Source organism: Atractosteus spatula, chromosome 2 (genome assembly GCF_055471065.1).
Source record: "Atractosteus spatula isolate fAtrSpa1 chromosome 2, fAtrSpa1.hap1, whole genome shotgun sequence".
In the NCBI taxonomy this organism is placed as follows: domain Eukaryota; kingdom Metazoa; phylum Chordata; class Actinopteri; order Semionotiformes; family Lepisosteidae; genus Atractosteus; species Atractosteus spatula.
The window spans coordinates 41,635,243-41,779,421 of NC_142707.1; the positions used below are offsets into that span (position 1 = coordinate 41,635,243).

At 35.9% G+C, this 144,179-nt stretch overlaps 2 protein-coding genes across 2 annotated transcripts; one reads left to right on the top strand and one right to left on the bottom strand.

Moving 5' to 3' along the window:
- Nucleotides 1–2,528: 2,528 nt before the first annotated feature.
- On the top strand, nt 2,529–50,209 carry opn5 (opsin 5). The gene is made up of 7 exons (XM_088908823.1): nt 2,529–2,562; nt 6,979–7,128; nt 28,490–28,609; nt 46,232–46,402; nt 47,437–47,771; nt 48,800–49,044; nt 50,146–50,209. Exons 1-7 carry the CDS (start codon nt 2,529–2,531, stop codon nt 50,207–50,209), a joined length of 1,119 nt encoding a protein of 372 aa, XP_088764949.1.
- A 12,696-nt stretch (nt 50,210–62,905) lies between these two features.
- On the bottom strand, nt 62,906–107,827 carry ptchd4 (patched domain containing 4). Its single transcript, XM_088940736.1, has 3 exons — nt 107,228–107,827; nt 104,527–105,007; nt 62,906–66,999 (listed from the first exon to the last, which is right to left on the bottom strand). The coding sequence occupies exons 1-3, from the start codon at nt 107,825–107,827 to the stop codon at nt 65,366–65,368; spliced, it is 2,715 nt and encodes a 904-aa protein (XP_088796862.1). The 3' UTR covers nt 62,906–65,365.
- Nucleotides 107,828–144,179: the final 36,352 nt, after the last annotated feature.

Consider the following 144,179-nt stretch of genomic DNA (forward strand, 5'->3'; position numbering starts at 1 on the left):
CAACAGCATTGAGGAAAAAAGATTGATTTTTCAGAATCTTGCCTCCATACAACACTTTTGATAACAACCATTTCCAGCTCTGCAGTTTGCCCTTCACCTTATGCGTTACACCAGGGATGCCCATTACGTCGATCGTGATCGATTGGTCGATCACAAAACAGCTCTTGGTCGAACGCGTCACAATCTTAAAATATACATGGTCATTTTAATTTAAGTGTAAGGAAAATTCAAGTGGGCTGACACTGGCTTTATACTGATTCCCCCCCTTTTCTGTCTGAAACAAGCTAAATAAATCTGATTGACACTATACACAATGAACTTAATTTAGAGCTGTAAGTTAAAGACAAGAATGTGATCAATATGATCAGCACTGTTTAAACTTTCAAACGAAAATTAGAATTGCTGGCTTCAAAGCTACAACGTCATGACCTAATAAACTTTCCAAACACAGTATTTGAGCTGGAAAAACGGAAAAGAAACTGCATAGTTTGACACTACGTGCTACGTAGTGCAAATTCAACATGTCTTGAACTTCGACAAATGCTTCCAAGATTTTGCAGTACTTGAGCTGATTGCGACTTTCATGTGTTTTCCATTTGGAGCAGAAACAGATGCTGATGCACTCGCTGCCGAAATCGCCTCATTGTTTCACCTTGATTCATCAGCGCTCGAGGATGAAATTTTATCACTCCAATCAGACATTCAAATGAAGGCAAGCGCTGCTGTTGGGCAATTTTGGAACTAACTTCCCTGGGAAAAGTATCCAAACATGCAAAAATGCACAGCTTACTTAACAGCATTTTTTGGATTGACTTACTTATGCAAATCAGCATTTTCCTACATGAAGGTCATTAAAACCAAATACCGGTCAACTCTGTCTGATGACCACCTGGAAACTTGCCTAAGGCTTGCTACCATTGGCTACTTTCCTGATTATGCTAAACTGGCTGACCCCACACAGTGCAAATCATCAGAATAAGTTAGGGACCCCCATCTATTTATCAGCAAGTGCCACAATGAATTATTAAAATTTTGCCTCATATAGACCTGGATGGGAGACCTCCTGGGAAAAACTAAGGTTGCTGCTGGAAGAGGTGTTAGTGGGGCCAGCAGGGGGCGCTCACCCTGTGGTCCAGGTGGGTCCTAATGCCCCAGTATAGTGACGGGGACACTATAATGTAAATAAGCGCCGTCCTTCGGATGAGATGTAAAACCGAGGTCCTGACTCTCTGTGGTCATTAAAAATCCCAGGGTGTTTCTCGAAAAGAGTAGGGGTGTAACCCTGGCGCCTGGCCAAATTTCCCATGCCTCCTAATAATCCCCCTCTATGAATTGGCTACATTACTTTGTTTCCCCCCCACTCCAACGGCAGGCGGAGCGACGCGCCGGTTGGAGTATTTCTCGGTCGCAGTTAATGGCAACGTCAGCTCAAAGATTTGGTTCAAACCACCAAATGGAGACTGGTGTGCCGACAAGCGGACCCTGCTGATGCAGGATTAACGCTAGGAAAGAGAGAGATAGACTATAATTATTATAGCACAAAAATAATACATTCAGTAACTACATATACTTGCTTATAGGAATTTATAACCTAACTATTTGTAATGTTATATATTGGAATATTTCAGGGCCGTGGCAAAGCATTATCATTTGAATGAAAAAAATTACCGATCAGTAGATCTTGTTGACTTGCCAAATACAAAAGTAGATCTTAAGCTATAAAAGTGAGGGCACCCCTGACTTACACCCTCCTAGTTCTCTATTGCCACATCATCTGCTCCTAGGAACACTCATAAATGACAAATCCCTCTACTCCATTGAAGTCCCCCCTGTAAATCTGGAGGTCTAGTCCCCTCCCAATCCCTAGCAGAAAGGCAGTACCCCAGTTCACTTTAGCAGGGGACACCCTCTCAAAGACTTCCTGTCTGTGATTTAAGACTGCAGTGTCCTGGCTATTGCAGACAAACAAGGCTACGTCATCTGTATAAGCCACCACTTTAACTGATTGAGAAGAAACATTGGGCATCATAATTATTCCAAAAAGGGTTCAATGGAGAGGCCGTACAACATTCCAGAAACAGAGGACCCTTGTCGGATACCCCTCTGGATGGAAACGGGAGAGCTTAACACACCACTGATTTTAAGTACACTGAGCACATCACTGTAGAGCAACTGAATTTTTCCCACAAAACGGGCCAAACCCAAAAGCCCCAAAATCATTAAATAGATAGGTATGATCGACTCAGTCAAAAGCCTTCTCTTGATCAAAGGAAATAAAACCTGCTTTGTATCTAAAAATCTTAAAAGCAGTAATAAGATGTATGAGAAAAACAGTAGAAAAAATAGATAACTGCGGTATACAGTAGGGCTAATTGGAATGAACAATAGTCAGTTAGCCAAAACCTTGGACAAGATCTTATAATCCGAACAAGGAATACTTACTAGTTCTTAAAATTGCTCAAGTCTCCTATTTTGGCAACAGGGCAAGCACTGTGCAGTGGCAGCTGAGAGGCAGTTCATTATTCTGGATGCAGTTCTACACAGATAAGGAAAATAACGGAGGTAAATATGCTACAATATCATGAATAGTAATATGTGTATTCATACAATGGGTAAGAAAGTGTTGCTTCTTAATTAAATAAAATTCAGGATACAAAAAGACTTGCAGATCAGAACCCTTATGCAACCTGAAGAGTTAGTGTCATTTTAATGGGATTATTTTCTAGTGGTTTCTATTTTTATGTTTCGCTCCAAAGGGTTCAGTGTTCAACTGTGTCGCTGTGGCCTATTGGTGCTCTTATAAGTCAGGTATTCAGGTTCAGCCTATAAAAATGGCCCATTTTACATCAGCCCCAATTGTTAATAAAGTTATTTTTTTCTGAAGTACAGGTTGTCAGCCAGCTGTTCAGAGAGGGAAAACCCACATGTGTTATCAAGATATAGAGTAATATAGTTCATCTTTAATGATGTAACATAGACAAACATTAGTGTGATTAGTTACAATGAGAGTCTAAACTTTTTTGCATGACAGTTCATATGTAGTTACTTGACCTCTGTGTCAAAAACTCTGGTACCTGCAAATTATTCTACAGAAACTGTCGGTGACAGTTTTCACATATAACTGAAATCTCCAAACACAGGCACTTTACTAACAGGCAAACTGAGAGGCTCTACCATGTTCGAAGTCAAGGGACTGGTGTGAGGGAGCTCTAGTATTTTCTCTCCTAGAGCTCCTTTTTACTGAAATGCAACAGTTGTCCAGCTTGGATTTGGAGGCTGCAAATGTTTGCCTCTTTGTGAGTGCTGAAGGGCAAGGATGAGAGTGTGAATTGGGACCTATACAGACCAAATTGCATGAGAAGACATATATGTTCCTCCAGTTCATATACTTTTCCCACCAACTCTGAGCGAACTAAGTAAAGATGCAGTCATCCAGAATAGGCAAGGTATCAGTAGGACACTGCGGTGTCACAGACTCAAGCACGGCATCACTTTTTAATTTTTTTCAAATAATCTGATGTACTTTGTAGTGCTAGGTGAATCCTTGAAATACTGAAGCTGTGTGTGGTTGTCAGACAAATCAGTACAGTATTAAATGTTTATTAACACATTAGTGCTTTCGTGCACCGATCATACTGTATACATACCGTATTAGTGAAAATGTAAATACAATGAGTACAATAATGAGAATTGGTGTTTTTTTATTACAAACTGTGTATAAATAGTAAGTGGAAAACAGAATTTAATTTTAGATTTTGATTATTAGAAATATGCATATATAGATAATTATGTAAAAAATAGGCCAGATTAAATTAAGTTTTGAGTAGTGGTTTGAATAAATTTGTTGGTTACATACTGTAAGTTGTATTGTAGCTGAATCTATTCTGCAGTATATGAAGGGTTTACTTTAATCGAAGGAAGGTTGAATCTTATAATCAGACTATGCATAATAACCTATTTTGAGTTAGTGGTATTCTGTTTTATATGGTCATATGCAGGTATTTTAATAAATAACTATTGAAGAGTAATCCTCGCAGTATGAACTCATGTACACAGCAGTTACACCACATTGTAGCCTATGCATAATTGTGCATAAACAAAAAGCTAAGGTTACTAAAATTGCAATTGGGTAATAGATATGATTAAAATAACATTTGTGAAAAAAACTTCACAAATAACATTTTTTTAAACATGTTAAACATGATGTTTTTTTAAACATCAGTGGTTTGAATAAAACAAACCATAAGCAGCATCAATAAAAAAATGTCCAACATAAATGTTAAACATTTATGGACTTACTTTCCAAAATGCCTCCCCCTCCCCCGTGTTGTAAGAGTATTAGGAAGAATATGTTAATTATTGCACATTTGTAAGGTCAGCTCTTCGTCCCAGATCTTGCACATTGCTGTGATGAGTTCTAACTTTGTGGTCGGTTTTGCTGTCTTTCAAATGTAGTCTTTAGGCTAGTGCCAAACCATCTCTAATGGATTTAAAGCAAATTCTGCTAGCTTTTTCACCCGGTTTATCCGTTGCTGTATGTTTTGGAGTACTGTCTACAGTGACTATATCCATAGTGCTCTCTGATGCTACTGTTTTTAAGTAAACAGTACTGAAATTAATAAAAATAGGCAAGTTAAAGAAAATAATAAAGTCTGTTTAGTTATTAATCCAGAATGGCCAAGCGCAAACTTTCCCAGTTCTGTAAAGGTTCTGTGAGCTGCAGAGATTCTCTTTATGCAGCAGAAACCCTACTTTCACCACAATGCTACAATAATTATGACAAAATGTTTTTTTTTATTTATAATATGCTGTTTTCTGTTGTATTACTTAGAAATATTCATTTAGTGTTTTTTTTATTCATTTTGCTTTATTTTGGAAACACTTTTGGTTTGTTTGGGTTCACAGCTTTTGCAAGCAATTGTTACATCAGTAAGTTTAATTATTTGTTGTTTATATATAATGTTTAAGTGTTATGTATACTATTTATTTGCAGTGTAATGGAAAATTAAACTTCAGATCAAATAAATCCATCCCTTAACAGCGCTTGTAGTTTTTAATGTAGCTCATGGCACTGAACAAGTTAGAAACTACTTTTTCCAGTGACCCACAAATTCAGTCATCCAATTATTGTGACACGTTGGCTGTTCAGTAGCAGAATTCTCACCTACCATGCATGAGGCCCAGGTTCGTATCCTGGCCAATGCACAAGCTGCACTTTCTCTAAGAAATTGGCACTTGGGGATAATAAAGACTTTCTCTAATAATAAATAAATATAAAAATAATATGTGTACTTTATTGATATTTTTCTTAAATGTAAATATCACTGTATATTAAATTAATATTAATAATAAATGTAGTAATGACTATGTTAAAAAAAATTGAATCACTATTTGAGTCAAAATTTTTAAGTGGTTTGAATATTGGGATACAATTTACCAGAATTTCATTTAATTTAACACAATATCAGATTTATAGCCATTTGTTATAGATAAAATAAACAGAGGTTTAAAAGCATATTTATGTTGTTAAAGCAATATAGAAAGATATGGATCTTTCTTGTATTTGCCCTTTGCATTAATACAATAATAGATAATCTTAATTTGGAGATATCCACATTCAAAATGGAAGTAAAATGGGTTTTCAAATATTTTGGACTAAGGCAGTTTATATTATAGCAAATGTGATCAGTTCTAAATAAGCAAAGTTGGTCTTCCACCTCCAAACACTATTATCAAAATGTACTTCAGGAATAATAAAGCTTCCACAATCTTGCAGATAGTTACATTTACTATATGACAGCCTATTATCAATTCTGCTTTGCACTTGGTAAATCTAGGCTACCTAAACGTGCCCCTTAATTGTCCTCAGTTCGAAAACTTTTAGACTGCCACATATTTTGCACTATACATATTCCATGATTGCTAATACGATTCATTACCATAAGAGAGAGATTTTTTTCAAGTAGTATTGGTCATATATATGTACTGAAGAGCATTTGATTTTTTACAATACCACATTTATATATTTTTAGGATCATATACCTTTCTGATCCATATAAGGTTTCCAGAATCCTCTAAAATTCCATTATTAGTAGTTCAATTGTCATTTTAAATCCAAATATTGTAACATAATTGAGATATTTGTGAGGAATTGAATAAGGGAGGTTATAATTATGAATAATAAAAACAAGTTCATGCATACATTTCATGATGTGATATTACACACATACACAATCCTTTAATGACAGACCATAAACTAGTGTACTACATCTAAACACATTGCCAATAACAAAACATCATTATGGAAAAATCATCTACATGACTGTTTTGTCAATGCCTGTTACACTACTTCAGAAACACCAGGTTGCAGTAGACAGACAATGACTTTGCTTGAAGGCCAAGTATAGTCAGTCCTCCGCTGTTTACATTTGTTATCATCATGGAATAGCAGAACTATGTAATTTATTGTACAAGGAAAGGAATACAGAATTTATTCAAATCTGGTGAGCAATTTACACATGTTCTTTAAAATAGAATATTCACAAAACTTTCATTGCTAAAGAGTCTCAAAAGTCAGGATCCCAAAATGTACTGGGACATACACAGAAAGAAAATCTTTCTTGTTTAACTTGTTTCACCTACACCTAAAACAAAGGGTAGCAAGTTATGGTGAAAAATATCCAAAGCACCCCTCCTTCTGTATTATTACTGTATTATGGCAACATCATCTTTCTGTGCAAATATTCTGAATAACTAATGTACTTGTGAGGGCTCTTAATGTTTAGTTCAAGTAGGTAGCGTCAGCATGCGTAGGCTGCAAAGAAACAAGTAAAGGTTTATTCCATGCTGAAAAGAGAAGAAAAGAAACACAACATTTCAGCTGTGAAGCGTTCTTTGGGTGTCAAGTTCTTCTGAAAGTTAAAAACTAAAATCTCTTTTCTGGGATGTGAATATAATTTCTGTTTTTTTCCCCTATAGGCAGTGGTTTAAACATAAGCATGGCACAGACGGACAATGGAACATCACATAATGGTTATGTTCCTCATTATCTTCTAAGTGGTGATCCTTTTGCCTCAAAACTATCAAAGGAAGCAGATTTTGTAGCTGCATTCTACATCTGCATTGTAGGTAAGAGGCTGTTTAAAACATGGCAAACACATACTAATGTCGATGTATGTTTCAGAAATGTTGCTGTGTCGAACATGTTTGTAGTTTCTGAATTATAGCATTCAGAGACACGATTTCACATGTGTTTGTGAACACAGAGAGGACAAAACTAAATATAATAAATGTACTAAATATAATATTAAATACAGATCCAGTGCGGAGTATGCTGCATCAAAACGCGGTGGACGTGGACGTCATACCGCATTATACCGCATCATACCGCATGCAAATTGAAATATGATAATAGTATACAGAAGCACCTTGTAAAACTGGCAGGTGGAGCTAATAAAGCTTAATGTCTCATGTACAGCGTTTGCCAGAAAACATCCGGTTTTGAATCCCAGTCACTGCTGAGGAACAATTTTTACAATTTTTACAATTAAGAATTTAAGTTGTATACTCTTTAGATTTTTAATAATTTTAAACTGTGTATTACAGCATGTTAATCATTAAACATTTAAAGTCAGTATATTTTATAAAAGCAAGACTGCTCTGCTGGACAAAAGTACACAACCTTCCACCTTTATCATAAATATCTTAATTATGCATAAATATTTTATGCATCAAAGTCTTTAACTTGGTAACTTAAATGGGTTCTGGTTTTAATGTGCTTGTTCTAACATTATTAAGCTTATATTCTGTACTTCATGAAAAGTTATAATGTTTTATCCTTTTCTAAGAATACGCAGTAAGAACACCACTTGCCGTTATTGTAAAAAGATAAATGTTGTGGTGATTTAACATCACTTGATAGTTATATTAATATGGAATTGTGTAACTAAGCAGCTAAAGTATCACAAGTGGACGTTTTGAAAACATTTTGACATTCGTTTCTTTTTTTTAAAAAAACTTCTATTGTAATGGCAATGAGCACTGTAATGTAGCGAGCTGAACCCAGGTGGTTCAAAGCCCGATCAGAGCCGAATGCATAAAAATAGTCCTGTATTATAGCTTATTGTGAACATGTTGGGTCTCTTTCAGGTTTACACCAGAATTGAGAAAATCTATATTTTGTCTTAATCCAAATGTTAGCAGCCAGTAATCAGCCACCAATATAACCTGGAATTTGGAAAAAAATACCTGCACCATATAGTACACCGCCTAGGATTGAACCAGGTCTGTCTGCATCATTCAACAGGGAACCAGCTGGCTGAGCTAAAGGAGACCACAGCCCAAGTGCCTGATTTGCTCTGGGAGGTTGTGTCTGGCAAAATTGGTTCTGGGATGTGTGTTTTGTGTGATTGTTTTGTGTTTAAGCATTTCTTAATGTAAATCTTTGAGTTAAACAAGGGAGGGAGAAATGCTTAATTTTTTTACAATTGCAGTAATCAGAGAACAGCCTATCAACACAATGGACAAACTATTTTTTTTATTTTTAAAAATTAAATAAAAAATAAGATACAATGACATGTTCCTGCCTAACTCAAACATTGCGTGACTTTAAAAGCTGTAAAAAATGGTTTAGATAGTTAACACTTTTTAATTAAACATTTAAAATACTTGAATTTCATAATAGTTGTACTGATTTAATACCTCTTGATAGTAATATTAATATGGAGTCATGTAACTAAGCAGCTAAAATATCACAAAGGGACAATTTGGAAACATTTGATGTTCGTTTTTAAAAATATATATATTATTGTCCTTATAGTAGGCAACGGAATGTCATGTGGTGCGCTGCACCCAGGCGGTTCAAACCCTGATCAGAGAATTACTGTTTCTTACATAACCAAATATATAAAAATAGTCAACTATTATAGCTTGTTGTTGGCTCTGGTGTGAATTTGTGTATCTGGATAAATTAAGTGATGGTATTGTAATTAAGGATTTCTTCGCAAAATTCTTTACGTTTAACAAAGGAGAGAAGAGTTATTTTTACAATTGGCACTTTGAGATTCTGTCTGATTTAATTCCCCTCATTTAGCTGAAACGGATAAATAAATCATGCAATAGTTATATGTATTGGAAGGCACTCTGTTTTATTAACACACTACTCAAACCTGTGTTGTACAGTGATATAGACATGGGCAATGTCATCCCCATTAAACAATGTGCTTATTGTGCAAATCCTGCTAAACTAGAAATTAGACACAAGAAGAGAATTATTGGACAATGTTTTGTGGCTCTGGTGGAATTTCTCTGTAAACTGAAGAGTTATAGAGGAGACATGTTGTGTATTGCCTCTTTTTACACTTGTAAGAACATTCCAATGTTAATGCGACACAAAAGATAATAACCTTTTAAATCTGAAGCAGTGGCTTGCAATGGCTGGATAGTTAACACTTCAAAATTGCTTTATCAGTCTGTCCGTGGGGGGAAGGGGGGAGCTCTCCTTGACTGCTGACACTCCTATATACGCTTAAGTGAAAAATTAATAAAAACGCCAATGTAAACGTCATATTTACAATTTGTTTAAATTAAAAATGTAAACATCTCTAAAGCTTTCTCAGTCAAGAACAAGAATTCACATAGGGAGCCGTGTAAGCATGTGTAGGCAGCAAAAGATCAGCTAAAGAGGGAAGAAAACGCTTTTCAGGTGTGAACAAGAGAGCACCAATTCAATTGCAGCCTAAACCTTTCTCCACACACCCTGCCCCCGCTGCGATTGGAATATACACAAACACAGCACTAAAACCTTTATAGTAGATGATCAGGTGTTTCGCAGACGTAGGGATAGTACGCAATTCTGGCATTATGAACTCACACCTGGGATTCGATTAATTCAAAATAAGTTTTTTTTAAATTGCAAGATGGTATTTTTTTTTTTAGTTTTAAAACTACAGTATGGAAAAATGAGTGTTTAGAAAAAACAGGACATTTGATTGCTGGCTGCCTTATGTTAAACAGCAACAATGACAACAGTGCATGCTACTGAAAATGAATTCCCATCCCCCAGAACTGTCTATTCTACATAACATTACACATCGGGGTGTTGACAGTCCTAGCCTTTGTGAGAACTACGGAGCTGTGTTACATAAAGTAGCTGCAATGGAATATACTAGTAGGTAAAAGTTAATTCCAAGCTGGAAAGAAAAGACGCAATGTGTCTCCTCTATGAATCTTCAGTTTACAGACCGTCCAAGGTCATTTATTATGAATAATATCTTCAAAATGTCGCATTAAAATTATTTTTTTCATAAGTGTAAATCCACCTATTTTCTAACCGCTTTATCCAGGACAGGTAACAGTTTCACCCCTCTCCCTTCCCTCTGCCTGTCTGACTTGTTCCCATTTTTAACCATTCTGTGTCCGAATTGCAGCGGGTGAGAGAGAGTAGAGAGAGACAGAAAAAAGTCAACCCTGGTTCAGAAGGCTTCAACTGATGCATAAAAAATATAGCATAATGCCTTCTCGCATTGTGAAGTCATTTGCACCTGGGATCCACTTTATTCAAACTAAGGTTTCTAAAAATGCTACCGGGTACTACATGTTGTTTAAATAGAAGCTGTGAAATTTTTCACAAATTGCAATCTTTAAACCTGTAGGTTACAGGCTCTATGCCATTTGTCTCATAAAAAGGTATTTTAATAAGTGTAGCTTATGAAAACTTATGAAAACTTAAGAAAAAAATGACTCTGAAAGAGATACAAGAAGCTTGAAATTATTATTATTAAATTAATACTGTTAATAATGACCAGACACATTACTATAGTTTCAGTGGTATTTTTAATACCGCTTTGTTATTCTCGATTCTAATTATAATATACAGATGCAGCCATTTAAAGTTCGCGGTACATACCTGTACTGCACACAGCTACGCACAAGCCACCGTGCTGTACCACGGTACGTGATTGGCTAGCCAAAATGACCAACAGGGGCACTCATGGTGCATTGGTCGGTAGTGAAAAGATTTGATCATTTAATCTCTTTACTGTGCACATTTTAATCCGCTTAGTATTGAATATTTATATGGAATTTTACAACTAAAGGGAAATTTTAGTAGCTGAGTATAAAAACAATAGGAACATAACACATCTGAAGGTCATAAACGATATTAATTTAGGAACATAAACATATTATGTAAACTGTATATTGCCGGTATTGGTAGTTTAAAGAAAAAATACTCACCAGTATTCCATCTCTCCCTAAACATTTAAAGCATCAAAGTCTTATATGTGGTTATTTCAGAAATGTTTTTACGTGCTCCTTCTGACCATATTACTGTATGTTTACTGTATGAATTTCCTTCATCTAAACTGTGACTAGGCTGAAGTCATGCTTATCAGCACCCCCATCAACTTTGTAACGCCAATGCAGTAACCCTATCTGTGGATGATACTGTACTTAAGCTTCAGTCAAAATCTTTGAAGGTGATATTTGATTCAGAGCTGATTTTGATACAGTGTTAGATGGATTGGCACCTCAGTACCTGTCTGATTATCATTATTATCATCATCAAGAAAGATATAGTCTCTAAAGGTTTTCTATTTTTCTAGTGTATTAAATCACATAACAGAAGAAATTCAGTAAAAGCATGTTTCATTAAGGTTAGAGAACTATCTGAGGATTGCTTGAAAATGTCTTTGACTTCAGAACTTTGGGGATCACTATAAAAGAAGCCACAAAACACTGAATCTACTGTCTAATAATAAATACTACCCGCTGTAGTGTCCATTATTAAGATATTTAAGGCTGTTTATATAGTGGGATCAATGCTACACTTGGAGATTTCCAACAAAAAATGGACTCATCAGGATACAAAGCATTGAAAATTACTATTCAGTGTTGCCTGCATTAATTTTATGTACCTCTGTCTGTCTTACAATATCCATTGATAAAGCACCAAAAGAGGCTTGATTTTGACAAAACAGAGTTGCCAAAACTCTAATCCATACCAGAGTAGAAATGACAAAATACTAACTACAGGACTATGAATACATGTGACCATTGTGTTTTCTGTAATTTAAATACTATTATACATAAATACAAATTATGACTCTGCTTTGTGCAAATCTATTAAGATTACAGCATAACATTTTTAGAATTCTTAAGCAAAACATGTCCAATCTTTCTGTTATATTTATTTATTTACCTGCCGTCGGAGTGGGGGGGGGGGAGGATAACAAAGTAATGTAGCCAATTCATAGAGGGGGATTATTAGGAGGCATGGGAAATTTGGCCAGGATGCCGGGGTTACACCCCTACTCTTTTCGAGAAACAACCCGGGATTTTTAATGACCATAGAGAGTCAGGACCTCGGTTTTACATCTCATCCGAAAGACGACGCTTGTTTACAGTATAGTGTCCCCGTCACTATACTGGGGAATTAGGACCCACATGGACTGCAGGGTGAGCGCCCCCTGCTGGCCTCACTAACACCTCTTCCAGCAGCAACCTTAGTTTTTCCCGGGAGGTCCCCCATCCAGGTACTGACCAGGCTCATACCTGCATAGCTTCAGTGGGTTGCCAACTGTAAGTTGCAGGGTGACATGGCTGACAGCCTTAAGGCAAAAAACATCAGTGTTCTTTATTCACAGAGCAGGGATACACTCCAAAACACAACACCCACAACAGAATGAAAGTGTAGCTAAATCACAGCTGAATAGCTAAGCTGCTTACTGACTTCAAAACATAGTCTCTCTCTGAGAATTTTCTGAAAAACTCTTTTTAAAAATAATCTCACTCCCAAAAGCCAGTCTTTTTTAAAACTATTAAAAAAAACTATCTTTGTGTCCCTGGATTTGTTGACTGCTTCCCTCTACTCCCTTCTTACTTGTATGTAACCTGTTGGGAGGTTATGTGTACTGTAATATATACTATATATCCATGCCAGTTCATAAACACCAAATGAGTAAGCTAGCACTCAGATGTCATCTAATAATCAAATGCATCCAATCAGCAATAAGAGAGATTCCCACTGCCACCTTTATATGATTTATTCTATTATACCTTCTATTTTTTTCTGCAACACTCCTATGAGGTTTGTTTTTAACTAAAGTGTAATGTAGATTACTATTTTTGTTATTTTGATACAATGTTAAACATTTAAACTGATTAAATTACCCACCTGAACTAATTTGTACCTTTACCTGAGTAAAGGGATTTATTAGGATACCATAAGAACTGCTATTAGTTTATCTTTTGTTATAATGCAGTGTATCTTTTTAAGAGATATTATGTGATCTCTGGAAATTATTACATTTGTTCTATGGCACAATGAAGTCAAAGTTAATTTTAAAGGAACAAATAATAGGTTTATTCCATGCTGAAAGAAAGAAGAAAGAAAACACAACGTTTCAGCCGGGGAGCCTTCTTCAGGTGTGTGTAAAGTTAATTTTAACACGGTAGCTAGTATTGAAATAGAACAGGTTTCCACTTGAACAAAGATGTCAGGTGACATTTCACAAACCAGGAAGTAGAGGTTTCCAGAATTCTGAATGTGTCTAGTAGATTTCACTATAGTGTTTGTCACCAGAGGACCTAGAAACCAAGTGAGCAAGCAACCAAATTACTATACCAACAGATGGGCCCATGTAGTGGGAGTTTAAAAAAAAAATTGAACATTTGAATACAGAATAAGAGAATTTTTGCTTGAGAGTATTGTTGGTTATTTTGATGATGGTAACCAGTTTAGCTACTTGACTTTATAGAGAAGGGACTGTTATTGAAAAAGTGTAGTTAGAGCTCAAAAAAGAGCTGGGTTTTGTTTAGTTTTCCTCACTAAACAATTGTGAGGAAAAATAAATTAGCACTATTTTTTATTTTAAGACTGTTTTTGTATATCTGTATTACCAAGACCCACCTTTTTTAAGATACCTGCTACAGCTACCTGCATCCTGGAGTATCACACTATACATACAGTACTATTTCAAACATTAGTTCATTAGCAGTTACTTTTGCTGTAAAATAAATATATTTTTGGAGAGAGTTGCTTAATTTAGGGGTGAAAAACAGTTTGTAGAACATATCAGCATAACTGCATAAACAAATTTAAAAAGTCAACAAATCAAGAAAGTTTCCTTGCAGTCTGTGGAGATTATTGATTAAATTTTGTTCTTTATTTAATGAGTAACAAAATATTTTAAATAGTGGTATATACATCAGTGGTCTTAAAACAGCATGGTCAAAACAACATGGGAACTGTAATGTTCTACCAATAAAAAAACTGTTCCATCCATTCTCTAATCAGTTTATCCAATACATGATGAATTTGGGGTTGTCACAGCCTATCCCAGTAAACAGAGGGCACAAGGCAGGGTATACCCTGGACAGGATACCCTTGGCAGTCAATTGCAGGGTACACGACAGACACAAACACTCTCATACTCACACCAGAAGCCAATTTTCCCAGAAGTCGTTAACCTATTAGTATGCCTGGACCGTGAAGAGAAATTCCATATACTGTATACAGTATATATATATTTGATCAATTCAGATGCAATTGAAAAAAATCAGTAACAGGCAAAAAATTAATTTAAAACCTCATACATTATTGCATATATTCAGTATTTTGTATTGCTTACAATTTTGTTTATTGAAAGGAGTTCTCCTTAATATACACTTACACAAAATAAATTCTAAAATTGTAAAGACGTGATTTCTAGCAAAACTGGTGTCTTATAACCCAATTAATTTTAAATGTTTCTATTTAAAAGTGTACATTTGAAATTAAATAGAAACATAATAATAATAATAATAATAATAAAAATCTTTATTTTATATAGCGCTTTAAAAGGTGGCTTCTCAAAACGCTTTACAGGATGACAACAACAATAAATAAGAACAATACACAAGATAAAATACAATTACAATATAAAGAGGAGACCGTGGATGGTGGTACTAAGAAAAGCAGAAGGGTGAAGAATGAAACCAGTTAAGTAAAGGCTTTTCTGAAGAAGAGGGTTTTGAGCCTGGATTTGAAGGAGTTTAGAGAAGGTGACTCTGATATCCTTGGGGAGAGAGTTCCAGAGTGTGGGGGCATAATAGGAGAAGGCCCTGTCACCCATACAATGTAGACGGGCTTGGGGGACAGTAAGGAGAGCAGAATTAGAAGTGCGAAGGTTGCGAGGTGGGGAGTAGGGCGATAATGGTTCAGACAGGTACTAAGGTGCCAAGCCATGCAGAGCCTTATAGGTGAGCATGAGGATTTTAAAGTCTACACGGAATTTGACCGGAAGCCAGTGCAAGGACTCCAGGATAGGAGTAATGTGAACACTTGCACTAGACCTGGTCAGGATTTTGGCTGCTGAATTTTGGACATACTGCAGTTTGTTCAGAGTAGATTTAGATACCCCAGCGAGTAGAGCATTACAGTAGTCAATTCAAGAGAACACAAATGTGTTGATCAGCTTTTCAGCCACAGTTAGTGATAGCATAGGGCGTAGTCTAGCGATATTTCTGAGGTGAAAAAAAAAATGTTTTGACAGTATGCTGCACATGTGAGTCAAATGTTAAGCCAGAATCGAATATAACCCCAGGGTTTTTCAATTTTGATTGAAGCTCAAGTACGGAACCATCTACAGGTAGGGTTACAGGACTGGCTTTACGAAGTTGATAGGGGTGCCAATAAGCATGACTTCAGTCTTGTCGCAGTTAAGATGAAGGAAGTTTTGAGTCATCCAAATTTGTATGTCAGAGATGCAATTAGATAGAATAGAGACAGCCAAATCAGTGTCAAGTTTGGTATGGATGTATATTTGAGTATCGTCAGCGTAAAAATGAAAGCTGAGGCCATGTGATCTTAAAAGCTGACCAAGTGGACACATGTAAATGCTGAAGAGCAAGGGGCCAAGTATTGAGCCCTGAGGAACACCAGACTTAACAAGACCAATTTCAGACTTGTACTCATTGAGAGAGACAAAGTGACAGCGATCAGTGAAGTAAGATCTGAACCATTTGAGAGCAGTGTCAGAAACTCCAAACACAGTCTCAAGATGAGAAAGTAAGATGTTATGGTCAACAGTGTCAAAAGCAGCACTGAGATCAAGAAGAATGAGTATAGAGAGAGAACCAGAAACAGAAGCTATTAGAAGATTGTTAGTGACTTTGACCAGGGCAGTTTCTGTGCTGTGAAGCTGATGGAAGCCAGATTGGAGGGGTTCGAAAACGTTGTTTGTCATGAGGTGGTTATGTAACTGAAGTGTGACAGCACATTCTAGAATTTTAGCAAGAAAGGGTAAGTTTGAGCAAAAATTGTTAAAAATGTTAGGACTTTTTGGCACAGGGGAAATGGCAGCAGTTTTGAGGACCGTTGGTACAATGCCAGTGCTCATGGATTCATGTATAATATTGAGGACAATGGGACAGAGAAAAGAGATACAGGACTGAAATAAGGTGGTGGGAATGGGATCTAAAATAGATGTGGTGGGTTTCATGTGTGTAACTTGTTTATTGAGGAATGCTGAGTCAAGAAGAGAGAAGCTGGAGAGAAGGGAACCAGAGAAGTTGGATGAGGAGGGAGGAGGTATGGAAATGATATGCGTAGTGGAGAGAATGTGATGCCGGATGTTGTCAATCTTAGAACTAATGAAATCTAAGAATGTGTTGCAAAGTTGTGATGAGGCAGGTTATGTGGTGTGGCAGTTTGGCTTGAGCAGTCTGTTGATGGTGGAGAAAAGATGTCTGGGGTTGTTTTGGTGATTTTCAATGATGTGAGAGAAGTAGGTGGATCTAGCAGACTCTATAGTAACCTTATATTCAGATAAGTAATCTCTCCAAGCCTGATAATGTACATTTAGGCCAGAAAGACGCCACCTACGCTCAAGTTTGCGAGAGGCTGCCTTCATGGATCGCAGATGGTCATTGTACCAGGGGGCAGGGTGAGAGAAGGAGATGGTTCGAGTTTTTAAAGGAGCAAAGGTGTCGAGGGTAGATAAAAGAGCACAGTCAAGTAACTGTATTTTGTCCTCTAGAGGGTCAGAGGAAGAGAAACAAGATAAGGAGGACAGAACAGAATTTGCAAACCTTGGACATAAAGCATTTTACTTACAAAATAAGTTCACATTATGTATTTGATCAAATATAAATATAGATGGTGGACACTGATGTTTTTTGTAAAATATGTTTTTCACTGCTGCTGAAAAAATTCTAATTTCAAAGAGTGCAAAAGTCCACAATTTGTATGCCTTTGTAATGCTCATCATATGATAAACTCTGAATGAAAGAGATCATTCATGGTTTTTTTTTCAGAAGCAAATGAACTGCTTTGTTTATGAATCAGGAAATTCAGCTGACATAATCAGGCACAATACCAGAAATTGTCTCTTGCAAACTTTTAGCAAAGGACAAGCGTAAGAGCTAGAGCATATGCACATTGTGTGAGTAATTCGCATGGATGGACGTGCACTTTTGCTGATTATTTTATGTTGATATGCCTTACAAATTAATTTTATATTTTGACATTTGGTCACATTTGATAAATGAAGAATAATACTGTTAAGATTTAATTTTGTAATTATTTTTGGAAGTTTTAGTTTATGTAAAATATAAGTGGTGTTTCTTGTGCATTTGTCTATTAATATTCCAGGCAAAGTAATAACAAAGCATTTTAACATTTGAACATTGATGTAAACTTGCACTATTTCCTTTAGTTTTTTGCTGAATTATTTGTTAGAACCTTGCCTGCCCAGGTAATACAAAAAAGCAATTTTCTCAAAACAATAAATCTGAAAGATTTAAAATAACAATTGCATCAGTGAAAAAACAAATGATACTGTTCAAAATTTACAACACTGTATTTGAAGTAAGAGGATTTCAGACACCCTCTCTTTTCTAGATTCAGTGTTCACGTTAAGATTTTAACCGGCCAGTTATTACCTATGGATCTATACATAATATGGCATAATATGAGTGGCGTTATTACATTATATTGCTGACCAGTAACATTATAAAAAACAATACACTTGCACATTGTGTTGAGACAGTTCTTAAAATTCAGTGAGGAAGCCATTGTAGACTTTGATATATATATAGACTGAATATAGTTCCAACCTCTATAGACAGCTTTTCTGCCAGAAAGGAATGGAATTGTATCATCATACAAAAAAAATCCACATTCTTTTTCAGAGAAATCACCTGCCATGATTTCTTCTTTGTTTGATAAAACAAAATTCAAACAATACGTTGAATATTTTCCATCTCCCTTAGCAACATGTTTTACATTAGCTGTCTTTACCTCAACCTTAGAGGTACCTTTTTATTATAAGTGTATTTATAGTAATTCTTTTAACAGTAACGTTCTTGAAAGTATAATTAGTAGCCACTGTAGGCTCTGAGTTTTTATTCAACATTTAACAATTTCTTTAAATCTACCACATAAAATATGTGTAAAACTTTAAACATCTTGAAACTTGTATGGGTTGATACCTGTTTGAGCTATAGAGTACCTTATATGTTTTATATTATTATTTAAAGTAACTTAAATTAAATGGAGGAATGAAGTTTATCTATTATACATACTGTACAGATTCAGCCATTCAGAATGCGTGAAGGATACTGCAGTAGTTTGTGGTTGAGCAGCTGTGCGTCCCGTGTGGAGCTTTTGTGCTGTTACCGGAAAACACCTGGTTTTGAATCCCGGTATATGCTGAGGGACAGTCTTTTCTAATTATAGAATTTAAGCTGTACACTGTTTAGACTTTTATTAATTTTAAACTGTTATTATGCTGTAGCGTGTGAATGTAATGTGCCTTTTTCAGCTTTACATTCACATAGAGAAAATCCAAAGGTAAATTTTGGTAGCAGAAAACAAAAACAGTACTGTAATGTTATACTGTACATACAGTAATCTAATGTACGCAAAGTAGATGGTTGTGATAGCTAAATATGAAAACGTACCTAACAGTATTCTACCCTTTTCATAAATATTTTATGCATCAAAGTCTTTAGCTTGGTAACTTACAGTGGGTTTGGTTACAGTTTCAACGTGCTTGTTCTAATATTATAAAATTTATATACTTATACTGTACTTCATAAAAAGTTATAAAGTTTTATCCTTTTCTAAGAATACGTAGTAAGAACACCACTTGCTGTAATTGTAAAAAATTTTGTATTTTTTAATACCACTTGATAGTTATATAAATATGGAATCGTGTAACTAAGCAGCTAAAATATCACATGGGGACATTTCAGAAACATTTTGACATCAGTTTCTTTTAAAAAAAAATGTTATTGTCCTTGTAGTGGTAATAGACAAAGCACTGTAATGTAGCGCGCTGCACCCAATGGTTCAAAGCGCGATCAGAGCATTAATAATTACTTACACTTATATAGTGCTTTTCTGGACACTCCACTCAAAGCGCTTTACAGGTAATGGGGACTCCCCTCCACCACCACCAATGTGCAGCATCCACCTGGATGATGTGACAGCAGCCATAGTGTGCCAGAACGCTCACCACACATCAGCTATCAGTGGGGATGAGAGCAGAGTAATGAAGGCAATTCATAGATGGGGATTATTAGGAGGCCATGTAATAGGAATAAAATAGGAAATTTGGCCAGGACGCTGGGGTTACACCCCTACTCTTTTTGAGAAACGCCCTGGGATTTTTAATGACCACAGAGAGTCAGGACCTCTGTTTTATGTCTCATCCGAAGGAGGCGCCTGTTTACAGTATAGCAGTGGTTCTCAAACTTTTTGGACCAAGTACCACCCCTGATCCAACCAAAGCATCCAAGTACCACCTACAAGTCATCATCTCATAGGAACCCCAGAAATTCTCAATGCCCAACATGAGCGCGCGTGCACACACACTCACACATACATATAATAAATATTATTATAATAACAAACTTTATTTGATATAGTGCCTTTAAAGGTGGCTTCTCAAAGTGTTTTACAGAAAAAAAACAGTAACAACAACTAATAAAAATGCACCATTTCAGTGAGAGGGGTGAGACTGTTTAGTCGAGCAAAGCAGATGTGAATTACTTTTTCGAGCCTTGATACAATTCACAACAGAGTCTAACATTTTAAATCGTCAGGCATTTTCTTGACGGCAAAGGTCTCGCGGATGTTGCAATGCATCCATTCATTTCTGGTGCAACCTCTCTAATTCGTGCAACTACACCGTTATGTCGGCTTGTCATCACTCTAGCACCGTCTGTACAAACTCCAACACATTTTATCCAGTCGATGCCATTCTCTTCGATAAATTCATCCAGAAGCTGAAATATGTGCTCTCCTGTAGTTCCTGTGGGTAGCGGCTTACAGAACAGAAAGTCCTCATGGGACGTACCCTCAAACCCGTATCTAATGTAAACGAGCAAATTGGCCAAATCGACTACAGACTCATCTAATTGCAGTGAAAAACATCTGCTCATCTTAACGCGCTCTATCAGCATACTTTTGATATCATCCTTCATTTCAATAATTCTATGAATGACTGTGTCTTTCGGGGGGGCAGCAGGTCGAGCTGTTTAGCAGCTTTTTCTCCACACATTATACGTGTCAGCTCTTTTGCCAACGGTAAACAAAGTTCTTCACAAATAGTGTGGGGCTTACCTGCTTTAGCAATCCGCAAGCTTGCATTTTTCCGCGTTTCCGTTTTTATTTCCGTATTTATTTAAAGTTTTAATTTCATGCGCATGGGAGCGAAACACAGAGATGCTAGGTGTATTTTTCTCAAATTAACTTAGAACTGTTCTTAAATATTTTTCTGTTATCTATCACGCTTTCCTGTGCTCACAAGCTTACCAGCGTTCGTAGCACGTATTTCTATGCATTCCTGTGTTTACAACGTTGGCATTGTTCCAAAATCACGCACATTCTCCTTCCTCCCTATTTGCTGGAGATACAGTAGCTTTTTTAAATACAATTGGTCACTTGCGTCCGTAGCACACATTCCTATAGAGTGGTATAGAATTACAGAGTATCTCTTGTGTTCACTGAAGTATTAGCGCGCACTGTATCGTAGTACGTAGGCTGCGTATTCGACACGTATTAAAATACAAAATATGAAAACCCATCCCAATTTTTCAGCGCACACGACACAGTTCCAGGGTCATTTGGCGTACCACCTAGCGGCACTCCGCGTACCACTCCCGGTACGCGTACCACAGTTTGAGAACCACTGCAGTATAGTGTCCCTGCTGGCCCCTGCTGGCCCCACTAACACCTCTTTCACCAGCAACCTTAGTTTTTCCCAGGAGGTCTCTCATCCAGGTACTGACCAGGTTCACACCTGCTTGGCTTCAGTGAGTTGCCAGTTGTGAGTTGCAGAGTGATATGGCTGCTGGCCATATCAACTTTCAGTTTGTTTCTTATATAGTAAATACATAAAAATAGACCACTATTATAGCTTGCTGTTGGTTCTGGTGTGAATTTGTGTATCTGGATAAATTAAGTGATGGTTTTGTGATTAAGGATTTCTTTGTGGAATTCTTTCAGTTAAACAAAGGAGAGAAAATTGGTTATTTTTACAATCGCCAGTAAGCAGCTTATCCATATGTTGAAACCGTACCATAACAGTGAAGACAGACGGGTTACACCTTCAATTGAGCCAGTCACTCTCTCTGTTGTTTACTAATGTACACTGTCCAGATGCCAATGTTCTTGTTATGTGAACAAGAATACGCTCTTGCTTATTAAACTCCGAGATTCTGACAGATTTGGCTCTATTTTGCCATAATTTAGCTGAAACAGAAAAAGAAATCATGCAGTTTTATTAACAGACACTCCGACTCAAACCTGTGTCGTACAGTGATATAGACGTGGGTAATGTCATCCCCATTTAACAATGTGCTTGCTGCACAAATCCTGCTAAACTAGAAGCATTGCAGAAGGTGATAAACTGTACATTATTTACTGGGGCGCAGTTGAGTTCAAAGAAGGAAGTTCGTGAAGCCCCCCTGTTTATTAGTACCAAACATTGATGAGAGGTCTTGGTTCTGTACAGATTACAGAAAGGTGAATGCTTAAACTACACCAGACATTGTATGCACTGTTTAACCATAGTCAAGGACCGATGCCCTGTTCCCTTTTGTAACAGGGTTATTCCCTGGAAATTAGACACAAGAAGAGTATTATTAGACAATGTTGTGTGGCTCTGGCAGAATTTCTCTGTAAACTGAAGTTATAGACGAGACAAGTTGTGTATCGCCTCTATTACACTTGTAAGAACATACCAATGTTAATGCGATACGGAATATATTATTAATAACCTTTTAAATCTGAAACTGTTAACTCTACTTCACACCTGCATGTCAAGATCACGGTTTCGAAAAAAACAAATCAAACCTGATGAGAACGTTATGATTGTTACGCAAGGAAGTGAAACGTGACAATTACCATCAGGAGAAAAACAAAGTTTATTTTTTATTTGTGGCTGCTACAGTCGCACCCTTTGCAATCACTGGATATTTAACACTTCCCTATTGCTTTATCAGTCTATCCGTGGGGGGGCTCTGACACTCCTCCATACGCTTAAGTAAAAAATTAATAAAAACCTCATATTTACAACTGCTTTAAAGTTCTCTAAAGCCTTCTCAGTCAAGAACTAGAATTCACGTAGGGAGCTGTGTCAGCATGGGTAGGCTGCAAAAGATCAGTTAAAGAGGGAAGAAAACGCTTTCAGAGAAAACAAGGTTTCAGGTGTGAAGAATACAGAGCCCCAATTCAGTTGCAGCCTAAACCTTTCCCCACACATCCTGCCCCCGCTGTGATTGGAATATACACAAACAAATCACTGAAAACTTTACAGTATGTGATCAGGTTTATGAACTCAGTTTATTCACTCACTTTATTCAAAATAAGGTTTTTGAAAATTGAACCAGGTAGTAGATCTTGTTTATATAAAAATTATATCACTGGGCACAGTGATGGAGACCAAAATAAATGACACAAGCACTACCAGCTTTTTTCCCTTCCCTCTGGTGCGAGATGATAATGCGCTGGCTGGCACGAAAACATTCCCTCTCATTTTTAATCATTCCGTTTCCGAATCAAAGCAGGTGAGAGAGAGTAGGAAGAGACAGAAAAAATTGTATCCTGTCTTAATTTCAAATTATATTTTACCTTCAGTTTTTTACTTTATAAGTTTGTATTTTACTTATTTTCTGATATTCATAATTTATTCTGATAAATGTTTTTACAAGATGTGGAATAAATGCAACAGATTATTACATTGAGAATTTTAATATTATTGATTACTAATAGCTTATGCTAACACCTGACTTTCTTTTTTAGATGTAAATATAAAAATTGAACTAAGTGTGACATTCAGAAAAAACAATCGATAATAGTCTGTGGTATTTGTATAGATGAAACTTTTCTAAATGAAAAAAAAATAGAAGCTGTAAAACGGTTTGTGGGCGGTGCACTATTTTGTCAGCAACCTGCTGATCTGCTTAACACCTGTATAAAACGTGATTTTATTTCTGTACAGAATGCGTTGTTGTGTTACAAAATTAAAGTGTTTAAAATGTTTAATTATAAAGTAAAAAACTCTAAAGACTCTAAGCTGAGCGCGCAGAAGAAAATCACCCATTCTTCATGCATAAAAAGTGTTTTTAACTATCTAAACCTATCTATTTAAAGTCAGGCAATGTCTAATTTAGGCAAGCACACGTAATTGTTTCTTATTTTCTTTAAAATTGAAAGAATCAGTTGCCCATCGTGCCTTACAATATTATGTTATATGTTTGTTTTAGAGAAACTTCTGAATGTTTCAACTGATGCATAAAAATGTAGCCTAATGCCTTCTCGCGTTATGAGCTCGCTTACACATGGGACCCGCTTTATTCAAATTAGGGTTTCTAAAAATGCAATCAGGTACTCGATATTGTTTAAATAAAAGCTGTGAGCATTTTCAATAATTGCAATCTTTAAAATGCCTGTGGTTTGAAGGCTTTGTGCCACAACAGAATTCACAGATGCCAATGCCACATACAGTTCTCCCAGATATCCAACTTTTGCCCATCAGTCAAGAGAAGGATGAGAGATTGTTTGTGCAGTGCATCGGCACAGATGGTAAAAGCCAGAGCCGAACGTTACACTGCCGTTCTGTTTTGTAATTTTGTGATTTTTGAAATTTACTGGGGATGGACCACATCTGGCTAGAGGCAAAAGGGCCTTGCCTTGCAGTCTCCGGGAAAACATAGGCATGGTGAATCAGAGATTCTCAAAACTTACTTTGTATGATTGGAAACGAATACGTGATCGGATAAACGAAATGCTTTGAAGAAAGAGATGCTCTTTTCCTCTTGTTTAACAGTCTGCACAGCAACAAAACAATCAGATTAAATGAGATAGTATGACGTTATTTTTTGTCAATGAAAATATTTAGTCTTTCCATGTTGATTTAAGTCCCCTTCTTTCAGTTGGATTGCATGATTAGCATGAAACATCTTGGGGTTATTGTTATGATTTCTCTGTTATCGAATCCCTCAACTTTTTCACTTGTGATTATTTTGGAAAAATTTTGACATATTCCTTTTAACTACATTGCTGTTGATACTGTTGCAATTGACAATGAAATGCTCAGTTTGTAATGCAGGACGCTCTGAATGAGTTAAACTTTGATGCAGGACAAATTAATATATTTCCCACAAGCTATACTGTATTGGCTTTAAAACTATACACCATCGTGCTGTATGAATGTGGCATGTCTTTGTTCAAGTTTTAAAAGCATGGAGAAACGAGTGTTAAGAAAAAACAGGAAATTTGATTGCTGGTTGCCTAATGCTAAAGAGCATCAATGCTAACAGAGCATGCTGCTGAAAATTCATTCCCATCCATCAGGCAGAACTGTCTATTCTACATAACAAATACAACGGGGTGTAACACTCCTTGCCTAATAGGTGAAAGTTAATTCCAAGCTGAAAGGAAAAAACTCAACATGCCTCCTCTATAAATCTTCAACTTACAGATTGTCCTAGGTCATTTACAGTATTATTAATAATATCTTCCGTATCGCATTAATAATTGGAACGTTTTTACAAGTATAAATCCACATATTTTCTAACCGCTTTATCCAGGACAGGTAACAGTTTCACCTATACTATTTGGTAACATTTTTTATAATTTTGACAGACTTCAGAATGTTTCGACTGATGCTTAAAAATGTAACATAATGAGTACTGTGGTAAAAGAGCTATTGAGCACAGAACATCTTTCTGTCTGTGAAAAGATATCTGTAGTTTATTCTTATCTGTGTGAAAACAGGAAAATAAAGAGGGAGTTTCAGAAATTAAACAGAGGTCTGGAACACCCTATCTCAAAAAATAGATGTTTAATAAATTGTAAGTTGTGAAAACAGTGACAAATCACCCCGAACAAAATTCAATTTTAAAATACAAGCCATTTGAAATTATTAGTGTTATTAATACATCACTTAACTTCAAATATATTGTGAAATTAAAAAATACCAAAAAATTCAATATAGCGTCCGTAATATTTACTATTTTAGTTTTTCAAAGAAATGTTTATATGTTAAGGGAAAACTCCAAACATGCCAAAGCCATTACACCAACGTGCCGCTTAACAACTTAAGCTACAGCTGAAAAGGGCAGGCAAAATATTTTCAAGTAATCACGAGTGAATGAGTCGGGTTGATGCAGATGTTTACAAAGAAAGTGGACTACAGTAATACTTTGAGCTATATGGACATAAATAAATCCTTAAATAGTTATTAATTTCTTTAGATATGTGATTCCATATTATATATTCCCTATCAATCAAATTCTAAAACAAATGCTTTTTTTTACTGCTATAATGAGAGCGGGTATTCATAGAAAAGGTTAAAACATTATAACTTTTTATAAATTATATAAACTTAATATAGTCAGAATGAGCATGTAAAAACTTTTCCAAAATAACCACAGTAAGTAACTGAATGAAAGACTTTGATGCTTAAAATGTTTATGAAGAAAGTGGAATACTGTTGTGTATTTTTTATTTAATCTACCACTTCCAGCCATATACAGTTTGATAATATATTTATATCCCTAAATTAATATAGTTTATAATTTTCAGGGACGTTATGCTCCTCTTCTTTTTATGCCCAGCTACCAAAATTTCCCTTTAGTTTTAAAATTCCATATTAATATTTAATATTAAGCGGACTTAAACATGCACAGTAAAGAGATTAAATAAAGCAATCGTTTCACTAACAACCAATGCACCACAAGTGCCACCTTTCGGTCATTTTGGCCAACCAATCACATACTGCGGTATTCCGCGCTATTCTGCAGATAATTTTATGCAGTATGGGGTTTTACCACGTATTTTGAATGGCTGCATCTGTATATAATGTCTTAATCCTTTTCTTGGTCTTTCATTTTTGAAAAATAATTCTACAGTATTGATTAACACAATAAAGAAACACCAACAAAAATAAAAAAAATAATAATTGGTGGATAAAAATAATTAAATGACTCCACTAAATGACACTCTTTTTTATGGAAGAGTGTAAAGACAATGTTTATTTGTGTATCATTTTCCCAGCAAACAGAGAAGCTGTTATGTTAAAAATTACGCAGACATTAGACTTACCAAAATATGTAAAGACTCATTTAATTTAACACATTTTTGATGTATCTTCTCATGACTACCTCAAAGTAAGCTATATTTAATATGTAACAATTAAATGTTGCTAATACATGGATAATGTTAAAGAACGTTGAATTTCTCATTGAGTTTTATCTAGAAAATCAGTATTGCATTGATAATAATATTTCAATTTAAAAGCATATCTGTTCTTTCTAGAATACTGAAAATTGATAAAGTGACATTTTTAATACTGCTATGTACTGTACACAGTAAACAGTCCAGAAAAAAATCCTAGCATATTTATATTGTTACAAATGGGACATACAAAAATGAAGAAAAAAATTATTGAGCGAATTAATAAAGGAGTAAAATAAATAATAATGACCCCCAACTTGTATAGATTTCTGCCATGCAAATAACCGAGCAGTTGGTATGATTAGTGAGCACAGGATTTCTTTGTCATCTGGCACAGTTTTGATTAAAAGATTAATAATTCAGGCACACTTGGTTAAACATATGTTGATTAACAATGACAATACACACACTAAATTATACACAACACACAAGTAACCTTTATACAAATTTACAATAAGGCATCCTAGAGGCCTAACATGCTAACCAACCAGAAAATCCCAGACTGTTACCAAGTATTCAACTGTTAAATAATGCCTACAGAGGCTAAAAGAAGAGATAAGATACCTTCTCAACTATGTATAATAGACCATGCGTTTAAATATCTGTCTCTATAAACCTAGATGCTACCAAATGAATGAGAACCTATCTCCCTATTCTAAAATGCTCCCACAAACCAGAAGACGGATTTTTCACTCAGGAAATTAGTTACCTAAAAACTACAGAATAGCCAGCTTTCTTAACAAAGTTCAGATACTTACCTTTAGTCTGGTCAAACATGTAAGAAGGTCATTAGTGTTGATCTTCCTGCCCTCTCCTCCATCTATCATAGAGGTATTTTGCGAAAAGCAAAATCCATCTGTGACGATCCTTCACTCCCCTTGTTGAATAATTTCCAGTTACTCCCATCAGAACACAGGTTCCCAACTCCAAATATGAATGAGATTTAAGTTCTCACTCATATCTGTAGCCATATCGTTACTTACTTGATTTATATGTATATTGTTGTTCCTGTCTGAGTTTTTTTTTTCTTCTGTCCATCTGTACATCAACACTGCTGCTGTAAAACAACTTGTTCCCCTCACCCCATGGAGATAATAAAGACTCTTTCTCTCTCTTGGCTTCCTGGGTGATCTCTAACAAGGAACTCTTACCTTGGATCTTTCTTTTGTGGTCTTATCTGCCCCTGTCCTTCATCTTCTTATGTGGTGTCTTCCTGAATTGTTGATTGACACATTATCATTTACCTAGTGCTTAATTAAGTAAACCAAAGTAAACTTTACGATTGCTTTGATCATTTATCATTCATCTGGGCCCCCTACATCTCAGCAAATATTCCCTTTGCCTCGAAGCTGAAAATGTTTACACTGCCAGGTGTTACACTCTTTATCTAGATTCCTAGAGACACTTCCTAGTCACCTATGGCCTAACTATATGGAATCATGTAACTATCATGTTTTTAAAGGTGAATCATTATGTTTTTGCAAAGGATTTGGCAAAAGGAAAAGGACCACTGGTGTTCATCAAGAAAGTGCATAAATAAAGCATTTGTAACTAATTTAATAAAAATTTTGTTTAGTGTTTTTTTAATGCTCATGAATTATAGATTTTGTATGTTGCCTGCTGCTTTAAATGATAATGTGACAATAACATATATTAATCATTTAATTCTTAACATACATTTTTTAAATCTGTTGTTGGAGTGGAAGTATTGTTAAATCCAACTTTTCAAACCACAACTTTTTTTCCCATTATATTTTTTAGGGATTATGTCAACCATAGGAAATGGCTATGTCATTTTCATGACTTTCAAACGGAAGACCAAGTTAAGACCTCCTGAACTGATGACAGTGAATTTAGCAATCTTTGATTTTGGAATTTCAGGTAACTATGTTCTTATTTGTGGATCTGAAAGAAAACTGTAAACGATCTTTGTTTTTCACACATGATTTAAAATGAACAATGAAGCAGAAATAACTAAACATCTTTTTGGAGATTAGAACACCAAAATACCCTAATAGCCCTGCACTACAATAGCAGTTTCAGGCATCATTTGGAAGCTCTATAGTATTTTCTGTTTAGAATAACCAGGTATTTAAAACAATTACTTTTCAACCTGTCCTTCCTTTTTACTCCTTTATTTCACTGGAAAATCTATACTAACTGTAAAAAAGAATAAACATTACGCAAATTCCAGTAGTCTAAAGGGTAATGCTAGTGTACAGCCCAGTGGAGGTAAAAGTTTAAGTAAAAAAAATGGGAAATGTAAAGAACAAAAATTATGTTGTAAATATTTGTGAGCAAGACCGACACTGTTTTGTCATGAAAAAAATGCCATGCCTTTCAGCTTTTCTAGAAAACTAGAATTAGAAGGGAATTTAAATAAGCCTTGTGTAGCAGATAGTTTAATTTTGCTATGGAATACAAAGCAGACAACATTTGCAATCATTGAATTAAAAGCTATTCTTTTCTTTAAAGTTCTTCCTCAGGACTATATCAGGAGTAACAATGACTTAATTGATTTTGTTAAAAAAACAGAAATGCAGAAAGCATTACAATAAGATCTTGATAGGATTTTTGTTTTGTTGTTTGTTGAGAGTAAACTCCAGAGCAGCAGAATTGAGAAAAAAATATTATATTCAGTATTGACATAATATTAGTGTACAGATGCAGCCATTCAAAATGGGTGGGGTATTTCGCAGTATACCCCGGTGGGCGTGTCGCATCAAAACGCAGTATCACGCAGTATCACGCGGTGTATCGCGTCATTTGATGTCATACCAGAAAGTATCCGGAATCACCTTGTAAAACCACCAGGAGGAGCCAATAAAACTTAACCTCTCATGTACAGCATTTGAGCTTTTAAATTTAAACTGTGTATTACAGCATGTTAATCATCAGTCATTAAAAAGTTGGTATATTTTATGAAAGCAAGATTGCTCAGTTGGGCAAAAGTACACAACCTACCTTTATCATAAATATTTTAATTATGCAGAAATATTTTATGCATCAAAGCCTTTACCGAAGATATTACTCATATTATTAATAATGAATGACCTTGGACAAGCTGTAAACTCAAAGTATTACGCTGGTCTACATTATTTGTAACCGTCATTTTAAATGAAAAGACTTTATTTTTTCATCGACAAAAAGTAACAACACAGCATTTCGTTGATCTAACTAACAAGGACGGGACATTAGCTAGCCAATATGATAAAGGAATAAATTACTTTTTTTGTTTATTTCTTTAGCACATTTATTTGAACATTTCCATCGATTGTACAAGCACTGAAAAACTGTCCAATCCCTAGTTCGTCGGGCATTTTCTTTTAGTATAACAGACATAAAAACTCCCTTGCTTTTAACAGAGCATTTCAAAATTTCTAACAACGAAAATTATTTAAACAACGACACTTATCATTCAACCAGAGCTCAAAATATCACAAGGATCCTCAAGAGCACAACAAAGACTGTTTTAAAAGATACTTGTACCAGATACATGAGAATCCAAACTTTTTTATCTACGTCTTTACAATTTATCACACAGTAACAAGTCAAATTTCAGGGGCGTCCGTATACCAGAGATTATGGTACCGCTTCAGAAGGGTGTCAGCCAGTCAGATTCCAGGACCGGAATTATCTGTTTTATAATCGAGAATATGTAAGCACGTATCTAAATAAATTCATCATGATATTAATGTAAGGATCTAAATTTCTAAATCTATGTATCTATATAGCTGGTCGTATTACTGTATTTCACTTTCTTTGTAAACACGTTTTTTTAACACCCGAATCGCAGGTGGATTCTGTTTTTTGGTCTGTTATGGTCTGTAGCTCAAATCCTGCTTAACTAAAAATTAGACGCGAAAAGAGTATTATTGGACAATGTTGTGAGGCTCTGGCGGAATTTCTCTGTAAACTGAAGAGTTATAGAGGAGACAGGTTGTGTATCGCTTCTTTTGACACTTGTAAAAAAAAACATTCCAATGTTAATGCGACACGGAAGATAATGTGGTGTATTGGTCGTTAGTGAAAAGATTTAATCATTTAATCTCTTTACTGTGCACATTTTAATCTGCTTAGTATTGAATATTTATATGGAATTTTACCACTAAAGGGAAATTTTAGTAGCTAAACATAAAACGCAGAGGAGCATAACGAAGGTCATAAAGGTCATAAACGATATTAATTTAGGAACATAAACATATTATGTAAACTGTATGTTGCTGTTATTGGTATTTTAAAGAAAAAATACACACCGATACTCAATTTCTCCTAAAGTATATTGAAATTTTTTATATTTCAAAATAACACGTTCGTACTGTATGTCTCTCTCTCTGCGGGAGTAGTTTTTAATTCAGTTTGAATTATAACTGTACGCACTGTCTTCGTATTTGGCCAGGGCTTTAAAGAGAGGGCGCGCCAAAAATTTTCGGTGCCATCGTCTGCGCTTTAAAGGTACCCCTGTCGCGGAAGAATTTGACCTCGGAACGTTCACCCAGCGTAATTATTGTTTCATTGCACTTTGACAAATTGTCAGAATATCCCCACCTCCAAACAAGAACAAAATTGCAATGATTTTATTAACTGGCTGTTTCAGTAACCTAAAGTATATATGTTACGTCCCAGTGTGTGTTCTGTGTGTGTTTTTCTGTTATGTCCACACTGCGGACCCTTGATTGTTCTCCCTTCCCCATTGACCCACCATTACACCACACTTTCAGTTTATGTCATCATCAATTAGCTCTCAGCCAATCAGAACACATCTTATTCAGTATATAACATGGAGGTTTTCAGGAAGAGGAGGCCTTTCGTTTGACTTTGGTCCCGTTTAGTTATCGCTTCGCTTTGCTTCGCTTTTGGTTATTGCTTCGGCTTCGTTTGTTGGTTTGTTTTGCTTTGTGTGTGTGTATTTTCGTATAGCTTCGGCTTTGTTGTTTTGTTGGTTTTTTGTTAGTTTCTTTGTACTTTCGTTTGTTTGTGTGTTCATCCTTGTTTTGTCATGTTCAACTTTTGTGTTCTTTTGTACCCTGCTCCTGTTTATTACTCTTGTTTTCCCTTATTTGTCTTTCTGGTTCACTTGTGTTTTTGTGTGAACTTTTGTATATAAGGTTAGTTTAGGTTGTTGGGTACACTTACACACATAGTTGATTTTTTATTAGTACACTAGTTTAGTACGGGTGAGTGCCATTTGTCTTGTATGGTTTTGGGTAGTCAGTGCAGGTTAGCTAGGGTGTTGAAGACGCCGAAGACCGTGTGTTTCGGGTTTTCTTTTGTAGTCAGATTAGCTTTCCCTCACTGTCCTAGCCAGCTCCATTTTTGTTTGTTATTTTCTTTCCTTTGGCACCACTCTAGTTCCTTACCCTTCTTATCACGCTTCCTAGTCCCTCACCAAAACCCCCTTGCTTCCAAAAGAATTATCCTAAATGTTACACCCCTTTACCCCTAGACACTTGGGGTCGTAACAATATATCTAAAGTAATAATTTAACAATATATGTAAATGTTTTAAGATATGTTTATGTTGTGAATGTCTGTAGATTGTATCTTATTTTTAGTTTTTGTTTTGTTTCACGTTAATTTTATAAGGGAATCTTGATTAAAATACTTTTATTTTTTCACAATCTGGTAATGCCAGACAGAATTCACATTCGCTGCAGCCAAATGGCCTTGCAGATCAGATACTGTATCAAGGAACAAAACAATTATCGCACCTGGCTCCTCAATGAAATCGCTTTAACATGCTAATGCGTCGGTGTAACACTCTGTGTCTACAGTACATTGTGAACAAACCGGTTTCACAGGTATTTTCAACCCCCAACCAATGTTGTTTCATCGGTTGTTATCCTGTAAAGCGCTTTGAGGAGCCACCTTTAAAGGCACTATATAAAATAAAGTTTATCATTATTATTATTATTAATATTGATCATATTTTTCCTCCCAGAACTTGTAAATTGTTGTTGTTATTGTTGTTGTTATCCTGTAAAGCGCTTTGAGAAGCATACTGTCCAGCTTGTCAGGTGCATTCTGTTGTAAAATAATAAGTAGAGCTTTGGGCTTATTAGTGCTCCACTTACAGCAACCCAATGTAAATACATTTTGTCTCCAAATCCACCACCACTTGTATGAATCATAGCCCTGCCAAATGATGCAAATTCCGCTGCAATGGTTGTGTGCAGGAATTATTCAGTATGGCATCTCCATGTTCAAGTAAACACTGCTCTGTGTGCAAATGCAAATGCATTTAAAAAAAGTTTTTTTTAAAAAAAGCCACCTTTAAAGGCGCTATATAAAATAAAGTTTATTATTATTATTATTATTATTAATATTGATGATATTCTTTCTCCCAGGACTTGTAAAATTGTTGTTGTTATTGTTATCCTGCAAAGCGCTTTGAGAAGCATACTGTCCAGCATATTGTATTTCATTGCACTGTGACAGATTGTCTTATAATCACTTGTTGTTAGAATATCCCCCAAGAGGATATTCCCCCCAAGAGGATATAGAGGATATCCCCCAAGAGATATCCAGGTAACAGTGAAACGGGTGTACAGTCTGGGGAGATCGCCTGTTTTCCATGTAAATAGTTCCCTGGTTCCGCACCCCTTGGTGTCTCTCTCTCTCTCTCTCTCTCTCTCTCTCTCTCTCTCTCTCTCTCTCTCTCTCTCTCTCGGGCCCGCGCTCTTGGCGGGCTTGTCTTGTGTTTCTCTCTCGTCTGGGCGCGGGAGTGCTGCTGGCGGGTGGTGACGTAGAAGAAATAAAGTGCAGTTTTTAACTCCACAGGTTTGAGTCTTTGTGTTCATCCTCAACGAACCCAAATTCGTTACATTAGTGTCAGAAGCGGGAGGATGGACAGTGAACGGCCAATGATGTCGGACTCAGAGAAGCACCGGTTCCCCCAGCAGCCGAGTGACCCCCTAAAGCACCTTTTGGGGGCGAGCAGCAGCCGCCAGGGGCCCGGACGACCCCTCAGCACCGCCAGTGGCCACAGCCCTTATCAGGGCTACCCCACGGTGACCTACTCAGCGGAAGGGGGGCCCTTTCCCGAGTCGCCTCAGGCCATGTGGCAGGAAGGAGACGCCAGACCAGCGGGGTCCAGCCCGCCACCCCTCCGGACACAGGTACATCCAGCAACGCCTCGCAGGCCTTCCCCTCCACGACGGCAGCGAGGTAGCCCACCATCTCCACCTGAGACCAGCTGTTTGCCCAGCCCGCCATCTGGAACTGGGCCTCAAACATTTACCATGGGATCTCCCCATTATAACGGCTCGGTCTCACCGGCGCAGGCTGGAGCAGGGGTGGCGGGCTGGACCCCGCTGGTCTGGTGTCTCTTTCCAGCCACATGGCCTGAGGCGACCCGGGAAAGGGCCCCCCTTCCGCTGAGTAGGTCACCGTGGGGTAGCCCTGATAAGGGCTGTGGCCACTGGCGGTGCTGAGGGGTCGTCCCGGCCCCTGGCAGCTGCTGCTCGCCCCCAAAAGGCGCTTTAGGGGGTCATTCGGCTGCTGGGGGAACCGGCGCTTCTCTGAGTCCGACATCATCGGCCGTTCACTGTCCATCCTCCTGCTTCTAACACCAATGTAATTAATTTGGGTTAGTTGAGGATGAACACAGTGTAAGAAAACCGGCTCAGGGACGCCAAATATGTAATGTAGTGGCTCTCTGAAGGCACCAGTTCTGTAGGGTTTGGGCATTTACTGAGACAATTATTAATTGTAGCAGTAAATCACAAAGTTGATTCTTTTGATGGCTTTAGAATCCAACCATGCGACATAACTCAAACAACGCACACACACAGGTACTAATACACGAGGATACATTTATTAATACATAGAATATGCATATAAACCTAACAGATCTTATCGAGAGGGTTATCAGAATACAAAAGGTATATATTCAATCAGTTACGAAGAGTTACACATCAAGAGGACATACGTTCAGTATATCATTCATTTAGACCGTTTCGTAATTGAACTTGGTTACAACTTCTACATTAGATACTCAAAACAAGTACATAAGTCTTAGGAATTAAATTGATACCAACTGGTTGGGATAACAATTGAATTCTCGAGCTGTAATGCATTGAAGTTGAATACTCATCCAATCTCTGGGGATTTAGATCTCCTGCAGGCACAAAGAATCAGCTGCAGGCTTGTTGCTGTCCAATCCGCGCTCTCTGGCTCGGTGCCAGGCTGTGCTGTGCGGCTTGCGACGGTGCGCTGCAGATGCTCACTGACCGGCTAGTTAGTGTTGGCTTTAACTAGCAAAGTTTGTGCACAGGAGAAAAGATGACTGTGGGTCCCAGCAGGTCAGGAAGAGGACCGGTTCGTTCCTGATGAAGCGCTAGTTCTGAATAGTGATTCAGCTGTCCACAGTTCTGACCTGTTCACGAGGCCTGCTGCTGGTGCTAACCTCGGGTGGATCCTCTGGTTACTCCCTGGCAACCTCCGCTCTAGACTCTTAGAACAAAGGAAGGTTCTGGTACTCGGACACACTGGCCGTTCCGTGGTTGTCCGGGCTGAGTCTCAGGATGGTCAGGAGGTGCGCTGCGAGAATGTCCTGCCCTTGGGAGCCTTCTGCTCCTGGGCCGTCCTGCCCTGGAATTCTCCTTTGAATTCCCTTTAGAACAGTCCACAGAATCCTCTCCAGAATCTTACTGAATCTTGTTGAATCTCCCCTTCTGAATCTCACAGGCTCTCTGTGTTTCCTGTTTTTACCTGGAGGAACTTCAGCTCATTGATTGGCTGAAAGTTCCATGGGCATCAGATTCCCACGTGGGTTACTCGGCCCTACCAGTCCCTGATTGGTTGATCAAGGTGAGATATGAGTCACTTACTCCTGACACTTAGGAATGCAGTCCAGATGTCCAACTGGCACTCCCTAGACAGATAGGCACCAATGGATGACCATTGATCATGATAGCCAGGCTTAGCTAAGTGCATCCCCCTTTGGGAGCTGTCCTAGGACCTTAAATCACCCTGCACTAATGGTCTCTCTGTGGCTGCACCACAGAGATGAACAGAGAAATGGGGCCTCATTTGGGAAGCTCAGAAACACTTAATTCTGCCTTATTATTAAGCCTCGTCGCTACAACAGAGACTCAAACCTGTGGAGTTAAAAACTGCGCTTTATTTCTTCTATGTCACCACCAGCCAGCAGCACTCCCGCGCCCAGACGAGAGAGAAACACAAGACAAGCCCGCCAAGAGCGCGGGCCCGAGAGAGAGAGAGAGAGAGAGAGACCAAGGGGTGCTGAACCAGGGAACTATTTACATGGAAAACGGGCGATCTCCCCAGACTGTACGCCCGTTTCACTGTTACCTGGATATCTCTTGGGGGATATCCTCTATATCCTCTTGGGGGGAATATCCTCTTGGGGGATATTCTAACAACAAGTGATTATAAGACGATCTGTCAAAGTGCAATGAAATACAATATGCTGGACAGTATGCTTCTCAAAGCGCTTTGCAGGATAACAACAATAACAACAACAATTTTACAAGTCCTGGGAGGAAGAATATCATTAATAATAATAATAATAATAATAATAATAATAAACTTTATTTTATAAAGCGCCTTTAAAGGTGGCTTTTTTAAAAAAAAACTTTTTTTTAAATGCATTTGCATTTGCACACAGAGCAGTGTTTACTTGAACATGGAGATGCCATACTGAATAATTCCTGCACACAACCATTGCAGCGGAATTTGCATCATTTGGCAGGGCTATGATTCATACAAGTGGTGGTGGATTTGGAGACAAAATGTATTTACATTGGGTTGCTGTAAGTGGAGCACTAATAAGCCCAAAGCTCTACTTATTATTTTACAAGAGAATGCACCTGACAAGCTGGACAGTATGCTTCTCAAAGCGCTTTACAGGATAACAACAATAACAACAACAATTTACAAGTTCTGGGAGGAAAAATATGATCAATATTAATAATAATAATAATGATAAACTTTATTTTATATAGTGCCTTTAAAGGTGGCTCCTCAAAGCGCTTTACAGGATAACAACCGATGAAACAACATTGGTTGGGGGTTGAAAATACCTGTGAAACCGGTTTGTTCACAATGTACTGTAGACACAGAGTGTTACACCGACGCATTAGCATGTTAAAGCGATTTCATTGAGGAGCCGGGCGCGATGATTGTTTTGTTCCTTGATGCAGTATCTGATCTGCAAGGCCATTTGGCTGCAGCGAATGTGAATTCTGTCTGGCATTACCATATTGTGAAAAAATAAAAGTATTTTAATCAAGATTCCCTTATAAAATTAACGTGAAACAAAACAAAGACTAAAAATAAGATACAATCTACAGACATTCACAACATAAACATATCTTAAAACATTTACATATATTGTTAAATTATTACTTTAGATATATACTTTAGGTTACTGAAACAGCCAGTTAATAAAAGCATTGCAATTTTGTTCTTGTTTGGAGGTTGGGATATTCTGACAACAATTGATTTAAAGACAATCTGTCAAAGTGCAATGAAACAATAATTACGCTGGGTGAATGTTCCGAGGTCAAATTCTTCCGCGACAGGGGTACCTTTAAAGCGCAGACGATGGCACCGAAAAATTTTGGCGCGCCCTCTCTTTAAAGCCCTGGCCAAATACGAAGACAGTACGTACAGTTATAATTCAAACTGAATTAAAAACTACTCCTATTTGGCATTTTAGTTATGGAGGCGGAAAGACGCCCCCCCCATCTCTGGGTGCCTGAGTTGTCGCCATCTTTAGCCATTCCGTGTCCGAGTCGCAGCAGGTAGAGACACGTTCAAAAAAAAGTTCATCCCAGCTACAATACATTATTTTTAATATTTTTGTGGTAAGAGGCAGCAAAACATCAGTATTTACTGCTAGTAATTAGTGTACGATCTATAGTTGAAATCTGAGCCTAAATAAAAAGAAAAAGCATTTTCAGAGAGCAATTACGCTGTGTTTATGTAGAATAAATGATTAGGTTTATGAGCAATCTAATAACTTATTCATTTAAAACGCTATATAAAATAAAGTTTATTATTAATTTGCTGGACAGAGTGGTGAACATTATTATGCAGAAGACAAAGATAACGATTTACGTTAAAAGACATCTAATTAAACACAGGTTTGTGATTTAAATGGAAAAGGGGGTGACGGGAACTCTTAATCTAAATAAAAATAAAATAAATAAAACAGGTTTCTATAGTTTATAACCACTTTTTATGCACGAAACACGGGTGATTTTTCTTCCTCCTGATCAGTTTAGAAATCTGTGTACGCTGCAAGGTTTTTACTTCTTAATTAAACTTTTAAAATACACGTTTCGAATAGAAAGAAATCCTCTTCCTGATCAGCACGTCTTTTTTCCCCAATCAGAGGGGTGTCAGATGGTGTCAGCCATTCACCATTCTGAAGCCCTACCGTAATCTCTGGTATAGGGAGACCCCAGAATTCTGTCCTATAGTTTAGATAGATAGATGATAGATACTTTATTGATCCCGTGAGGGAAATAAAGTAAATCATTTTCATTTTAGGAAATTATTAAACGCTCGGTTAAAAGCAAAGGAGATTGTCTGTTATAGTGGACATAAAAACAAGAGTTTGCTGCGGCGTTATTGGAAACCCAAATTTAACAAAAAATCGCTGGCATTATATCCTAGAAGACACAGACCGGCACCAGACCGGGAGAATGCCCGCAGCATAAAAGAAAATGCCTGATGAACTAGGGATTGGACAGTTTCCAAGTGCTTGTACAATCGATGGAAATGTTCAAATAAATGTGCAAAAGAAATTAACAAAATAATAATTTATTTCTTTATCATATTGGCTAGCTAATGTCCTCTCTTCGCTAGTTAGTGGCCGCTCAGGCGGAAGATGTAAACAGCTTAATTTTCGTGTTAAATAATTTTTTTAAATTAAAATTCATTCTATACAGCAATCGCATATTTGGGTACCGTTTCATAAAACTTTCATGCTTAAAATGTTTAGGGAGAAATGGAAGACTGGTGTGTATTTTTTCTTTAAACTACCAAGACCAGCCATACACAGTACGGTTTACATACAGTAATGTTTATGTTCCTAAATTAATATCGTTTATGACCTTCAGATGCGTTATGCTCCTCTTCTTTTTATGCTCAGCAGCTACTAAAATTTCCCTTTAGTGGTAAAATTTCATATAAATATTCAATACTTAGCGGATTAAAATGTGCACAGTAAAGAGATTAAATGATTAAATCTTTTCACTACCGACAATACACCACGAGTGCCCCTGTCAGTCATTTTGGCCAGCCAATCACTTACCGCGGTGCCCTGCGGTGGCTTGTGGGTAGTTTCCCGTACCGCGGGTTTGTACCGTGCATTTTGAATGGCTGCATCTGTATGTGTAATAAACTAGTACATGAGAGTCTCTGTTGATCACTGAAGTGGTTCACAAATAGGAACATCTGGATAAAGCCACATATCTTAATTCTTTTATACTTTATTTTACTATTATTTGTTTTAATTTTACTCAGTACAGTATATTGATGAAAACTTCACATTCAACAGATCAACAATCTTCAATCCTGCTCCTACTAAGTAACCAGATTATTCTGGTTTCTATTTTAGCTATTTGAGTTCTTAATGACTAATTTGACAACTTCTTTGATTTTTTAAAATAAGTTAATATTTGTCTGTGTCTCCCTGTGACTGTGAGGATCACTACTCTAGATTTTACTGGTTTAAAGACATTTTTCTTGATTTTTTTACTTATCTAACACACCAAAGTGCTTATATTTAGCTATTTCAAATATTCCTAAATGTCCACATTTGTCATCGACTTGCACTGAAATCTTTTTCCGAAAACTTATTCCAATGAATTTAATTTAGTATTTGATTTCTCAATTTAATTAAATCCCATTAGCAGTTCCCACTCTGTTAACCAAACACTGTTGAGACAACATCCTAATTGGTGCTTCTGGTTATAGATATTCAATTTTAATGACAGAGCAGTAAATTACATTTAATGTTTAAGCCAATATGGTTTGATTTATAAAAACACAAAAGTTTAAAAATTATTATGAAAGTTGGGTTCATCTTACATTCATGTCCTGAATGAACGTCTGATTTTTTCTCCTTTTATTTGTAGTTTGAACATAGCTCAAAGGTGACACTGATCACTTGTTCCTGTCTCACATCTTCAAAAATCTAATTTAGCCTCCAGTGTATATTTACAGGTTTTGATTATTTGTACCACGTATTATATGAAAGATAATACAAAACCTATTTCAGAATTAAATATTCTTCTGCTATTCATCTATTTATGTGCTGTCTCAGATATACTGTATAATAGCAGTTTGTAAATTTAAATTTGATTTTAAGAATTTGTAATAGTGTATTTACAGGTTGCTTAAAAAGTGTAGAGTTTTAAGAGAGGTGTGTTAATAAAAAGCTGCTGCAAATCAGACAACCTGTTCATAATAATATTGCAGATTTGTACAGAAACATACTTCAGGAGATGTTTTTTTCAAAGCAATGTCTACAATAAAGAAATAGATAATGGGTAATATCAGGATAATGTTTCCTTTAAAAAAAATCAGCCCCAAGGAGATTATATATATAATATACAGATGTAGCCATTCAAAATGTCCGGTAAAACCCCTTACCGCGGGTTTTGAGCTATATATATGGTACATGATTCGCTGGCCAAAGATGATCGACAGGTGACACTTGTGGTGCATTAGTTGTTAGTGAAATGATTGCTTCATTTAATCTCTCTGCCGTGCGTGTTTAAAACCGCTTAATTATAATAATAAAACCCTCTTCTTCAGAAAAGCCTTTACTTAACTGGTTCCATTCTTCACCCCTCTGCTCTTCTTAGTACCACCATCCACTCCTTAGTACCACTCCTCTATATATTGTAATTGTGTCTTATCTTGTGTATTCTCCTTATTTATTGTTATACTCTTCTTATTTATTGTTATTGTCATCTGTAAAGCGCTTTGAGAAGCCACCTTTAAAGGTGCTATATAAAATAAAGTTTATTATAATTATTATTAATATGGAATACTAATATGGAATTTGACAACTAAAGGGAAATTTTGGTGGCTGAGCATAAAAATAAGAGGAGCATAACGTCCCTGAACGTCATATCATCATAAACGATATTAATTTAGGAATATAAATATACAATGCATACTGTATATGGCTGGTAGTGGTAGCTTAAATAAAAAGTACACAACAGTATTCCACTTTCTTCATAAACATTTTATGCATCAAAGTCTTTAACTCTTTGACACACCCGAAGAAGGCTCCACAGCCGAAACGTTGTGTTTCCTTTCTTCTCTTTTCAGCATGGAATAAACCTATTACTTATTCCTTTGTTTTATTGATAGCAGGTTTTAGTCTCTCGATTTACTGAGGATATATCAGATGTTAAACTGAGGAAGGGATACACCCCCATGCCCCAGATGGACAAAGGTGACAAAGGTGATAAAAATCCATTCAAAAGGGTGCAGATTTTAACACAAACTCTAACAGAGCTGTTTGTAAGAGCAAGGTGACTTTCTGCTTAATTACATGAGAGCTACAGTACAGTCAAATTGATTTTAAATTCTTTAAGCAACATTAGCTGTTTGTCAAATTCACTGAAGAGGTACCTTTTTTGCTCATGCAATCATCAAAGATTTATTTTTTTTAAATTCCGAAACTTGGACGATGTGCCTCAGGGACTCATTCATAGTATAAGAGTAAAATAGTATAATACCTTAGTCAATGGTATACTACCAGTACAAATATTTTTCTTAATCAAACTTTAAAGTTAATTTTCTTATTGTAAACCTGAAAGATGCACATCATGTTCACAACAAGCTATAATAACATCAAACTATTTTAACACATCCAGCTATGTAAAAAATATAGCCAAAAGAATCACTCTAGGTTAATTCCAAGCTGAAAAGACAACATTTAACGTGTCTTCTCTTCAGTTTACAGCTCGTCCATGGTCATTAATTATTAATATTATTAATAATATATTCCATATTGCATTTAAATTGGAATGTTTTCACAAATATAAAAAGACTCTTCAGTTTACAGAATAATTCCCGCAGAGCCACACAACATCATCATAACATAGTGAGCACCAGTCGCTAGCTCAGTTAAAGGTGAACACGTCTGTCATGGTACGGTTTCAACATATTGAAAAGCTGTTCTCCGGTTACTGGCAGTTGTAAAAATAACCCTTCTTCCCTCCTTTGTTTAACTTAAAGAATTCAATGAAGAAATCTTTAATCACAAATAGGGCTTTGAACCGCCTTGGTGCAGCACACTACATTACAGTCCATGAGCATTGTCCATTACCACTGTAAGGAAACAAATGTCAGAATGTTTCCAAAACATACTTTAGCTGCTTAGTTACACGATTCCATATTGATATTACTATCAAGTGGTATTAAATCACTATAAGTTTTTTTGTACAATAGTACCAAGTGGTGTTGTTGCTTTTGTAAAATATACCTACTTTTTAATTAGTTTAATATTTAACATGCAATAATACACAGTTTAAAATGAATAAAAGTCTAAACAGTATACAACTTAAATTCTATAATTGGAAAAAGATTGTCTCTCAGCATTGACCGCAATTCAAAACCAGGTGTTTTCTGGCAACAGCCCAAACGCTCCACATGCCACCTGAAGCTTTCACAGCTCCAAGTGCCGGTTTTACAAAGTATTGCTGTCCCACAACTAAGTATTTCTAAATAGTATTGTAAACAAGTGGGCTTGTGAATACATCACTTTTAATCCAGTAGAAATATTGGTTTTGATTTCGAGACTATTTTGCCAGCACATACTACTTACTTGTTAACTCTGCATGCAGATCACATTGGAGCATTATGTGGTGAAATGTCTGCTACAAAACCTGTATTTATACGCTCATACATCACATTATACTTTTCATTATGGAGACTAATAAGTAGGAAGGACTGCATCACATGGCGATTTGTGGGAACTCGAATGTGATTTGGGTCAACATGGCGACATAGTACTTTTACAAAGTTTACAATTTTGAACTTAATTTATAATTTTTTTATACCGTCAATGAATTTATTTTGTTACCGGGATTTAATAACCAGTCTGAGAAATTGGGAGTGCAGTTCCCCTTTAAAAGAAGTTGATTGTCTATCATTTGGAACAGCTGTTGCTTGCTCTTAAAATTAGTATGTTTTCAAAGCCAATATGTATAATATATTTTACAATCAAAATCCAAAATAAAATTATTTATTGTAGAATCTGTTTGTTTTAGAATTTGTAATAAAGAAAATAAAAAAATCTGTTACTGTACATTATGATTACTGCAAAAAACAATAATGGGTTAATAAACTTTTTAATTATTATTAAAATAAGATTTATGTGAGATCTATACCCAGCTTTGATACATTGAGGTTTCATCTAGCCACCTCAGTTTTACAGAATAACGCAGTCCTGCATCAGATTATTTGAAAAAAACAAAAATGGTGAGACACGGTGCTGTTCGTCATATCGTCATGACACTTTGTGTATTTTAAATGACTGCATCTATAGGTCACTCTAACATGCTAAATATCAGGAGTCTTGTAGGCTTAATTTGTAAGTCACGGGGTGCTGGAGCACAATATGAATGGGTCAGAGCTGATGTGCATAATGTACTTTTAAGACATTAAAGGCATTTAATTCATTTTCATGTCCCCACTGTTAATAACATGTTAACAAAGTAACTTACAAAAACATTTAATTAGTAATTTAAATGCCATAACCATGTGCTATTGGGACTACTTTGTTTTTGGACCATTTTCACTATGGGGTTTTAGAATCTGATGGTATTATGCCCCACTGGTCTATACAATATATTGACAGGGCTCAGTGCAGTGACCTTTTTTACAGAAGTGACATCACCTCCTTGAAACCTAGACAGTGTGGAATACAGCTGCAGTAGAAGGCCAGGTCTTCTAGCATTGCAGACTTGTTTGCTGCCAAGGGAATGGTGCTAGGTAGTTCTGAGCCTGAGAGAGACAGTGATTTAATCCTGGTAGGGGGTGAGCAGAGATACACACGTTACATACAATATATAGCCCATGGGTAACCATACTGCGAAGAAGAAGAATTTTATTTTAATGTAAAAAATCTTGTCTTTTTCATTAATTTCCTAAACCACGATTTAAATTCATTTTTGGTTTTAAAGAAAGTCCAAGCCCACACAGAAGTGTGTAACAGGTTCATGGCACTTTATTTAAACTATAGCCTCATCTAGCATTAGTCAGATTTCTCATCATGTTTTTTGTTCCTAATAGTTACTTTTGAATTCAAAACCATAAGCAGGTTTATGCTATTTAGTCTGTAGGACCTGACCTGATCTGGGTTCATTCCTGAACTGACCTGAGTGAAATCTAAATTTCCTCTTTGCAGAGAAAGGCAGACACCTTTTGTATGCAACATTTTGGAAATAACTGAAAGGCAGGATTAGCCTTATCAGAAACAGCCATTGCGTGGTTTGTGGAAATGTTTTGTATAGCTGCTTTTTGTATACCAAAAAACATTTCTAAATTCTAAAACATTTCTAAAAAACAGCCATTTATAGCAATCTTAGATTGTGGCTGGACCTGTACTTAGATTATAAAACCTTTCTGAAAACCACTCAGAGTATCCTGGAAGAGGCACTTTGTGTGCGTCTTCTTGGGTTTTCTTCAGAAAATGGCCTTTTTCGCAAATAAATTAAAACTAATTTCAAATATAAGCTGAACTGCTCCATGACTTCTTGCATCGTCTACAAGCCTCTTTGTAGGTGTGGCTAAATGTTCTTTGTTTTGAGCATGTTCACAGCCTTTTACATCCGATCCAGAGGACGTCACAGAGCACATTACAGTACCTACTCTTTAAATAGTTTCATGTCCAATGTTTGGACACAGCATGGAAATTCAGAGGTCTCAGAACTGACCTACGGCAGACTTGCAAAAATTTGGTGATGGTGGATGGATGGACTCTGAACTACCCAGTGACTTCACATTCCGATGTTCATGCCAATGACATTTCAAGTGTGCATTCCCTCCTTCTTTCACTGAGCTGTGTCATTGAAACGTGATATTAAACCAATTTGTCAGTGCATCATTCAGAATAATTGTATAGTGAAACTGGAAACCATTTCTTTAGTTTTCATCGAAAAAACAGTAAATACAAACTCACAAGCACTTATTTCTTATGTGGTCATATTTTTTAGCATTTGAAAATTATGAGATAACAAGGATGGCAAAAAATGGGATGTGAGCTCAAAAATTTCCTACAGGCATATCACATTCTCATAACATCATCCTCAAATTGCCTAATAATATTGTAGTGTGAAAATATTTATTACATGAAGAGTTTTAGAAAATATTATTATCCAAACAGAAAAAGTATATTTATAGACATTGAGTGTTTATTATTTTGTATGCTATTATTGTTTCAGTGCTTTCTGTGCAATTCTGTTAAGGTGTTTATTGATTAAATAATGTTCTGTATATTTTTAAAATGCTCATCTCTGTCTTCACAGCTTTATTAATTATAATTCAATGTAACATATAATAGCTCATGAAATGTTCTTGTTAATTCTTGATCTGGGGATCAGCCCTAGTTGGAGATGAAACACTAAACCATAAGGTTTGTCTATATGCTTTTGGTTGAAATTACTGCCATTATTATTATCTAGTTGACACATAATATAAAAGTAGTTAAAGTAGGTAGCTGCGTTGGTATGTGTAGCCTACAAAGGAACAAGTAAAGGTTTATTCCATGCTGGAAAGAGAAGAAAAACACAATGTTTTGGCTGTGGATCCGTCTCTCTCCACAAGACTCCACAACCAAAACATTGTTTCTTTTCTTCTCTTTTCAGCATGGAATAAACCTTCACTTGTTCCTTTACAAAATATAAAAGATCATTTTTACATATCCTATTTATATATTTATATCAGTAAACATCCTAATATCGCATTTTATGATCATCCTCCTCCAAAAGATTGATTAGATATGAAATTTATAAAGTTCCAAAACAGGCACAGACACTACATTCAGTACAGTATATCATATATTTGAGTTGCCCATATACACATTAAATTTAATCACCTTGGATGCAATTAAAAACTTTTTGGAACCCTTAGGACCATAGCCCTCAATGCAGCTGATACAATTCTGATGCAGCAATGACATACAATAATTTTATTTCAGTGACAACTTAAAACTAATGGTCAATGTTAGCAACAGGAAATTGCTGAAAAACACTAATTTCAGACCGGGTTCATAGATGGTAACATTAACAGTGTACATGTGTTTACCGAAACACAAATGCTCACATTATTGAAATGTTTCTTTATATCTAAATGTAGCTAGAAGCCACATATATTTTTTCAGATTAAATACCATTAATAAGCAATTGTAATCACATAACTAAGTCACTGTCTCACATTGCCAAATTAGTGGAGAAATCAAAACCTATAGTGTTGATATGTTGCTGCATGTCTTATTTGTTTTTTATAGTTACAGGAAAACCTTTCTTTATTATCTCAAGTTTTTCGCACCGCTGGCTGTTTGGAATGGAAGGCTGTCGATTTTATGGCTGGGCTGGCTTTTTCTTTGGGTGTGGCAGCCTCATCACAATGACTGTAGTCAGCCTGGATCGATACTTAAAGATTTGCCATTTAAGATACGGTATGCATCCAAACTGAAATATGTTTACTTTTCGTTGGACATATGTACTTTAAATTATTATTTATACGTTATTTCTACTATATTTATTTGCAGTACACATGACTTGAATGTGAGTGTTTGATGTAGTAGTTCAGGTAAGTAGCTGCGTCAGCATGCGTAGGCTGCAAAGGAACAAGTAATAGGTTTATTCCATGCTGAAAAGAGAAGAAAGAAAACACGTTTCGGCCGTGGAGCCTTCTTCAGGTATCACACACCACACGTGAAGAAGGCTCCATGGCCGAAATGTTGTGTTTTCTTTCTTCTCTTTTCAGCATGGAATAAACCTATTACTTGTTCCATTAATGAAAGATGTTTATCTTTTTAAGTTTAACATATATACATACTGTATTTACCAGCAAATATATACTATATGTCAGCTTTTGGCTAACAGCCATGTTCATTAGGGAAAACTATTCTATATCATAAACTGAAAGATTCAAATAATGAAGATGATTGTATTGCTTAACTAGTAAAGGCCTCACACATGCCTGAGATTGGTGGTTGAGTTCTTGAATGAGTTATTAGCTGTCTGTGGTCACAATTCTTCAAATGGGTTTGGAAGTTGTTAATCCAAAAGTGAGGAAAATATAAAATAAAAGTAACTGATAATTCCAAATTAATTTAAATTGATGAAATGAATAAATTTAATGAAAAATTAACAAACCAAAAAAATAAAAATAGCAGCCTTAGGAAAAAGGGTGCTTCTGAATGAGAACTCTGTGATTGATGGATGAAAGCGTTCTCTTATAGAGATATGATAATGATTTCTCCTTAAAGACTTTCAGATTTTACTATTTCTATTTTAGAAGATATTTTTGTCTGTTCAGAAATGCCAGAATATTAGTGTCTAGTTTCTCAGGAATTATACTTACGAAGAATAAACAGTGTTCCCTCACCCTCTCTTTCCATCCAAAATATTTGAGTAATACATATTACTCAGGAACTCTTACTTTCAGTCTGAATATTGGTTGCTTTCTTTTAAAATTATTTTTCAGGTACATGGCTGAAGAGGAACCATGCCTTTCTGTGCTTAGGTTTTATTTGGTCCTATGCTGCATTTTGGGCCACCATGCCATTGATAGGATGGGGGAATTATGCACCTGAACCTTTTGGCACATCGTGCACTTTGGACTGGTGGCTTGCACAAGCTTCACTTTCAGGGCAGAGCTTTGTGATGTCAATATTGTTCTTCTGCCTCGTCCTTCCTACTGCAATAATTGTTTTCTCCTATGTCAAAATTATTATCAAAGTCAAAGAATCAGCCAAAGAAGTTGCCCACTTTGACACCAGGAATCAAAATAGCCATATTCTGGAAATAAAACTTACAAAGGTAAAAAAAAATCAATTGCATCTTTTAATTCTTAAAAACTTTGTTAAAAAAAGAAAGGACCATAGGTGAGCATTTTCCCTATGATAAATACATTAATATCCATGGTTTCCTTTCTGTTATTTTGTTTTTAAAAAATCTATTTTTTTATGATTACGTGTGTAGATTATTAGTAATTGTTTTCTTGGTTTGGAAATTAGGTTAGATAAATAATAAGGAATCAGTTACTGTACTTGCAGAGGGTTTACTCATATACATGATGTCATATTCTGTACTATCCTACTAAATATACAACAGTGCAGCAAAAAATTCTTACTGCACTCCTGCTACCTTCAGAGTTTGAATAGTTTAAACACTTTAAGCATGTTGTTAATAGTGTCAAAGAAAGAGGTACAGTACTACACTACACTACTGTAGTGAGAAGTGCATTATTCCAGTATTCCTTTCTGTTTTAAGCTATAATTAAAAATTGAAAGGCCATTGGAATGAACAGCTTTAAGGAAAATCAAAGAGCTGAGGAAACCTAGAACTACAGTATGTTATGCAAGAAACAGCCTTTTCTTTAGATTATTATAAAGAAAAGTATAACAAAATATGACTCATACCTTTATGATTTAAGTTGGTTTTTTAAAGCAAATTTTCTTTGTTATTTTTCTGCTGAAAATTGCTAAATAAACGTGCTGTGTACAGACTGAAAAAGATGGAGCTGTTCAAATAGAAAAAAAGAAACCTAGAAAATAATTAGGATGGTCTACAGGTAATTATAATAAGTGGAAAATGTATCTCTAATTTTCTGTCTGGAAGTTTCATCTGTGTACTGTAGTATTTAACACTGAGTTATATGTATCCACAGATGCAATTACTTTTTATTCTATGTTTCCAGCTTGAATAAGAGAGTTAATACAATAAGAATAGTAATTCAAATAAATATATTTTTTTAAATGATCATGTGTCCTCTTCCTGTCTGATTAATACATACATCACACTGCCTGCTTTATGATAAAACCTGTCATTCTGTTTGTATTCTCTAGGTGGCAATGGTGATTTGTGCAGGATTCCTGATAGCCTGGATCCCATATGCTGTTGTGTCAGTGTGGTCTGCGTTTGGCAAACCTGACTCAGTTCCTATTCCAGCTTCTGTAGTGCCCACCTTGCTTGCCAAATCGTCAGCTATGTACAATCCTATTATTTACCAGGTTATTGATTGTAAAAATACCTGTGCGAAACTATCCTGCTTTAGAACCTTCAAGAAACGGAAATTGTATAACACCTCAAGGTAGTGTACTTCGTTTTAAATTGTAGATGTAAAAATGTCAAAGCAAACAGAATATTTAGTAGTGCCATATTTCCTTGTAAGAAAAAACAGCCCTCTTTATAAAATGTTAGTTTTATGAAATACATTTTCACAATGCAAAAGCATGCAAAAAATATATTTTTAATTTTTTTTTTTAGTTTTAGAAACTTAATGAATAATGCAAAATTAACAACATACAGTATTGACAATTTAAAATTTCGGACATCAGATTTATCTGTTTATTAAATTAACATGACATTTTAATTTATGTTTCACCCTTTTTTGTACAAATTAATACTATACTTATTATGGAATTAATAAATCTTAGGAGAAGTTTCTTCAAATGTGCTACAAAAAGGCCATACAGTACTCCAAATATGGAGCCATACAATCAAGGGCGGAGGGAAAAGCACAGTTCATTGGGCCAGATCTTATTCTTGTTTCACATAAAGAGGACTAGAGAGCATGTCATCTTAACTGGATGGGACATCACAGGATTTACCTTCCAGTGCTGTTCCCCACTGAATGGCCTAGAGAAACTAGTACCTTGCTCAAGGGTACAACAGCCATGTCTATGGCAGGAACGTGGCATTATGGAGATGTGTTGAATTACACAATTATTTATACAATGCCATAATACATTGTATTATGTTATAATTTATATTTCATTTTTGTTTTGTGCAATATTTTAATGATTATAAAGGACATAATTGCATGTAAGCCCTTACAGAAAATAGCAAAAAAGTGTAAATTCATTGATTTAATCCAAAAATTATGTGATAAAGATAATAAAACAATATTTACTTTCATGTAGGTCAAGTAGTAAAGTAAAAAAAAACATTTGACCTTCTTGCTTTTCTATACTTGCATTGCTGCTTGAATATAATATGTTTATTTGATTATGCTCATTATTAATATCTGTATATCATAATAGTCATTCTATTTTTAAAGGCAAGATAATAAAGCAAAGGAAATTTTGATTATAAGGTCCATTTTGAAAGTAATTGTACTATTACAACTAATACTACTATCACAAATAATGTTTGGATGTTTGATTTTGATATATTCTTGTATTTTCCACAGGTTTTATTCAATTTCTGCAGCAGTGAAAGGTACATCAGCAGTTGAATGCCACACAGAAATATGAAAACAAGAACTCTTATTTATTCTGTGTTTGGACACAGCTTTGGAAAGACACCTTGTTATCTGTGCACTTGACCCCCTATTCTTTTAGGCCTGGTCACATTTAGAATTTATACAAAACAGTATATTTCTTCCTTATTGTTAAATATCCGGTGCTGTTAGTTTTGTCTGTAGAGTTTAATGTTCTATTGTTTGAATCTGAAATCCAAGCCAGCAATAAAAGCTATGGGTTTTTTACATTTTGTAAAGCTCTTTATGCACTCACACTGTCAAGTCACAATTTCTTCAAGTAATTTTCTATTACTTCAATTGTAACATACATGATGGTCTGTGTCTTCTTAGTCAGCTCTGCCTAGGGATGTAGAGTTTCTTACCATTTTATTTCTTTATTCAGTAGCAGTAGCAGCTGCTTGTGGACATACTGCAGAAGAAACACATATGAACTCTCAGATTTTCATATCAATCACAAAATAAATGCAAACATTTCCAAATGTCTGTGCACAAAACATTTCTAAATTATACAAGATATAAAAATAATATATAGCATGTATTTTCATGCAAGTTATGCACCATATTAATGTTTTTTGGGTGAATTTCTTTTCAACATGAGGTGATACATTTTCATCTACATTACATCTATTGTCCTCAGTAGCATGGCACAGTTGAAAAAAGTACTTTTGAATTTCTTATCTGCCATTATCACTGCTCCACTCTTTCATTTTTCATCCATGGAGTAGTTAAGGGTGGCTTGATTATAATAACAGTGGTCATACACCCTCCACCTACAGGCCAAAAATAATTCCCTGAGAAATAGTGAATTGGGTGTCAAGAACATAATGATGAACTCTGAATGTACTGTAAGTCACACTTGTACTACCAATGTGTTATTGATGTTTACATTATCCCAGAGCATGACAAATGTAATCGACTCATTGGCTAGGCAAGGTGATTGTTCAGCAAATCCAGAAAATACAGCAGATGGGCTACATTGTATGCCCTTGGGCACAGGACTTCGTGCCACAATACCATTTTATAATATGGCACAGCACATCATTATGTTCCCTTCCTGCTTCGTCTGCTCATAGACTGTGACAGGCTATTCAGTTGCATTCTGAACCACAGCACCAACATTTGTCCTGATTGAAGCTCATTTCATCAAGGTACATGAATTTGTGGTTCTTGACAGGCGCATCAAATTCCATCTTCCTCTGAAAAAGCATATTTATTTTATTACAAGTTTTGTATTTTGCACAACAATGTTCACAGTGTTCCTACTGCACTGCAGAACATGTCTTAGATACCACACGTACAGTATGTGCACATGGACACGTGTACTGTATAGTTCCTATTCACAAATAATCTGCTCACATTGTACCACAATTCCTTGGACAATTACTTGGTCTAAAAAACAGTGATTTCACACCAGCAGTACAGTAATGTGAAAATGTATTCAACATTTTCTGTAATATCAAATAGACACAGTATATTAACTAACTTACAGATTTTCAGTCCAAAAACAGTAATTGAGGCAGCAGCCCTGATTTCCTCAGATTTAGTTGGATATCCAGGAACCATTTCAGACTTTTGTTTTATGACATTGTAAGTTATAATTACTTCAATTTAATTTGTGGATATTAGTATGTATTTATAGCTGTCCTTGACCATAACCAACAACTTTATCTGTCTGCTCCGCATTGTTGCAAACTGCTACTGTTTCTTCACATCCTATTATGGAGAGATGTGATGATTATCAGTATTTTTCCTTGCATTCTCACATGGACAAGGTCATTTGCTGTAACGAGTTATAATTCTCTCAAAACAAAACATTATTTGAGTAATTTTCATGGATAGCAATTAGCATTTGAAAGATGTCTTCATTTGAGACAGTAGTATCCAAAAAATTGAGTAGGCCATTAAACAGGTTTCACATTTTGTATGTTAGCCTGATACTGTGTCTGACATTTAGGGTTTTACAACAGTTTTTTTTAATTGAGAGTTTTACATTTAGACACCGTAAGAAAAACTACAGTAATTTCTGTAAATAAGGAGATAAACAGGGAAGATTCTCGTATGGGTTGTGCAGAAATCACCATTGGCTACTTTCAGGATAAAGAATTGTGTCTTTTGGATGACACGAAAAATAAGAGAATTAGATTCCACATTATGAGAACTCAAGCCTTTTCAATTATTGTTGGCTTTGTCAGGTTGTGAGAGTAGCATTTTGAAGACAATTTATAATTTTAATACCATTCCTAGAAAGGTGACCAGCATGAATGGATTTGAATATGGCGATTGTAACCCCCATCAAGTGATCTGCTGATTCTTAACTTCACATATGGGACAGGTAGTTTTAGGAAAACCTAAATGTTTGTCATACAATATAATATTACTACGTATCTCTGTTAATCTTCTGATTATTTAACTGTCATCTTCGTTCTTTGTGCCAGTGAGTTTTTAGCTAATACACAGTAGATTTAACAAGAACATCTCATGTGAACTGAATCTTTCCTACTTGAGATGTCCATCTGCTTTCATAATGTAAAAAATAGGGTCACAGGAAGCAAATTCTACTTTAATTCTACTTTTACAAAGCAAATTCTACTTTGCAGTTTTTGCAATTTAAATATAATAAGACATGTTTGATAACCAACTATATTCAGTGACTTCTGAGCAAGAGAAAAATAATAAAAAATATTCTGGGTATTTTGCAATGTAAGACAAAAATAGGTTGTTTTTCCTAAAAACATGAACCATATGCTTTGTTTTTGAGTGTTTGTTTTGGAGAAACAGTATCATTGTCATGGAAATCACTCCAAAAATGAATGGTCACTTCTTGTCAGTACAAAAAGAAGAAAAAAAACAAGAAAATTTAAAAACAGTTTTTATTCTGTTATGCAGTAACATATGCAGAATCTCAGGTATTTAACTAACCTTCAGTAGTATGTTGCATTTGTTCATACAGTGTTAATGATTTAACATATAGATTGAAGATGTGTTTAGTCTCACCTTTAAGTTACAAAGCAGCTGTTGTGCACTCAGTGTTTTCTGAAGTTTTTCTATGGCACATATTCCAAATAATCTCTCAGGAAAAGACTGTGGGCTGTATTCTTTAATAGTTTTCTCCATACTGATTGACATAACTAAAAGGATCCAACACTGAACTTTTTCCTAATCAAAGACTTGTTTAGTATACAGTACTTTATACTGTACAAGCTGAATACATGTTCATTTAAGACAGAGAGATACTTCTTTCATGACTGTGTTAAATCTTTTATTTCATTAGAATATGTATAAATTGCCTGTAAAAAGCAGAATGGACTCTTTGCTCATGATCTGGTTTTATTTCCAGAAAAAAATATTCATGTATTTTTGTTAAATTTTAGTTTGATGCAATACTAAAGATTTGCTGGCTGTGCATGTGCTTTGTTTAATTTTGTCTACATAAAAATATACAACTTTCACATGTAGTTTAAATGATCATACACATATAAATACAGTAGGTAGGCAGAGTTTTGCATTTATGACATAATGTACCTCTAATTTTGGACACAGAGGCAATAAACTAAAATATATGGATTAAGCTTAATGGAACCAGTATGAAAGAAGAACTGGATTGGTTTGCAAACTTTATTTAAACTTCCTTTGATAACGACTTGAATATTTCATAAATATTTCATATTTCAAAAACCATGTGCATTGGTTTAGTGAAGCCTTTAACCTCTAACCTTTAACCCTGTACATTTGTGATACAGGGGTACTGGTAAAAACAACTGAACTTTACAAAATGTAAAATGATGTATGTATCTGAATAATACTGTCATTATACATTATGAGACTAATGTCATTTTCTGCTGCCCAGTTGGCAATCCAGAGCTAAACCATCTGAAGGATTTCTGAACATACTATATTCAGTTCATAATTTTAAAACAGCAACAGTGAGTTTGATGGAAGGAAAAATAATTTCCAGCCAATACATTCAAGAATATTACACATTCTGTTGTCCGATAGCACTGTTACTCTTTAAGAGAATAAAGCAAATTGATAAAGCAAAATTTCTGAATGAATATTGTTTAGACATATTGTTTTGTATAGTGTTCGACCGGTCTGTGCATTGTGGTATAACTAATAAAGCACTATTGTAAAATAAAGTATATATGTCAATTTCAGCAATACTACCATGTGTTTGTGTACTGCATTGCGGTTTTCTATGCTCCATTTACATTTATGGGGTTTTGACCTTTCTTCTGTATGGTATATTTAATGAAGTGTGCAGTGTATGAGTTTTATTAATGATTTTTCAGCTGCTTTCAAGTAAGGATGTTTATTGGGTTTTGATAATAACTACAGACACTAGAGACCCTTATACCACATATTTAAGATACAACTTTCCATGCATGTTTTATGACTTGAGACATTTTAGAATGGATTCAGTGAATAGCAGCAATACACAAATGGAATGCTAATGGAAAAATGGAACTGGTTAAAATAGTTTAGATGTTTAATCTCCAAAACCTTATATTTTAGTCTTATGAGATTTGGAGTGAAAAGAGTTTCTGCCTGACTGTATTTACACATCATACTTGGATTTTTCATTTCTGTTACTATACAGGTTTAATAATGAAATGTTATGTATCTTGAAAGATGAAGAAATTATTTTTTTAAATAATATTTTTGGATTATCTTTAAAATAGCTTTACTTATAGTCTCACCTGTTTTTTAGCTGTTACTTCTAGGTGCTGCAAGAACAATCTACTACAGAATAATCTGCAATACCCAGATGTTAGAAGGCATTGTATTTTTGAAAACATCTTACAAATTTAATTGAAGCAAAATTTCTATTATTCATCTAGATGAGACAGAAAATTCACTTCCACTGAAAACATTCGTAGTCATGTTTAGAAACAGAAGATTTCTGTTGATTGATTTTACTCTGTATGTTTAAGGAGAGTGGAAACTAAATTTAGATGCATACATAGAGTATACATCACAAATAAATGTTCATTTTTGCAGAGGCCACTGAATGCCAGCACATACTGTATAAGTTAGCAATACCCCATTTTTTCTTATTTTTATTATCATTATCAAATAGGCATATTTGTTGAATGTAATACTGTACACTACTTTGAAGTAGTGCTAACTGGAATATTTACATTCTAATGAAGAACCCATTAACCAATGATTAATTCTTTCCAAATTCACATGATTTCTTTCAGATTATGTGTATTTCCAAAATCTTCACCAAATGCTTAACCCTTATGATTCATACTGTTTATTCTGTAAGAAAGTTTTAGTATATTTCCATATTTGTAGGCAATTCCATATATCCTAGAAAATAAATATGCCATTTGGTATGCATATAAGAACAATTATGATTTGAGATTTAATGTTTCTTAAAAAATATTAATGGGAAATATCACAAAAGAGACAACAATCACAAAAATGTGCTGGCATTCAAAAGCCTGTGCAAATAAATTGAAATAAATGAATATTTGAAGTTTTATACCTCAATAGTAGAGAGTTTATTTCTGATTTAATGAAATTCTGTTCCTATTTATATTGACTGAAAATCATTCTGTGCAGTGTCTATATGTACAACTTTAAAAACATTTAAAAATATTAAACATTTATAAAAGACCAGTTAGCACCACAGAGAAAAAAATGCATTTAAATGAGATAATATTGCATTATTACGAGATACAGCATCTAATGATCATTTTTGCATTTAGTCATAATGTTATGTTTTTATATTTAAACACAATGTTGTCTCTTTTAAATGCAGTCATTATTGTGTTTATAGGCAATATATGCAAACACTTTTTCCCATGTTGCTAATAGGCCTTTTACTACCTATAATTTATAATACCAATATTACATTTGTGTTTTGGACTTGTTTGCTCTAATATAAATATTTATTATTTTAAAATAATGTACAGTATGACTCAATTGCCTTCATTTACATAGATAAATATCAGAAAGACAGTTTTTAGAAATTAGAAAAAAAATGTAATGGAAGTTCAGGAGGCTATACTGTATGTACTTTACATATACTTAGGACAGTGGAATTGGGTAAGATTAATATCTGATTTTCCTCCTGAATTTCTAATTAAAAACTCCATCTAATGTAGAAATGTGAGCAGAGAATTTCCAATTTGTGGGCTTTCACATTGGTATCTGAAATGGATGGAAAGACTGCTTGTTATAAAAGACTGATACAATTCAAAATGTTTGCTTGCAGGTGCTCCTGTTCTATTTTACAAAACAGAATAAGGGGTTGATTTAAAAAATAATCACATTTCCACCTGGACAAATTTTTATATTTTTTGAAGAAACACAGGCAGTACTGTTCAAACACAAAATGTTCAAAAAATTGCCAACAGCTTGCAGTAAATATTAGACAATTCCCCAAAATTAATGAAATACCAGAAACAAGAATAAAAATAAATCACAACATTAGCTAAATCACAGTGAATTCAAGCTACAGAGAGACACATTTTGTGCACTCCAGTGGAATACAGTATGAGAAAAGAGTCAATTTGTCTAATCTGTTATATGAAACAGCAGTAAGTTATAACAAGCAGCTGGTGGATTGAAAACATCTCCTTTAGGATCACGGGAGGAAAAAAAAAACTGGCCTGAGGAGGAATGTGAAGAGTGAAATTGACATGCCATACAGTACCAGACAGAAAAAAAGAGAATATACATCTCATACAAAAAAGCAATCAAACTTGGTTTATAGAAACAACGTTTTTAATAAAAAATCCATGTTTCAATATAAAAAAGCACTTAGACATGTTTATAGCTTTATCATTGCAGGCTGTATAAAATGTTTTACATTGAAAATTGTTAAAGCATTCAAAAGCATACTTCTAATAAAATACTGACTTAAACATTCCTTAATAAGATACTAATTCACTATGATATTTTGTTTTAATAGTGTCTGTTTTTTTATTTAGTGTTCTTTTACTACAATATTGATCTAAGATGATCAAGAAGTAAATACTTCATAATACACAGCTAAATGTGTGCATACGCATGAGCATCTTAATATTAGAGCCTTTTAAGGTTTTAGATTTGTGCTGCAGTCTATGCACATTTGTGATATATATTGTATATAATAAACCTGAAGAACTTTATTAACGGAAGACTTTAGACGAGTTATTTAATTTCTTTAAGAGCAGTTTTTATCATTTTTTCAAAGCGCACATAACTTTTGCTAGTTTAAATTAATGAAGTAATGTGTATTATTTGCACAGTTCAAGGTAGCATGGTATTAAAAACAGTGCCTTCATTTTTAAGGCACATCACTGCTGAGATTTATATTTTGTTCTTCTCAAGTTCCATTTGGCAAAGAAGACAAGGATATAAATTCCTGATTCTCTATTAATAAAAATCTAGAATCTTGCTTAAAATTCTACTTGTCCACTACACATAATTATGTTAAAAGGTATAAAAATGTAACAGCCTTTTCTTCAGTCCAACCAGAACATTCAGAGTAGAGGCAATTTACAAATGTCATTGCATTAATAAAACATGCCAGCCTTCCCTTTTCTGGGGAAACCCTGGATGGACTAATGCAAAAAAAAACACAGCACTGCAGATAAGTTATATAACCTAGCTGAGGCATTCCTAGTTCAGGAGCATGTGCACAGCTTATTGAATTAACCACCTGCAGTAGCTGGAATCATGCTGAATTGCCGATGATGAGAAAAATATAAAGTGACAGTGCACAGTTAAGTCACGGATGGATTAAGGAAAGATTACCACAAGGTGAGCATAAAAAAACAAATTGTCAGTTTAATTTTGCCCATCTTGCTCATATTCATGACAGTTGTTACAGTGCATCAGTCAATTAAATATTCTAGCAGCAGTATGAGACTTGTGCCTACTGTAATTCTGCAAATTATCTGCATTTTATAAAATGCAAAAGATGCCTATACTGGCAGATGTACCAGACTAAAATCACTAATTATAATGGTACACAAAAAGTTATTTTAATCACATTAGCAAATTATTTGCTGATACAGCTATATTTAAAATTGAATCATAGTAGTACAGTATCATTTACATACTGTTGCTTCCTTTTTTAGGTTTTTAACAAGCCATGCTACAGAGCTGTTTGATTTTTGCAGGCTGTGTACTGCACTGGGTGAGGAAAAGGTCCTGCTACAGTACTCCTAACTCATGAAAGCATGGTAAACAAGATTTCTTATTCAGTGGCTGAGAAATTCTCTTGGATTCCAGAGTCCCTCTTGTCACTCAAACTCAAAAAAGCCTTCACCCTGATTCCATGGCTTGTATTAGTGATTCAAATAAAAAAGACTGCAAGGATATTCAGAGCAAGCACTGTTTTCCATTTAGAACTGCATATTTTTGCTGTTTGAGGGCTAGTTAAGATTTTGTACTTCCCTGCAGTACATCCCGATTCCATAAGTTCTATACATTGTACTGTCCTTGGTTTTTGAAGCAAATAAATGTGATACATAAGATCAAACCGATACTAATCAGCAACTCAGCCTAAACTCATTCACTCTTTAATCATTAAATCATCCATATTAGAACATAATTATTTAACAAAAACAGTGACCAGAACTTTTCCTTGTGAGGTCATCTATCAAACTCCATAGGGATGGGTCATAGATGAAGTAGACCCCTTAGCAGGATACCATAGTACAGTAAGCATAAAGCAGGAAAAGGGGGAAGCACAAAATGAAGGAAGACAAAGAAGGAATCATCATCGGAGGTAGAGGAGCACATTTTACCATGAAAGAGTTTTCCTCTTTCATCAGACTGGAAGACGGATTCTATCCAGGTAAAACTGGAAGAAAACTGTACTCTTTTAAAAGGAGTTTGCTGTCTTATTTATTTTTCTTATTTATTAAATTCCTGTTTCCTATACTGTGGAATCCAAAGGCTAAAGCATTGCTCCTGTGATAGTGATCAATTGTTTGATTAAAATAAGGAAGTTAGTTACTACTTATTTTTTAAGGGGATTTAGTTCTGAACAGGATAATTTTGTTGAAACATTCCGAAGGTGTTTTGTGATTAGATTATAAGGATACAGTTCTGAATATTTATATGTAGAAAGCAGTTAGTTCTCTGGAACTAACTCACAGAATTATAAATATTTTAATTTATTGTATAGTTATGACTCTTTTTACAGTGTATTTGGTGTTATTTATTGTAAGAATTTTTCTGTCTTTATTAAGATCACTGACTTATTATTATTCCATTATCTAGCTGTTCTGGAGAATATAGAAATCACAAACTGTATAACGCTTATTTTTTTAAGACTACAGGGGTAAAATTATTATAAATATTTAGAATTCACTTGCATAGCAAACTGGTGTCAGGACCTTATTTTATTGATTAGATTACATCATATAATTTCATAAACCCTGTTTTTTCATCATAATATTAAATTATTCTATTTCAACAGAACTAATAGTGGTGATCTAATTAATATAAGTTGTCATCGATGAGAAGGTACCTTGAAGTCTTATTCCACCCTTATTCCAATCTTTTGTATTAATTGTGAAATCACTAACAATCACTATTCACTGGACCACTATTAAAGCAAGGACCACTAGACTCAAGAACAGCTTCTATCCCACTGCAGTATGCATCCTCAACAGCTAACTGCAGTGCCTCAATACACATCTGCACTACGCACTTTTTGCATGGTCTACAATGTTTTGGGTTTTTTTTGGTTTCACTACTACATATCTGTTTTCTACATATGGCAATAAACTATTCTACTCTCTACTCTAAAAAATCTGAATGTGCTAAATGGTCTTTCACGATAACTTACTTTTGAAATTATTTTCCCAAGATGGTATTTCAAAATGCACTTTTTGTGGTAATACAAATAAAGAAATCCAGAAACCATAAATAGGTGTATACAGTAAACGAGTAATAGTACAGGTAATAGTGTCGTCATGTTCAGATTCACGAAAATTTAGAATTAATCTTATTGATACTTAAATCTTATCATCTATAATATAGAGAATATGTCTGCAAAATCTTTTTTTAAGATTATGTGAAACATCCATTGAAAGGTTTAGTGGGTTGCACTCATATGAGTCATAAGATTGCAATACAGAGCAACAATTGTCAGTACTCTGAGAACTGATCAGAAAGCAAACATCTGTTATGTTCACGATTTGGCTGCTTGTCTAAATAAGAGGCCATTTCAAGGTAAAGGAATTAAATTTCCTATATTTATTCCTAAATTTATTTGGTATTGTATTTTTTTCACTTTTTCACTTGAACTGTTGTTAAGTGTAATCAAATGCCATGTCTTTAACACTTCCATTCCAAAATGACGCAGAAGTGTTATACAGATTCTAATTCAATCTAACTTCTAACTTAATTCAAATTCTAACTCAATTTCCAACAGTACTGCTGTATTGTTTCATTGTCAAGGTGACAAAAAGCGCAAGCATGTACCTATATTATAAATTTCAGACTATATTCATGTATTCACTTGAAATGTAATACAATTTATGAAGCTCATTCTAGGTATAAACTATGAATTTAAGGAGTTATTTTGTAAATATATAATTACAAATAATCAGACATCACGTACTGGTACTGACTTATGATAATATGTTAAAAAAGCAGTTTAAAATGTTTCCCAGTGTAAAGCCAAAAAGCCCACTCAGTGACAGTGGTTTAATCTTTGAACATAAAGAGTGTCAACAGTTCATCATAGTAAATAAACCTTTTTTTTTAAATCACATCAGTAAAATGTGTATATTTCAGTACTTAAAATATGGCACAATAAATGATGTTGAAACAAAACTCAAAAGTACTGTAAGTTTAGTGTATAACAGGTAAAATTACTTAAATGATTACCTGTTGTACAATGGGTGGCATCACTCCTGCCAGTTCCCATTATTACTACACGGGTTCTGTTTAAAGAACTCCGGAAATCTCTGAGATTCAAAATAAGGCTACAAAACGTTTTCAAGTCACATCACAAGAATATTTTCCCAATACACCTCATAAATATGAAGCTGCCATTGCATCTCAGAGTATCCTATTACCAAAAGAAAAAAAATAATTAAACTCAGTTTTGCTGTAATCTCTCTTTAAAAAATTGGGGTCTCAAGTCACACAAAAAAGAAATAAACATCCTGAATGAAATGGGTAAATTCTGTATTTCCACATTGAGAATTTCATCAATACATAAGATTACCTTAGTAGCTTTATGTTGTGCGAGGCTGCCAACCAAATTATTTTAAGGATTTGTTTTAACATATTTAGTACTTTACATTAGTGCATCACAGTATTCACGTAGTTACAAGATTAATGCAGAGGCATAAAAGAGTATGAAGCCAAAGAACATACTACATTTTCCAAGGGTCAACATTAGGATGTTTCTCTTTTTTTGCTTGTTTGTGTACCACCAAGCAGAAATATAATACCTGAAGTAATTCAAAAAGGAATCTAATTATGCCACTTCTTTTGAGTAGTGTAAGAGATTATATTTCAAAATGTATTATGTATTTCTATGTTTTGTAAAGGAGGATGTAAGCCTCCCAACATTGTATGCATGCACATTCTGTACAATATGGTACAATTCCTCACACTTGAAGAAGGTCCCTCGGCTGAAACATTGTGTTTTCTTTCTTCTCTTTTCAGCATGGAATAAACATATTAGTTGTTCCTTTGCAGCCTACGCATGCTGACGCAGCTACCCACCTGAACCACTGTACAATATACTGTATATGTACACCTGCTTCCATTTTCAAGCATTATCTTTCTCAAAATATCTCAGAATTGTGATGACTTGTAGAACAGTAAAATGAGGTAGATGTTTAATGTTTTCATTTTGTTTTGCATTTTGCTTGACTGCATGTTATGTGTACCAAATTTTCACAGCACTTTTAGTAGATAGCTATTTAAAATAATTATATTTACTATCAGAATGGGACCACACATTTTTTTCATTTCTTAAATGTTTAAAATAAAGGTAAAAGTTGAGACTATTTTATGCCCAAGATCATTAAGGTTTTCTTTCTTTTTTCCTCATAACCACTATAGTGACAACATTTCTGATGTTGAATGAATATATAGTTTTTTTTGAGTAGCTGAACCATACAGATTGTTCTGGTCATAAAAGGTTAATATGCATTTCATTACTGTTTTTAAAGATCTAGACTGATTAGTATAAATTCAACTGGATGAAATGCAGAACATTCTGACATCAGAATAGTTTCTGAATTAAAATAATATAATGCAGGATGACATACTTAAGTGTAATAGCAGAACTTCATAAATCATTTTTTTAGTCAATTCAAAATAGGTACTAATTACAAATGGTCAAATTTGAGTATAATTTACATGTATGTAATAGTTTGGAAAGGAAATCTGAAGGCACAAACAGATAATTATTTCCCTTGCAGTGTTTCCCTTACAGTGTGTAGTCATTTGTCCATTAAGTAGTTTTTCTAATTAACATGATGAGATGATGGAATTTAAAGGGAAAGATTATTATATTTAAACACCAAATAGGTCTGAATATGTAAAATGTATCAAACTATAAAAATAAAAAATATATATTTTTTGAAGTGTGATAAACTGCAGCTGGTAGTTTACTGGGAAACATTGATGTTTATAAAGTGTAATTTGATCCTGTCAGTTTTTGTTTTTGTTTTTGACAGCAACTGAATTAGTCTACTTATTTACTAGCTTTATATTTTCTCTTTTTTGCTTGTAGAAGTTTAATATATTTATAGGAACCTATAGGAGCCTAAGGCTTCACAGCCGAAGCATTGTGTTTTCTCTCTTCTCTTTTCAGCATGGAAAAACGTATTACTTGTTCCTCTGCAGACTACGCATGCTGATGCAGCTACCCACCTGAACTAATATATTTATATACTTTAATCTACTACTTGTTACTGAAAATTGGAGTATCTATTTCCAGGTCAAATTTGAAATAACTTTTTAACGTAAAAACAAGTTTGGCAGAATAGCTTTAAACCTCATGGTCCCTTTCTTTGTCAAACATGAATTAGAGTTTTGAAAATTTTCTATATAAATAATTTTGCTTGGCACAAGATCAGTGTCTGCTTTGTCTTTTAAAATATGATGATGATGATTAAAAACATCATGTGTATAACTGAACAATGCTTTAATGATACCCTAAGAGAAAGTGTTATGCACAGTAGGAAGAGTTTGAACATCAATATTAAAACCAGCTGTTGATATATTTTTAAAAATGTCCAAAACTCTAATTCTAAACACCAAATACAGTATCTTTCTACTTTTAATTAATTTTCATTATGGTGTGCAATAATACATGCCAATTTAGAAGACTTAATCTTTCATGTGTTATTACAGGCCTACTCCTTCTGAATTTTCAAAATTTTACTTTATTGCTTTTACAAGTAGGAATTTAAGTATAAAATACAATTTCTTAGAAAAAATTATAAAGTCATATACAATTAATTTACATGTTTTAAATTAATATTTCCTCTGCTGTTGGCTTGTAAATGTTCAATACTTTTGTATACTTTCTGTACAAAAAGTTACAATAGATGCTTATGTCGAATGCTCACCTGTAGAGTATCCATTTAAAATGGAGAAAGAAAATATTTCTATTAGCTAAAATGACTACTTGCACTAAAGAGATTCATGCACACATCTTACATAGTGCCATGCATTCATAGTCAATTTGGGGATATATTAGTTTTCTCATATTAATAGTAAAATATCTGTCATGCTTTCCTGTTATAAACAAATGAAATCCGGCATCTATTAGAAATACAAATTACAGATGATAATCATCTGCCAATGACAGATGTTGTAGTTATTCTACTCACATCTGTTTCTAATAATAATCATGAGATAAAAATAATTTAGGTTTTAATTTAAACTTAATTTATATAGTATATGACACATCATGTTTATTTTTAAGTTTAACTTATTTTGTAATATTAAATATGCCATTTTTGTTTTCTTTTCCAATCCTAAAGAATGTTATGACAGACCTTGTAGTTCAATTTACATTAAATGAAGATAATTTGGTATTTTAGAACACCTGTAGAGTGTAATGGTAAATTTGTTCAGTGTAGGTCTTGTACAGTACATTGCAATGTTGTTCATCATTCATGAGTCTATTGAAAACAATATGATTTCATTTCTATTGCAGAACATGAAAACACACACAGAGTTCACTGTACTAATGTGAGCACCCCACTGATTGCACAAATTTCAAGCCTCCTGTCTTGGTTATATTGTTATATAACTACTGCCTTTATCTTCCATAGGTTTCAAGCTTTCACAATAGTCTAATCTGGCACTCATATTTCTGTTGAGGCAATTAAGTAATATAATATGAGATGTTTGGGATCATCTTCACTGATGGATTATGGATTAAGCAGTTTAAACAAACCAAAAAAAATTGTTGAAGCTCAGCATCATTGCATTTTTAAAATTATTTTTCTGTTAGATCTTATCAGTAGTCTACAAACCCTAATTCAACTAATGAAATGCATTAAGGCAAAGGAAATGCATTATGCTACAATACTTCTAATACAATTGTGTCAAAGAAGGATTAAAAAACAACATCATAAGATTTGTATACACACGCTATATACACAAGCTAAAATAACAAAAAAAGAAATGGACCATTAACCATAAAATGCATTCTGCTAATGTATCATCAGTTAAGATGTATATCATGTTTTTTCCCTCTTACTACAGTTCCTTTTTTCAAGCCCGGTACACTGTTTATGTTCTATATGATTCACTATTACTTTATATTCCTGGATTATTACTTTTATATACATACAGTACAACTGTGGAATGACATTTCTTAAAGAAGTTCTCTTCTTCTTCTCTTTAATTAAAACCCAACAGCTTTAAAGGTATTAACTGGAGAAAAATGTTACACCAGGTATTTGTGTTGCTTATGATGAGTCAAATAATTACTTTTCACCTCTGTCCCAAGACTGTTCTGTTCCTAAAGTTGAAACACTGGTGGATTATGAGAATTGACTTCTTAACTGTTATATTTTTGTTTTGTGAATTGGTCATAATGACATAGAAAAGGGCAACACTATTGCTCGTAAACCCTGTGAAGTGCTGCATTTTACCCCCAGTTTTGAATGTGATATGCTCTATTGTTTTCCACTTGTTCTTCAACCACAATACATCAAACATTGGTTACATGGTCAGGGTTATCTCGGACTTCAATGCATTCAATCTCTTCCCTTTCCTTTCTCTTTGCACGTTTCTTTTTCTTATGTCTCTTTTTGGATGGAGGAAAAAATGTTAAAAAAACAGGTAATATGACAAAGCAGTGTAGAACTGTGCAACCGGCAGTAAGAAGAGAACATTTAAACAGCGTAAAGGTCAAGTTTGAAGGCACAAACACTAAGGGCATCAAACCAATGAGAAAACAACATGTATTTTGCAAAATGGCTGATCCATGCTCCTCTAATGAGATCTTTATGCACTGAGTTCTTGTGTGCTCAGTGGCTAATACAAAAGTATAAAGATGGGGTGCACAGTGATCCATTGCAAAATTCAAAGTGTAAATAAGGCACAGAATAGATATGCTGTCCATGTCTACATTCCATAATGTCATTAAGCCAAGAACTCCCAGCTCTACTGAGGTTACTGTCAGTATCAACCAAAAGTTACCAAGAGGGTGAATCACTAAGAAGAATGTCAAAATTAAAACAATCAAGACACTAAACCCAGAGGTCAGGATTGGGGAAATGACAGAGGAACTGTATCGGTCCATAAACACAAAGGTAGGGTTAAACACTATAAATTTGATGCTATTGATGAGAGAAAGTGGCCTCAGTCTCTCTAACAATTCCAAAACCTCCTCTCTTGTTTTCTCTGTGGTTCTGGCTACCATGTACATCCTGGATGCAATGATATCAACTTCATTCACTGTTTTGGAAAAAATAATGTCGTCCTTAAAATGTTGAAATTGTGGTTTCCTTAAGAATGAACTCTGCAGGACAGTTATGAAGTCATTTTTGGTTGATGCGCTGATGTTAACAACTTTTAAATACTGAAAGTAATGATCAATCCAAGATATTTTATTAAACCCCTGACCTAAAGTCTTCAGATGATCTTGAACAGTGGTATTCCAATATTCTATTGGCTCATAAATATAGAACCCAATCACAGGACTGTAGTTGCTGAAATATTTTTGCTGTGTAAGAGCATAGGAGACGCTTGGTGAATCACTAGCTAAAAGGTTAATGATGTTTGACCCATCACTAATTTGTAAACATCCCATAAATGAAAATGATGCATAAATCAGGTATAATATCACAACAAAGGGCTTGACATAAGTATTTGTAATCCATTCCGTGTAGTGTTCTCGTAGAAAGTGCTGAATGAAGTGATTTTGATAAGGAATGCTGTCATGATGAGTGGAAATGTCATGCCCATCACTCATCATGGTCTTGAACCAGGTGGGTTGCTTCTCTAGGTACTCTGCAGAAGGTATTTTACAGCAGAATACACTGTGATACCGGTTTTGCTCCAGCTGACCTGCAAAAACCAGGCAGGAGCCGTAAAAAGAAAAGACATAAAAGTAGTTCACAAGAATTGTAACACACATGTTCTGGCAGAATATTTTCACAGATTCAATGTTGGTGAAGGGGCTGGCTCCCATTCCAAAGGTAATGATGTACAGGGAGCTGGTCATGGTGTAGCACACCATCACATCAGCAAAAGCATCTGCTACTCTTTCTTTGAAGGGCAGGTTTTCCCTTGTCCTTCTCCAACCAGCAAGAAGTTCAAAAACGCCTTTTGTTCCATGTCCTGAAACAACAACAAAAAATGTTATAATTACTTAATTATAATTTCTGATTACTTTTCTTGCAGAAGGAAAGGATGAAGGCAATACATGATATAATCCAAAGGATGACTGCATCCATTAATATATGTAAAACAAATTCCCATTTCACTCTACAGTGTATATGAATATGAATTACATGGATTGTAAAATTAATGTAAGTGTAACTGCAAGGACAAAATGGAGACAATCCATTTTCAATGAAAGATTATGGTTTTGGGATGGCATAGTGGTGCAGTAATTTCAGTAGCTTTGCTGCCTTGGAGCACTGGGGCCCTAGGTGCAGTTTCTCTCCCAAAATCCAAAGACATGCTGGTAGGTTAAATGACGTCTATAAAAAATGGCCTTGGTGTGAGTTTGTGCATGTTTGTGTCTGTGTGTGCCTTGCAATGTACTGTTTTCCACCTTATGTCCATTGCTTGCCTGAATAGGTTATGGTTCCCCCAGCGACCCTGTACTGCATATAATATATGTATATATATATGTACTGCATATGTTTAGAAATGGATGGATGAATTATTGGTTTGAAATGCTACTACCCTGTCAGCAGTCATATTTAAACAACTGGACATTTCAGCTTTGAGGGTCAGATTTTCTGTGATCATTTCCTGATTGTAATGATGTGTACAAAATACCACCTAAGAACATATATTACAAGTCATTGCTGATAATATAGTGCATACATTATTTGCATTTTGTTTTATTATCATGCTGCTCATTGTATTGTAACGCTTACGGCTGACAGGTACTGTGTAAGAGCCAGCGTACCAGAGCAGCCCCTGGGCTGTGGAGAGATCTCTCTTTAGCTCACCGGGCTGGGTCCCTGCTGAGTGACGCGGGAGTCCCGGGTTCTAGCCCCCGACGGTGGGGGGCCGACCTAATGCGGCAAGGGCGCCCGCCTGAGCCCCCGTTGTGTTACATTGGTGTTAGAGTGGGATGGGATAGCCCTTCGCCGGGGACGGCGAGTTAAGCGGGGGAGAGTGTAACGCTTACGGCCGACAGGCACTGTGTAAGAGCCGGCTTACCAGAGCGGTGACGTCGCCGCCCTTCCCTGTGATAGCAGGACTACAGCTACTGGGCTGTAGAGAGATCTCTCTTTAGCTCACTGGGCTGGGTCCCTGCTGAGTGACGCGGGAGTCCCGGGTTCGAGCCCCCGACGGTGGGGGGCCGAACTAATGCGGCAAGGGTGCCTGAGCCCCCGTTGCGTTACGGTATTTTTTTAACTGTTGGGGAGGCTCATATATTTTGGAGACAGCTTCATATTGCAAATATCTGAATGACTGAATAGAAATCAATTGAGTTGGAGAGCTTCTTCTTTCCCCTCTGGTTATTTACACTTCATAATAATTTGCACAAAAACAATGCCTCAGGGAAATACCAGAGAAACAGCAGAGTGAACTGCAGCATTGACCTGTTTCAATAGCTGCTGCATATACTAATTTTTCTACTCTTACAGTAATGAAAATTGTAACTCATGGTGTAAGCAGTCTTCCTATCTGGAACAGAAATCCTTATTGGCAATATTTAGAAAATGTTAATTAACTTTTATAGATTTACATATATTAGATGGAAAACAAATTGATTTTTGTCTTTCAGTTTTATTAGACAACTTTCTAAATATAACTGCAATCAATTAGTGTCATTTAATTAAAAAGGTTAATTAATTAAAATTTTACTGGTCCACCTGGAACAAATGGGACCTGCACAAGTGGAACAGATTGCACATGAACCAGTGGGACACCAATATAATCGAGAATAATATAGTGCCTTGGAAAAGTATTTATACCCCTTGCACAGTTCTCCATTTTGTTGCTTTAATGCTTGCAGTCATGGCACTTTGAACGAGCAAGTAATATTTGTTATATGCACAACCTAGTTCACATATTCAAACCAAAACCAAGAAGAAAGAAGTAAATTGTTGATTAATCTGAAAGAAAAATGGAAAAGTCAGGATTACATAACCATTCAAATCCTTTGCTGTAAGAAACCTAAATAAATGTATAGTTTAAAAATAATTTAATGATACAAGGGTTTTTAATTTACTAAAACAATTATAAATTAGAACAGCAAGTTACACAGGTATTGAAACAACCAAACAAAATAAACATATGCTGCACACAGATTTTCTTGATACATTTATTGATACAACACAAAAACCTGCATAGCAATCCAACAACAATATAATATATATACTGTATATGTCTGAATTGATCTGACGTGGTAGAGATGATTGATCATTTACTCAGGCATTACAAAAATGATTTTCTAACGTCAACATTCAGTGTACATCAACTATAACATTTATTATTTATTTGTTATTCAATTACACAAAATGCGATACCATCAGAGGATCTGAATACTTTTGCAAGGCACTGTACTGTATGTTATGAGAGTGCAGCTCTGTCTGGGCCACGTTCCCTAGAAAACGTCTGGGGAATGAGCTACTTTTGTCGGTCACTTGACCAGTTGTAGCAGGTGTCAGTTGGAACAATATCTGCATTCTGGAATACAGACGGCGGCCCTTTGTGTGCTGCACCCACCAGAGGAAGAAGGCCTGTGATGGATAGGGACTTTGAAAGGAAGTTAGTCAGTAACTCAAGAGGGAGCTTAGGCTTTTGTTTTTGTTTGGTTGCGGTAGATTTTCTTTTTCTCTGCACTGTGTGTTTTTGAGCCTTGCAGCTGTGTGTTTAGCGTGTCTGTTGGCCTGGACCCACTCTATTTTAAAGATCCCATTACGACACACTCAATGGATTGTCACACTGTATAGAGTACTCAAGGAGTAATTCAACTACAGAACACTGTTGCAGTCAGACCAGGTAAATATGCAACACTAAATTTTAAACCAAATAAGACCTTCTCTAATTATATCAGCAATAATTTAAGGCCACTTCATTGCTAAGTAATTATAACCTGGCCTAACTGAAAAACATCTATGGAAGGATGACTAGAGAAAAAAAAGTATTTTCTTTCAGAAAACAGGCAGGAAACAAAGGGTGGTATGGATGGGACCTCATATCAAAAATCATGTGGAAGCTAAATAACTGAATAAAAAGAGGCTACAAGCAGAAATTATATTGGTGATATACAGTACCTTACAGGTTTCTATATACAGTACTCATATACTTATAATACAAGTTTCATAATTGGAAGGTAAAACAAAACCAAAGGCTTTATGAGTGCAATGAGTCTGCAAATGGTAAACTGGAAACAGATGAATACCTAGTTGACAGAAGATGAACAGTTATACTTTAAAATGTTTAATTCTTTAAAAAAATAATCTTAAAATATGTATGTATGTGTCTAGGTAAATTGAGTAAACAATCTGAGAAAATAATAATTATTTAATGCAGAAATTAAAAAAAATGTTGAAGAGCATTCTACAGACTATTCTGGCTTAAATCCCAATATTCAAAGACTGAAAAAGTACACTGAGCTACAGCTGAAAAATTATATTGCAACTATCAAAAAGGAGACAGAAGTTTACTGCAATAGTAGAAAACAAATATCCAAAACACTTCTTCAGTACTATCAGTTCAGTAAAAAACAGTAAAAGGTTAAATAAATAGTTTGAGACAAAAAGGGATTAATAATAGAAGATTGATAAGAAACCATAAAAATGCTAAATTCATATTTTCATATACAGGTTTTATATTAGATGGCAATAAAACGCCCCATGTTATAGAAGGATTTCCATCAGTACTGGGTAAGTTTAACACAATTGATATTCCAGTTGCGCAACTCCACAGTAATTTCAGGCTTTAATAGGATATTTCAATTCTCACTACAGATGAAAGATGTACACAGAAATTGGATAACAGCATATGTAATGCCAACTCCTAAAATGTGGGCACTATGGTATATGACACACTACACTAAGACTTCTAGAAAGGCTATGATCATAGATGAAGAGTGGGAAAATTGTACATTTGAAATAATCTTACAGAAATAAATGCATTTATAAAAAATGCATTTACAAGAAAAATTCTCCCTGGATTCCAAGACTCAACTTGGTTAAAATCGACTATATGTTAAAACCTCCTGTGGGTCCCATGATAAAGTTTTCAAGGTAAGGAAAGTTTAGATTACATTCAGAAAGAGTAATGATGCAACAAGTTCTTTCTACAGACAAATAGTGGAGAGTAAATGTAACACAGTCAACTCCAGCATCCAAAAGGGCAATGTTTTCCATTTGTCTTGCTTTGCTTTTGTGCATATGTGGTAGCCTCTGAATGTTAATTCATACTTATCATTGAAAATTGTGAGTAATCCATACTGCAATCATGTCGGGAAATTAATATATTTATTACTTACTGTATGCTAGTTTGTTAAATTAGTCCACAGTACAGTGTTGAGAAATGAATGTATTTATGGTTTAAATTTAAAGATTAATTTAAATTAAAGTAATTCTCTTATTTATTTACTGTGCTATATATGTAAGTATATGTTATACTATTACTATTCTAATTATAGGGATTTAAAACATGTTTCATTCATTGTTATTTCATTTCTCCCCTCCTATATAAATAAAGGAAGTTTCCTTTCTTACTGTACTTCATCGACTTCTACATGTAACTGCCGTTATATTCTTTATTCGTCTCTACCTCTCTCCATTAAACCCGTTCTCATGAACAGATACTTAGGAAGAGTTATAATATGGTAGTCCATATTAAAAAGAATAGTATGCATGTCTACAGACATCTGGAAAATTGGTTGCCACACCGGAGCTAATTCTCTTGCAAAGAACTTCACAATTATATTATCAGGACCAGTTCCCTTAACATTTGTACACTGGAAAGTACTCACGACTTGATCATCATTAATGATAACCCTGTCTGAACTGTTAAGACAGTACATGACTCTCAGTCCTAATTTCTAATTTGAATTTGAAAAGAAGGTTTTGGATTGACTATGTCAAACCCTTCCAGAATATGAACTGATGTTGATTTTTTAAGTGATTTTCAATTACACATTGCATTTGTTCTAAGCAAGACAATTTCAATGAAAATATGATCATCAACATATCCCTAATTGAATGTCTAGTTTAAATGTATTTAAGATTAAATGTTTTAAGTAGAAAGTAAACATTTCCATCTGTCCATTTTATAACCATCATATTAGGTATCCAGAGGAGCTGCTGCATACAGTATCTGTTACGACTGTAGTCCCTCCCCCCTTAAGGGCGCTCTGGCCCTTTCACTTTGGACTTGATTTTTGTGCACCTGTCTCCTGTTCCCAGCCCACCTTAAAAGCCAGGCGCTGACATTAATCTGGGCTCTGCATCTGATCTCCATATTGTGCGAGTCCGGGACCTGGAAGCACCTGGTCCCCTTAAGGTTTTAATCTCGGTTCCCGTTCCCATTCCGCCGGTTCCGACCCGGTTCTTGTTTTTATCTAGTTTGTTTTTGGATGGACCTTCCGGTTTTGGACTTCTCCTTTCATGTTTGGATTTCACATTTGGATTACTACAGGACTGTTTGCCCCGTACTCACCCCCCTGTACACCAGCACACCAAAGACACACCCCCCTGTTTTGATCCCCGTTTCCTGCATAGCTTTTTCCCCAGTGTTTCCTCACCATTCCGAATTGTGTCGTCCGCATAGGGTCCGGAAAGAACTGTTCGTTACAGTATCTTCACAAGCAGTGGTGCAAGGCAGAATACACCCTAGATGGGGCACCGGTCCATCACTGGGAGACAATTTTTCCACAGGCCAATTAATCTACCAGCATGTGTTTAGATTGTGGGAACAGCCGGAGGAAACCCACACAAACATGGGAGGAATATACTGTATGAAATCCATACAGATAGCACCCCAGCCCGTTACTGCAAGGCAGTAATGACTATCCACTGTGCTACTGTGCCACCCAAAATGAAACTTTTATAAATAAGAAAATTGATCACTTTATGAGTAATGATGAAGTAATTATCATCCAGTAATGATTGCTCACTATTTTATTGCACACAGATGGAGACCCAATTTAACTAATTGCATTACACGTTAAAGTAATTTTGTGCAACTAAACTTTCATTAGTTTGCCATAAAATGGAACTGATCAATTTTTATTAAGGCAGAAAAAATCCTGAATACTTATGCAATCAGCATTTTTTAGTTTTGGATTTTCCTATGCAGGTTTTGCTGATATTTAACTCCATACACCCATGTGTTCAGTTCGATAATTCAAGTTTGAATTGAAAATATTCAGTTGAAAAATGTGTATATAATTAATTCAACAATCTGAAGACTGGTTATAGCAATGTTTCCTGGCTTTCTTGATTTGTTTTTTATGGGGGGTAAAAACATCAATGAAATTCAGACTGATTGAAAATGAAAAAAGTGCACGGTGTGATGCCTTTATAGCAAGACCTTCTTCCTGAAGAGTAGTTGGGAATAAATTTGCTCATGTGTATCAGCACCATTTCCCCCCTCCTGGAATAAGTTTTTTTATTTAAATTGTGCAATAGCCATATAAAGACTTTAATTCTACAATAACTAAAATAAAATAATTGGACATGCAGGTGAAAATGAACCTTTTTTGACAGAGAATATTTAACACAAAATTAAACTCCCAAAACTTTTTTTTTCCAATAGTTAATATAATTAATAAAGATGTATACTTTGCTTGAATGTTATCCAAGTATGAAACTTATTTGTATTTAGTGCTTAAAAATAACTGAAAAGCATCAATCACCATGTTCTACTGGTGTATACTGCAGATTGCCTTGTTTCTTTTAGTAAATTAGAGTGTTAGTAAAAACACTTTTAACAGACAGAAACCTAATAAAGTCCACAGAGCACTTCAAATACTTGGACAAAAATACATGGCCTTTATACATACACAAAAAAAACATCTCTGCAACGAGCATATCCCCTTTTCTGAGAGTTCAGTTAAAGGTGCAATCCCCAAATCAACCACCTTATGCTGCACTGAACAAACAAATAAGACTTGAATAACAACAGAAAACATAAGAAGTGATAGTGTACTTCATGTCACTTTGAATTTGTATTGTTCTCTTAACAAAATACATATTTTATATTTTATTTTACTAATGCCCTTCAAAAGCATAATGGTACTGCAGACCATGACAGAGCAGGGAGCCTCCAGAATACAGCAACAAGGTCACAGACATGAGAAGGTAAACATTTTAAATATGGAGGGGGGGTGGAGGAAGGGTGATGAATCATATCCAGCAGGTAGGCACTGTTTATATCAGAAGAGTTACCTATACAATACATTTCATATGGTTAATGAATGGCCCTGGAAGTGAGCGAACAAAGAACTGTAACTGGGAAAGTTAGATCTTAGTCTTTATACAGTACACAGTAAGAGTAAAAAAAGTGCCTAGAAAATGCCTATTTAAATATATCTATTGTGTTTAGTGAAATCAACTACCTGGTAAATGACTGGCATAAAATATCGATTTATATTTTCTGATTATACATGATTTAAAGAATAAATGAAATTGAGTCAGCAGATGTAACTTTTGTCTGGTAAAACGATTTAAAATGACTGTCTCTTGAGGGACTCTCTGGAAATGAGAAGTTGTACTTCTTATTACAGTGTGTATTCTAGACAGGTACAGTGCTTGTCAGAAAAAAAGAAGGCAGTTTGTTATTAGTCTCTGTGGATCATTCTAGGCAGAGCGCACCATGAAAAACCTGGAAAAAAAACTGAAGTACGGTCTGGCTATAATGCTTCAGCATTCCTCTAACACCAATGAATCATTAAACAATTTTGCCATTACAGAATTTCACTACTGCGGAGGCAGAAACACATTTTCCATATGGCAATAATGAAAAATCAATCACCAAAAGCAGGGGTTTACCTAATCAACTTTAAAAAAAACCCAGGCGCCTGTTGGTCCTATTTATTGACTTTGATTTTATGTTTTTCGTATGACTCTCAAATATGTGATGTGTTATATAATCTTTGTATATCTACATTGTCTGTCATTTCTTTGTATAGATGTTTGAAATGTAATTTTCCACTTCATTGCCACCGTGAAATCTTCAGTAATGTGAATTTAAACTTAAAAGTTACCCAACTGCTAAATTAATACATTAATGAACACTGACACTAAAGTATCACAGCACATGTTCTGTGGAAACTAAAAAAAAAAACCCTTCACCCTTCACCTGTTAATAAGTAGCACCTGCTACAGCCCACTTTAATGTATATTTGGAAGTTATGCTTTCTCAGTCAATTCACAATTTCATTAAGGCAAAAAAATCCTATACACAGTAAATAACAAGACAGGTTTAAAATAAAATGAGTAAAAAAGATCATTAAAAAAATCATCTTGTTACACCCTGTTATCACGTTGGATTGCACAGGTTTAACGGGTATAAGCCTAGGGATACGAATGTACTCTAAGCAAATGGAATGGTGACTCATAGGGATAATATTGTAGGATAACTGCCAAATGTCATGGAGTGCTTTCTTTTCTATACTTTCTCTTCTTTGTTTTTCTTCCTTTGTTTCAGGTCTGCTCCACACCTAACACATCAGCCCTGACTGTATGGAATTTGGTGAGCGTCTGGGCAAACTGTTAAGGATTCGGCAAGTGAAACCGAAACAAAGTAATGAACCCATTTGCAGGAGCTTATTAAGCCTAGCCATGATCCAAAAAACAGTAGTCGAAGGGAAAATCCAAAGTCCGAAAACCAACAAAGTAACAAAGAGAAGGAAGACATAGCGCAACAAAGAAGCTCTAACGGAAAACCAATACTGAGCGAGGAGATAGGGAAAGACTGGTGTTTAAATACAAGATGAGACGGAGGTGTGGTGGTAAATACGTACACTAATAGGTAGACTAATGAACTAAGACTACGCCTTCTTCTGCCTCTTCCGTTGCCAGGAGGAAGGGATCGTAACACAAAGTGTGTGATTCTGTGAAAATTGCTACCCTTGTGCTAATCATATTAAGAAATAATAAGAATACACCTTAATACAGGGAGCAGATTCAGATACAGAAACATCAATTTTCTGGTAGAGCCTCCTCAGATCTGGAAACAGTCACATTTATCTTGGGTTTCTTTCCCTTGGACAGGCTACTTTTATTTAACAGATTTCAGCTGAGTAGCATTGGGATCCAAGAAAAAGTATCTCTTTTATGTATATTTTTTATGTATACAGTGTTTACTGATTAAGTTCTTTACAAGTAAAACATACCTAATATATTATTTTAGCTTACAATTGTACTTTTTAGAACCATTTACAGATGCAGATATGTAGAACGACTGTCAGCTGTATGCAAGATGTTGTATATGTCGCCACTGATGTCAGCAGATGTCGCCACTGCTCTACACACTACCCTCTCACACCTAGACGAGAAAGAAAAATTTCCAAGGTGTCAACATCACAGACGATCTAACCTGGACCCACCACACCAACCTCATAGCCAAGACAGCATGGCAGCGCCTATTCTTTCTCTGCAGACTAAAGAAGTTCGGCATGCCATCAAACATCCTAACAAATCTTTACAGGTGCACCACTGAAAGCATCCTAACCAGCTGCAGCACTGCCCTAGAGTGCAAGGTACTCCAGAGGGTGGTGAAACTAGCACAAAACACTACCAGCTAAGTGCTACCGAACATAGATGATATCTACTCTTTTAGATGCCTCAACAAGGCTGGGTCTATTCTTAGGGACCCCAGTCACCCTAACCACAATCTTGCTCTCTCTACTACCATCTGGAAAACGATACTGAAGTATACAGATCAAGACCACCAGGTTTCGTAACACCTTCTTCCCCCAGGCAGTAAGACTGCTAAACAGCAAACCACAGCAGATGTCTGCAATTACCTCCTTGAACTGACAGGTGCACCGCCGCCCTTCTGTCACTTGCACTCTCAGGACTCATCTCAGCACTAAATACCTCCTATCCTTGTGTTACTTTCACACAATCTGTAAATTGTATTGTAAATTGCAATTGTGTGCAATTTATTGTATCCTATTTTTTTTCTTTTCGTTAATCTAATCCCTATAAATTCCTGTCCTTCTACTCTTCTATCCCTCTTAACGATGCCGCGGACAAAGCATTTAATGGCCGACAAAACCACTGTATGCTGTTCTGTGCATTGATAAATAAACCTTGATTGATTGATTGATTGTATACTGCGATGCCAAATTGAGTGTTTAGCAGCCCAAAGAACCTTGTAGTGTATTTATTCTGTTTTAAATTTGAACATCAGGAAAACAGAATATCTGTGTTATCTCATGTATGATGATTTCATTTATGATTCACAAATTTTTGCGAACTTTCCTGTAAAATCCAACCAACCAACCAGTGTGCCTTTGAACTGTAGAAGCAAACCAGACCCCCTGGAAGACACCCACGCGAACACGGGAACATGCAAACTCCGTGCCAATTTTACCCCAAGAACTGAATTCAGGGCCAGAGAGCAGCAAGAATCTATAAATTCTGTATAGACTGTTTCTAAGCTCACTGGGGAATTATACAGTAACTTTTAGTCTCCTTGGAATGGTGTCTATTGACTTGTTGAGGTAGGGGAGAACAGCTCTGACTTCCTCCTAAGATTCCCCGCTTAAGAGATTTGTGTGTACTGTATATATACATTCTTTGCTTTGTGTACATCGTCCTGTATTTAATGTTTGTTTTAAGTTCAGTTAATATTGTGACACTCTTGTTGGGTATATTTAAAAAGGAATGGGAGCACAGATATTATATGGCCATTGTTGATGGTAACATAAGATGCCCAAGGAAGATATCTTGTTGCTCTCTGGTTTGGACTTTATTAGGGTAAGCCTGTGTTATTTAAAATTAAAGATTATTTTCTGCTCCCTGCTCTGCAAAGTGTTCCTTGTGTAATGTATGTCTGTCAACATATCTGAACTGTTTTGATCTGGTTTTCTTGGCTCATGTATTAATTCATGAGTGTGTTTATCATCACAATTGTTTGTATTGGACTTTCTGTGAATTGTGGTTTCAGTGATATTATAATGCACGTTTTTATTGGTCAAAAGATACAGATTTATACACCTACACTTTAACTGTTAAAAATAAACCTTGTGAGTTTGATTGCAGTGTCCTTTCTCTGTCATTGACACCAAAGCTGCTCAACCAATCAAAAAAACTTGTATTTCTTTTTGAAAGCCCAGACTATTGAATTGAGAGGTCCTAGACTTCTATGAAAATTCTGATTTATTTCCCTGTAGCCTCACAAAACATGATCAACAGCAAGAAATATAAATGTAAGTTTGTTTTTCCTTCCTAAAACATAAACTGTGCTTCCTGAATACAAATGTAGAACAGTAGACAAAAGCTCAGTGGAATACAGAACTGCTGCCACCACCAGCTGTAGCCTTTACTTCCAATCGGACCACCATGTAACACTGTGGGGAATGTCACAGTGGCAAGTCAGTGAGAAAGAGAGGCCAACTTGTCTCTTATTTAAACACAGCTAATAGAGGCAATTACAATTACAATTAAAATATAACCAAAAAAATAACATGCATAAAGATAAATAATTTAAATTTCAAATACTAAATTCAGTTATATGATGGCAGCAGAATCTTCCTCCACCAAAACAGTACAATAAAATAACTCTCCATTGTTTCTGCACTTGGGAGCAAATCCATTGTCCATTAATCCTGGGGGAATATGTTTAATTTCAATCCAAGATGAATATTACATACAAGCTAAACATTAATCTAAAACTGTTGAAACTGATTAGATGACTCTGTTAATTTAACTCACTAGAACCAGTTTGTGATTTTGTTGTCTCAAAGCTCTCAGCAATGTTGTCTGTTTCATTCATTACAAAAAAGACAAAAGTCAAATCTAAATCAGGCTGAAGGCTGCCAAAATCTAAACTGATTTCACTAGGTTGAAGCAATAAGATGGAAAAACAACCAGTACCATTTTCCTATTTTGTCTGTTTTCATTTGGGGTGTGACTCAAATTTAAATTTAATCAGGACCCAAATGTACAACTGTTGACCTTATCAGTCCACATTAACATAAATCTTGCAGCTACTCTCTGCTTTATCTAGAGTGTAAACTGGACTCCAGATGTAAGCTAAGGCAAATTTAACCCAATTTTGGTGGTGCAGAAACTAGTGACACCTCTTTCTTCTTCTTATACAATGCAAGGTGTTAAAAACATAACTGAACACTAGACTGGAAGAATGATACTTTGGTTTAGATATTTTAAGTAAAATATGTAGCTTTAATAAACTGAATCACTTTTGAATCTATTTTGTGCTCTCCATGTTGTTTTATTACTAATATTGAAACATTATTAAAGACATTACCTACAGTAAGAAGTTCATCCTTCAAAGGTAAGAAGGTATTCTTTATAAATTTCAAGCAGCTTTCCTGAATGCTATATGAGATAACTGGTCTGATGGCATTAAATTAATTTGTATTAATAATCTGATTTCTATCTTGAGCAATGATAAGCCTTACAAGATAAACAATATCTCTTTTCTACAGAAAAATCATACTGAAGTTTGAATGGAATATTCTGTATGTACATCAATAAGACATGCACAGTACAATTTGACAAACGTCACAGAAGACTAACATTTTTAAATCTCTAGATTTAAGCACTTAAAAACTAAAAACACTAATACACTGAGGATAGGATAGATGGTAGATCATATTAACTGCTGGAGAGATAAACAGACAATTACAATGCTTCCTGCACAAAACATAAAACCAGAGGAGAAATCTTAAATTAAATTGAAACTATTACAGGCTTTTATTTGAAAGCCTATTACTAAGCAAATGGGAAAATAAAATAAAATGGCATTCTGGGCTGCACAGTGGTATAGTGGTTAGCATCGCTGCCTCACAGTACTGGGGCCCTGGGTTCAATTGCTGGGGTGCTGTTTGTGTGGAGTTTATGTTACCCTCATGGTTGTGTGGGCTTCCTACAGCCTAAAGACATAATGGTAGGTTAACTGGCTTCTGTGAGAACGTCATCCTAGTGTGAGTGAGTTCATTCGTGTACAGTTTGTGTGCTGTGATGGACTGGTGTCCTATCCAGGGTGTATTTTGCCTTGTGCCTGTTGCTTGCTGTGTTGTGTTTCAGCTTCCCCTCGACCCTATAGTGGATTAAGCACTTAAAAATGGATACACTGATCGAAATTGCATTCAAAAGATGTTTCTTTTGAATAAAAAACAGCAAGAACCTCTACCTACAGTAGAATGAGAACTTTTTTGAAAACCTAAATCAATGAAGAAGGGAACATATAAAATGACATAATGCATAAACAAGCATAGGTTAAAAACAAAACAAGAGCAAGTAAATAAATCTAATAATCAGCATTTAATTAAATAAAACTTTTTTTTTTCCTGCAGCTGCACTGTTTTGCTCCAACTGCAAGAAAAAATGCTTTATAATTATTTTTCTGCAGAAAAAACTTGGCATTGGAAATGAATGGAACCAAATGTTGACTTAACAGATTTTCTTCTGCCAAGGCTATGCTAATTCCCTGGTGATTGTTAAGCATGTTATTATATTTACATAGGATTGATCACATCAATAAAATTGCTTCGTATTTGATTAATAAACCTCCACCTCCATGCACAAAATACAATCAAAGAGACTAGGATATTGTTAATTCATGGACATTTTCCACCGAGTCACCACAGACCTCACAGTGGCATTCCTAACAAGTTTCCTCCTTTGCTGGCTGCTCAGTTTGAAAGGACAGTTTGATCTAGACAATGTCAGAGTAGTACTACTCTAATATCGATTTCTGCATTCTTAAAAGAACATTTAACGTCCTTTAACTTTTTTATACCACTCTCCTGCAAATGTTTCCCTGACTTGTTTTGAAATCTCCTTGTTTCTCCCCTCCCATGGGGTCTTTGCTTGAAATCTACTAACTGAGGGACTTTACAGAAAAATCATGTGAACCGCTATTTACTGTATACTCACAGAAAAGCCATTCAACTGTGTGACTTGTCAAAGTTATTTAGTGCACCTGTACTAATTAAGGTGTGCCATACCAAAAAGTGAATTCTTATGGAGTTAAGATTTTAGTTTTTCTTTGCAGTTTTTGCTGATGTTTTAATTTGTTGCTTAAGCATTCAGGTTTTGAATAAAATGTTCCCTTTAAAAATGCATACAGTACACATCAGTTGTAATTAAACAAAATAAGATTTGAAACAGTAGATTTCCTGTCAGTAGTGGCTGCCAAAGGTTGGTTATTATTAGATTATTGGTGAAAGATTAGTGTTCAAATTCTCACATAGGTTTTAATTAGCTGTGGTTTAGTATTTTAAAAGTGATTTCAGGGTGGTTGCGGCGATTGTTTCTTTTAAGAAAGCATATAGGGCACTTGGCTAATGTTAATAAGTAGAGAGAAAGGATGTATCTCTACAGTAGGACGGCGGTTTTCAGTTTTTAATGTAAATACTGAAAACTGCAGTAAAGCTTACTGCACCTTATTACTTTGGACATTATGGGTTTTTTGCATTTACAGATCCCTGGAATTGTTTTAGCTAGGGATGGGATACAGTATATACAATCCATAAAATTACAAAAATTACTTTTTTACACACTAAAATAAGCTATGTTTAATTACCATAAGCATGTGCGTCGGCTGTATTTACTAACTTGGGCCCTTTTTCACTCAGTGTTGTCATTGGTTACCTTTGCAATTTGTTTATACCATACTTTGGATCCTGTTCAAGTGATATCACTTTGACTTGCTCCCTGACTCCACAGAATTTTGAAAGAGACTGTGAACTTAGTGTGTGGATGGTGAAAGAGTTTGTTTTTCATCTTTGGCCTGCAGATGTACAGTATATTGATGGTCAGAGCCCTGGTCAAAGAGCAATGATCTGATGAAGGAGGGTTTGGTAATTGATTGGCTTATCTACCATATTCACTGGGATTTACTACTTATTGATTACAGCTAGAAATGTAAACAAATGGCTCAGGTTTATGGCCATACTCTCTATAAATAGCATGCAAAGCAATCTCCTAATTTATCTGTGGCTGTGTTGCTCCCTTTTCATTTAAATTAATTTATAACAAACACAATGGTGCCTTGTAATATGCAAAAATAAGGTCTCTGAAGTATTTGCAGTTTCCACAATATTTGAAATATGGAGGCTACATTCTATAGTTATTAATATGATAGATTTACTGTATATCCCTTAACTATGTGCATCTGGTTGCTATCTTATTCTTTCTTTCCATTTTTTACTCCGTAATCATATGCAATTAAAAAGGTCTTTCCTCTAATGTTTCTTGAATCTTAAAAGATTTTTGTTAGGTGCAATGAATTTACATTTTAATTTTTCTTTTCCTCTTCAATATGCCCTTTTCCGACATTTTTTTCATCTAGAAAGTTTTATGTATATTAATAGGATTATTCCTTCTATAAAATCCATTGCAACAGAATTTCAGTGGATGTGATAACAGCCTGAGGTGTGAGTCATGCACACCTCTTTTATAAGTAATTGATGCAAAAAGGGAAAGCCCCTTTCTAGCTCCTTCACATGAAATTCTCTTTAGTTTGCATAAAATATCAAATGCAGCTTGCCACTGCTCTCATGAATATAGATGAAAATAGAGATCAGAAGGAAACATGCCTTTTATATATACCTCTCAAAGCTCTCTAAGTAGAACATTTGGTGTTCCAATCGTTGCCAAGAGAAGAAAAATAATAAAAAAAGAATGTTTAGGCTGTTGATCCTTCTTCTTTTTCAGAGTGTGGAATTAACTTTCATTTGTTACTTTGCACTCAACGCATGCTGATGCAACTCCCCACTGAAAGCTCTTACTGTAAAGTATATATCTGCTTATTTGGAATATGTTGTTCATCAGGGATATTGTGAATGGTTATTTAAAAAGAATAGCAAACATAAATGTGAAATTGCAAATTGAAATTGATTACTGATTTTGGGATGTCTGCCATTGCTGCAACTTTATTCCATTTTATTTTGATCAAAATCCTTTCTGCATTTTCACGGTAAATAAAGCTTTTAAACCTACTTTTAAACACAGTCTTTGTTTAAATAAGTATTACATATATGTTTTTTTATCAGTGTAAATGTAGCTATATCCTACAAAGAACACTATTCAGTGTTATTCATGAGAAGAAAACTCTATAGTACTGCTGGAACTTGATCATGGGGCATATTATTATTAACTGGAACGTGGGGCATACTGTATTATTATTGTCTTATATTGTAAACACGTCTATGGAATATTGATTTAGTGTGTTAATTATATATTTATAAACTTCTATTATTATTCCCTTATGATTTCAGAAACGACTCTAGCTTTTTAGTGCACTACACTAGTGCTTTGAATTATTTTTTGTCTCTATTTCAAATGTTATTTTTGGTCTCCCTGTTTTTTTAATCATGGACTATTTTATGCAGTCTGTGGCGTAATGTTTTCTTTCCAGTTTTTTCCTACTTTCTCCATTAATTCATTTAGACTTCTCGGTTTTAGGAATTAATTTGATTTAAGCCTTTAACATTATGTTTTTGAAGTATAATCATCCTTCTTCCACTGACTCTGTATCCATGTTCTCATTTCACTTACAGTATTTCCCTGTAAGCTCTGTTTCATTCCATTAATTTTATACAGCTGTCCACTGGTGTCATCTGGTCCGCAGTTGCCCTGGGAAATTGAGAACATCGTCACAAGGGCTCAGGGTTTTTCATGGTGCTCCACTGCAGCTGGATCTCCTTTTCTACTCAGGCCCTCAATTATTCAATCTTCCCTTTTCCCTAAAAAGTTTAAAAGTACCTCTGAAGTGGCAATTCATCATTAACTGTTCATTGTCAATGCTACCTACATGCCAATCCATTTCACCCTCTGTCCAGTTTCCTCTGAATGATTCTTCAGCGGTCTTCATTCCATGTAGTCCCATTCCGTCTGGAAGCCCAGACCTTTTTCCAGATGCCTCATCCTTGCCACTACCCAGCTCTATTCCTGTGCAGCTTCATTCATCCAGAATTCCAACTCACCAATTGTTCTGCCAGAAAACCCAGTGCTCACCATGGACTGTCTGCATCCTTCACTCTGCTGGGTATTCAATGCTCACCGTGGACTGCTTCCATCTAGCTGCCGACTCAGTCATCACTCCATGCAGTCCTATCCCACCTGGAGCTCCAGAGCTGACCTTGGACTGCTGCTGTTCAGCTGCTGACTCAGTCACCACTCTGTGCAGTCTCTCCCTGGCATCCCAGTTTAGCCACTGGATCTGTGTAGTCTCTTTTGACTCCTGAGCCCAGACACCGCTGATCAGCCTCCTATCTACAGTAGGAGCTCTGTTCACCTGCTATATGTTGATGTGTTAAATACTTGTTGGGTTTAAACTGAAAATGCCACTGCAGACATTGTGCTCCTAGAATAATATCACAGAATCATTAGCTTGCCTTTTCCTATGATATTTGCTCCAAGATGGACTACAGTATTATAACTGGTTCCAATCCAACTCAGGGAGGCAACACATAAAACATTACTCCCTATTGCTCATGCACACGACACTATGTCTCTAACTGAATCCATCACTATCACAATCTTCCTCTTATGGAGAGAGAGTGGGTCCCTGGGCCTGATCAGTCTTTCCAATTTCCTGGGACTGGGATGTCAGTCCCAGATCCATCTCCTCCACTAAGACTTGGAAGTCTTTGGACACAGCAAAAGAAGAGGATGCCACTCCTGTGCAGTGTGTGCACCCTTCCCTTTCTCTCTAACTTCTTAAGTTAGATTAATAAATATTTCTATTAACACATCCCAAGTTAAATAATTAATTTCACTACCTTTTATAAATGGAGACTGTGTAAAACATTAGAAGACAATTAGAAGACAATTAAATTAGCTGTATGACAGATATTTATATATTATTATATTATATACAGTATATCAGATGGTAGTGAAAAACGATAGCAACAGACTATTAAAACAAACTATGTTAGATCCCCATCATCAATAATTTATACCTTCTATTAAGCCTCTAGTATAGGCTAATTGAAATTGCATCCTCTTTTGTAAGCCTGCCTGTCATATATCCTCTGGATATATATGGGAATGTCATATGTTGTAGAGAACGTCAACATGCCATAGACAATAGGGCAATAGGGTAGGCCAGAGGGTGTTAGCTCATATACACATTAAACAACATTCTCCATGTGCTATTACTTAGATATGTTTGAGGCTACAAGTCCCTGTTCTTTCCTGTACAAACTGGGACTCTCAAGGTTTATACACTTTTCTGGTCTTCGTTCAGCTTTTCAGAAGATATCAGTGCTTTTTTGGCATTAGAAAGTTCCATTAAGAGATCCTGGATTTTATTTTTTGGTTCATTCTTTAGGAGATTCTCACTCACTAGTTTCCTAATGGTTAGATTTCAGCAAGACTTCTGCAGAGACGATCTTGATCTTGATGATTTTTTTCAGTTAGAGCTTGGCTGAATTGGGACTGCACATTTCCCCATGTACCCCATTTCTTCACTACCTTGCCGGAGCTTAAAGAGTGTGGCCATGCCCTGCTAGGCCCTTTCCAGCTCTGCCTAGGCTATAATACTTTTCCTAGCTCACCTCTTTCAATCATTTCTTAAGTCAGGGTTTCCTCATTGCTTTCACAGTCGGCCATCATAGACTCACACTTCTCCTTCTTTTCACAATTTAATTTGGTACACTCATAATTTTTTTAGTTCTACACTTTGCCAGATTTTTGTCTGGTATTGCACTGGAGAACATGATGCAGAGTAGCATTCTGCCATTGTAGTAGGATTAACAGTGCCACCACTACCATCTTCCAGCTGACGGTCAACATCTGTTGGATCTCATATGCTCATGACTCTATATGTTTGGTTTCCATTTTGTAACTTTCCGGTTTGGGCATTCAGCCCCTCTAAGAACTTAATAAATCAAACTCATCCCCCCTTCCACAGGCTCAGACTACACTGGGGTTGGGATGTATTTCTTCTGTACTTCTGTCTTTTTTTTTATTTTCCTTGGACAGGGGAATTTTGCTACTACCTTAGCCACCCCTGAGAAGGCTGTGGTGTATTTGGTTCTCAGATTACATCAAATTAGGTTAGCGGTGCCTGCCATGACCAGACACCTCACAGTTACTACATCAACCAAGGTCCCTTTTGAAAGGATTGGGTCTCATCACTCATGACCTCTCTGAAACTTCAGGGGGTTCATACCCCCAAAGTCTGTTTTCTATATTGCCAGTTTATAAGCATATTGCAGGTTTCAAAAAGAAAATGGAAGAGAAAGACATTTTCAGGAGTACCTCTTAGTGGATCTTTCTACACAAGATCTATCTCCAAGGGTTTAGTACCAATTTGTGACCCAACCCGCTGGTGATGTCAAGAATGTTCTTAATGCTTTTCTACAAATTAAGAAACTTTAAAAATGGCCATTAGTACTATGCACATCTTTATAAAGCAAACACTCCATGTACTGTATGCACATTTCTAGTCCCATCACCAATAATCCTATACTTAAATAACTGACACCTAGCTGTCTATTTACATAAATTATGATTTACAGGGGTGGACAAAATAATGGAAACACCTAATGAAAAAGAATCTGTATTCTGAAGTAACTGAATTGCAATTAAAAATGACGCGTTTTTTTATTTCAATACTGATTGCCAATTGCCAATGGAGAAATCCAGCAGATTTTGAAAGAAGTGAAATAGCTGGTGCCTGAAATGTAGATGAATCATTCATAGAAAGGGCTAAATTATTTAAAGGGAACAGAGTCAAACACAGGCATGCGCCAACCAAGGGAAAAAAGCAGGACAGAGGAACAAATGTTGCAAATTAAATCTCAATAGACATGGATAGATGGACCCTTTAACAGGATAGTAGCTAAAAACCACAGAAAATTACTCTTAATATTGACCACAGAACTGAAATCTATACCTTCATAACCCAGTCTCATCTATGGCTGGCATTCGTAAACTGCTTGTAACCAAGGCTAATGCGCAGCAACACATAACTTGGTGTAATGAGCTCAAAACCTGGAAATCGGATCAGTGGAAGAAAGAAATATGGCCTTATGGCTTTCACTCTTTTTGTACATCTAGATGGGTTTATGTTTTGAGAAAGCCAAAGGAGGCCTTCAACCCATACTGCCATGTTTGACCATACCCATGTTAAACATGGTGGTGGATCTCTTATGATATGGGAAGCAATCTCATGGGAATCATTGCATCCAATTATTACTCTGCACAGTAGACTTTTGGCCAAGGAATACAAAGTCATTTTAGGCGACCAGATACATCTCATGTTGCATTGTTTCCTCAAAATGTTCCTATATTTCGAGACAATAAAGCCAACATACACACTGGTCAATGGATTCAAGAGTTGTTTCCTGAACACCAGGGTGAACTTAAACATCTTCCATGGGCTCCCAAAGCACCAGATCTAAACATCACTGAAGTTCTATGGGAAGTTCTGGAATGCATAGTGTTAAGTAGATTTTCAATCCTTATTCTACTGCAAAACAGTGATGCTCTTCTAAAGCCAATGGGCCCAAATACATATTAGTTAATAAATATTAAAATATTACTTGGTGGTTCCATTTCTTTGTCCACCCTCCACATTTGAAGATTCAATAAACAAACCCATACGGATGTCATAAAACAACCTGGCAGCACCTAACAGCTTGTGCCTAACAAAGAGAACTTAACAGAGTTAGTATTTTATCAGCTTGCATTATTCTTAAATGAGCAGTGAAAAAAGTAGGACACTATTGAAAGTTTAATCAGAATCATGTTATTCTTTGTGGTAAATCAACTCAATGAATAAGAACTATAATTTGAAAAAAAATGGATGAAGGCTGGCAGTACAATGGAACTGGTTAGCACTACTGCTTTGCAGTGCTAGGGCCCTGTGTTCAATTCCTAGGGTGCTATCTCAGTGGAGTTTGTAAGTTCTTCATGTGTTCACATTAGTTTCCTGTGTGCGCTCTGGTTTCCTCCCACAGTCCAAAACATACTGGCAGGTTTAGAGGCTTCCAGGAAAATTGGCCCTGGTGTGAGTGTATATTTGTGTCTGTATGTGTCTTCTAACGGAGTGGCATGCTGTTCAGGATGAATTCTGCCTTGTGCCTATTGCTTGCCGGGATAGGCTCCAACTCCCTAACAACTCTGTATTGGATAAAGTGGTTAGAAAATGGATGGATATAAAAGAGGTGCAACACTCTTTAGGAGCAAGCATAGGATTTCTGTAAATTACATTCAATTAAGTAAATTAAATTTAAAGCATTTTTCTTGAGAAAAATTTACAATTTTCTTGAAGAAAACATTGGGAAAAGAATGTCTCTGCTTAAAAAGAGGAGGAAGCACACTTAGAGTCATGTACTACTTCTACATCTGGTAATGATAGTTTCCAGATAACTGGAAATGATAGTTTCCAGATAACTGACGAGTTTCATGCAAATTCATTTGGAGAAAATAACTTTGAGGAGTTGGAAATTGGAATGACAAGTGAAATCACTGAGCCAAATTTATAGAATATCTTATTTAAGTTAACATTTTGGTTCCTTTAAATAGTATAAAAATCCCATAGAAAAAAAAATATTTTCATATAGGATGGGAGTGGTGACACCTGTCTTTAAAACAACAAGTTTAAAAATTGGAGACACAATGATCTGTCATGTTCATCAGTTGTTATTTTTTATTAGTTGTATTAGTCTTTCATTAGTTCATTAAAAGTAGTCGATCATAATGTTACTTACTCTAGAAGTTTTAAGATGGCAATAGAGATGCTAGAGTTACTGTATCTGGCTACAAATCAAAGCAAAAAGTAAAATCATGTTCACTTTTCCACCTCCTCACACACCTATTGTACAGCTCACAGCCTTCATTAAAGTGGCAAAGGTGGTGAAATACACGACCAGGATGCAGTTACAAGTTAACAGCGAGAAGGTGCAGAAGGAGCATAAACCAACCCTAGTGTGTCCTGAATTTGGGAGATAAGATTTCAATTTCAGAATTCCTAAAGGGGAAGATTACCGAAGGGAGCTTTTCAGAGCTAAAGCTGGTTCCTAAAGCCCAGCCGAAGTATAAGCAGGGCTAAGTGAATCTGAGGTTTTAAGGATGGTTGCTTGGTAACTAAACATTTGACTCCATTATTAGAACTTTTGAATGCAAAAATATCACTGCGTCCTCTATTAGTTGTTAATATGAACTGAAACATGATAATAGAATACTTAACAACTCATATTCAAGCTGGAAACAGGAAGTAGAGAGATGAGAAAAGTGAGTTACAAATCTGGGCGGAGCTACAACTTTCAAGGTAAAGTGTCTCTGTTCTGTGGTCCCAATAATAAAACAAATATGTTTGAATATATAATTGTAGCAGCAATGCTTATTAATAAGGCAGAATTAAGAGTTGATGTGCTTTCCTAAATGAGGCCCCATCTCTCTTTTTCATTTCTGTTGTACAGCCACAGAGAAGCTATTCATGCAGTTCTGATTTAGGGTGTTTTCTCTCAGATAAGGAGCAGCTCCAAAATGGGGATGTGCCCAGCCATGCTTGACTATCATGATCAATGGCCATTCCAGTCGCCTATCTGTCTGTGAGATTCTTGGGAACATCTGGATTGTGGTTCTAGATGTCAGAGGTCATTGTGACTTATCTCTCACCTTGACCAACTAATCAGGAACCTGCAGGGCGTGGTAACCCCATGTGGGTCTGAAATGCCTGCTAAACTTTTGACCAATCACCATCTGTCTTGGTGCTGGTTTAAAAGACACTGCACAGCTCAGAAACTTTGCTTCTCCCGCCACTTTTCACACCCTCAGAGACAATCACGTGACAGCCGGTGTTGTCTGTATAGAGACTGGAAACTTGTTTCAGCGAAGTGTCGGCCCGGGGAATGCCCGTACGTAAATTGCTAGCCAACTCCAATGTGGACGCTTTGCTTGATCACCGGAGTATACGTTTGGACTCTTGTCCACAACCTGAACAAGTTTTTATTCAGCAGCAGCGCTATACTGGAAGCAAACCAATTTTTTTCCCCCTAAAGAGTGACTTGCTTGGACCCGCAGTCACCCTCTGTGCATAGAGAAATTCTACTAGTCAGCTAGACTACTAGTAGGTCCCTGAGAGAGATGCTGTTGGCGCGTCGCCATAGCAGAAATATCTCCTCCTAATTCGTCCGACTCCAAGCTGCACCACGACTGGTTGGCCGGGAGCCAGAGGACACCGGGATGACGCCGGGATAACGCCTATTGAACGCCGCAGCAATTGGCCTCAGCCACTAGCTAGTCTTGGTGTCCATGCCGGAAAATATGAATCCATATCTGGATAAGTAAACCCAACGTTCTACATTGCATCTCGAGAATTCAATTGTTACCTCAAAACAAGTTGATATCAATTCAATTCATATGAGTAATATATTTACTTTTGAGTAGCTAATGTAGACTGATTAACGATAGTATAGCCAAACGGTATACTGAACCATATTCTTTGTTTCTCTTTGTGTTTTGCATTTCTTTGTGATTATATACCTTGCACTTTGATGACCCTCACAGTAAGATCTGCCACCTGTATCCAGGCAGACTGTCATGTTTTATGCACAATTTACGTATTAATAAATGTATTTCGTTTATTGAATCTGCGTGTGTGTGTCGCTGATCGATTGATTTTTCTAAAAGCCATAATGAACCACCTCGTGATTGCTGCTACAATTAATACATTTTCCCACTAAATTCACAAAACCCCTACATAATAAAATTTTGGTCCATTACTTTTATTTTTTTTCATGAAAAAAAAATGGTTCAGCTGATGGTCCTCACCAAATGATGTTCTTTACTGAAGTAAAGTTGAGCCTTTAACTTACACGGATAGCTCCAGAAAATAAAAAAGTACTGAAAAAATGTTTTATTCTCTGAAAAATTCATTAAGCACATCTTGCGCTAGTTAGTCAGCCTATACAGTTATCTAATTTACTTTTATACTTTACTGTTTATACTTTTATTTAATATCTTGAATTACTGTGAGAGGTTAGTAGGGGGTTTTTATAAGGAAAAATATAACTATGCTCATACTATCTCTAGCCCCCACGTAAGTTACTAATTGCCTGTATTACGTTTGCGTTAGGGTTACAAAGAGAGATTTATGTGGAAAGGGAATTTTTTTTATAGTCCTTCCAATGACATGCTATCAGTAAAATTGACCTTCCACAAGGTATGACCCAATTTATACATCCTGACCTTGACAATGGTCTTGTCAAATACCAGTAGGGCTGATTCGGACCCTGTGCGGGGCTGGAGTGAAAGGTCGAGTCAGAGAGTGAGAGTTCCGTTATCAAAGTCCAAATTGTAAGGCAGTACTGTGGTCAGGAAGGAGGGCAGAGATACGTAACCCAGAGAGCAGAGTCCGATCCATGAGGCAGGTCTGTAGTTGGTGGAAAGGCAAAATCCGTTAACCAAGAGTTGGGAGAGATTTCCAACTCCAATTCGTAAGGCAGGTCCATGTCAGAAACAGTTCTTTCCGGGCCCTATGCGGACGACACGATCCGAAAGGTGAAGAAACAATAGGGAAAAATATCATGCAGGAGTCGGTCAGGAGACAGGGGGGCGTGTCCATGCAGTGCTGGTGTCCGGGGGGAGTGAATCCAGGGCGAACAATCCAAGGGTAAATCCAGAGGGGGAATCCAAGACGGGAGGTTTAGTCTAAGACCAGGGGATCCATCCGAAGTTAAAACTAGAACCGGGTCGGGACCGGCGGGGCAGGGAATCAGGAACAGGAAACTAAAACCATAACGGAGCCAGACACAGCAGGACCCCGGGCTCTCACGATGCGGAAATCAATGAGAAGCCTCGGGCAAACGCCTGCATCTGGCTTTAAGGTGGAACTAAGAGGGGCTGGAATAAGGAACAGGTGTGGGGAATGGGACAGAACGAGGAAGGGCTGGAGCGCCCTTAAGAGGAGGACTAACGATCGTGACAGTCTGTAGTCGGTGGGAAAGCAGAATCCGTAATCCATAAAGTACCGAGACAATCAGGCAGCGAAAGGTATAGCTCAGGTGAGTAGAACTCAATAGTGAGCATGGAGAGGTGAGGTAGAAAGGTTTAAGTAGAACAACAGGGGAAAAGTGGTTGGATAATAGGTTAATTGCAGTGAAGAGAGCGCGTTTGAATGTGGTGGCGAGTGCTTGGATGCGTGGAAACCTTGACAGGTCTATTAGTTATTCTGGTGATATCCTGTTATGCCACATCCTGTTATATCCTGAATATCCTACCCATTGCGTTCAGAATAGTTAAGTTTTTAAATCATGCCTTAAAAATGTTTGTGGAAAAAAAGTTTTGTCATACTCTTGTTGTATTAGAATTCAGATTTTACTAATGGTACATTTCATTTTATTTTATTCTATGCTTTCTGTACAGTGCTTTGCAATATGTTTAATCTGAAACACCCATGTTTTACTTCAACACTGATTACCAGCTATTGTGGGAGTATTTCAGTGGGATTCTGAAATTTGAATTAATATTTATGCACTTATTTGTTATACTTTTAATAAACACTGTCATTAATTTTAGTGAGATCCATTTTACCTGTGGGGAAGTATCAGTCTAAAAAGTGACCTCTAGCAACAAGGAGAAACAAGATTTTTCCTCAGTGTAATGATGTGAAGGAATAGGTAATTTTTTACAAGGGTCAGAGCAACCAAGAACTTATTCTGGAAGTATTGGGATCAAAGTAGGACAAAAATCAGACACAATTCTGTCCTTTGCAAGGTACACACAAGTACATAGGGGCAACTTAGAGGTTCCAATTAAATGAACCAGTGTATCTCTGGTAGGTGAGAGGAAATTGTGACATTCAGATAAAACTCAGGTTGAATCTCTGCAAACTCCAGAAGATGCCACCTAAGACATCTACTTCTACTATAACTTTGAATTTCTGTTGCAGTGATTGTCTGTCATGGAGAACAATTGTGTCTTTTGGTTTTTGTGCCATCCAAGTTTTTAATCAAAGGCCCATTTGTTTCAATTTTTATTCAAGGTTTCTGTTTAAAAAGCTCTTAAAATGCTGAATGAGATTTACAAGTGGGATCAACCATGTGTTAATTAGTGAGTTTCAAAACTGTTCTCATTCAAATGTAGAATTTGAAGTATAAATACTAGATTTAAGCAGAAGGAAAAATACTGACAACAGTCTGTGGGAGCTGTGTGATAGAGTGTAATTTTCATCTGCGTCTGTTCATCATCAGTGGATCATCTACTGTATTCATGTATACTGTAATCAGAATAGAAAAAAAATCTTAAGTAGTAATTTGTGGATAGACTGCATTAATTTCTGAGTGCCAACACAGATAAAAAATTATATACTCAGGGTATTCTTGAAATCAATAGTTTAGACAAAAGTCTAACCTAGCACGTAGATCAATTACAGGCACAAATTAGCACTGGTAATTAAGGGTCCAGTTGGACAAAACCCTGTAGACAAAAAGTACTCAAAGACCAGGAATGAAAACCACTCATCTATTGCAAGAGAATAAAGGAAGAGTAGGCTGAGATGCATTTACTGTAAATGTTAACTATTCAATTTACAAAATTGTGCAGAAAATGCTATAATAATGACATGAAGAAGAGTAATTACTAAGTATTATGACATTTATGATTGCAGATTATGGATGAGTATAATTGAACAGTTTTCAAAATGACCCTATCCCTAGATAAACACATTCATCTATTTACAAGACCCGAAGTCAATCAAATTCAAACTGTTCCCTTTGCAAACACTGCATGTCTTTTGCAATACAGAAAAAAAAAACATTTTTATGTTCCTTTCTGGGTCCTGTCATTATTTAACCATTACAGTTCATATATTAAAAATAACTTTAGATTTAAGTTTTGAGTTTTCAAGACAAGATTAAAATAAATGGAAATAATGGTGTCATTTAATATGCAGCACCATCATTTGGTAAATGTACAGTAGACCAAGTTACAGCAGAGAAATGTCTACCAGAAATCAGAAAGGCATGAAAAACAGAGAAAGGTTCCAATAAAAATGCTTCTTCAAATCATTTTTAGCTCCCAAGAAATTCCAGATATAAAATTACTTACAAAAAACCTTTGGTATGCTATAATATACACCACTTTGATACCTGGAATCAATAAATAACTCTTCAATTAAAAATTCAATTAAGCAATAGAGAGCTCGACTGCTACATAAAAAAGGGAAAAGAGATATTTAAATGGGTACTCCTCCTTCATTGATAGTATGACCATAATGACTGAGACATTTTAATTTTGTTCTCAAAATAAATACATCTATTTGTTTTTAAAAACATTTTTCACATATCATTTAGTTTTGCACATCTTACAGCATTTTGCCAGATTTGCTCACTTGGCTAGAGAATCAGAATTATCACAACATCAGAAATGAATCCCTGGTCATATCTTATCATCAAACACAGCAGTCAGAACCCTGGCTAAATATAGATCCAGCCATTTAGAATGTGAGGGGGATACTGCAGTTGTTTGCAATTCAGTGTCTGTGGGGTATGGTAGCTTTTTAGAAATACTTAGTTGTGGGGCTGCACTACTTTGTAAATAGACAGATAGATAATACTTTATTAATCCCGTAGGGAAATTGATGTGTTACAGCAGTCCAGCCCAAGACAAGCAAAACAGACATCAGAATAGTTATAAAACAAAAGACAAACAAGATAAATAAAAATAAATAAATACATAGGTGTGTGCAAAATGTGCTGATCATAGTGACTGTAAAAACAATAAAATATGTGCAAAATGTGCATAGGTTTATACAGACTGATTGTCCAAAAAGTACAATGGAGTAAACATGCTGTCCATAGAGGAGCAAATGAAGGGCTAAAAGTCCAAGCCTAGGGCAGCGTTATACACCCTGACAGCCGCCGGGAGGAAAGACCTGCGGAAACATTCCCTTGAACACCGTAGCTGGAGCAGTCTATTGCTTAATGTGCTCCGCTGCCCAGTAACAGTCCCATGAATCAGATGAGAGGTGTTGTTCATGATGGCTGTGAGCTTGGTCAGCATTCTTCTCTCAGCCACCACCTCCATGGGGTCAAGGCTCATCCCCAACACAGTGCCAGCCTTCTTGATGAGTTTATTGAGCCTATTTGCATCTTTTGTCATGATGCTGCTGCCCCAGCACACCACAGCGTAGAAGATGGCCGCCGCCACCACTGATTCATAAAAAAATGTGTAGCAGTGTTCCACACACACCAAAGCACCTGAGTCTCCTAAGAAAATAGAGTTGGCTCTGACCCTTCTTTTACAGGGCATCAGTGTTACCAGACCACTCCAGCTTATCATCCAGGTGTACCCCTAAGTACTTGTAGGAATGTACGCCCTCTATGTCCTCACCCTGGATGGAAACAGGGTTCAGCGGAGACTTATTCCTTCGAAAGTCAAAGATCATTTCTTTGGTCTTGCTGGTGTTAAGCTGGAGATGGTTAAGATGACACCACTCCACAAAATTGTACTCCGTAAACTCCGTAAAATCGCCAGGTGGAGCAGTGAAAGCTTAACGTGACGTGTGGAGCATTTGGGCTGTCGCCAGAAAATGCCTGGTTTTGAATTGCGGTCAATGGTGAGGAACAATTTGTTTTCAATTATAGAATTTAAGTTGTATACTGTTTAGACTTTAATTAATTTTAAACTGTGTAATACTGCATGTTAAATATTAAACTAATTTAAAAGTAGGTATATTTGATAAAAGCCAGATTACCCAGTTGGATATATAAAAAAAGCATGTATTATTATACTGTAGCTTGTGAATGTGATGTGCCTCTTTCAGGTTTACATCCACATAGGGAAAAGGTAAATTTTGGTAGCTGAAAAGAAAAACAGTAGTAATACATATCTAATGTACACATAGTAGATGGTAATGGTAGCTAAATATAAAAAAGTACACAACAGTATTCCACCCTCTTCATAAATATTTTATGCAACACAGTCTTTAACTGGGTGACTTTCAGAGGGTTATGGTTTTTACATGCTGCTTCCAACATTATAAAGTTTATATACTGTACTTAAGAAGTTATAATGTTGTATCCTTTTCTAAGAATACATAGTAAGAACACCACTTGCTGTTGTTGTAAAAAAAGTTGTACTGATTTTATACCATTTGATTAATATGGAATATTAATATGGAATTAAGTAACTAAGCAGCTAAAATATCACAAGTGGATGTTTTGGAAACATTTTGACATTCATTAAAAATAAACTTTTAATGTCCTTATAGTGGTAATGGACAATGGAAAGCTCATGGACTGTAATGTAGCACACTGCAACCAGGCGGTTCAAAGCCCGAACAGAGCATTACTTTTAGTTTGTTTCTTACATATGCCAAATATATAACAATTGCCCACTATTACAGCTTGTTGTGAACGTGATGTGTCTCTTTCAGGTTTACATCCGAATTGAAAAACTTTTGTCTTTATCCTAATTTCAGCAGCCAGTAATCAGCCAACAATTTAAGTTAAAATTTAAAAACTGTAAACTGTATATTATACAGTACAGTACTGCACAGTCCAAAGACTTACTGGGAGGTTGTTTCTGGCAAAATTGGTGCGGCGTTAGTGTGTGTATCCGGATGAATTATAAGTGATGGTTTTGTGATTAAGGATTTCTTCACAGAATTCTTTAAGTTAAACAAAGGAGGGATGAAGGGTTATTTTTAAAATTTCCAGTAACCAGAGAACAGCTTATTAATATGTTGAAAGCGTACCATGATAGTGAAGACAGAGGTGCTAAGTGAGCCAGTGTCACTGTCTCCATCCTCTTCTCCAGAGGGCACTCCAACCTCCTCACATTAGTTCTTTTAAATACCTGCATTATTTCCTGGTGTGCTTTGTTTTCATTTCCCTATTTAAGTTTACTCCTTCCTGCCTTCGGGGCTCAGCTTTGGTACACAGTAGCTTGATGGCCCACCTAGTACCAGGTCACCCCATGTCCATGGCCAGAGGGCACAGGCCTGTTAATGCTCCCGGCTATGGATTTATGGACTGCTTCCTGACTTCCCTTTGGACATCCTTGGATATCTTTGCCTATGGATTTTCCTGTCTGCACGAACTTTCCTACTTCACTGTGAGCACCAATAAACCCCGTGTGTCTTCTCTGAACCCAGTCTATGGTCCCTTTTCCGGAAACGCCACCTCGCATAGGGTCTAAAACACCACACTTCACAGGAGACCAACCCAGCTTCTGTGACAGAAAGCTGAGCCGCTACTAAGACCCTGCAGACGGCATTCCAGATTACCTGGATCTCCATCGGGATATTTTTTTTGTCGTCTGGACCCTGGTTGTTTTGATTTGGAATGTCTACGTGTTTTGGATTTTTTTTTCCCCAAAGAGGACTGCCCGCCCTGTATATATTCATGTTTTTTTGGGGTGACTTTCCTGTTGTAAATAGTCATTTTATATATTAGTAGCTTTACCTAGTTGTATATAGTCTTGGCTTAATCTGTTCCTGGTTTATATAGTCACCTTTGTTTTTATTTTTAAGGGCATCTGGAGTCTGCCCTTGTAGGAGGGGGTACTGTCATGGTCACCATCCTCTCCTCCAGAGGGTGCTCCAACCTCCTCACGTTAGTTCTTTTAATTACCTGTATTATTTCCTGTTGTGCTTTGTTTTCATTTCCCTATTTAAGTTTACTCCTTCTTGCTTTCGGGGCTCAGCTTTGGTACACAGTAGCTTGATGGCCAGCCTAGTACCAGGTCGCCCCACATCCGTAGCCTGAGGGCATAGGCCTGTTAATGCTCCCCGACCCACTGAGCCCGGGGCTTGGAAGAGAGTCCCATATTCCCTGGATTCCTGTCGTCTCGTCTGTGTTTCCTGTTTGTCTGAGTCTCATGATGAATCTCCTGGCTATGGACTTATGGACTGCTTCCTGACTTCCCTTTGGACTTCCTTGGATATCTTTGTCTACCAACCCAACCCAGCCTTGTGACAACCAGAAACACTTGTTTAATATGTTGTGACAGTGTTGTGTGGCTCTGCGGGAGCACGTTGTGTATCACCTCTTTTTATATTTGTAAAAATGTTCCAATTTACAGTACCAGTTAAAAGTTTGAGTAAACCTGCTTGAAACCACGTTTTTCATGATAATCTGTGCTTTAAACTGTATAAAGTTGTCTATAAACACTTAAAATGTAAGTACATAATATGTGTACTTATAATCTTAAGTGAACTGCATTGAAAATGTTACTTTTTCATTTTCAATAAAATGAACACCCAAAGCAAGCAGATTTCGATCTGAAGCCCAGGTTATTTAAAAGTCAGAAATGTGTATAACATAGTGTTAGAACACTAAAAGAAGTTTAAAATTGTCTTTGTTAGATGTTCTCACAGTTAACTAGCATGTTACCTCATTTACCTTTTGTCACCAATTATTGGTAAACAAATGAGGGTCCACGATTACCATAAATATAGGGAGCATGGGCAAAAGTTTGTAATTCCTGAATGAATATGGCAACATTTGCTCAGCAAACAAGGAAAAAAGACTATAGGATACTTATAGGATATTATAATTAGACAAATTGCAAGAACTCTGCAAGTGTCATTAACTGCTGTGGCCAAGACTATCGAACGATATGAACAAACTGGCACTCATGAGGACCGAAAAAGGTCAGGCAGCCAAAAGGTGACCTCAGAATCAGAGAGTACGTTCATTAGAGTTGTAAGTGTGCGAAACCGGCGATTTACTGCCCCTGAAAATCAAGCTGAGCTTAATACAACTAGAAGTACAGATGTTTCAACTGTTCAGAGAAGGTTGCTTGAAGCTGGCCTCGAAGGTCCACTTTCTGTGTTTTTTGGCCCAGTCTCTTCCTCTTATTTTGTACTCTTAAGAATGGTTTCTTTGCAGCAATTCTTCCTTGTAGGCCAGCTGCACGCAACCTTCTCTGAACAGTTGATGTTGAAGATCTGTTTCAACATTAACTGTTTACAAAATTAAACTCTTTTAAACATTTAATTAAAAAGTAAACAAAAAACTTATAGCATACACAAAGACTCTAAGCTGATCATGAGGAAGAAAAATCACCAGTAGTTAGTGCATAAAAAGTGTTTTTTAACTATCTAAACATATTTTTATAGCTTTTAATGTCATGCAATGTCTAATTTAGGCAGGGACATGTTATTGTTTCTTATTTTTTATTTTCTTTAAAAATTAAAATAATCAATTTCCCATTGTGCCATACTATATTATGTTACATAATACGTTTGTACATTAATTAAATAAAAGCTGTGCAAATTTTCACAAATTGCGATCTTTAAAATACCTGTGGTTTGAAGGCATTCTATGTCATTTTTTGCTAATTTATTGACATCTGAAACATTATGTCCCATAAATAGGCATTTTAATAAGAAAGCGGGGGTTATGAAAACCAGAGAAAACAAATGACTCTGAAAAAGAAGTTTGAAATTATTAATTATTAATAAATCAATACTGTTAATAATGATCAGATACATTATTTAGTTTCAGTGGTATTTTTAATACCACTTTGTTATTCTCGATTATAATTATAAAATATACAATTGCGTTTTAAGGCTTGTAAAGGCTTGTGTTAAATTAACCCACTGAAAAAAGTGTTTTGAATTGAATTGATTTAAACCAGTTGAACTGGTTTTTACTCCCACTGTTGACGGTATTCACGTTTGGTCATTCACATTTTTATTTCATTATTAATATCATTTAACATTGAATATGTTGTGATATATATAAAACAATAAATGATTGTTAATAAAGTGTACATAATATTTACTATTCTATTTTTTAAAAAGGAGTCTTTATTTGTTAGAAATAAAAACTTGTACCTTAAGCAGGTATTGAGCTCGGATCTCCTAGATAAAGCCCTGTTGACAAACCCGATGCACCAACAGGCCGCTCAGTAATACAACTGAAATGAACAGCTTAAAATGTTTCGAAAATAATAATGAGTGAATGAGTCAAAGAAAAAATAAAACACGTTTACAAAGAAAGTGAACTTCGGTGATACTACCAGCTATATAAATATATAATATTTAGATCCTTAAATTAATATTGTTATAAATTTCTTTAGTTACGCAATTCCATATTATATTCTCTACTAAATGGATTCTAAAAAGTAAGTTTTTTTCTGAAATAATGACAGCATGTATTCATAGAAAAGGTTAAAACATTATAGCTTTTTACAAAGTATATAAACTTAAAGTCAGGACTAGCATGTCAAAACTTTTTCGAAATAACCACAGTAAGTAATTGAGTTAAAGACTTTGATGCGTTAAACGTTTACCAAGAAAGTGGAATACTGTTGTGTACTTTTTATTTAAGTTACCACTGCCAGCCATATACAGTATGTATAATATATTTATATTCCTAAATTATGATGATATGATGTTCAGAGATGCTATGCTCCTGTTATTTTTACGCCCAGCCACCAAAATTTCACTTTAGTTGTAAAATTCCAAATTAACATTCCATATTAAGCAGATTTAAACATGTACAGTAGAGAGCTTAAATGAAGCAATCATTTCACTAACAACTAATGCACCACAAGTGCCACCTGCCGATCATCTTTGGCCAGCGAATCATGTACCGCTTCCATCAAAACGCAGTACAGGGTTTTACCACACATTATGAATGGCTACATCTGTATGCACAGAATTCCTTGCTTAAGAGAGAAAGCCTTAGAAAACTTCTCAGAATACATGCTTATTCTCAGTAACATCAGGTCATTATTTTATAAAAATGAGGGGTTTCATTTATACAATTAATTTATTTTTGTATCGTCTTTTGTATATTTTGAGTGTTGCTTTGAATCCAATCTTCTCCCTCTTTGTATTGATGGTCAGCAAAATTGGATAATTGTTCTTTCACAGAGAAAAAGTGATTGGAAATTGCTCGATGTGATTCTTTGTCATCAGGTCCAACCAATTTGATTTTCCCTAAAAACATTAGTTGTTTAAAGAAAAAGTTATTTTAAGTACATTTCACATGTTACTTTAGTGTTCCAATAACTGCAAGCTTTCTTTAATTTTACTTTTTACATCTCCATTGAATTGTACCTAATGATAAAAAATGCAGTGTGATATTTTGTGAATTTTATGCTGTACCTCAGATCTACAGTACGATATCTAAAATGCAAAATACATAGAAGAAAATGTATTGCACACTGTAAAAATGCAAAATAATAATTATGCTTGAGGTGATACAATATCTTTGCTTTATGAAGAAAAGCAGCTTAAGCTTAATCACTTTATTAAAAGGCACAAAACAGGAAACTAAATCAAATTTCATACTAAAATAGTGCCTCAATATACTTTGAGTGCATTTAGAAATATTCCACTGGGAGCAGACCTCCAGGTAAATCAGCAATCTTTGTCAACTGAGTTATATGAAAATTGGAATTAATTGAAAATGATAGAAAAAAGGAGGTTAGTTCCTATGAGAGCTTACCAGGCTTTGGTTACTGAAGCTAGACAACCCAAATCATAGAGCATGCCATAATAATAAAGATCACATGGCACTATAGTGTTACAGGTTTGACTAATTTCAGATATTACTGTACAACCCACCTCAATTTTTTTTCTACTGAAAAACATTAATGCTAGAAACAAGCAACAATTCACTAACTCATACATGTTCAGATTTATAAAATAAACTGCAAAATAACCTTTAGACAGGGGTTGCACTGTACATCAAATAAAATAGATTTTCACATTAGAATGCCTCATCCTCCTGCTATACAAGTCTCCTGAGCTGAGCACTATATTGCTTAGCATACCACAAAGGGTGCATGAAAAAAAAATCTATTAACTTGTATCACCACAATTCAAAAAGGCCATGAGGATTGTGCAAAATTTAAAATGCACTGGCATCAATAGATTTCTTTATTTTAACAATAGTTTGAGGACTCGGTAAAAAAAGAAAAGCAGTTAAAATGTAAGAACAATCAGATACTACAACCTTTGTTAATTTGAGTACAATCTGTAATCGGATCCTGTGTAGAAGGTGTGCTATTTACTTTGGTAATTTCCTAATTGATATGCATATGCAATTTTCAAGTATATAGTATTACTAATACAGTATACTGTATATCTAAAACCGGACAGGTATTCCTACATATTATATATATATATATCATTAATGTTTTATACACCTTATGTTTCCTAAAAGATTTTGAAATTACACAATTCATTAGCCAAACTTATTTACATTTAAGAAAGAATGTTGAAACAGTAAGATTTGGATCTTTTTGGAGATTCCTTCTATTTAGTTAAATTATTGAAATATAAACATTTAGTAAGGTCTGCATAAAAGTAAGAAATGTGAAAATTGTTAAACTAACTTTGAAGTTTTCCTAATTGTTTACTGTTTACTATTTAGTGAAAGAGACTAAATGATAATTCAGCAAAATCTCATTCCAGGTTGGAGAATGGTAGGTACCAAAATTGAAGAAAATATTGCAATCACAAAATGATTAGAAAGATCTAATCTTAGCTAAAAAACACCTACAGATGTAGCCATTTTGGATGTGTGTCAAAACTTATGGTACACTTATGGTACGTTAGATGTTATTGAAATGGTATCTTAATGTGTACATCTTAATAGTAATCTGTATTACTATTTTGTAAATCCACTAATAATATATTATTAATTATTAATATGGAATCATGTAACTGAAGGTCAATTTTGATAGCTAATAATAAAAATAACCAAAGCATAATATAGTTTCTGAAAGTTTTCAACAATGTTTAGAAAATATGTTAGTGGTAGCTAAAAATACCAAAAAAAGGTACAAAACACTTCCCTTTTCCTAAATATTTTCTGCATCAAATTCTTTAACTCAAACTTTAACTCAACTCAAACTTCTTTAACTAGCTGTGGTCTTTTGGGAAGGTATTAATGTGCTTGTTTTAACTACATTTCCCATGAACATGTGTAAGGTTCAAATTTAAAACAATAAACAACATATACTTCAAAAACTGTATGTTATATACTGTAAGTAGTTATAAACCATCACCACTGGCTGGGATCTGCAGAATCCAAGGAAACAGAACTGTGGATTTCTGGGAGGTGTAGTTTTTGTGGACAGTTTCCCACTCAGCCTTTTTTTATGGTCTTTCTCTTGTGTTATTTTGGAATTATCTGTTCCTTCTCTCATCGATTAACTTCTTAATTACATATCCCAACAAATATGAAAATGTGTTTTTCCTCAAAAGTTTTTTTGCAGATTTTAGCATTCAATTATATTATTAATTAAATTAGATTCAATTCAATTCAATTATAATTATTAATTAATTGATTTTAATTAACTTTAAATAAATAATATATTACTCTTGTCAACTGTTACTCTCATCTCGACTGTGTTACCATCAGGCCAATTATGATACTCATACAGTACTGTAAATGTATTTGGCTAAAATAAATAGTACTTTATCACCGCCCTTCCCTGTGAATAGCAGGGACCGCAGCCGCCGAGCTGACGGGAGATTTCCCTTTGGCTCAAGAGGCTGGGTCCCTGTTGAGTGACGCCGAAGACCCAGGTTTGAGTCCCCGACAGTGGGGGGCCAACCCGATGCGGCAGCAGCGAGGGAGCCCACGTGAACGCCGAAGCGTTACAGTAGCCTTTCAGTCATGCTGTATTGCCCTTTCTCTAGGAGCAATGTCAGAAATGGAAAAAACAGAAACTCATGGAAAAGTACATTTCCCTAACTTAAAAAACTTAAAAACTACATGCTGTGTACATACTATCCTATTCCTTTTAACTGGACACTTTGAAGGCTTTAAAATTATTTGAGAAATTTAAAATCAATAAATGCCACTCACAAAATCCCAAAGTATTGTAAATATCTGTATCCTTCTATCAGCTACAACTTATAGTACACAACCAACAAAGTCATTCAAATCCTTATTCAAAACTAACTTTAACTCTGGTCTCTTTTCTGTTTTTTATTGTTGTTATTGGATTTAAATACAATATGTTTTTAACATCACTATCTAATCACTATCACTATCAATATCTAATTTAATAATTAAAATCTAAAATAAAACTGTTTTCACCATAGTATGTATAGACATTACAATATTTCTATTAAACAGGAGAGTGTCATACCAGTGACAATATTAATGTTATACAGTACTGTGACACAGAGTACTGTATCTAACTTGGAGCTGTGGTAGCAATGAGGTAACAACATCCTGCCTTAACAATATAATAAATTATTTAATGAAATTGTTGCTAGTAGAGTATGCATACAGTATGATTATCACAGGAAAGCACTAACAGGTTAATGAGCATTTAATACAGTACTGATCAGTCTGACAACAACACACAGCTGAAGTATCTTAAGGATTCACTGCGTCACCTGGCAGTTTTACATTTATCATGAGTGGTACATACTGCGGTATACTGATTGACACCTCGCACATTTTAGATGGCTGTATCTGTACAGTGATTGACATCAAATTCTCAGTAATGCAATAGTGGTCCTCAGAAAATATTGAGAATAATTATTACCATAGATTATACATATAGAATAAAAAATAATTACCCATGGCAAAGAAGGGGATTCCAAGCAGTGTGGAATTGTACTTCCCATCCGATATGAAAAATATCCCTGCTGCAGTAACATTGGCGATGCAGATAGTGAGAACTCCCAGTAGCCCAAGAAAGGGCTTTCCTCGCAGACAGTCCCTCATAGAGCTAGAGATGGTGGCAGCCAGGAGAACCAACACCAAACTGACTAACACCTGACTCTTGGCCAACATGCCTGTCTTGTGAAAATCTCTCCAGAGACTGAAAGAGGTAAGGGATTGGATATAAAGATCTTCACTGACAAAAGACAGCCTGTGTGTAAGTTTACAAAATTCACTTTCCCACTTCTCAGCGATGGCATCCTGGGATGCAGAGCCATAGTTGTGGAGGTAGTATGTTATTTGAACAGCTCTGGCAAACTTCACCTGGTGATCTCTGCTGTTTGGAACAAGTGTCACCCCTCCCAGCTGGTGACCGATGAAAGAGATCCTTCCATCCTGAAAAACAAAGGGACAACTTTTTTTCAGATGGGGCTCTGACCATAATATGTTGAAGAACACAATGTGCTGTGAAGTCAATATGCATTACATGACTTTTGTTTCCTTTGAATCACACAAAAAAACAAATAGACTATAATAATGTCTCAGAATGTGAATCATATGTAAATCCATTCATCCATTTCCTAACTGACTAATCCAAATCAGTGTCACAGGGAAGCTGAAACCTTTCGGCAAGCAACAAGCACAAGGCAGGATATACTCTGGACAGGATGCCAGTCCATCGCAGGGCATACACAGACACAAAGAAGCGTACACCATGAAAATTTTCCCAAAAAACAATTAACCTACCAGTCTTTAGACTGTGGGAAGAAACCAGAGCACCCAGAGGCCCACACAAACAAAGGGACTACATACAAACTCCATGCAAAAAACTCCCCATGTCCAGAATTGAATCCAGTGCCCCAGTTGTGCGAGGCAGATATGCTAACCACTGCACCACCATGCTGCCCTTGTATGGAAAGCATAAAAGACAAATCACACCCTGCATTCTGTATATTCCATGTTTCATTAAAAAATTACCTTACTATTTGTTCATTCATTTTCATTTAAAATTTTCAATTTCATCCTGTGATTTTCTAACACTTCACCCAACTCCCATATAAGCAGTGTGGAGATTAAAAATAGATAAGACCTTTCTGTATCTGTACTGTACATATTCAGTTTCTGTTTTCATCCAATGAACAGAATAATATCACTCCTTGAGTTACAGGATTGAACCCAGGAAAGCAGAGATCATTTTGAGTGCTATGTGCCTTGTCCCACTGAGCAGCTTGTTAGAATTTTCCTCCATGATGCAACACCAGCAACCTGGTAATAGTTACAGTACCACTTCATCAAGTCAATAAAACTAATACAATTATTGAAACTGGAAATACCACTGCCGCTTCTATGTACTAATACATTCATATCACATACTGTACATACTGTATACTGGAATTACAAGAGCTTTTATTATATAACATAAAGCAGAAAATTATTCTTAAATACTTCTTAAGAACTGCATCCAGAAGGTTTTCAATTACATTATTGTATTGTATATGTACTGTATATAATGCATCAAACACACAAAATCTGTCAAGAAAATAATAATTACTAGCAATGAAACAAATTGCTTTGTGGGGACCTCTGTGGACCAAATGAGTTGAAACAAGGATACAAGAAGCAATGTAGTGTCTCCTCAGCATCAGTGAATGTAATCCAGTAACAAAAACTGAGGTAATTATAATAGTATTTTCTAAAGGAAAGAAATCCTGTATTAATGTTACAGATTATGATATTATAACTGTTATTTTCCAGACATGGTTTGTTTGTTGTTGTATGCCTTTATTCATTAAATAGTAATTAATTTCACTTTATGTATGTATATAGTGCTCTTACAGAAAGAAACCAGTGACACTTCGCTTAATAATGCAATTGCTGGCATCCCGTAACTTATCCATTTCATATACATTATTTAAACAGACTTCATCCCAGTCAACTGTTATCCTACTTTTCAGCCAATAGAGAAATTCTAATTTCACAATTGTAGGTAAAACGATCAATACTATTAGTGTTAAAACACAATTCACAGTAATGTGCTGTGTCACAAAACATAATGTAAACAAAATCAAAGAAATAATGTCAAAGGTGATAAAACGGCCGAATGCATTAATCTGGAAGGTTCAAATGACAATTTGGAATTCACACACCGCATATACAGTACCGCATTCGTTTCTCACTGTGCTTTCACCATGAAGGTAGACATCATGAAACCGTAGCAGATCTTTGTAAAACAACTCGGTTCACGGGACCGACTGCTATAGCCAGAAATGAAACACTTCCCTGTTGTCAGGACACGTAGTTTTGCCAATTTAATCAAGCAAGAGAATGCTTTATCAATTCAAATTGTCCAGGTTACGGTTTTCAAAAACTCCCTCAAATAAAGTTAAATTCGAGGTTTTCTTTCATGCTGAAGTATACATGCAAATCAGAACGTGGTACGTTTTATTATTATTATTATTATTATTATTATTATTATTATTATTATTGTCGGTACAACTACTTGATAGTCGAGCTTCTGCTCATATAACCCGCGTTTAACAAACCTCAAAGCATAGTTTGCCAAGAAAACATTTTTTTCTTAATTGGAAATTCGCTGACAAAATAAATTAGTCTTACCTTTAATGTGGTATTTGGGTAACTCACTTGCACCTTCGAAGGTGTGCTGTTTGAAAAGGCAGCTTGACGAATGTCTCTGAAAATTGTAATAATATCATCCAAAAGGCATTTCTTATCCCTGTGGCTCATGACACAGAGATGCGCAAAAGTGTAATTGAAACCTTTGTAATTAACCCGCAAATCCAGCACCGCTTTGTGGACCTGCAGGACTTGATCAGCCAGCTCCAAAATGTTTCCCCCGGATTTCGAGAGCAGGATCAGCCTGCCATATCTGCCGGGAGTGTGCAGGTCTGAATACAGCTTGTTTTTGGACTGGTCAATGGGGAAAAGACTGTTCGCTAGACTCCGTTCTATTTTAGCCAGACTGTGTGTTGGGGCAACCAATATCTCTAGATCTCTTTCGGGCTTAAATCTGCTCAGAACGGTGGATCCGAAGATGATGGTTAAAACAGCGGGAACAGTAAGGAAAAAAACCGGATGCCTGCTAACAAATAAGCCGAGCCAGTAGAAAGAAGATTTGAGCCCTCTGTGTATCACTTGCCGCAGCATCCTCCTCCAGATCCAGCTATCAGATGCCCCGTTTCTTCCTATGAAGCACATGTGACATGTGGCTCCTTTGCCCCGCTTTGTCAGTCCGTTTCAGAATACACTACTCCTGTAAAACACTGCAGCAATTTGCAACAAGACAGTCAGATATTGATCACTCGTGGCTTTTTCCTTTCCTCTCAAGCCATCCCTCCCCCTTTTTTAACCATTGATCTGTGATATACGGGAGTATTTGTATTGTTCTGCAGCAATAGTAGAAAGGCTCGGCAGCCTCATGTGCATGTGTGCCTAGTTCTTCTAACTACACTATTGGTGCTGCCTGATTTAACTGTAACCATGTGCTGTATTGTAAGGAGAAAAATGCTGATGGACTATATTTAGAGCTCTCGGGCTTAAGAGAGTCATCGGATCAAAGACGAAAAAAAAATATGAATGTAAAATAGACAAATGCCACTGTGGATCTCGTTATAAATTGCATTCATGAGTACAGTAAATTATTATATTATCTTCTTTATACAGTATTACTACACTTTATTGTGTTCAGGCTCAACATTATCAGTATTGATATGAATGCAATGTAATGTGTATATATATATAAGTTGCTTGCCAAAAGCATAGTCAAAAACGTCTATTTACAATCATGAGATTAATATAAATCTTAAATGTAAGATAATATACATGTAATCGTATTAGAACAATATCCTATTTTTGTTGATTTGAAATGACTAAGTGCCAATGAAACACCTTAATTTTATGTAGATTTTAGAATGTATATCTGCAAATGTTTGCAAATCAAATCAATTTGAGACAATAACTACAGTATATGGCTTCTGCAACTATGAGCTCTCCAAAAAATCTTTGTGTAATCATTTGAGATGCTTTGACCTTGAGAGGTCTTGTCTATTCATGATGTGTTTTGACTTGGTTTTCTTCAGCATGTAATACTGTAAGTATTCTCAAGTGGACTGAAATCTGGAGATTGAGTCTAAGATTTTCCACTTTTTTTCTCCTAATGAACCCCTTGATTGCATAGGCCATGTTTTGAGTCACTGTGGTAACATGCCACCTAATTATGAAGTATTAGTACTTCTATTATACTGGGTATGGAACCATTTTCTTCTATAAGAGGTGAAAATAATCTCTAAAAGAAGTTTGTGTTGAGAGACTATGGTAGACAAAAACAAACTGTTAGTTCTTAGGTGAGCAACAATCTGAGGCAATTGGGAATGAACTGCCATCCTGAAAAAGTGGGAAGAAGATAATTGGCCAGGTGACATTTAAATATCAGAAAGCTAAGGCCTCCAAAATCCTGTTTTATATTCTAGTATGATCAAACGTATGTATGGAATGACCCAGAAATGAATACAGTACCTATTATTAATATTAAAATTATAACTATTTTCACCAGTGAAAATAGAATCTAATGCCAGCCGGTGTTAGAATGAGCTTCAGACTAAAGTGAATGAGCTGGAATTTAGATCTTATCTCTGTAATGTAAGGTCTACCTGAGGGCGCCAAATGGGAAAAAGTGGCTTGGTCCATCCGAAAGATGTTCCCACAGTGGATCCCTTCCACTCCTACCTCTCCAGATCTATGGAAGATCTGTGGTCAGGTCTGGGAGATGGAGGAATCTTATTTCTTTTCATACTCAGCTTCCGATTGCAGTTTTGACTGTAGCATTTATATCCCTTGTACTACCAAGGTGCATACCTATACAGGACTGGAATGCTTCCTTGCTCTGTTACACATACCTTCCCTCTGTCACGGTCGACATCCCCTCCTCCAGAGGGCGCTCTAATCCTCTCTATATAGTCCTTTTAATTATTACTTCCTGGTGTGTCTAGTCAAGTCCCTTATTTAATTTTTCTTCCCCTAGCCTTCGGGGCTCAGCTTTGGAAAATGGTTGCCTTATGGCCTACCTACTATCAGGCTTCCAAGGAAATCTGAGGGCATAGGCCAGTAGTAGTCACCCTGACCTTCTGAGCCCGGGGCCTGGGACAAAGTCCCATATTCCTGGTTCTTGTTTTACGTGTGTCTGTTCCTGTTTTGTCTCCGGATGGATTTCTCGATAATGGACATATGGACCATTTCTTGATTCTTCTGTGGATCTCCCTGGATTTGAATGCAATCAATACCTACCCTTCACTTCTGCACGGACTTCCCTATAATCACTGTGAGCACCATTAAATCTTGTGTCTCTTCCCTTACCTCTGTTCCCTATTTCTTTCCAGATTTGCAGCCTCGCATAGGGTCTTAAAAAACTCTTTCTATGGGAGCCTCACCCAGAAACCATTACACCTTCAGTCTTTGATATTAATTTTGATAGTTATGACGTTAATGTCGTTTTTGATAGTTATGAGGTTTTGCCTTGAAATATTATTGAAGAAATCTATTATTAGGGTTTGTTTTCAAACAATTTCTTAAAGTTAAAAATCATCATTGTAGTTTTCCATGTCTATTGAAATACTTTATCCTTAATTATACAATTTGCTAAGATTTCTTAAAATGCATTAGAAATGTTAAAAATAAAGAAATAATTAATATTTTTACAACCTTTACACATATCTTTTTTGTATCAAGGAATAACAAAACTCAAGAAAAGGTTCATTTAGGTCTTACATCAAGAGATCCCTGCTTCCTTGTACTGTATATGTTGTTTACACAGAGGAAGCCCTAATGTGAAGAAAAGCAACAATCGTAATTGTTAAACATCTGACAAATGTGACTGGAATTTTGATAGCCAAAGAAGCTGTTGAAAAAATATATTTTGAATTTAAAAATATTAAACTTAGTTTATTTTGTTACAATTACATTATTCCAAAATGATATAAGAATCAACGCATACATCCGATTTCTTATAGTATATTAATGCATGTCCATGTTGATGTACAGTTTTAAAATTAAAATGTTTAAAATTCTTGCATTGGTGTTAAAAATTAAAGTTAAAAAGTCTATAAAATGATTATACAAGTCAACCCAGAAAAGTACAGGTGTTAACCTTGCTGTCCTGGCTAAATTCTGATGCACAAGATGGGCAGAGTGAGAATTTTTAACGGGCTGTGGTACAGCAGTGAAACATACTGAATTAATCTCTGGAATCGGGAATGAAACAACTACTATTGTCAAGATAAAAGTTCATCATGAAGATAAGACAAAATAAACATTTGCAGGTAACAATGAAATAGCAGACAAGCTAGCTAAAGCTGCTGCTGTTGTGACTAATCATCAGGGACATGTATAGACAAGGAATGTTACAGATTATTTTTCAATAGGTGTAAGAAACATGCAAGTGTACTTAGTTAGGAGCAGAGGAGAATCAAATAAATGTATAAAACAGAGGAACAGTATGTAAAAATGCTACAGTATCAAAAAGTTATGCTATCAACATAAGTGTATGATACTTGCAACATCAACAACACAATTGATTTATCATTACTGTGACCTCTCACAAATGAATATAAAGTAACTAATTGAAGTAATTCATTTCATAATGAGGCTGTTTGGTAGCCTTGTAAATCCGGGGGGGTTATTTTGCCTTTTCAGAATAACAGAAACCCCAATCCCTCACTTGCGCCATGCACACATCCTTAATATTGTATACCAAACAGAAATATGAGAATGCATAAGTACAGTTTTCAGTACTTATCTAATTAATTTCCACCTGCTGTGTGGATAGTTACAAAGACCAGAGGCCATTTAACAGCCTCTAGTTAGTTTTCTTAAGGTGGTCTGCCACATGTTCCATTAAGACTGCTCTGTCTACAGTCATAGTACAACATAGTTAATGAGTCGACATTACTATTAGTATTAGTAAAAATACTATCAATGCCACCAAGTGTTATGGGACTCATCCCCTTTGAAACTAAAACTGGAAGGTGGATGAGATATCATTATCATTCAGAAATTAATGATTTATTATTAACGATTGGAAGAATCAAACTTATTGACTTCATGCAAGAATTCTGTAAAACAGTATGAAATCTACACAAGCAAGAAGCACACAATCAACTTAAAGTTGAAACACAAAACAGGCAACATCACAGAGATATATGATGCCTGTGTTTGTGCCTCAATTTGGCAACTGACAGGCAAACAAGTGTTGGGAAAAGCATTTAAACATACTGGTCATAGAGAGAATGTTGAGATAAATTATTTTTATGACTCCCTCTTGGCCTATTGTGTTGAGCTAAAGATCAGTTTTCTGATTCAGACAATGCAGTCATACAGTTGATTCTTTTGATTTGCAGACCAGAGTAGAAAAAGGTAATGAATACTTTGCAAAGCCCAGTAATCGATTGGGGCTGGTGTGATTATCAGTTATAATGTCCTTTCTCCGCCCTTCAGGTTTCTAATGTGTTGGTCATCTTTTAAATGATTAACCATGATCTCTGAGTCAGGGTCTCAGTCCAGATGGTTTCTTAGAGTATAATAGACTAAGAGACACCAATGTTGGACATTTTTCATTAAAAGTATCAATATGGCCCTGATTGATGACATCCTGGATTGTGTTACTGACACAGGACATGCTAATTATCAGAAAGACACCATACAGCTGCATTCCTAATGCTTTACACAAAAGAATAACACTTGATTCTTCGTGTAATAATTTGCCATGCAGATACAGTAGTCAACCTCATACATAATTAGTTGCATACAAACACATCAACATGACCAACACTATTGTAATGAAAGCATTCTTTCAGGACCCTATGCAGACAACACAATCTGGAGAAGAGTGAGGAAAACACAGGGGGAAAAGCATGCAAGGGGACGTGTCCATGGTGCACTGGTGTTCTGGGGGGTGAGTCCAAGGCAAACAGTCCAAAGAGTGTCCATAGGGAAATCTTTGATGAGGTAAATGTCCGGAGCAGGGTGGTCCATCCAAGACGAAGGCAAACAGAGTTAAAAACTGAATAAAAATCCGGCGAGGGGTCGTAGACAGATTAGACAAAGTAAAAAACCGGAGCGGGATCCGGCGGAGGGTCGGGGGGAAAAAAGGAGGAACAGAACCAGGTGCTCAAGGTCCCGGACTCGACTGGTACTGGAAACCAATACAGACCCCGGAACAGAATAAGTGTCTGGCTTAAGTGGGGAGGCAGGAACAGGGAGCAGGTGCACAAAATCAACTCAAATATGAAAGAGCCGGGGCGCCCTTAAGGGGGAGGGGCTACAATCATGACATCTGCTTCCTGAATTAATCTTCATCAAACACATAACCTTTGGATTAGAGATTAATTCTCAAGGGTTATAATGTGAATGCAATTAAATGTATACGCACTGGAATTAAATTCTTAGACAAGCACAGTCCTGATGAGATTTTTAAAAATCTGTGTGAAAGGATGACCAGGTGGTGAAGGAAAAGAGAGAGAAAAGTCCCACTTAATGTTGCTCTTAAAATGGATTCTCCAATTTAATGTACAGAACAGCTGAGAGTGAGATGGACTACCATGGTCACAGTCCACCTGAGCGATTAGTTCTCAAGTTTAAGGGTTTCAGACAGCATTGCAAAGTGGTGTGCGGAAGCAGAAACATCATTACATGTGATGATAAGTTGTGAAGTCACCAGATGTAGTGACATACTGTATTTTGTATTAAATAATTCCCCTGGCCCTGTCACTGAATTTATGAGTGGTGACCTCCAGCTGGGATCCAAGTGCAGATTTTATTCTGTATTGAAGACTTGGTTTACACCATCTCCAAAGCCACTTTCCCTCCATCCACTAATTCACTGTCCTCAGGGAACCTTATCTCCCATACTTCAGCTCCTGCAGCAAATCAAAATGGCACACCTGCAGTCACCTGACAGATCTCACAAAGCAGCCACAACATATGTGCCTTGATCGACTCTATCTTTGCCAAGGTTCCGATACCAGCAAACATCTTGTCTCAGAACTCGTCATAGAAGCAGGACTGGGAACTAGTGTCACATTGAAATATGCATGTGTATATTGTGACAACACCTTCTCAAATGCAGCATCGCCTAAGTCTTACACTGCTGCGCCTGAAACAGAGGATACTCCAAGGTAACCCAGAAAAGACACAGCAACTGCCTGAACCTCTGCCAGAGACTCCTCAACAAAACCATCAGAACTATGAACAGAACCACTACAACCACGGATCGGGCAGATAGCCTTGTTTCAGGTAAATGGCTAAAGAAGAGGGTGGATGGAGGATTCAACCAAACACTTGACTATCGTCAGGGTACATTTACACCCAAAACTGTTGTTTTCTCATCCAGAACCCTGTTGTGTCCATGACCCATGTCACAGTCCCTAACATTTCCATGAATGTCCTCAAATACATAACAACATCAGCCTCAGGATCAAAAGGATTAAAAAAGTGAACTTTTACAGCCTGGGATTGAAAAGAAAACACCAGTTTCACAAAAAAAAACCCAGAAAGAGGAACAGTGTCCAAACCAGCCAGAACCCTCTTCCAACACCCAACACAAACACAAAAGTCCTGAAAAGTTTACATCATAAACTTGCTTAGATAGAAAATCTTGGAAACACAATATCACTGATTGAAACTTGCAGTGTCTCAGAAGGAAACATTCAGGCAAAAGCACTCCAATACAATTGTTCTAGCAAGCCACACACCAAGAACAAAAATGTAGATCTTTATATTGTTCCTCTGTTTCTCTACGCAATAGCAATGGGCCTAATTCCCTTGGCTTCACTCAGATTGATGTGTTCTCAAGCAACCTACTTCCATGAAGAGGAAGTCTTGTTTTAAATAATATCTCTTGTATCAGCAGTTACCTTTAGCTGGGTTTCTTTTCAGTTTAATTGGTTGTTGTTCAGACAGAGGTGGCCACAATCATTACAGTAAGTAGTTACATCAAAAAAATTTCCAATGTCTTGGAGAGCATGAGGAAATGTTTGGGCAACAGTTTTTAAGTTAGATTGACATGGGTGATGATTGGTTGTGATGTTGTCAGGTGTAGTGTTCTTTCTTACCAGCAGGTGACCTCATGTTGGAATACTGAGTCCAGATGCCTGCCTTTTGGAAATGTAATTAAAGAGGGGCCATTGTAAAAAATGCATCATTGGAGGTGTCACAATTGACCCAATTTATGATTTATCAGAATGGCTGAACATTCCAGTTATCAGGAGCTTATCTTATCAGCATTCCTAAGAAAATGACTCATAGGAGCCTTGCTTCATTGGGTTATTTCCCTTCATGGCAACAGAATGATTCTAATTCTCTTTCAGAACAGTTTCATAAATACCGTTGTTGCTACAGTTATATTCTCTGTATACTGCAGCTGTAATTAGTCTTGCTGCAAACAAAATATTTTGGTTTATCAGTGCAGTAATTGTTCCTTAATTAAGAAATGAAGGTGATTAAATATTAATCAAGCTAAATGCAGGTGTATGTGTATGTTGAGCACAATAAAAATAGCACAGAATTATGTATAATATATTCTGTAATGATTAGCTATGTTAAAACAAGAAATTGGGGAATAATATGTTGCTTGTAAAGTTGATACAATAAATATATGATGTAACCTTTTTGTATTATTGGTACCTACATTTTAAAAATAGTATTATAATAATAAATATTTTCATCTTTATTCATCTCTGATAAACCAGAATTTGAGACATTATTAAATATAACAATATAAAGTCCCTTGAGTAATTCACATAGATTACTTTTGCATATGTTATATTTCCAGTCAACAGTTATTGCACATCTATTAAATTATGTATAAATGCAAAAGAAGAGAATTCACCATTTGTATCATAGGTGTCATATTTAAATAAGCTGTGCATTAATCCTGATTAAAAAAATCTTGCACAGCTCTCACTGAGAAATCACTGAAAATTCATGTGTAGAGCATATACATTGGACAAACTCACAAGGAAATTACACTCAGGTAACATTATAAATGTTCTAAAGAGGACAGAATGAATTTGTAATGGGTATATGCCTCATGCCTGGTTGTTTAACACTTTTGTACTGTTGATTGCATTTAATAGAAGAGGAGATTTCTTTAATAGAAAATTACAGCAAAAAAGATATACCATTTTAGCTGTTGGGCCTTTTTAGGTGTGATGTTCTTCAATCCTGAATAAGCCTCAATGGCCAAAACATTATCTTTAATTTTTACTTTTCAGTAGTATGGAATTATTATTTTTTAATTCATTTGCAGCCAACACACTTTGATGTACCCCACGTGAACAACAAAATCATTTTTAAATAAAGAAATCTGATTTCATTATGTCTTATAACTGTCAGCAATATACAACAATAGAAATCTGTCCCAGATACCTTCGGTAGAGTGTTTGCGATCAAGGCTATGTTGGGAATAGTAGATGTTATATCTGTGCTTCAGGGACTGATTGTCACATGCTTTGTTACTGCCAGCATTAGTTTTCTAACCTTTGATTTGGTGTTAGGAAAGGAAATAACTCATGCTATGCAATCAAATAAGAATTAATCTCAGCCTCATAAACACTGTATTAACAAGTAATCTAAACAAATAAATAAAGCTAATACACAAAATGAGTTAATGAATGAATGTTTCCATTTTCCCCTTTTAGTAGTAAGTTATGTTAATATCTGGTAACATTTACTTCCTCCTGTTACCTTGACCTCAATTGTACTCTCACAGGAGTTTTGAGGAGAGGGTACATTCCCTGTACAGCTCAGATAACAAGGCCTTGTTATAAAACATACTTATAATTTCACTATCTGAAGGTTGTTCATGCTCTGAATAAAGGCACCTGTCATTGTGAAGTCTTCCATTACATTCAAAGATGATTACTGTAAGCAATACTCCCTTTGGAAAGTAGTCATTAAAACTTCAATATTCATTACCTGTTACAAGTAGTATTTAATCTGAAAAACACATGAGGAAGATTTAAATGAAATCAGTGAGTTTGGAATTACATTTGTTTCTCTATATGTAACCTACAAATACTGAACCTAGTATAATTTTACAAAAGTTTTCATCACCAACATGAGGAAACCAATCACTTTTAGACACATAAATATATGCCAGACTGCTACTTACCAAACTATGCTACAATTTGCATGATATCAGCACCTTTCATGTACTGTATAATTGTTAATTTTATGGAGTTGAAAACAAAAGTCTTGAAGAGGTCAAACTGTAATCTTGCTACTTTACCATTTACAGTATATATAAATATCTTGCTTCTTCCTTATGTACTTAGTTTTTGCAACCTACCCTCCACTCTTTACCCATATTTAGCCTTTACATCAGCTTCCTTGGTCATCTTACATTAAAGGAGGCTACTGTGTTTTTCTTTACAGACAGTTTGTTGTTATCCTTAGCCAAAGCATTTACTGTACATACTATAAAATATAATAAAGTCACTCAATGGCAAAAAAATTCACGTAAATACATTACGATTCCATATTGTAACACAAAAAAATGTGAAAAACTATGGAGTAAAAGAGAGGGGAAAGCATGGATGAGAGAGGAATGGAAAAGAGAGACGTTGCATTCCTGGCAAGAGGAACTTGTTCTTGGAGACATGATTCAAGCTAAGATATTTGAACTTTGTTTAAGACAGCTTATCCATATTTATTTTGCTGTTACCATTATTTATTTTTGGAAATTCTGATTTCTGTTGTTGTGGAATCCTCGGGCTAAAAAAGTTCTCATCTAGTTGGTCATGCACTTTTAAAATAAGGAGACAGATTCCCATTCACCTTTTAGCATCCAGGTGTTTAGGAAGGGGGCATCTTATTCTGATAATACACGAGGCAGATTAATTTTCTTGGTGGCCTGTTTAGGCATTATATAGAATTTCAGATTAAAGGGGTAGCAGTCTGAGCTTCTGAGTCTCAAGAACGTATGCATCTGAGATTCCTTGTTTTGTTAATAGCATTATGTTTAATGTAGTATGTGTAATGTTCATGGCCAGATAAGCGCTGTTTCAAGCTCCCATAACACCACGGCCAGTGGTTAAAAGCCAAATCAATTTCCTAATCAACCTGTTCCCTAGGCAACATGATAGTGCAGAATGTCAATAAATACTGCATGTAATTAACAGCACTAAACTTTTTTCCAGCAGGGTATTTATTGGTGGTATTGCATTGCTCAGCCTTAGCTTTGCTTCTTGACTTGCTGCTTATACCATGTTGCTTTCTTCTCCGACTTCACTCTCTGCTTTCTTAAGTGGCCATGTTACTGGAAACCCTCATGTTTTGTTTGTGATTCTCCGATGTTTGATCAAGACTTCCCAATCTATGCTGAATTCTCTCTTGAGTTATGACCCCTTTGACTGCTCAACTTCCCCTTTCAGAGTCTGCTGTGTAGCGGCAATGCTTATTAATAAGGCAGAATTAAGTGTTTCTGAGCTTTCCCAAATGAGGCCCCATTTCTCTGTTCATCTCTGTGGTGCAGCCACAGAGAAACTATTCATGCAGGCTGATTTAAGGTTTGATAAGGACAGCTCCCAAAGGGGGATGCACTTAGCTAAGCCTGGCTATCATGATCAATGGTCATCCATTGGCGCCTATTTGTCTAGGGAGTGCCAGATGGACATCTGGACTGGATTCCTAAGTGTCAGGAGTAAGTGACTCATATCTCACCTTGATCAACCAATCAGGGACTGGTAGGGCCGAGTAACCCACGTGGGACTCTGATGCCCATGGAACTTTCAGCCAATCAATGAGCTGAAGTTCCTCCAGGTAAAAACAGGCAACACAGAGATTCAGTAAGATTCAGTAAGATTCTGGAGAGGATTCTGTGGACTGTTCTAAAGGGAATTCAAAGGAGAATTCCAGGGCAGGACGGCCCAGGAGCAGAAGGCTCCCAAGAGCAGGACATTCTCGCAGCGCGCCTCCTGACCATCCTGAGACTCAGCCCGGACAACCACGGAACGGCCAGTGTGTCCGAGTGCCAGAACTTTCCTTTGTTCTAAGAGTCTAGAGTGGAGGTTGCCAGAGAGTAACCAGCAGCAGGCCTCGTGAACAGGTCAGAACTGTGGACAGCTGAATCACTATTCAGAACTAGCTCTTCATCAGGAACGAACCGGTCCTCTTCCTGACTTGCTGGGACCCACAGTCATCTTTTCTCCTGTGCGCAAACTTTGCTAGTTAAAGCCAACACTAACTAGCCGGTCAGTGAGCATCTACAGCGCACCGTCGCAAGCCGCACAGCACAGCCTGGCACACAGCCAGAGAGCGCGGATTGGACAGCAACAGCCTGCAACTGTTTCTTTGTGCCCGCAGGAGATCTGAATCCCCAGAGACTGGATGAGTATTCAACTTCACTGCATTACAGCTCGAGAATTCAATTGTTATCCCAACCAGTTGATATCAATTTAATTCCTAAGAGTTATGTACTTGTTTTGAGTATCTAATGTAGAAGTTATAACCAAGTTCATTTACGAAACGGTCTAAATGAATGATATACTGAACGTATGTCCTCTTGATATGTGTAACACTTCGTAACTGATTGAATATATTCTTTTGTATTCTGATAACCCTCTCGATAAGATCTGTTAGGTTTATATGCATATTCTATGTATTAATAAATGTATCCTCGTGTATTAGTACCTGTGTGTGTGCGTTGTTTGAGTTATGTCGCATGGTTGGATTCTAAAGCCATCAAAAGAATCAACTTTGTGATTTACTGCTACAATTAATAATTGTCTCAGTAAATGCCCAAACCCTACAGAACTGGTGCCTTCAGAGAGCCACTACATTTACATTTTGGCTATGATTACATATTTGGCGTCCCTGAGCCGGTTTTCTTACAGCTGCATCATAACTACCTGCTGCATCAGCACAGCTCTCATCCTCAACTGCACTAAGATTCATTACCTGTCCAAGACCACTGCATCCTTCTAGGTAAGTACATACATTACAGTATGTACTGTATGTAACATTTTCTGTCATATGGTTTATTTTATTGTTATTCTAACTGTGCCAAAAAAAAACAAGGAACTCAGGTGCCTCAAATTATATGAAATGCATGTGTATGTGCAGTATTGCATTTAGGGGGAATACTTATTTATTTTAATTATATTTTATTCTGCTCTGTATTTTTATAACCCAGTTTTTGTAACAATAGTTCACTCGATTGAAAGTTTATTATTCATTGTGAATATTAAAATCTATTATATTTTGAATTATATTAAAGTTACGAAAAATAAAAAATGGGAAATAACCAATGTGCTGACCATTCATTTCAACCACATAATATCCTTATTGAGAACAAAGAGAAAGTGAGATCCCAGAGTTTGTGGCTGTATACTTCAAGACATTGTCTACTCCTTGGAGAATATCCTGAAAAAAGTGAGATAACAATTGTTATATGAATAACCATACTAGTTCATTGAACTGGAGCCAATAAGTTTAATTGTATTATATACAAAGTGATTTGCAGCAGATCTTAAATTAGTAATGTTGGTTCAATTTACTCTATCTACTATCAGAAACCTGCTTATTCTTGCAAAGGGTCATAACATTTCCAGACCCTTTACCTCAAGCTTTGGATGCAAGGTTGGACTTTACTCAGCTGGGATTCAGTTCATTTGTGATATACTGTACAGTACACAAAAAATAATTTTCAGCACAGCTCAACAAAATGTGATTCTGGTGCCCTTTCTTCTCCAATCTCCAACATAGATTTATAGGATTCATTTATTTTTCATCAAGCAAAGTTTACAAAATTTGATTCCACAACCTACAATATTGCTTATGATAGCAGAACTTCAATCTTTCCTGACTAATGGCAAAAACCATTCCTATGAGAACAGAAAAAAAATAAAATCCTCACAATACCTTCAGTAAATAAAGATGGACTATATTTTTTAATTAAGAAAGGTAAACTTACTTCAGACATTAGCATGATTGTTTGCAAAGTGATAAACATGCCATTCAAAATAGCTAAGAAGTTAAAAATTCAAAAATAACAGAAAAACAAACAAGTATGAATGATAAAGGAATTTAAATATAAGTGAATCTGAATCTGTTGACACTTGATGGTTAATTGTATTGACTCTGGTTCAAAACATGAAACAACCCAGAAAAACAAAAACAAAAAAACCAAGATAATACAATTAAATGATTAATGACATGATGCCTGGTAAATGACATAGGGAAGATGGGAGGAGGTATTCTGTAGGGATATTTTTGTCATCCTTCTTTTCTTTCCTTCAGGGTGACAAACTGTAGGCTCAGTGACACAAATCATTAACTCACGAGCCTTGCTATAGAAAACACAGCAGGATGTCGAGCATATTAGCTCTATTGTGTTCTTACATTTTGTAAATTTTATTTCGCAAAACAAATCTCCTGTCAATATGGTTTCTGTGTTGTGATTAATGGCCCTTGCCCTTTATAGACAGGAAGACAGAGAAGAGATACAGTATTAAGAGAAATTAAAGTCCCATTTTGAAACCTCGATGAAAGCCCTGAAATTCTGTCTGGATGTAAGAACGAAGCACTTAACTTTAATGTGTTTACCAATTTTCTAGTGTTGGTAAACATCACCCAAATCAAGTAATCACTCATTTTATTATTCATTATTTAATTATTGAGCATCACATGCAGCATTTCATGTTCAAATTCAAGGTCCTCTTCAATCCATACTCACAGATTGCTACACATTATTCTCTTGACCGTAGGTGAATATTGTTGGTTTTGGTTTCTTTTAACATAATATTGTATTGCATAACAAAAATCAACAAAGGTTGAAGCAAAAGCCCCATTTCCCATGTAAAGTACAGTACAGTACCTAACACGTTTTATATTAATGGCTGAACAGATTTTGCATAGCAGCCATCTTGGGTTATAGAGAAACCATATTCAGCTGTATTGAACTTGTTTTAATTAGAATAACAGTAGTATAAATTTGAAGTTAATTTACCAAACTGTCCCTGAATTGGAGGACTTTGCCTGAGAAACCACATTTTGATAAGCACTTAATGACCAATTGTAGGTGACAAAATTACCATAGAAACTTTTGAAATGTAATTCAGAACTAGCTTTGAATATGAAATATGATTGGTTTTGATTCAATTTAAAACATTTTCCAGAGGCAATATGTGCTCTGAGAAAAACAATCTGGCAGTTTTGTAGCAATTGTGTTTTACGAAAGAATGACACTATGTTTTATGCTTATGATATGTTCAGTAAATACCACCTAAAGTGTTACTTTTACATCTTTTAAATAGCAAGAATTAATGCTATGGCCTTAACATAGGCAACAAAGAAAAAGAAATGCCTGTCAGGTGGAACTCTTGTAAACACAATAACTCTATTTTCACATAAATTTAGCCTGTATAAGATCATTCTACCTTAAATTAAACTTAAGCTTCTCTTAAATCAGCAATGCATGTCTGACTAGGGTTCTTCTGAATCTGTCATGAATGAGTAATTGTGTGTGATGCAGACTGGCCAATCATGGGAAAGATGTGGGCAGCTGTAGGAGTGTTGTATAAAGAATGTACAGACATGAGAGAAAGTGATGGAAAATACAGAAATGTCTCACCCTGAGGCCTTAGAGAACCTATGTACTGTAGTCTCCTACAAGAGAAGTCAGATAGGCTGTTTCAATAGGATCACCCACTGCATTACTTCATCAATCAATCCCTTACAACTGTGGTTTTCTAAACCTATGGCTGAATATGTTCTTGACCCATTTGGACCCTTAACCAGGGAAGGTATGTGTAACTAGAAGTCAAGGGGGACACAGATCTACTGATCTACATCTTGATGATCCAATTTGGCCAGGTATACTGTAATATTAACCACACTAGCACCACTGACACAGCAGCAGCCAGTAATGTGCTTCCCCTCTACCCCTCTTTAAAGAGATAAAAATACATTCTTTACCCCCTTTACTCGACAGTAAGCTTTAACATTGACTGTTCATGATGAATGCTAAGTTTTAATTCAGTTTATGAGCAGCCCATAAAACAAAGATTTTAAGCGTTTTCAAAAGTTTGCCCTCCATCTTGGTTGATATACTGTAGGATTGGATTTATATCATACTTTATATTTAATGGGTTGTCTGATCCAGTAAAATTCCCGAGAATGAGATTGCTACAGCTCTGAATTTCAGCAGAGTCAAAACTGGAAAGAAAAAAAAAATGGATTTGCTATTGGCTTCTACTACTTGTAAGCTTAAAAAGAAAATCCTTAAGATAGCTATAGATCATTAAATGCTAATGACATTGCCATGTATATGCCATTAACGTTTACACTACAATTATTTTAATGGTTTTATGATGCCATCTTATTTCTACAGTTGTTTTAATTAATTAATTCCTTGATTGATGAATTTTCTATCAAATATTCATTGTATGCATTTCAAAAGTGCTGGACTCACCAATAATTAGTCATTAGCCAGTCTGGGATTGAAAAGGTCTGTAACAAAGGTCTATGTTATATTGCTATGAGATTTCAGCTTTACTCACATAAGTGGGATATTGTGATAGGGAATAGAGAAGCTGTAATTAAAATGTTTGAAATGGGTAGTGATTGCTTCTTAACAGAGGCTGTAAAAGCACCAACTATGCAAAGTGTTCTTATTAACTTAATATTCTCAAACAACCATGATAATTAAGGGAATAAACTTAATTGAAACACTAGGAAATTGTTACTATTATGTTTTGCATTTTGATGTATACCTTAAAATTACTTTAAAATATTAGTAAATTTAATTCAGTAAAAAACATAAGGCAAACACATAGCATGGAGGCATTGAGGGTTTTACTTCAGAAACAAAATGTGAATATTAACATGCTCAAAACAAATTCATTCCTAAAACAGTGAAATGTAAGTATTAGAAAATATAGCCTACATGATCCAATCATCCATTTTATAACCATTTTATGGTTTTGTACAATTTAGGTTCATGAGGTAGCCAGAGCCTGTCTCGGCAAGCAATGGACTCAAAGCAGGATACACCAGAATAATCATAAGGAAGAGCATACTGTGTATGTGTAAAAGACTCCCTAACACAAATTAAAAGGATATAGAGACATGTGAAAAAAGAAAGAAGTAAAAGAGAAAGAATATTATAACAGAGCTAAAAAATAATGTGAAACACAATGTTCAGTATCACAATAAAATTAGAAGAATAAATGGTTGGGGGAACTACATTTTTTCAGTCTAGAACATAAAAGATTGAGAGGAAATTTGATTCAATAATACAAAATCCTAATAGGTTCAATCTAGGGGACTCTTTCGCACTCAACAGAGTGAAAGAAGGACACAGAGTCACAGTTGGAAACCTAAAAGGAATTCTTTTTAGAACTGAGAATTAGAAAGATTTCTTTTCATATCGAGTAGTGTTGATATGCAACAGGCATCCTGGCCAGGAGGTTCTGGGAACCTTTAAGAAATATTTGGAAATGCTAGATTAATTTAACTGATAAACTACTAAAAAGGGAGAGGTTGATTGACCTGTGTTATGCTCTTATGTTCTAAATCAATTCACTGCAACATTCCAATATCGGGGAGGTGAAGTCCTGTATAGTTAGCCCATCCTATTCTTTTCACATTGAAAGTCCCTTAGCACCAATTGCCACAGAACAAAAGTAATGAATAAATTGCATTCCCATTATAAATATTCATTACCTTATTCCTTCTCTGAAAAATTAGAAATTTCCCTAGGAGAAACAGGGTGACTATTCCTTTAAGCAAAGGGACAAATATTGAAAACAACATACCAGCTTTCTTCTTACAGCCAAACTTCAGTTACACAATCAAATCCTTAACTAATTTACTAATATCATCATTTATAACTGAGGGTTTGCAGTTCTTAAACATGCTGTTACCTATCATGTCGCATTGAACAATTAAATTATTGTAGAATTAGAGTAGAAAAATAAAACTGCAAATATTCCACTCAATCAACATCTTAATCCAATTAAGGCTGCAATTAAGTACTTAAGCTTAACCTACTGGAATGAACTCGGCAGGTGTATGGGCCTCTGGAATCAGGACTGGGAACCCTTGCAATAAAACTTTAGTTTCAGTAAGTAGCCTTTGAGCAAGGACATGGATCTACCTTGCAGATTATAAATTTGCTTTAAAAAATAGATTAATCTCCCTATAGAGTCTGCCCTCTCGCTAGCTGCCCCAGGTGAGTCCCACGTTCTTCAGCTGACTTTCAAATGTGCGCTGTCAGCTGCTCTCTTTCCTTTTATTCTCTGGGATCTAGCCAAAAGCAGTACATACTTTTGCTACCACACTGCAGGAGATACCCCATTTGTGTTTTCTGTGGCAGTTGTTGATTATAACCTGGTGGTTGGTTGGTTTTATTGTTTTTGCATTACTGACAATAATTGCCTAAACTCTTTTTGCAGCTTCAAATGATTTCTTTTTGTTGTTTTCTAGTTTGCTATGACTTGCAGAAGTCTTGGTAAATGACCTTTCAGTAACATGTAGACACTTACAAGTAGCTCTCAAGCATAAAAAATAAGGTGGGAATCCCAGAGTTAAAAAATATTTGTATGTTATATACTGTATTATTTACAGTACTACAAGTTCCCTGTACTAAGCAAAACAATCCAAAAGCAGAGTAGAAGGTCATACTGTAGTTAGGTCCTGTATTAACCCTGTAAATGTCCAATTTTGAAAGTGTGCTACAGAAGTACAGTACCATATTTGCATAGAAGGTGGGGTGTATTCATATAAAAATAAAAGAAATCTATATCTCTCTAGAGTCATAAGTAAATTGTAAATCTAAATTGTTATTTAAAAGACCACACTGGTTTCTTGAAACTTGGAGAACAAATGTAGAAAAGCTTGTCTATAGTGACCTACAGTATGTGACTTCGTTTATATATTTATATACATGTGTGTATATATATTTTAATTAATCAAAATGTATGTTGGGCTATTATTGAAATTAAGAAAGGGTCAATGGCACAAAAACCTGTAAAATCAAGTGCATTAGCTAACTCTTAAAAGGTTGAGCTCCTTTTTAAAAAGTTGTCCACCCCTTCAAAAAAAGGCATCTCTGAGGCCTACAGTATACAGATGCAGCCATTCAAAATGAGCGGGGTACGCCGCGGTAAAACGCGGTGGATGTGTCGCCTTATAACACGTCATATCGCGTCATACCGTATAATTAAGTAAGATACGCAGTTATTACGCAGTAAGATAATAGTATCCGTAATTACCGCCAGGTGGAGCTAATAAAGCTTAACCTCTCATGTACAGCATTTGAGCTGTCGCCACAAAACACCCAGTTTCGAATACCGATCACTGCTGAGGGACAATCTTTATTCAATTAAGAATTTAAGTTATATACTCTTTAGACTTTTAAATTTAAACTGTTTATTACAGCATTTTAATCATTATACATTAAAAAGTTGGTATATTTTATGAAAGCAAGATTGCTCAGTTGGACAAAAATACACAACCTACCACCTTTATCATAAATATTTTAATTATGCAGAAATATCTAATGCATCTTTACCGAAGATATTACTAATAGTATTAATAATAAACTACCTTGGACAAGCTGTAAACTCAAAGTATTACCCTGATCCACATTCTTTGTAACCGTCTTTGTAAACGAAAAGACTTTTGATTGACAAAAAGTAACACCACAGCATTTCGTTGATCCGATCACGTATTCGTTTCCAATCATACAAAGTAATTCTTGAGAGTCTCCGATTCACCATGCCTTTCACATGCTCATAAAAGATATTAATTTAGGAACATAAACATATTACTGTATGTAAACTGTACTGTATATGGCTGGTCTTGGTAGTTTAAAGAAAAAATACACACCAGTATTTCAATTCTCCCTAAACATTTTAAGCATCAAAGTCTTACATGTGGTTATTTCGGAAACATTTTTACGTGCTCCTTCTGACCATATTATCGTACGTTTATGTACTTTGTGAAAAGTGATCATTTCAACCTTTTCTGCTAATATGCTCGTTATCGCAGTAAACAAAAGCATACTTTTAGAATTTGAAGATTCTGGAATTTAGAAGATTCCAGCTAGTGCATAATTACGCATCGATGAAAAACGGGAGGTTTAAAAAAAGAGAATTAGCTCACTGATAGTTTTATGTGGAGGCTGTGAACAGTTTCACAAGTTGTGGTCTTTAAAATGCATTTGGTCCCCGTTACCCCCATTTTGATTTAAATCACAAACGCGTGTTTAATTAAATGTCTTTATTGATTCACAATCTGACAAATGCAACGTAAATCGTTATCTTTGTCTTCTAAGTATCTTAATAAACTTTCAGCATAGCTTTCTCCCCGTTTAGATTTATTTTTCTTGGGATCTTGGAATCAAACGTGGAAAGATTAGATTGTAATCATTTTTTTAAAATACATTTTAGAAAAGTGTAATCTATACTAAAAAGCTGTATTTATTTAATACCAATTGATAGTTATATTAATAGAGATAAGAATTCAAGTTGATACTGTTTAGACTTTTAATTATTTTAAACTGTATTACAGCATCGTTCACATTTAACAAGGCGGTATATTTTATAAAAGCAAGGTTGTTCAGTTGGACAGTATAAAGCAAGTATGATTTTAATGTTTGTAATCGCTATTCTCTAACATTCCAATTTTAATGCAACACTGAAGATATTAATAACCTTTAAAATCTGAAGGGAGATCTAAAGGGATCCACACGGCACTGCTACTTCAGCGATTCAGAGGGAAAGACAGTGACGTCACCGCACAGGTGAGCAGACACCCTCTGATGTTACAGTGCATGAATATAATTATATTGTTATTAATTACTTTAGATACGCGATTCCATATTATATTCCCTATTAATCAAATTCTGAAAGTATGCTTTGTTTCTTCCAATAACGAGCATATTCGCAGAAAAGGTTAAAACAATCACTTTTCACAAAGTATATAAACGTACAGTAATATGGTCAGAAGGAGCACGTAAAAACGTTCCCGAAATAACCACATGTAATGTATAATAATATCAATAATTTTGATGCTTAAAATGTTTAGGGAGAAATGGAATACTAGTGCACATTTTTTCTTTAAAATTCCAATACCAGCATTATACAGTTTACATTATATGTTTATGTTCCTAAATTAATATCATTTATGACCTTCAGATGCATTATGCTCCTCTTCTTTTTATGCTCAGCTACTAAAATTTCCCTTTAGTTGTAAAATTCCATATAAATATTCAATACTAAGCAGATTAAAACGTGCAGAGTAAAGACTTTAAATGATTAAATCTTTCCACGACCGACCAACGCACCACGAGTGCCCCTGTCGGTCATTTTGGCCAGCCAATCACGTACCGCGGTATGACACGGTATGACACGGTATGACGTAGTGAGTTGCCTGTGGTACGGGTTTGTACCGCGCACTTTGAATGGCTGCATCTATATGTACATTTCTGTAACCAGAAACACTATTCAATACCTTGATAGGCCAACAGGAAATATATCTTAATCATAGAATAATGTTTCCCTATTCTAGAAGTTATAAGATTTGGAAATAATGTTTTTAGCCACAATAAAGGAAACCAAAATGTCTTAAAATAAAAGAACAGCAAGGTCTTTAATACAAAGTTCAGATTACTTAGCCAGAAACTGGTATCCAAGACTGATCAAATCAAGATCACTTGCCATGGACAAGACATGGGTGAAGGTCAGTTCTATCCCTTTGCCTTCCTTCTGTTTGTTCTGTCTTGTCTTTTTCTATTGCCTTTCTTCTTATACTCTTTTTCTGTATGTTGAATGTTTATCCTTTATTATGACTTAGCAGAGTAATTTTGAGAAAATGGGCTCATCCCATTAACAAGATATGTAAACACCTTGAATTTTGTCCATTGTTTTAAGGATTTCTTAAAACATGTTTTGATACCAGTATATCTTAACAATACACAGTAACTTTTTGTTTTATATTTTTAAATATATACTGATGGAAAAAAGAATCGCAACATGTCCTCCTCCACACTCTAGCCCTTCTGTCTGCATGGAACAGGCTGAAGAGTGACTCATCCGTGAAGAGGACCTGATACCACTGATGACGAGTCCATCACAGCCTCTGTCTGGCCCAAGCCAGTCAGGTGTGATGTCTAGGAGGTGTGAGCAGAGGGCCTCTGAAAGGTTGCCTTGCTCTTAGACCAGCAGCATGGTGCCTGTCCCTCACTGTCCTGCCACTGATGCAGGCATTGTGTCTGCTGGCAGTTTCAGCAGCAGTACGGGTGGCAGATCAGAAATGATCTTGTCTGATGTGTCGGTCATGCTCTGGTGTGGTCGCATGAGGACGACCAGATCTTGGACGGTCATCTGTCCTGCTGGTCTGCTGAAAACTTCTCTGCAGTTGAGACACAGTGGAACGGCTTACTCCATAGTGTCTGGCCCTCTCCCTTGCTTCTGGTGACATTCGAGGCATTATGGAATGCACAGAATACTGACTAAGTGTGGCCTTTTTCTTGCAGTTATCTAAGCTTTGAATTAAGGCCTTTTTAAAGGTGACCTGATCAGACATTGTTCCACCTGGACCTCGTTAGGTAAAAGTGCAACTAATGAGCTTTTGTGTGATTGGCAAGTTGCAATGCCTCACTGCACAAGCTGAATTGCTGGGCAGAGGGCTTAAAACAAATTGACTACTTTTTGTGAAAGTACATAAGCTATAACTATAGTATTCTTATTCCAGAAAATGTTGCATTTCTTTTTTCCATCACTATATATTGTTAAACATTATGTATGTAACATTTGGTATGCATCAGCTATTGAAGCTTTTAATCTTATATGAAAAGAGTAAAAAAGTGCTGTTCCTAGCAAAATGGTATTTGGAATTGGATTGCTAATGTAAAATAGTGATTGACATGTGTAATTACATTTTTGAACTGTCAAGTTCTGTGAAGCTTTCTGTTTGCATAATGCTGACTAATTAAATGTGTGCTGAATAGAAGTTGAATAGAAGAATAAAATAATGATTTCATTGTGACAATGTTGTATTTCACTCTTTCAATCAAATGAATGCACTGCAGTACCTAGTGTGATGCAGATGTGATCGCCCTGGCTGGGGTACATTAAATGTGTTTAAATACCAAATTTATGGCAAAATTATCTCATGATTTAATACTTTAATGCACAGAGGCAATTTCCATTAAGAGTTTTAGCCAGCCTTCTTGTTAACTGCAGAGGAAGGAACAAATAGATTAATGGCATTTATTTACTGTAGGCAGTTGCAACTTTCCTTAAAAATAACAGAATGCAACTAGAATGCAGAAAGCGCTTTTTCTTTACAACATTCTTTTACTAAATAGCCTACTGCAAGCCTACCATTTCAAAAATATATGCTCTGAAATTTAGCTGAAAACAACTACATCTGCACTGATATGAGGAACAGGGGACTAGTTCAAATGAGATGAGATTCCAGATGTCATGAGACTCCAAAGAGCATATATATAGCTATATATTATAACGATATAGTGTATGAATGCAGTGTGTTCATATAAAGTGCAAAAAATGATAAAACACAGTTTATCTGCTTGATCACATTACTGATAAGTTGTTTGAAGTGACATTTAAATATGCATAACTAAGACAGAGTGAACCTTAGGTGACATATGGCTGTTTTCCTTCGTATTACCTCAATTTGTTGTCATGTGTTCACTTTTCTTATATTGTGGGATGATCTCTTAAAATATTTATTAGTGGAAAAACAGGCCAAACTTGGCTCTTGGTGTTCTTGCTCAATAAGATAACAAATTAGAAAATTAAGTGTATTTGCAATGCAATAATTTCAAAGTAAGGAACTTTGCACATTACCAGGCTTTCATGGGCAGAAGTATCACAGAAGCTTCTGCCTGGGGAGCTCAATAAGTGCCCAATCAGACAGATCCCAAAGAAAATCAAATACTGTACTACTGTATATTGTTTCTGTTATAGCTTTAGGTGACTGAAAAGTATCTCTTAGATTTTAGATAGTTAGTGACACTTGAAAGAGTAAACACTTCTAACTTTAAAGCAGAGAGAATGTTTGCTGAGGTCTGGGTGTCCCTTGAGCAGAAACAATTGTAAATTTAGCTTAATATACCTAGGTAAATTATGGATTAATGATTGTGAAGGAGCAGTACAGACACACACAATATAAGCTCACATTAAGAGCACAAGAAGGAAAAGAGACGAAGAAGGAAGAGACCAGAAGCAGGCAACAAGGAGAAGAGAGAGGAGTCCAGAGGAGTTGGAACTTGAAGCTTGCACCAGTTGAGAGCCCCTACTTCATGATCATCCAAATCAAACCTGACTGGAGCTAAGTATTTGAACCCTGTTAGAGAGAATATGCTATTCTGTGTCTTTAAGGAACTAAGGATACCTGATTAAAAGATACCTCAGTTAGAGACATTTTTCCTGCTTAGGATGCATTTTTATGCACAGGAATATAGGCTAGGGCTGGGCAATAATAGTTATATCACGGTAAAAATTTAATTTTGGACGGTAACAATATATATCACGATATAGATTTTTTTCTCAATAGAACATGCTTTAAAAGGAGTACAAGACTTGGATAGTAAGTTTTTATTGCCTGGAGTTACTGTAACTATTAGGTTATTATTAACTGTTGGTTAGCTACTGTGTTGTTTCTTTAGTATATTTGAAATTTTACATTGAATTGAAGTAGAAGTTGAACATTTTAAGAACATGAAACAATACAATAAACTTAAGAACATGAATAAAATAAGTAAATATGTAATACTTCAAATATTTTTTTAGAAACTTAAATATGTAATACTCCAATACTGCAATGACCTCAGATGCATCATAAACCAGATATCTGAACCACTGAAGATCAATAATTCTGAACCTGATCAGATTTTCAAATATCAGTAAGATGAACATTTTCAGAATTATATAATTGGAGCTAAAATACAGCAGAATTTTAAACTATGACGGGTCAATAGTAAAAATGTCCCGTTTTGCGACAATGCTGACAGCACAATCTATGTAAACATTAAACCCATTCTCTAACAGTATAAACAGTATAGCTAAATCCATATCGTGGTACATATTTTTACTGGTATACCGTCTATACCGGTTATATCCCCCACCCTAAATATAGGTTCCTATTTATTTTGTGGCATCCATAGTGCAGAGAGTAAAATTTAACTGCAGGTTGCATTGTATTTAATTACAAGGCAGCTCATCTCTTGTGTGGCCTCTGTAGGCACATTACCTTGGACCTAAACAGAAAGAGACATATATACACAGTTAGTCTTTATTTTATTAATGCTCAAGTGTTCCTGTTGTAATAAATGTCATCAACAGTATTAAAGCATAGAAGAGGGTATTCACAACATTCAAAACAATAACAATGTATTGTCAGTCCTACCACACAGTTGTTAATCATATCTTACAGGATGATTGATGCCCAAGAGGCTCTAAGAGTTTAAGATGTGATCGGGCAAGAAGCTAATTTAGAATTTTCAGCATAACCAACTATTCTACCTGTGGTAACTGTGCTGTTCACCGAGGTGATCAGACATGTTATAGTGATGTAAAAGTTTTTTTTATAACGAGGGCAAAACAAGTAAAAGTATGCAAGTTTCAAATAAGATCCCATTTCTCCAACTTCCATCTCTTAGGATAATTTAATTCTGTTTCTTTCAGCTGTATTTCTGCATAAAAAATTGTTATGAAACCATGGATTGAAATCAACATTTAATAAATTAAAATTCTAAAAAATATTGTTAAAGGAAGTAGCTATTGAGATGTCTTAAGAATCTAGAGACAATGGTAAATGTCCAGCTACTAAAGTATCAACATTTGCAACCTCTTGGGAGCTTCAAAGCAAAAAGCGATCTGAGGTGTTTGTGAAGTTGTAGGGGGTCTGAGACACATTGATCAAAGGAATTGTCTGGTTTAAGTTCTTGTTAAGTCATCACGGTGAAGGAAAAAAGGAGTGAGAAAAAGGAGTGCCATGCAAGAGGTACTGGTTCAGAACACACTTAAGGTCCAAATTCTAGTTAAATATTAGAACCTTGTTAAGAGAGCTTGCTATTCTGTTGTTTTTAGGAAATTCTAATTTTTTTGGAGCCTCAGATGTATAGAGAGATTGAACTCTAGGCCGCATTCTGTTTAATTTGGAAGGTTTGACTCTGCTGTGTAGGTGTTACTTAGGATTTTTGAATAGCAGTCTAGGTTTTTCTGGTTGGTCGGGATTTAGGCCTCTGAGATGCCTTGTTTAAAAATAGAGTAATGTGTATGTTTTATGTTGTGTTGTGTAGTATGTCTCACTGTCATTATTAATTGTTACGTCCCAGTGTGTGGTCCATGTATGTTTTGTTGCTATGTTCCACACTTCCTGACCTTGATTGTTCTCCATCCCCCATTGGTCCATCATTACACTATTGTTTCTGTATGATGTCATCATCGATCAGCTTCTCAGCCAATCAGAGTGCAGCTTATTCAGTATATAACATGGAGTTTTTCAGAAGGAAGGGGCCTTTCCTTTGAATACGGTCCTGCTCGGTTTAACTTTGGTTTTGTATTGCTTTTGATTTTTGCTTCGGCTTCGCTTCGTTTGTGTGTGTTTTCGTATAGCTTCGGCTTTTGTTGGTTTGTGTTCATCTCTTTGTACTTTTGTTTATTGTTTGTGTTTATCCTTGTTTAGCCATTACCTTGTCCAGAAGTATTGTATCAACCTCTGCATTCTTTTGTACCGTGTTACTTGTCTACTCTTGTTTTCCCTTTGGTATTCATAGTTCACTTGTGTATTTGTGTGAACTTTCGTGTTAAGGGTTAGTTTAGGTTGTTGGATACATTCTACACACATAGTTGATTTTTGTATTAGTAACACTGGTTAGTATGGGTGAGTACTGTTTGTCTTGTATGGTTTTGGGTAGTCAGTGAAGGTTAGCTAGGGCGTTTGAAGACGCCAAAGACTGTGTGTTTCGGGTTTTCTTTTGTAGTTAGGTCAGCTTGCCTCACTTTCTTAGCCAGTTCCATTTTGTTTGTTTTCTTTTATTTGGCACCACTCTAGTTCCCTACCCCTGTGTTATTGTGTCTTATTACGTACCAGTCACTTATTCACCTTAAAATAATCACTTTTTTCACCAACATGTGTTGTGACGCTTCCTAAGTCCCTCACCAGAACCCACCTGCATCCAAAAAAATATCCTAAATGTTACACCCCTTTACCCCTAGACACTTGGGGTTGTAACATTAATAAATATTTGTTTAATAACATTTGCCTTTGATTTATTATTTTTTCATCAAAGCTTTGCCAGAGAACAAATTCTGAAGCACATTTAACTGTACCAAATGCTTGTGTATATTCTTGGTATTATCTTTATAGTTTGGGGGTTATGATTATTTAATTGTTTATTGATTATCCTGCTTGGTATATTTTCAGTAATTCTCTATTTTCATAACTCCCTATTTGTTACAATATTATTAATTTTTTAATATATTGCCCAGGATCACCATTGCTTTTTATAGCTCTTAGAATAGCAGTAAATAAAATTTATTAAAAACTATTATGCTTAGAGGTACTATAAGATTTTAACATCTCTACAAATATCTAATAACAAATTAAAGAAATATAAAAAGATCAAAATATGAAACATTACTACTCTCACTCAATAGCATAAGTAAATGCAAAAATTAACTGTTCAAGATATGCAGTCAAGCCAAAGCCATACGTTTCACTTCATTCACTGCTACAGAAAAGCTTAAAAAACTTACAGCAATTGGAAGGAAGATCATCTTAGTAGTTAACATCAATCCCTGTAAGGTTAACAGATAAATGAAAAATAATCATCAGGGATAGCATGAGGTGTACTGTAACTAGCACTGCACTGGAGGCATACATTGGAAGTGCAACTACTTTTTTGTTTACAACTCAATACTATTTATATTATATGCCTTATAATAGCAATTAAATATTACAGTGAGCAAGGTGATCCATGAGCTAGCATAGAACATGCCACTTGGACTATCAGCTACCCACACAGCTAAAATCATTTGGCTGCATTTGTCTAGTGCCTTGAATCATTTCCCTATCAATCATGTAGACATCAACATAACATTTGCTTTGAAATTTGCAAACTGCAATATTAATATGTTACTGTACCGGCTTCCAGCCGCTAGAGGTTGCCTACATGGTCTCGGTTTACTTTATCCACTCTGGAGAGGTGTGGGTTAACCAGGCCTCATTAATCCATCACCATCCCATCCTGTCTATTTAAACCATGATGTCTGCCTCTACCTTGGCTCAGTATTGGGTTGTACTTTGTGGACTTCATATTAGAGCCTTCTTGTTACCAGACACCTCCCTTGTTTATGGACTATAGGATTGCCTTTTTGGATTTCGATTTCGGGAACTTGTTTTTGATATTCAACACTTTTTGCTTACTTTCTGTCTTTTGGACTTTTTCGCTTTCTCTTTTGACCACGAATTTGGATCACCCCTTTAACGGCTTCTTTGCCATTTCGTCACACACATACTGTAGGGTTTATCTTTACTTACTGGTACCCAGTGTAACATAATATTCTTGTTAGTTGTGGCAGAGATTATTTACTGATGCAGAACCCATCAAAGAATATATGATGTTAAGTCTCAAAAAGGTGCTCATCAGGTACATTGATGTTAAATGCTCTCAGAAATTTAGCAGGTCTGGAACATCTCAGAAATTACCCCAGTGATTATGTTGCTTTAGAAAGACTGAGCAGCAATCATGGGCCCTGAGGACTGTAATGTAATGCAAATAAAACTGTTTTCCTGTTACATAGTCTTGTAGTCCTATTTTAATAATAATGGTGGTCTGTTATTGGTTCCTGATATTATTAAACTTTAACCTGTTTATTTCATTGTCAAAAAAGTATATGATTTTGGGAGTCTATGCAGGGGCTGCACCACAGTGCGGTATCTCTGTAGCTAAAGATCTGTGCCTGTGGCTGGAAGGTTGCCTGATTCTATCCCGCTGCTGGCAGAGGAATCCTACTCCGTTGGGCCCCTGAGCAAGGCCCTTAACCCCTACTTCTCCTGGGGTGGCATATAAATGGCTGACCCTGTGCTTTGACCCCAGGCTTCTCTCCCTGTCTGTATGTCTCACGGAGAGCATGTTGGGGTATGAGAAAGGGCAAATTCCAAATACAAGAAATTGTATATGGCCAATTAAGTGATCTTATCTTATCTTATCTTACTTTTTTATATAGATGGATTTGGGTAGGATGGTTCTGGGTTCTTCTTCTTATCCATAGCAGGACTGAGGGACTGGACTGATGGGATTGGTAAGAGGTGCCCTGGGTCTCCCTGCTGTCATAAAGAGCCCCAGTTGATACCAGGGATATGTGGAGAAATAAAAGCGTCTTATTATCTTGGTATAGGAAGGCATGATTCTATGCTGTTGTTGCTGCATATGATTTGATTGACTTTCCTGATCAAATAAAACAGCATGCAATGTGCTGATTAAAGTAAGACTAAATTGACTCCATCCTCAGAGACCATACAAGTGATTCATTTAATTAAAATGTTATTCAAAAAGTAAGGGATACCTCTCCAAAAATTGTTTCAGTGTTGCCAAACATGTCTTTAATTCCTGAAAGACAAAGGTTTGAACTACTGTATGTGTATGACATCCCCGTAGTTCCATCTAATTTAATACAATACAGCACAGCACAGTGCACTATAGCAAAGTGGTTCCCCCCCTCTCATGGAAATAATGCATATCAAGTAATAGATTATACAGCTTTATTTATATATTATACAGTATTATGTGTATTTCACCTCTTTCATTTTGTAGGTGTTGTTTGGATGTGAAAATTGTGTATACCCACTGTCCCACAGAGCAGTCATACTGTGTGAGCAGCAAATTACATGCTCATACATTCTATTTACTTATCACATAAAAACAATATTGAAGAGAGGCAAGGCATTACAGACTATAATAATTTGAAGACTAATGCTTATCATTGCTTCTGTATTTGGTGCTTGTAGGTTGAATAATATCTTGCAATTGGCCTAGTCACTACTTTTAAGACTATTGTTCTACACTCTAATGTATTTTCCATGAAATTCAAGTGTTTCTTAGTATGAACAGAATTTATACAGGAAACAAAAAGCTTTTTAATGAAAAAGCCTACACCTTGATTTTCTTAGTTTGTGATTTGACCATAGAATAAAGACTTTGCAGGAAGGCAGAAGTATTAGTTCTTTAGTAGTAAAAGACTACATTAAAAAAACATATAATAATGTCCATATGGTTTAATTTTCCCTTAACAGTAAAATGTTTAAAATTGATAAACTACCCTGCCAAAAGCTGAGCTGCAAAATAACTTTTGATTTATTATGTTATTAAAACATGCATTGAAACTCTTCAGATGGAAAATAAAGTAAAACATTTTCTAGAATATGAATAAGACACCGTTTAATATTTTTTTCTACTCAAAATTTCAAAAGGTGAGTATTAATCACTGTAAGATCTTTACATGTAATGTAAACCAAGGTACAAAAATACTAAAAAAATGATAATGCATACTTATAGGAATGCTCCAATTCCCTCAAATAAATTCTACAGAGTCAAATGAAAATTTAACAAAGATAGATTAATACATCTGTAAAGGAAAAATTAAACCATCAAATACATATTTTGCCTAGCATATACTAATTTGTATTGTATTAAAAAAATATGTTTCTGTGTTCTGTATATATACAGATGCAGCCATTCAAAGTTCATGGTACAAACCCGTACTGCACGCATCTACGCACGAGCCACTGCGCCTTACCGCGGTACGTGATTGGCTGACCAAAATGACCGACAGGGGCACTTGTGGTGCATTGGTTGGTAGTGAAAAGATTTAATCATTTAATGTCTTTACTGTGCACATTTTAATCTGCTTAGTATTGAATATTTATATGTAATTTTACAACTAAAGGGAAATTTTAGTAGCTGAGCATAAAAAGAATAGGAGCATAACGCATCTGAAGATCAAAAACGATATTAATTTAGGAACATAAACATATTATGTAAACTGTATATTGCTGGTATTGGCATTTTAAAGAAAAAATATACACCAGTATTCCATTTCTCCCTAAACATTTTAAGCATCGAAGTCTTACATGTGGTTATTTCTGAAACGTTTTTACATGCTCCCTCTGACCATGTTACTGTACGTTTATATACAGTACTTTGTGAGAAAAGTGATAGTTTTAGGCTTTTCTGCGAATACACTCAATACCAGAGTAAACAAAAGCATACTTTTAGAATTTGATTAATAGGGAATATAATATGGAATCGCTTATCTAAAGAAATTAATAATGATATAATTATATTCATGTACTGTAGCACAAACAGTAGTATAAGACTTTCTATTAATATGAGTATGGCTGTTTCACTGCTTGTCACATGACTGCATGAATTACTTAGATTCGAACATGTTGTGATATTTAGAAATATAAAAAAGTCAATAGAGTGCTATTTTAGTTTTTCAAAGAAATGTTTATTTGTTAAAAGAAAACTCGTGACGATAGCTGGATTTGAACACCTGACCTCACGCTTATAAGTCAGGCACTTAAGCCATTTATAATAAGTGATTCCATATTATAAAAACTTATGCTTTATTAGCTCCACCTGGCGGTTTTACAAGGTGATTCCGGATACTTTTAACATAATCTAATTTGCATAGGGTATATTGCGGTATATAGTGACACACCCACCGCATTGTACCGCAGCGTACCCCGAATGCATCTGTAGTGATGATGATTTTTACAAGGATAAATGTTGTAATAAAACACACATATTTGAGATCTCTGTAAACAAGACTGAAGACGATTACTCCCAAGCTAAAACCTAAGGCTTTTGAAGGTGTGAATGAATTCATTTAAAACAATTTAATCATTTAGTTTGGGGATATTACTTTTCTTTCAATTTTTTTCCATTGTGTTATACAAAAATCAATTGTTTAAAAATCAATTCATTGTTTTATTTAAGATGGTTTCTGCTGTAAGTGGGTAATTTAAACGTTACCCACTTACCCCTTGAAATGGGAAATTGCATAAAGCCTCCCTTTTCCAAATATATTTTCAAACCATGCTTTTTTGCAGTAAGAATAATGCTTCATTTTAGCAATCATTCTCCTTTTTTACAATGGAAAAGAGCATTTCAGAAGTCACACATAGGTCAGCCTAAGTTAATAATGCAATTCTCAGGGGACTCCTACATTAGCAAGTGGCCATGACATGCATTTTTCATGTCATCTACTAAACTGACAGTGTCAGTGATAGCAGCTGTACTGCTGTACAGAAATTTTAGCTTACTAGCTTTCACAGGATAACATAGTTCTACTCAGTATCTATGAAAAAAACAACAAAATAATTTCAAGATGCTCAATGTTTCTTTTTTTACTGTTTTTATTCTATGTTTATTTACATGTTGTTTATATAATGCCATTCGAAGAATTGGTACTATGTCCTGTACTCAGCATTTTCCATGGGTCTATTTTTCTGTATTAATGCAGCAAATGAATTATATTTCAAAGCAATTTGACTCACGGCTCTATGGCAGAACAAAAACAGTCTTTATTATTTCTGGAAGCTTTCTCAAACCTGAGGAAAAGACTGCTTTCTACAGATGTTTGAAGAATTTGTATTTTATCTTCTATTCATTTTAGCAGCTATTTAAAGCAGGCTCTGATTGCTTACAGCAGTTTGTAACATTTACACTACATTTAATTTATAGTTCACTTTTTAAACTTTAAAATGCTTAAGTTTTTACAATTTGTTTTTAGAGTCTCCTGTTTGCTTAACAGTATATCATTCTGGATACAATATGCCTAATATGAAACGACTGCTATGAGACACTTAAAAAACTGAACCAACAAAAATTGACATAAAAGTTAAAACAAAAAATGCCTGTAGCTGTAACGAACAGTTCTTTCCGGACCCTATGCGGAATACACAATCCAGAATCGTGAGGAAACACTAGGAAAAAGTCATGCAGGAATACGGGGATGAAAACAGGGGGGCGTGTCCAAAGTGCGCTGGTGCACGGGGGAGGTGTGGCCGAGGCAAACAATCCAAAAGTAATCAAGAAGGGGAATCCAAAAAACACAAGAATAAATCCATAGCCAGGTGATCCATCCAACAAGGAGTTAAAACACGAACTGGGTCTGAACCGGCGGACAGGGAACGGGAACAGAGATTAAAACCTTAACGGGACCAGGCGCTTCCAGGTCCCGGACTCGCACGGTGCGGAAACCAGATGCAGAGCCAGGATGAACATCAGCGCCTGGCTTTTAAAGTGGACTGGGAACAGGGGTCAGGTGCACATAATCAAGTCTGAAGTGAAAGGGCCGGAGCACCCTTAAGGAGGAGGGACTATAATCATGAGAGCAGCTTTTAAGTCTTTGACTGAAAATTTAATTTACTCTCAAGAAAAATACCTGGTTATTTTGAACCTACTGCCCACTGTAGGAGGTTTGTGATTTTACTGGGACAATTTATTAATTGTAGATGTAAACCACAAGGTGATTCTTTTATGGCTATTAGACAATCAATCAGGAACAGTCAGCAACGCACACACATGGATTCAACACACAAGATACATTTATTAATACATAAATTGTGCGTATCAAACATATAACAGTCTGCCTGGATACAGATGGCAGATCTTACTGTGAGGGTTATCAAAATGCAAGTTACAGTATATAATCACAAAGAGATACAAAACAAAGAATATACTTCAGTATACCATTTGGCTATACTATATCGTTAATCAGTCTCATTAATACAACTTCTACATTAGATACTCAAAGTAAATACATTACTCATATGAATTAAATTGATATTAACTTGTGTTGAGGTTACAATTGAATTCTTGAGATGCAATGTAGAACATTGGGTTACTTATCCAGATATGGATTCGTATTTCCCAGCACGGACACCAATGGCCAGCTGGTGGCTGCGTCCAATTGCTGCGTCCAATCGTTCAATAGTTTTCCTATCCTATCCTGGTGCGGCTCCGAATTGGAAGAGAGGAGGAGGAAGGAATCCAACTGCAGTGCGCAGTGCAATCGGCGATCTCCCAGGGACCTACTGTCCGGCTGATTAGTAAAAAGTCTCTAGGCACAGAGGGTGACTGAGGGTCAGAGCAAGTCACTCTTCAGGGGGAAGAAGCTTGGTTTGCTTCCGGCGTAGTGCTGCTGCTGAATAAAACTTATTCAGATTGTCGGTAAGAGTCCAAACGTATTGTATACTTGGTGATCAAGCGAAGCATCCATGCAAAAATGGCCAGAGAAGCAAAGTTCTGAGCTCTGCAGTGTCTTTTAAACCAAAACCAAGATGGGTGATGATTGGTTGAAAGCTTGGCAGGCAATTGAGATCCACATGGCGTTACCACGCCCTGCAGGTTCCTGATTGGTTTATCAAGGTGAGAGATAAGTAACAATGACCTCTGACATCTAGGACTGCAATCCAGATGTTCCCAAGAATCTTATAGACAGATACGCTCCAGGAACGGCCATTGATCATGATAGCCAGGCATGGATGAGTGCATCCCGATTTCAGGAGCTGGTCCTTGTCAGTAAAGAAACATTCCAGCATGAATGCCTCTCTGTGGCCAGCACCACAGAGATGAGGAAGAGAAGAGAGATGGGGCCTCATTTAGGAAAGAACAGCAACACTTAATTCTGTCCTATTAATAACCATTGCTGCTACACCACTATCACTATCAATCAAATCAGAGTCCAACAGAAAGGTGAGAAGCAATCCCATGTACTGTATCATTATTAGCTAATGTAGTGCAGTACTGTAACAGATGGGCCTCCAATGAGCTCATTCAGTGCAGTGGAGCTTGTTTTTACATGATCTTCCTGCTCATTATCACGACACTATTTATTTTTCTTTCTCTCTTTGTATTTTTTCACATATCACTAATCCCAAATACAATTAACTCACTTCTTTCACTCATCTCACACACCACTTGAAGGTCTGGTATGTATCCTTCTCTGTACCTGGAGTGGATAAATGCCAGTGTCTGGCCATTTCCACCACTCTTACAACCCAGAGTCAATGTCCTTTCAGCTGCATTTTCTGTTCTCTGGTCTTCACCCAGGTTCACTGGCAAACTCAGAAGAGTAATTTGCACCCCAAGTTTCCTACATCAGGGCAGAGGCTCTCCGTCCAAATTCACAACTGATCAGTGGGCAGTCCTACAAACCCAGCAGCCACCACCAGTCATACTCCATATTTTTATACTCTTTCATTTTATATCACATTTTTCAGTCCCTTGGACATGAAAAGACCTGCTGCAGTCTGAATGTCCTTGTCTGTTTGAATTTCACTGTTGCAACATTCTCAATGTTGGGACCCTTTGGGTCTCTTAGATCTCACATTTAATTCCCATTCCAGGGAAGACTGCTGGATATTCTCCACCTTCTGTCTTCTCTCAGACTGTTCATACTTTCAAAAAAAGGTGCTGGCTTTACTTCCTGAGCCTAAAGCATTCAGTCATCTAGGCCTTGCCTTCTCTATGGTGTCTACCCAGCATACATACAGTACAACCATCCATGAGTTTCTGCAACCAACAGGTGAATCTGCTGTCTAGTTGTGCAATATGGTAACCATGGCCAGCAGCCTCTGCTGCTTAAGATTGCTTTCACCTGTCTCTTTCATAATCCTGGCAGACGGCATGGACTCTAGTTCAGCTATACTTCTGACTAACACAAACACTCAAGCATGCCCATATCCTCCATTTCTTTCTCTCTCACCCTGGTAGGAACTCCTTGCAGCTATCAATGTTTCTCTCACAGTCAGGCAAGTTCTCTACTGACACTCTTGCTCCCTGAGAAAGCTGTTGCAGTCTCCATGGTTAATTTAGGCTGTATAAACAGGACTAGTTCAAACTACTAGTTGTAGTTTCCACAACTGCATACTGGCTCATACTGGCTCACAGTATGTCACAAGTACGTATTCCTACTCTCTCTCAGATTTTATTATCTGTTTTGTAGAAAATGTTCAATACATGTCAGCAGTTCAGAACTTTCCAGCCGCAGTGCATAAACAGGCCTAATACTGTCAACGTCCACATTTCCTATGCTAATGTTAAGACATTCAGTTGTCAGAAAACAAGGAATTTAATACAGTGACAATTGACTAATAAAAACAACTGAAGTTGTTAAAACTGTAGTTTGCCATTGCCACTGCTGAACCATTGTAATGTCATTTTACTGATTGCTAGCAAAACAGTTGTGTAAATAATTGCATCTACACGAAGGCAGTGTACATGAAAGGCAGTAGCAATTTTGTTAATTTACAATATGGATATCTGTGGATATTCACTGAATTCTTTAAAGTGTGTGGGTTGTTGGGAAATGTAGTATTCAGTCCATGTATTCTTCTCTATCTGAATTAAAAAAACTACAGTACACACAATAGAAGAATGTTAAGTATCTAAATTATTTTATCTTTTTCGTAGTTACTGAGTAAAACTATGTTATCATGTGAAAGCTAGTAAGCTCAAATTTCTTGCACAGCAGTACTGCTATCGTCACTGACACTGTCAGCTTAGTAGATGACATGAAAAATGCATGTCACAGCCAATTGCCGATCTAGGTGTCCCCTGGGAATTGCATTATTAACTTAACCCGACTCCTCAAATTATTCCTTTCCTTTGTAAAAGAAAAAGGAGAATGATTGCTAAAATGAAGCTTGATGTCAGGACACAGCCTATTCAGTTTTAAAAACACCCTTTAAAATAAAAAAATAAATTCTTTTAGGCAGCACGGGGGGTGTTTTGAAATTACTTGAAATTGCCTCCTCTAGATAACCTGTTACTTCAGCATGAATTACATCACCAGTAATTCCTTTGGTGTAAACAAGCAAAAAGAAAATTATCCTTCAAAAAACAGCAGCCATCAGAAACAAAAAAAACAACACTTTGCAACAGGTTTAAACTGTGGAACTATGAAACACCCTGAGTTAGAGCCTTCATATTCCCTTGAGTAAACTCAGTCCACCCACATCTAGAGCAATTACCCAATATTGACTCAGATCATGATAATCCCGTAAAACCTCGAATGCCGAAAATGAAAAAGGAGCAATCCCTTCTTAAACTACAGAATAATATTGTGGAACTATTCTCCAGGAAATTAATGAGAGAGCAAATAATATGGAGGATATGATTAGAAAGAATTCAATAAGCATCGACACAGTAAAAAAATCCATAGAGTTTGCACTTAATGAAATAAAGAATAAAAATCTGATATGAAATCAGGGAGATCATTTACCAAGACAAATGAACATAAAATACCTGAACTGGAGTAAAAGATAACAAGTTAGCTTAGCTCTACATATGTCAACTATTAAACCTAGACATAGCCTGTGCAACTATGATCCAGAGGGGGATAATCTAGTAAGCATAGGGAATTTGTTTATCAAACCATCAAAAATATAGGGTGAAATTAATATCACGAAACTTTGATTTTATGTCAGGATATTAACACCCAGGATG

Bases quoted from the DNA above. Each gene is read 5' to 3' on its own strand.
- ptchd4 (XM_088940736.1), bottom strand. From the start codon at position 107,827: ATGTGCTTCATAGGAAGAAACGGGGCATCTGATAGCTGGATCTGGAGG. The intron at 105,008-107,227 runs GTAAGACTAATT...TTTGTTTTTCAG, and splicing joins ACCCAAATACCACATTAAAG to GATGGAAGGATCTCTTTCAT. The intron at 67,000-104,526 runs GTAATTATTTTT...TTGTTGTTTCAG, and splicing joins AATCCCCTTCTTTGCCATGG to GACATGGAACAAAAGGCGTT.
- opn5 (XM_088908823.1), top strand. From the start codon at position 2,529: ATGCAGTTCTACACAGATAAGGAAAATAACGGAG. The intron at 7,129-28,489 runs GTAAGAGGCTGT...TATATTTTTTAG, and splicing joins ATTCTACATCTGCATTGTAG to GGATTATGTCAACCATAGGA. The intron at 28,610-46,231 runs GTAACTATGTTC...TGTTTTTTATAG, and splicing joins CTTTGATTTTGGAATTTCAG to TTACAGGAAAACCTTTCTTT.